This window comes from Pyrus communis, chromosome 11, assembly GCF_963583255.1.
Source record: "Pyrus communis chromosome 11, drPyrComm1.1, whole genome shotgun sequence".
Taxonomy (NCBI): Eukaryota; Viridiplantae; Streptophyta; class Magnoliopsida; order Rosales; family Rosaceae; genus Pyrus; species Pyrus communis.
Window position 1 is genome coordinate 16196536 of NC_084813.1, and position 140263 is coordinate 16336798.

Here is a 140263-nt window from a genome sequence, read left to right on the forward strand (position 1 = left end):
AGTATTATTTTTATTTTTGTTAAAAAAAAAAAAGAATTAGAAAAGAAGAGTTCGAAATTGTTCCATTCTTATGACATGAGTCCTGGACGCCAATAATAGAAGACCTAAGTTTCAAAAGAGGATCAACTGAATTACATTATGAAGATATCTTGGTATTTCTTAAGCTTTAGTTTTTCCATATCCTTTCTTTGATAGCTTATACCGTAGCCTATCATTACAACCCTTGTAAAGACCTTTGATCTTTGGTGTTGCATTGATTTACATTAGTGGAGAGTTGATATGAAGAGCAAGCTTATGGGGTTGTATATTGTTATCATGATTTGAGTGAAACACTTTGCCCTTTAATGTGTGATTTCTTTCTAAGTGATATTCATGGTGGAGGATTTGAAGTGGAAGCTTTGGTTTGCATATACCTATCCGGGTTGAGTAAGTTGTATTCATATTGGTTCTTTCACTCATTACACTTGATAATGTTGTGTAGGGTTTGGTTAATTTTATTTTGAAAAACGTTTAATTCTCTTAAGTTTGGTGACTGTCTCTTGATTGCTTTGAGGCTAATTTATGGAAGGTCTATTGTTTTCCTTGTCTTTTATTTTTGTTTTGCTCGAGAACTAGTAAAAGCTTAGTTTGGGGGTATTTGATAGGTGCATTATTTATCGTATTTTCATAGTAATTATCCCTAAGTTTTGTTAAGGAATTGATCTTAAAAGGCCCTTATTACTTTTCTTTTCTCAGTTTCAGCCATTCTGTGCACTGAGGACGTTTTTGGTGATAATTCGACTTTCCGGAGGAGTTTTGATGCAAGGCCAATTGGAGAAGGAAGCTAAGAGCCTGATGATCATTGTGTCCAAATTTCATAATTTTCCATGGAGCCATTCATTCCAGTTTCACAAATGAATCCCGCAAAAGTTGTTTTCCCGTCAGAATTGCGCAGCTGTGGGAGAATGAAGAATTGAAGGCTTTCCTGATTTTTTCTAGTGGCGTGCTATATATGCCTGGAAAGATAAGAGATGAAGCTACGTTTCTCATATTTTTAAAGAATTTTCCAGGAGATAAATCGACCCCAAAACTGGTGTGCAAGGCAGATGACGTGTTTCCCAAGCCAAGAAGGATTCTTTCCTTGTTTGTGTCATTAATTGTTTAGAAGTTTCTTTTATTTTAGGAGAGCTTCTCCCAGACCTTTTAGGGTTTTTCTAGTATAAATTAGGTCACTAAGCTCTCTCAAAAAATCCATCCATCCATCCATCCATCACCCCGTGAAGAAGAGCTTAGGGACGTGCTTTGCCATGGATTCCGGGTTCTATCTTTCTTTTATTTTTATATCTATGTGTAACTAAGTTATTTTCTAAGGTTTATGATGAAGCCATGACATGAATATTTACGAAGTACTTTGTTAATTATTATCCGATTATATGTCATGTTATATTCTTAATCTTTGTAGGTATTTTATTCTAGATTCAAGTTTCTAATGACTGATCACCTTTTAGGAATTTTGCATCTAGAGATTTAGATAAATCTATGAGGATGACCAATATCAATTAGGTTTATTGGAACTAAGATTAAGAAGAGTAGACAAACTAGTGAGGATGACCAATATCAAGCTAGTCCTACTTGGTTGACATGATTCTTCTATGCTTAATGGGTTTTTATGTGTTTAATTGTATGCCTAACCAATAGGATATAATTATCATGTAGAGATACAAGAGTTGATGCCTAACCATGGATTAATTCATACCTTAGAAAGAACAACCTTTAACATTGGCATGGTAATTGGATAGTAATTGGCTCTAGGAAAAGTAAATAGGATTGTTGTTGGTGGATTCATAACCTTAGGCTTTCTTGTGTCGTGTGTTTATTTTAATTCATTGTCTTTTCTTTTTCTTGTTAATTATAGTTTTAATCAATTATTCAATTCAATCTATTCTTTGTTTGTTTAATTAAGCCTAGCGTGATTAATCGGTTAAATTGGTGTTAAAGTAATCCATGTGGGATCGACCTCGTATTTGCATATATTACTACAATTGATTCGTGTGCTTGCGAGTTTAATTTGGTTTAAATTAATCTAGTATTTAGGTTGGTTTAAATATACATCACGCACCCAAACACACGTAAATGTGAGACGTCAGGCTCATATCTAATAACCAACTGTAACGGTGAATGGGGTTAGGTAGCGGTGGGCCTTAGGCTGATCAACATAGCTACGTGCAATATTGCATAGCCCTAGGCAGATACCGGCAGTTTGGTTCGCATAACCAAAGTCTGAGCTATCAATAAAAGGTGCTTTACGAAAGCTTTTGCCAGGCCATTTTGGGTGTGAACATGGGCCACAGGATGTTCGACTTCAATCCCAACTGACATGCAATAGTCGTCAAAAGTCTGTGATGTAAACTCTCTAGCATTATCCAGTTGAATTGACTTGATTGGATAATCAGGATGGTGAGCACTAAGCTTAATAATTTGTGTTAGGAGTTTCACAAATGTAGCGTTGTGTATGGACAATAAGCAGACATGACACCAACGTGTCGATGCATCAACCAACACCATAAAGTATCTAAATGGTCCACATGTTGGTTGAATGGGTCCACAAATATCCTCTTGAATCCTCTGAAGAAACTTAGGAGGGTTGTGAATAATCTTTGTAGGGTTGAGTATTCAACTTCCCTAAAGAACAAACTTTGCATGGCGGGAATCCAATGTAGGGAGGTAACACTATGTTTGGATGAGGAAAATAAACTTGGAATTTAAGTAAAAATCAGAATTTGTAAATTGACATGCACCAATTCCCTTGTTTGGATTCATAAACATAGAAATTTAGAATTTCTGCATGGAAAAAAACTTGGGATTTGGGACCTCCAATTCCTAAGTTGAAATTCCATGTAAATAGGTGTCATTTCCCAATTTCTCTGATTTAGAGTTTAAAAATAACAAATTCCATATTCAATTCCATTATTCTCAAATTCCGTATTCAATTCCAAACAAGAAAATTCACAAATTCTAGAAAATAAAGTCTCATCATTTCAATTTCCGTCATTTTAAAATTCCTTAGTAATCTTAAATTTTTTTCATCCAAACATAGTGTAAATGATGCTCATGTGATGATTTGAGGATACGGCGCATCATGTCACGTCCGGGATGTCTCATACAATCATGCCAAAACAACAAAGTGCCTTAGAACCCGGGCTCAGGGTCGGCCACATGGTGGGTTTTTATGCCGCAAATGGTTGTGATGTACAATCTACTTGGGAGATGTTCCAGCTTCTCGTGAATATGCTTCTGGCCATACTCGTAAAAAGTGATACAAAGAAATTTAGAATCATTCTCTTCAGTGGTTTCAACATGATATTGATTATCTCGAATGTCTCTAAAACTCAGCAACGTTCTTCTGGAATGTGGAGAATAGAGGGCTTCTTTAATGGTTAAGACAGTACCATTAGACAACATTATATGAGCCTTTATGTATCATTCAGGTTGGATGAGCCTAAGAGGGTTGTCAAAGGTGCTTTCTTCTGTACTAAATTAGTAAAATAGTGTCAATCATGCAATATGGTATGTGTAGTAGCATTATCAACCAGACAACTAACTTCCCCACTAGTCATACCTAGAAATCAATTAATTGAATTGGTCACATGCATAAATATAATTTCATTCATTCAATTAATCAATCGAGAAATAATATCCATAAAATAATTATTCATAATTCAAAACAAAACAAACCAAAACCAAACTAATTATTCCAAACACTTAGAAAAATAGTCCAAAAATTAAACCATAAACCTAAAAAATAGGGGGGGTTCAGCCACTCCTAGTGGCCGAACCCACTAGGGGTAAAAACACCCAAAAACCATGTCTAGAAGAATAAAACTTATTCGTCCATAGAAGTTGATGCCTCATGAAAATCTGATATCTCCATGGATGTAGTAGCATTTTCGGGATGTTCCACATGGGCAAAGTTAGACTCACGACGGGAAAAATACTTAGCGATAGCTTCGGGTAGCTCTGCATATGCATGACCAATGATCATTTGATTTAGTGGGAGCCGATTGAACGGTAGTTTTTCCCTTATTCTTGAAGTTTGGGGCCTTAGGTGCAAGGGGTTGGCTCTTTTGGGTCAAATTTCCTTCTTTGGGTGGGCCTTAGCTCTGTTGACTTGGGGCTCATGGGTGGGCTTGCCGCCCTTTACCATGGCCACGATGATGTTTTCGTTGTTTATGGCTACTAGAATTGGTCGCATGCTCTTGAAGTGCAGCGTTCGAGCCAGTGAGCAGAGCTTGATGATTTTTCATCAAAAGCTGGTTCTACTTTTCAGCGAGAAGTAAAACAGGTATCAAATCCGAAAAATTTGGTAAACTTATGTGCCTTGTATTGTTGCTGCAGGACAATATTGGTGGCATGGAAGGTCGAATAGGTCTTATCCAAGAGATCTGCATTTGTTAAGTCCACTTTACAGAACTTCAGCAATGCTCGGATTCTACAAACTTCAAAGTTTTATTCATTCACGGACTTAAAGTCTTGGAAGCGTAGATGCTGCCAGTCGTGTCTTGCTTCAGGCAAGTAAATGTGTTTCTGGTGATCGAAACGATCGGCCAGAGCATAACACACCCCGACCTGGAATGTCCAATTGGACTCCGGATCAAGCTGTGCTGGCCGACACCCGGAGGGTGACGATGCCATAAAGTGTAGTGATGTGGAAAATGTGAATAAATTTAAACCTAAAAGTACCTAAATGTAAGAGTGCACTTGTAAGCGGGAATGAACCAATTTCACACATGATGTCAGAGCATAAGTAAAGTACAGTAAAGTAAGATGAGAATTATACCATCGAAGGTAACCACCTATACTGAGATTTGCTAAGAATCCTCGTTGACACAAAAGTGCAGCTACTAAACCTGGAGGTTCAAAAAACAAGGGTGAGTGGGCCTAAAAATAAAGTCTTATAAAAACCTTTTTGAAAACATTATAACCCCTCGCCGTAAAACAAGTATAGTTTCCAAAATATACATACTATGTATAGTAAGAAAATGCTGACCATAGCCTGCAATATCTCAAGAATTCAATACGACATAATATTTCGTAAGTAGACACATGACATCTGTTATCACACAATCTCGCATAAGTAAAGATATCATATTGAGTGCTCATCGACACATGCTGACACATGAGTTTATGCAGAGATATTTTGACATGAACAGGACTGGGTGCAACAATGATATACACTTTAGTACTATAATCATGTGAAGACTGGCACTATGCGTAGCACATACGAGTCCTAATTACCTATAGCAATCTAGGACATGACTGTCACCTACAATGGATCCAAAGTAAGCGTACTGTAACACCCCGCCCCGAAATAATTATTTTAAAAAATAATATCGGTGATAGGCCCAAACTAAACTCTTGTTTAGTTAAATACCATTAAACACATTTCTTTATGTACATTTATTAATCACATACTAAATCTATAACCAAAGTTTACTTACCAAACATATAAGATGAACCTTCAACTTGTTCACCAAATTTCTTTTCATAATTCAAATTCCCAACAAAAATTTATCTCAAATTATTTAAGAAATTCTTAATTTCTCACAAAACCTATAGCTAAATTTATTTGACCAAACAAAGGTTAAATTTATACTAAACACTCAATCCCTTTTCTTCTTTCAAATTTTCGATAAAGGTTTATCTCATTTATTTTTAAGGCTATATCTAACTCCCATTAAATTGCATACGTACCCTTGAATGGGATTAAGCCTTTCGTAGTTCACCATTCAATATTAATCCATTTCCAATTATATTCCAAGCAAACGAAATATCCAACATTAGTTCTAATGACTGAATCACCTCCAATGGATACCAAATTTGTATTTAGAATATCCAAATTTGTACAAAATGGCAGCATCGGCTCGCTGGCCATGCGTCATCGTGGGTGGAGGTTTCCTGCGAGTGAAAACCCTAAATTTCGACCAACACTAAAAATTACCAAAGTTTATAGGCAAGTAGATCTCAGTGAGGGGAGCAATTTTCATACCTGTGGCCAAGTTCAATTTGGTCGGGAAACACCCCAAATCGTCCTCGAACCATCGAAAACCCCTAAAAATGGGTTGTTTCAGTCCATCACTTCTAGTGCTCCGTCACCCCTAAGGTGGTCAGAGCTTTCTTCATGGGCTCAAGGGAAGTTCAATGGTGGTGGAGATTGAAGGAATCCATTTCAAAAATGGTGGATTGAGGATATAGGACCCTCATACCCACTGGTGCCGGTTTCACGAAATTCAAACCAATTTCATAAATTTTGGGGTGGAATTGATAGAGGGAAAGACTAGATTCAAAGTATGGATCATTTTGACACCAGTTCCATCGTCAACGGTGGCCAAAATCTGAAAATCCGATCAGGTCGGGTCAGCGGGTCATAGAGGATCCGGTTCTCTCTCCTTCTTCTCCCTCATTTCCCTTCATTTCCTTGTTTTCTGATTAGGTAGTCTCAATCCGTCCCCTCTTTCCTTTCTCTCCTTCCCCTTTCATGTTAACCACCCACGTCGCACTAGAGCCTTCTAAAATAAATGGCAAAATGACTATTTTGTCCTCAACTCCAATCATTAATAACTTCTTTGTTATAATTCCGTTTCACGAACGGTTTGCGCCTACGCACTAGTGAGATCGAGCTCTATTCGAAAATATAAATGGTGACCTCGAACGGTCTATGAATTTTAATTAATTAATTTCCAAACTTCACTCTTCGTAACTAGTTTACTTAAAATCTAAATTCAAATAAATTAATATAAATTCTGGAGAAATAATATAAAATCTCAATAATACAATTACGTAAATTATAATAATTTCTGGAATTTTTTTTTAAAATTCCTCAATTAAATTTTCATAACCATAAATCGATGTATATATAATTCATATATTTAAATTTTCAAGGTATTACATGTACGATGCGATGTGCACATACATGTGAAAGACTGGCTCTGGCCCGGGCAAGTACTAACACCAGTGTAGCAAACAATGAGCAAATAACATAAACATAATCGTGCCACAGTAATTCGATAATTCACATCGACATAATAGTAATAAATAAAATATTAATCATAGCCGTAATTAAAACCCCATAAAAGTATGCATACCTGTGCATCCTGTAGGATTTATGATAATTTGGTAATTTTTCGTTATTTCGCTGTGACAACCCGTCCCTAATTTTAAGTTTTATAAATTTTAAATTAGTGATTTTACGAAAATGCCCCCTTGAGGCAAAGATTTTGACCTTCGTTGACCTTGGTTAGAGAGACGTAGGACTCATTCTTTTGGCGTATTTGTGTAGTACTCAATGGTACAAACGCATAGGCGAAAGCCGGTTGCGAGTCCAGATTATAATGGTATAGTTACGAATGTTTGAATTTGGTTAGTTATATAAATTGAACTCCCATCTTGTAGGAATGAAGCCAATCAGCTTTCAGCAAGGAATTAAGGAACCAATCATATTATTTATGAGGACCAATCAGAAATGAAGGGGAGAAAAAGAAAGGACCAATTGGAAGAGGTGAGAGAAATTGTTTCCCTTCCCTTTCAAACCGTGCACACCCAAACTGCCGGTGACCTGAGTTGTTTCCGATCAATATCCACCATTTTTTCATTGATTCATCCATATCCAACATCTGCAACTTCTTCCACAACCTCCCATTTACCATCTCCACCCATAGTTGAGGATTTTTAGGTCCTAACCCACGAGGAACTTCATCGGAGCACCAAAGGTGCTCGATAACAATTCTTCTGTTCCGGTGAGTTTCACCACCCACCATCACCCTTAATCAACTCCCCTTAGACCCAAGAACAAGACCTGACCATTGATAGGGGCGTTGGAACACCAGAGAAGTCGTATCGACGAACACCCATTCTAGGGTTTCCAACAGATTCGTGGCGATTTGAAGCTTTTTCCGGCCAAATTGGACTTGGCCTTAGGTATAAAACTTGCTCTATTTGTTGAGATCTTCACTTCTGTAAAATTTGAGAATTTTTAGAAATAGTTGGATTTTCCGGCGAGTCAGGGCGGCGCATGGGCCGAGGTATCCCCTGACCTTCCTAGGCTAAATTTGATACACCAATTCCATATATGAAGTATGATTGATGAAATTTCATCGTTTAAACATAGTTATGATAGAGACCATCACTTGATCTTTATATGAATTGACGATCCAACCGTTGGATTGTCACCAAACTTTAGTACATTATAATGCGTAATATTTGAGGACAATAGAAACTGATGGATCAGGAATCCGACGTACAGATCTTCTCGAACTTAATTTGTAAGCTCGTAAAATAAAATGTCAACCGCCACTTAATTCTAGCAATTGGCAGAGATCCGAACGTTGGATCGTAATGAAATTTTAGTATGATGTTCTAGAAGCATAATGTGGATCTTTGGAAGTTACGGATCGGAACTTTGAGATGCGGATTTTTTGGTCTGAGTTACGTAGGATTGTGGAGCCTACTGTAGACCTTTGACTGACGGTTGACTTTTGGTCAATGAGTTTCAAATCATTCTAGAACGTCCTTGGGGATGTATTTTATGTAAGTTAGTGTTCTATCGATAAGAATTCTGAGACGTTATTTGATAATTGTTCTAGATGATGATGGTTCGTGACGCCTCAATATTCGTGCTAGGGAATTGTAGCGCAAACTTTAGGTGAGTGAGTATTTTCCTTTTTATAGTATATATATGATTGATAGTTCCACAAATGCTTTTAAATTGATTTATGCATTTTATGCCATGTCATATATATATATATATATATATATATATATATATATATATATTTTTTTTTTTAAATACTATGATATGGTTGAGTTTTAGATTGCAACAGGGCATACGCATATGCATATTACCTGTATATAATTGTTGTGAATGCTTGGAAGTGCTAAGGTGAACGTGGGACGTGCAGGTAAGTTCAGGTGAGTTTATGGCAACTACAATTACCTGTATATAATTGTTGTGAATGCTTGGAAGTGCTAAGGTGAACGCGGGACGCGCATGTTACAAAAACTGATTTTTTTTTGTTTCCCTTTGTGATTACATGTGAATTTGTAAATGACAACTACAACTAAGTATTGACCAAAGAGCATATCAAACTTCCACCCACGTTTGTAACTTTCTTTAACAGTCATCCAATTAAAAACCAAATCCTCATCATTGTGTTAGAAGGTACCCCAAGACACAAACAAGCAACAAAAATGACTCTTTTTTGTTTTTTCTCAAACTTTTTTGATTTTTTTTTTCAAAATTTTGTTATATGACACACAATAAAACACTTTAAAACAATGAATAACAACATTAGTAGTGATAAGTGGTGAAATTCAAAGATAAGTCATGAAAAGCATTCTATTTACTCCCCCCCCCCCAACACTTACACCAAAAATTGTCCTCAATGTTTCAAAAATAAACTTAAACAAGAAATCAATAAAAGATAACTAGCTAACAAAACAATTATAGCAAGGTAAAAACAATAAAGAGAAGAGTAAAAGAGAGCAAATCTGGTTGTAGGAGCTGGAAATTCCAATGTCTCTTTATTTGAATACATGGGTTGCCTCCCAAGAAGCGTTTGCTTTAACAATTAATCCTCATTAGGACCAGTGGCATGGAATTGATCTTTGAATGGAAGGTGATACTTGAAATGATCTGGTAATGGTTTAAATTCTAAAGTGAGTGCTTGAATCACTGAAATCAACATGTTAGTAGAAAATGAAATTGAAATTTGAGAAGGTGGCCTACCTGTGTGCTGCAACAAGAACTTAAGGACAAAGACTACTTCAAAAGTTTCAAGAATGTTGCACTTGGCCAAATTTGGTGTGAGGGCAGTCATTGGTCCCTTGTGATCCACTCCAATTCCCTTTTCAATGGTGGCTTTAAATACATCATTCTTGATAGGTGCTGAACGTTCCTACCCTATATTTTTAATCACATTAATGGAAAAATAAGAACAAACATCATTAGGATAATTAACAGATTCAGAAACATTAAAATTAATCACATCGCCAACAAATTCCATAGTTAATGCTCCCTTGGACACATCAATCTTGGTTTGGGCTGTTTTCATGAAAGGTCTACCAAGTAAGATTGGCAATGGTGTAGAGTGGGCTGGATCTTAGATCTCAAGCACATAAAAATCTACTGGAAAAATCAAATGATCTACATGCACCAAAACATCTTCCAAAATTCCTTTTGGATATGCATTAGATCGATTAGCCAATTGAATAATAACACCATCATTTTTAAGCTCTCCTAGATTCATAGATTCATAAACGAAATATGGCGTGACATTAATGGAAGCACCTAAATCTAGAATAGGATGTTCAAACCTTGTATTACCAATAACACAAGGGATAGTGAAACTACCTAGATCTTTGCATTTAGGTAGCAACTTTCTTTGCAAAACTACAGAGACATTTTCACTTACTTGTACCCCCTCCTTCTCTGGAATCCGTTTCTTTGTTGTACAAAGCTTCTTCAAAAACTTAGCATACTTCTGAACTTGCTTTATTGCATCAAGAAGGGGGATATTAACTTGTACCTTTCTGAAGCTTTCTAAGATGTTTTTTTCACTCTCTTCTTTCTTAGATTGCATAAACCTACGAGGAAAAGGTACATTTGGTGCAATGGGGTTAGAAAGAATTGAATTTGGACCAACCTTAGCTAAATTGGGTGGCATAGGGGCTTTAGAAGGCTACGACAAGGTTTATTCCTCCCTTGTCGTGGCCTTGTCTTCCTCCTCTTCTTCGAGCAACAATTGTTCGTCCTCTTTTTGGCTTTGTTTGGATGTTTTTGAATTAGTTCCAATCTCTTTACCACTTTTCAAAGTAATAGCTTTAGCAGTTTCAAAACCTCCATTTGGATTGATAATAGTTAAGTTGGAGAGTTTGCTTTGTTCTCGAATTTGTCCCATGAATTCTGCGATCTGTCCAAGTTAATTTTTCAATTTAACCGGCTCTTTAGCTTGGTTTTCTAGATCCTGAGTCAAAGAAGCACAAGAAATATTTAGTGTTTGAAGAATTTTAACATGATCCAGGGACACACTTGAATTTGGTTGAAATTGTTACAGGGGAGATTGTGGTGGCTGGATAGGTCTTGAATAAAACTCTTGAGGTTGCTACCAATATCCTTCTTGTTGAACTTGTTAAGGTTCCCTCCACATAAATTTTGAATGATCTCTCCAACCTGATTGCCATGTCTTGCTTCTCTAGTACCTGAAATCAAAGAAATAAAACGAAATCAAATATCAAAAGTAAAATAAACAAAAAGACAGAGTGATTAGCAATTTTACTAATCTCCAGCAACAGCGCTAAAATTTGATGTGGTAGAAATTAACACACAAATTAAACCCTATAAATTATGCAATTGTAGTACGAGTAAGTAGGGATCATTCTATTCCGGGGATTAGAAGGGATGATAATCAACACAAACTAAACCTATATAACTAAAAACTAAGTTAAACTAACATTAAAACAACGAGGGGGAGATTTTGGACGAATTTAAATAAAACAAAAGTAAAGGGCATCAAGTAAATTAAGTTGTGAATGAAATATGGATGAAAAGATAGCTAAAGGGTTCTTATCCACACATAAATTACATGCATACAAATCGATTTCCAGTTATTCTTCCTATAAACCATAAATGACAATGCTCCAAATTAATTGTAAACAGCACTAATTAACTCTCAGATTTTCCTAAGTTCATTGAATTGGACTCAGCAACGCAACCAAATTATTCTTCAAGTTCCCTAACTATGAAAAACATGATAGAGATACATCTCAAAGATCATTAAGTTCTTTGAAAATCATGAGCATTGACAAAGCATTCGTAACTATGAAAAGCATGATACTCCTACCAAGAATTTACTTAACTCAATCATGACTAGTGACTTTTTCTACTTGCAAATATAAGTTCATAATGATTACATGAAATTCGCTTATATTCTAGCATCAAATCCCTGCATGCAAACTAAGTGTGCACCCTTAATAAACATACAAGAATAAGTTCTCTATAAAGCAGATAAGTAAATCGCATTCATGTTTTATGAAACAATAACGAGATGTAATCAATTTATATAAAACATATGATCATGGCTTTGAATTCACCTCTAACTAAAAAAAAACTTAGTTACACATGTTCATCATAACTGAAAAACAATCTAAAATAAACATTAAAACTTAAAACAAAGATAGAAAGAACTCTAAAAATGCCAGCAACTTCAATGGATGAATGGTACGCATGGCACACCTAAATCTCTACAGGAATTTCATATATATTTTGGCGTTTTTGAGTTATTTTAGGACTCTAAAAATCATGTAGAAAGTGTTGGAATGTGATTAGGATTCCTCCTTGCAGCTGGAGATAAGATAAGATAATGTTGGATAAGATAGAATAGGATAAGATAAGATAGGATAAGATAGAATATGACAAGATAATGTTCCTCTCCAATTAGGATTCCCCTTTCTTGTGTAATTCCTTGCCTTCCAAGACTCAACTTTAATTTCTCCAGATTTTAGCACATGTCTAGCACCATCTAAACACCAAAAACGTTCATCCCATATGCTATGCACGCATGATATCCAATCCAAGTCCAAAACTGCTCCAAATTGCTCCATTTAGCTATTTATTGTCATCTTTACCAACTGGACCTACAATAATACAAAAATAACATAAATTACCAAAATAAATGGAAATTAATGAAATAAATACAAAGAAACGAGATAACAAAGTCGCATAAATATGCTCCTATCAAGGATGTAGTTGGAAAAAAGACAAGTCTAAATTGTGTTAAGATTTGGGGTTGTGTGCTAATAAGCAATATTTGTTTGAGAACAATCTTGTGGGATATCCTTAAATTAACCTTTGGATATCACTTCTATAAACCAACTAACAAATGTTATTTGTTGGTTAGTTCATTGTAATCCTACAATAGGGTTTGCCTAAGGTAGAGCAAATGAACGAGAGATAGAACTCAAAGAATGGGTTCTTTGAGAGACAAGATGATAATCAATAAATAGAACAACCTAGTTCCTACACCACTAGCTCCAAGGTAGTCGAGAAGGATTTATAAACTGTCTCAATTGAATGGTTTGAACTTTATGACTATGTCATAGAGTTACACCTCTTAATTCGAAAGAAATAAGAATGAAAATCCTTATGACTACATTGAGTGTATATATAACATATACGCAAGAAAATGGTATAATACCATTTGACCCAAAATAGTGAAACCTTCATAGCTAATTGATAGCTTAAGGTGACTACAATCAACGAGGTTGGTTGACTTGGAAGAAACCATCTTTGGTATAGTCTTGGTTTCTATTAATTCGAAGATTGCTAGCTACAACTAAACAGTGATTCAATGTTTGGACATAATATAGGTTTCTGAAACCATTATACTCTTGATAATATATGTCTAAAACTAGGACTTACAAGACATGTAAGTTGTAGAGATCCATCCATCATGAATCTTAGCAAGTTAGTGGGAGCTATAAGCATCTTATGAGAGAAAGATCAAATTGTTTGATTTCTCATAAAGATGTAAATAAATATTTTGATTACTAGGTTTACAACAGATTAGTGGGAGTTAATCAGATTCCTAAATTTGAACATGTATATATGATATATTAATTTTGGAAATGAAAGGAATTTTCTTCATTAAAGTTATGACTTTAAACGTTCTATAATGATAGAATGTATATGGAAGACATAGTCTATATACATGGGATGGAAATCTGTAATGATAGATTTCAAGATATAATTGGATTATCTCAATCCATATTGATAGACGATGGATGTAGGAAGTTTCTCGAATCATAAACTTCAAATGAAAGGACAATTCCAATCAGACTGGGAAATTGCTCTTCTAAAAGGGAATGTACCCTTTAGTGCGTAAATAGAATCCTTTATGCATACGCAAAAAGGTGATTTACGTATTTCATATTGTATGAAAAACAATGATATGAGTTGTACCAAGATTGATACAAGACGATATCAGTGCAAGCCCAGGATCACAACCATGGCAATTATCAAGTGAGTCTTTAAGTATTTAAGAAATACTAAAGGATAAATTCCTCAAGAATGAGGAAGAATTAGAGTAACGCAATGGAAGCGTAAATATATTAGATTATGAATCTAATATCGTATCCATCATTGGATATCTTTTTATTATGAATGAATAGATAATTGGATATCTCTTTATTATGACTAAAGAGATATTTGGGTGGAAACATTATAAATAATGACTTTAGTGTGTTCCATCATGCATGCAAGATATATCGCCATATAAAAGCTTACAACAATGTTGTTTGGATGGGAAAGTTCATTTATGAAATCTCCATTCAGTTCCAACCAAAGTGTCTCTAATATACCCACACTATGACACTAATGGGGCGATAGCTCAAGCCAAGGAATCAAGGTCTCATCAAGATCCAAACTCAAATGAGAGACTTAACGACATGATTGAGAATCATGTATAATGGTGACATCGTTATTCTCAAGGCTGCTTCTATGGATAACATATAGATATCCATTGTCTAGGCCTACTATTCAGCCATTTTTTGAAATGAATTCAAAAGAAGTATCATCACTGATGACCAAGCAGATTGGCTCTAGTGCAAATGGGAGATTGTTGGAAATGTGCCCTAAAACCAATCATATGATGATACTTTACGAACATTTCACATGTTAAACTAATCTAGTTTAATGTAAAGGGCAAAGACTATTGTTTAAAGCCATCTCATATAAATGTTATATGCTTAAACGATAAGTCCAAGGAATATGTAATTGGGAGAATGTGATCTAAAGAAGTTAGATTCATGAGACCATTCTCTTTCATATACATATCTCAAACGTTCATGATCATAGATTGCCAATTAGACATTGACAGTCCGTTAAGATCAATATGTCCCATGTCTTCTCTTAGAGAGAGTGACTAGTCTCAAGTCATTGGTGTGACTGACACTAAGACAAGTATGTAGGTGCTCAATAGAGAATGAGTCCAGTGAACGTGATCAACGAAAAGTTCTCATACTCATGTCACATGAGAACTCATGGTTGGGATAATGCAAAGTAGTCCTTTGACTTGAGGCATCATAGTTGTCTTATGGTTAAGTCATTGATCTTTAACTATATCAAAGTCACTCCATCAAAGGGTGTCCATGACATAGTTGGGGTTAAGCCACTTAGCCATGGAGGCAAGTAAATGCATAACAAGGGATCTCTAACCTTCAAACCTTTTAAGGGAAAATACTCTATGATATGATTAAGATTCTCTGGCTAGAGTATAAACAAGATTTAGGAATTCACTCCAAATCACATTCAAGGTAATCATTTAAGTAAGAGAATCACATTGGATAGCAGACATGAATAAACTATCAAACCAAACAATGTGGTCAAGAGTATTGTATTGGAGAAAGACCGTATTGCATTGTAATCCTAAATTGAATAGGTTCTCCACCTTTTCTGATTAGCTTGGGTAGCCATGACATACTACTAGGTGTCACTCATGGTTTATGGAAGCCCTAAAGGTGTATAATCCCTAAAGGGAGAATTGAAAGTAAGTTTCAATTCACAATCGATTTGAAGAGTTCTAATCACCCACTAACTCGCTAAAAGGAACCTCATGGATCGTACACCGTGTAAGGTAGAGATTGAAGAAACAATGGAGATGAGTAAGGATAATTAAATGGTTTAATTATTTATGGCTAGGATTAATTAATATGTTAATTAATCAAACGAATAAGTTCGTTTTAGTTTTTGAGTAATTATTGGACCTTAAGGCCCATTGGGCTTAGAACCGTCAAGCCCATCAACTTAAGTTGTATGACAACTTAATGACTAAAGACTCAAAAGGGCCCAAACAGCCCAAAGCCTTTAGAAGGCCGGCAATATCATGAATGAAAGGGTTTTGGTTCTTTTTGTCACTTAAGTGAAGTGACTATATAAAAGACTTTATAACCAAAATTCATTAGGGTTCTCTCTTGAGGAAATTGGAGATAACAAAAGCTCTCATTGTCTGTCTAGGAGGCCGGCCCCCTTGGAGGGGATTTACTGGTATGAATCATCTTCCAAGGTTACTCATCTCTTCTTCAAGTCCCTCCTTGGTGCGGAGACTTAGAGGTTTCCTTTCTTGGGAACTTGGAGAATCCATTCATCCATCATCCTCCAAGAAATTCATGGAGCTAAGAAGTAAGGAATGAAGACCCTCTCTCTTAGGTGATTAGCCTTTGCTTATGGAAAGAGGAATCAACAAAGGTATAATATTTCTCAACTTACTTTGTTCTTGAGTTGAGTCTTGGTTCACCACAATTACTAGGCCTTGAATTTCATGGGTAAAGTTTTGTTTTTGAGTGCATACAAGCATGATTCCGCCTTTTAATTGTTAATTGCATGCATAGATGTTGCTCAAATGAACTTAGTTTTCACAAATATTTCCTTCACCAGGAACTCTAGAGGTGGCCAGCATTTGGATCCCACCAAGCAACGCTCACTTGAGCAAGGTGGAATGGATTCAGCAAGAACTAAAGAGAATAACCAACCTCTGGATCACTTCTTAAAGGTTGTATTTTGATGGATCTTGCACTTAACATGTTGTTAGGGTAGATATTGTTATTATTGATCCCAAAGGTGAAAACACAGTTTTTCATTCCTTCTAGATTATCAAGATACTACCAATAATCGAGCAGAGTATGAAGCTCTAATAATTGGCTTGGAAATCTTGATAGAGTTGGGAGCAACTGAAGTTGAGGTGTTTGGTGATTCAGAGTTGGTGATTAATTAGCTAAATGGAGACTACAAGTGCAAACACATTACTATGGCTGGTTATTACTTGGCAGCCACTCAACTGTTAAGTTATTGGGACATTGAGATTTTAGTTAATTATATTCCTAGGGAATGAAATTCAATTGCCAATGAGATGGCACAGCTGGCCTCTGGAGCGCAGATCCAAGAAAGAAGGTTCGAGGTGAATGTGGAAGTACAAAGGAGAAATCTCCCTTCTATCTTCGAAAGAGGGTTCATCCTTTAAATTAGTAGATATGTCACTTCTTGTACTTTTTAGCATGTATTCAAGTTATTTCCAAATTGTTTGCTGTTTATAAGTATTATTTGCACCCATATTTGGTTAACTAAACAAATTTGTTTATATTAAGAACAACCTAGAACCTGAACTCCCTCATTTCTAGACATACAAGACAAGGCAAGAAAAAGAACTTTAGGCAGACTCAACTCATCTACAACAATCCTTTGATAACAAGAAGTTTAGGTAACTTGGGGTGCAAGTAATCGACTTAAAACACACTTGTTCTACATCTGCTATACTGAGATAGCAGTGGCACACCAAGCATATTGTTAGTTTTGATTGTGAGCCTTAAAATGTTTTATTGAAGTAGAAAGTGGAAAAGAAAAAAAAAGAAAAAAAAAGGACGGCATATGCTTTAGTGATAAGAATTTGAAAATTAAAAAAAAATTAATTCAATAAGCTTAACGCACACCCGTAGTAGTTCAAATGGTTTTCCTAACATACCTCTTCTGACTACCCTCAAGGTTGGCCCTTCTAAATCGAGGGCCCAAGATGGTCGTCTTTTTAAATTTTCCTAATTTTCTATTGATTTATAAGGTTTTTAATTTTGTGTAATTAATTATAAGGGTAAATTCATCTTAAGGGGTTGATGCGAAAGTAATTTGTCATGGCCCAATCCCAAGATAAGCTTAGGATCAACACCTGATGCCACCACATACCTATTCATCTTTCATGCCTTGCCTCCGAGACATGTACAAAACACAAAGCAAAGGTTTAACAACGCAGTAACTTTCCTTTTTATATCATGGCTACATCTTACCTCTGTGTTAAACTATCTACGAACCCTAAAAGATGATTAAGTCATTCATAGCTCACCATTTGATAAATTCCGACATCCCTTAAGGCACTTTCTAGCAGAAAAATATAGAGTTTCATAATCATTAAATTTCTAGAACTCAACAAGCATGATTCACTAGGTTCTAGACTATTTAATGAGACGATATAGCTGCCAAGATTGTCATTTCATCAGTCACATATATCACATTGCTTTGCAACCACAATTCCACAATTACAATGAATATTAGCTTCAATAAATCAAAGACACACAATATTAACATTTAACTATGTTAATCAACCATTAAAATCATATATTACTTTACTAAGTTTAATAAAACCATCCTCCATAAGGTTTGTCGTATTTCCCTACTTGAAATCCAAATCCAGCACTATAACCCTATGTTACAAAATTAAGCATAACAAAAGCAACTTCTATGCACAAGAATCTAGGGTTCCATACTAGTCAACAAAACTAAATAGGGAAAAGGATTTCGTCTACTTAACTAAATCCAACAAGGGTTTTGGACCACTCAGCGGAACCGAATAGGGAAAGGGATCTCACACCATTTAACGGAATTCATCATTGGAATATGTATGTTCCCCCTAATACAGATTAACCAGGCAGAACCAAAGGCAAGCATCCAATAGTGTAGTCCCCTAATACAGATTAACCAAGTAGGATCACCTATGGGAACAAGGTAATCGAATAGGCAGTAACTGCGGTTTAACCAACTAGAGTCATCCCTATAATGCGTATGGTCCCCCAATACGAATTAACCAAACAGGACCATAGGTATCATCAAATGGTGTGATTTCCTAACGCGGATATACCAAGTAGGACCACCTATAAGCATCATATAACCAAGTAGGAAGTGACCCCCCTCCCTAAAATGCGGATATGCCAAGTAGAGTCACCCCTAGAATGCGTAGGGTCCCAAAATGTGGATTAACCGGGCAGGATCATAGGTAAGTATCCAATAGTGTTGTCCTTCAATTTGGATATACCAAATAAGACCACATATGGAAGTAGTGTAACCAAGTAGGTAGTGACCCCTCAATGCGAAATAACGAAGCAGAGCCACCCCTATAATGCGTATGGTCCCTCAACGTGAATTAATCAGACGAGACTATAGGCATGTGCTCAATAATGTGGCCCCTTAATACAGATATACCAAGCAATACCACCTATAGAAGTAGTGTATCCAAGTAGGTTGTGACCCCTCAATGCGGATTAACCAAGCAGAGCTACCCTTATAAGGCGTATGGTCTCCTCATGTAGATTAACCATGCAAGATCATAGGCATGTGTTTAATAGTGTGGTATTCCAATATGGATTAACCAAGCATGATCATAGGCATGTAATCGAATAATGTGACCCCTCAATGCAGATAAACTAAACATGACCATTCATGTACCCCTGCAACATGGTGCAATCACATCATCACACATCATAACTCATACATGAATCACACTATAAGCATGCATACACTGTCGTCCCACATGGCTAACAAATATCTAATCACACTAACGTACAACTAATACAGAATAATTCTAATATGGTACTTGGATTGTCACTTCATACTAGTAATCATAGGTCGGTCAAATAAAAATAACGCGCGATAGGCTCTCTGCCCCTAGTCATTAAATAGTGTTATTCTATCCTCCGGGGGAGCCCAAATTATTGTTCACCCCCGATGTTCATGTTGGGTGAATTATGACCTTTTCTTTGTTTGAAGGCTTCAAGTGATGATCAAATCATCGCATCACCAAAAGGTACTCGAGTGTACCTTAGAGCATGGCGGGTCAGAAAATATAACAAAAAAACAAAAAGATAAAGAATAAGCTCATTCTAACTATTCAAATTTGAAGAAAGACTCTGAAAATGAGGTTTAAAGGGAAAGCAGGCTCGACTAGCCTTCAATATATCATTTAGATCATCTTAAAGTTCACTAATCACGTTAATTTCCAAAAGACGCCACTTGCATGCAAACTAACGTACGCATCCCACAGGATGGCTCGCTGACATGCAAAATAACGTGCATAAGTGTTAATTTCAATATTTAAAAATGATTCAGAACATTTGGGCCAAAGTCAACCCTTGGGCAACAGTAAGGTCTACAACCCTAATAATTCAATATGAAAGATCCATACATCTTGCTGATCCATACATCTTTCTGATCCATAACTTCCTAAGGTCCTTATTATGCATGTGGTGCCATGAGTTACAGAGATGCATGGAACATTGGTAGAGCCTAGAATGATTGGCGATAACTTCTTAAAATGAAGTTATGTGATGGCAACTACTACAATCCAACCGAGTGTTGCCATAAGCCAAGTCTTGATAAGAAACCCAAGAAAATCAACGATTTTGGATTAGAGACATAACAGAAACTAATGTTGTCTTTAGAAAAGCCAAAAAAGTGAGATAAGACATTGAAAATGTGGTGGTTTCTTATAAAAGTGCACTAGATTAGATATGGCTTATTTAGTAGGCAAAATTAAGTTTGGCTATTTTGACGTGTTAGCCATAGTTTTAAGGTACTTAAAGCACATTATCATGGAGTGTAATTTACAATACGCAGAGTATATCCACATGTACGTGAATGATTCAAGATGCTAGATAATTGATTTTTTTATAATGTGAAGTCAAAGTACATAGGTGGATATATATGCAACGACATATGAAAAATATTTTTTTAAAAAGATATGGTTCAATCCATATAACGTGATTTTTTATCGAATAAGGCAAAGAACAATGTCTAAATTGAAAAGAGTAATTTTCACAATAAAAGAGATAATAAACAATATACTTATCGTAAATGATTTCTAAGGTATGAAGAGGTTATAGACATTCCTACAAACACCTTAAATGTGGGGAGAATGTCCAAGTGATTGCAAATTACTTACTAAAGTCTCAAAATGTATTTTTGAGGACTTGACATTGTAAAACAACTACTCTTTTATGAAATATAATTTCATAAGATGGATTGCAGAGAGAAATTTGAAAAACAAAAAGCTCTGTTTCTAAAGAGCTTAAGGTGGGAGGGGAGACAAAGGACTCAGAAGATTTTTAACTTTCGAGTTTCTTTGACATTTTATTCTATAATGGGTGTAAATATAAACATACTTTTTAATTGGGTTTGGTAAGGTACTTTAGGTAATAAATTTGGGTTTAAAAAGATATTAATTCTGTAATTAAAAATAGGGTCAATCTCAGTTTACTACCTTAAAGTTTCATGGTTTTCAACATTTGGTATATGAAGTTTTTTTCATCCTAGAGTCATACCTCAAGTCTTAATTTAGGACAGTTTCATACATCCGTTAATTTTTCCGTTAGAACTTCTGTTAACTGATGATGTGGTGCCCACGTGGATAATAACTGAGCGCCATGTGTCAATATAGGCCCATTTCAGTATTAAAAAAAATTTAAAAATACAAAAAAATAAAAATAAAAACCTCACCCGTCTTCTACCTCCCCCAAACCCCTGCAACTCCATTCCATCTTCTGCGTCGTCGTTTCTATTGCTGGCGACCCCCCCAACAAGAAGCAAAATACCAAAACCTCCATCATGAAGCCCCTCCACCTTCCTTCACCACCCTCTCTCTCTCTTTCTGCACAACCTGCAATTGAAGTGCAGGAACCCCACATTCCTTCCTTCACTCATGCGACATGCATCTACGCATCCCCAACTTCGATCTTCGATTCCTCCACAACCCCAATTTTTCTCGTCCCTTTGCCAATGGAAATTAGGTTTTTTTTTTTTCTAGAGCAACAGAGAAAGAGAGAAATGAGTAGAAATTAGGGTTTTACAAATTATAATTTGAGTGTGTTAGAGGAATGGCAAATTACAGGTTGTAAAGAGGGATTTTAGAGAGAGAGAGAGGGGAATGGGGAAGAAATTGTGGTAGGGCTTTGATTCGAATTTACGAAGAAATCCTGGCTTGTCTAATGTTCCTCCAACATGGATGGCCAACCGCCATATAGATGGTTAAAAAATTTTCGTTTGATAGTTGAAGATTTCTGAAGACTTTGATTGATTAGTTTGCAGTATTTACTGGAAATTCTGTGGAGAAACATCGCCAAAAAGGTTGCTTCCAGAAAGGCAAATCTTTCCTCGCAAGTTCACTTGGGTTCTGCTATTTCTTCTTCAGTGAAAATTTCTCAAGACTCGAGCTTTCTCGAGAAAACCAAGCATTTCAATGCCCGGAACTACGCCAACAATCAGTTTTTGGTGATGGGTTTTTGACAAATTGGCGATAAAGTTCCCAGAATGACGAATTGGGCAGATGCATACGGGTTGCAGAGGGGGTTGGGTACGGGTTGCAGGGGTTGGGGGAGGTAAAAGACAGGTGAGCTTTTTTTTCCCCCTTTTTTTGTATTTTTTTAATTTTTTAATATTAAAGTGGGCCCATATTGACGTGTGGCTCTCAATTACTGTCCACATGGGCGCCACATCATCAGTTAACAAAAGTTCTAACGAAAAACTTAACGAATATATGAAACTGTCCCAAAATTAAGACTTAAGGTATGACTCTGTGGATGAAAAAAACTTTATGTACCAAATGTTGAAAACCATGAAACTTCAAGGTAGTAAACTAAGATTAACCCTTAAAAATAATATGGGTGCAGAAGGTTAGTTGGGTGTAGAAAGATGTTAGATAGGTTCAAATAATAATTCTCATTATTGACTTCCTTTCTCTGTTCTTTGTATGCAATGTATATTCTACTCTTTTTATTCTACAAAGTTTATGATCATTTGCATCAATGGACCTTAATTGGTTACATCTCTGCCTTTCAAGAATTTCACTTGTACTTATAATATCGAAGTTAGCCTCCATTGTTCATGCACTCATACATATTTGTTTTGTTGCATACAAAGGCATGGATGAACTTGAGACTCATTTCGTTGTTTTTATGAGTGTTTGGATTATAATGATATAAGTGTATATTTATGAATGCACAATTGTTGTGATATAGACAACAACAAAGGAGATAAAGGGAAAACGGTAGTTTAGAGTAGATTATATTGATTTCAAAACTTAAAATAGCGTTTGGCTAATACATGAACTCTCTCTCTTTTCAGTCGTCCGACCTTAATACAAGATGTCCTCATCCCTTTATATAGGTCCTCAATAAACCCCCCAACCTTGGGTTTTCCACACTTGGCATTTAATGCACCACCTATGTAGACTAGTATACTGACATTTTTTCACCTATCAATTAGACATTTGACAGCAAAGTGACATGTGTTCAGTCGAGATAACGTGCTTTTTCAAAGTGATCTCGGTCTTTGATTATCCAACCCTATCCCTCCGAGCGTTATTCTGAGCACCTTTACAACCTATATTAAGTTTCTGTCACTGAATGTGGATCGCCATATGGCCTGATTGATATCTGGGCAAACCTATCCATGGAGACTTGTGTCATAAAGCTATCAATTTGCCCACATTCGCTAGACAGTCGAAAAGCTCTTTGCACGTCCCAGTCGAGCTGAACTCATAGGTGGTTAGCTTTAGCACCTTGGAGTGTCCTCTTCCAAGCCCTTTGGACTTCGTAATCTCTCGTGAACTTTTCGCGACTTCTTTCCCAACCTGAACCATTAAATGGGCCTAGCTCTACATTAACAGTATTGTTTCCCATCCTCGATGAGATGGTTACTTATGGTGTTAAGTGTGAGATCAACAGTTTTAGAGTTGGTACTTTCCTAACAATTGCCTCCAAGATGCGGGAAAAGATTCTTGGTATTAATAAAGAGGTGAAGCATGTACAAAACAAGTGAAGATTCTAAAAGGTAAGTATTCCTCAATATATGACATGATGAATACTAGTGGGCTTGGTTGGGATGACAAGACAAAATGTGTTGTTATGGATAGTCTTGGGTACTACAAATTTGGTTGAAGGTACATCATTTTTCTTTTTCTTTCCTAATTGGTTGCTTTGAAAGTATGAGCAAAAAAGATATTACTACCTATTATTGCACCTTCATTAACTTTGCTTTTATGTGTTCTTATCTATAAACATCCTAATGCAACTTACGAACCAAATAAATCTTTTCTATTGTATCCACAATTGCGTATGATGTTGGGAGAGACCTAGCCACGGGTAATATGGCTAAATCAACAACAAATGCAGTCGAAAACATGGCTTTCAAAATTAGGATTACGAGGCCTCTGACATGTTTCACACTTCACCTACCCCAACTCTTTTTGTTGGTGCATCCACTTCATTTGAACGAACCTATTAGGAAAAGGAAAAGGAAGAAGAGGAATGATGGCAATGCAGATCTTGTATCTATTATGGATGTAGGTTGGGATAGAGTAGTTGGTAAAATGAAGAAGTTGGGTGAAGTTTTACTTTCGGTTCGGTTATCTTCTAAGCTTCAGGTTGTGGGTCTCCCATACGAGCAGATGTTACGAGTTACAATAAAGTTAGTGAAATATACTAATCTGTTGCGTATTTGGTGTACCTTTGACGACTCACACAAAAATTTTATTAAGATATTTATGGATGACCTCTAACAATTTGGGGGTTTGCTTTAAGTAGGATGAACTATATTAATATATGATCCTTTCATTATTGTTTTAGCAAGACAATATCTTTTTTTTTATAAGTCAGGACAAGTGTTCAAGTTTAGATATTTCATTTTCTCTTTTTTGTCCAATTTCTTTTTTTTTTTTTTGTCCAATTGCATCTTCTCTTATTTTCACACTTTAAGTTCTAGAATGTCTTTTTTTAGGTCACAAGAATATATCAATTTCAAGCACCATATGTTTTGCAATTAATATATCAAAATCTTCATTACCTATTGCGTTTTTAAATAAGTATTAATTTCAATAAGTGTTAGTGTGAGAAATATATCATGAATAAGCATTATGTGTTCAAATATGAACAATTAAAAAAATCATCTCGTTCCTTCCAATAAACATTGTACGAAACAACTGATGGAACTTGAATACATGGGTTATTTAATTTTTTTCGTCCCATTCCCTGCGCATGCCAAATGTGAAATATATATATATATATATATATATATATATATATATATATATATTAACAAAATTCAAATGTATAATTTAAATGTGCACTTTAAAAGAAATTCAGATGGGCCATGAACATTAAGCTTTTAGTTTTGTCAGTTATAACCCATGTCTCAGCTTGGATCAAAGACTGCATGGAAATGCATTTAGGCCCATGCAGCATAGATCAGGACTTTTGTTAAGTTTAATTCTACTTATCTTGTTCAAGCCTACTCGAAAATCTAAATATATATAATAAATTGTAGCAATGGTTCATCAACTAAAAATTCATTATCATTTGTCCTTCAACATATCACGTGTAGCTATGGTCATTTTCGTCAACTCCGCCAAAATGAGTTATGTTGGAAGGACCATTGCTATAATTAGGTTAAAGTTGAGAGACCATTTCTCCAGTTGAATTAAAGTTGAGAGACCATTGATACATTTTTTTATTTGATTTTCCATATTTGCCCCTTGATTTAGCCTCATGTGCATGGCATGTGACTCATTTTAACAGAAGTTCTAAAGGAGTTGATGAAAGGACCATAGCTACAAATTTTAATGAGTTGAGGGACCAATGGTAAGGAATTTTTAGTTGATGAACCATTATTACAATTTACTCAATTATATAAGATATGTTAGAGCTCATTTGTGATTATTTCTCTCAGCCTACCTCTTTTCATAATTATTTCCTAAAAAAATATGAAAGTGCATCTTAAAAAAGCATTTGGTAGTCACTTTTTTTTTTAACAAATGATATTATCTACATTAAGTGAGAGAGAGTGGGCTTAACCTCAAAATGGCTAGCAATAATGTAATTCAAATTTGCTTTAGGCAAAAATCGAACTTAATATATCTCATTTATAAGTGACGGAGAATACTACTAAAGTATTAAGTGGCCATTTGGCAATTACCTTTTTTTTTTTTTTTTTGGTACATCAATATTTTTACACTAGAAAAAGAGAGAGTTCGATTAAATCACGCAATAGACAGTCTAATTTGTGAGTTACTTTTAAAGGTTCCTTTGAACATGGATTAGACTAACTCCAACCCGGCAAAGGCCAATAATTTTAGGCTTTAGCCTTTTGACCTTGGGTTTCTAATGCTGCCGAAAGATTGACCCAAGCAAAAGAAAAAATGAAAAAGCAAGATTTAAGCCATGATTTTGGCCCTGCGAAACGAGTGGCAACCACGTATGCGGGGGGATTACGCGACGAAGACCAAATGCTGGCACGACGACGTGCAGGACGTGACAGGCACCGCCGACTTTTCAAATCGTGCGATTAAAAATTAAAAGAGTAAGATTTTCTTCTCTCCTGTTCTTATTTTATTTCCCTTTCTCTTCTCACATATTTTTTTTTATTATCTTTATAAAAAATTAATATCAAATATTAAGACTAAATCGTAACCGTTAAAAAAAAAGGAAAGAAGAGAGAGATTAAGAAAAGAGAAAATCCTTCTTCAAAATCAAATCACCAATAGTTGATTCAAGAGAGTTTTAACGAAAAGTCCACGGTACTATTCATCTTAACGAAAAATCATATTTTTACACTAAAAAGTCAATTCCAGTACCATTCACTTGATCCTTTATTTTGCTTTTATCATTAAAACTCAAAATTTTCAAATCATTTTCATTAGTTTTCCTTTGATCCAATAGTCTTATTTCAAAATGTTTTTACTTACTTATAATTGAACCTATGTGATGAAAAAGAGATCAAATTTAATAGTCAAAAATTACTCAATGCCCAAAATTAAAATTCAACCGTTAAAATAAATTTAAAAAAAAAAATTAACCCTATCGTGTGATATTTGATATTTTTTGAGAATGTAATATTTTTATATTGAAATATTCATAAAATTAAGCTGTGTTAATCTAAACAAATAGTTATTATTTTTTAAGTTAACGGAAACAAAAAAGTTTACTAAAACAACATTTTAACAAATTTTTGGCCTAAAATTTAGGCCATGCTATTGAAGTAAAAACAGTTTCTGGCCAAGGGGCTAAAGCCAAAAGCCAAAATTTATTTTGACCATAGGCCTAAAATTTGAGTATTCAATGACACAATATCTAATGAAGACGGAATCTATAATTATATGTAAAAACTTGTCTTTTTGAAGAGTGCACCGACAATATATAAAGTTTTGCGTGTCAAACTCAAATGAAAATACCCTAAGAAATTACGCAGTCTCCAAGGTGTAAGTGCATTAGTTTGTTTTTTCCGTTTGACTACAATGGTTCTATTATTTAGTGTTAAAGATTTTATACAAGATTTAACCGTTACAAAGATTTATTAAATCCTTATTAACGAGATCTAACTATTAAATTTTCCGGATTATTCAATGGTATATACCATAAAAACTATTGAAAAAGAACTATCATGGTCAATATCTAAGTCGTTGGACATATGCAAAAGACCAAGACTTTGTTTATTTGATTTTTTTTTTTTTTTTTTTTTTTGGGACAAAGAAGGGGATCAAGGTTACAGGACTAATTGGCATTGACACTTTTTGGACAGAAAACGTGTAAGTAGTTGTCAACAGTCAACACTGATCATCTCCTTAATTTGAAATTTCAATGAACATTTTTGTGTACTATCCAAAGATTTGGTTAGCCCTACACAATCTCTTTCTGAAAAGCTATACAGTTTCTCCATCTAAAGTTAACAAAAGGCCGGCGGGCGTGCATGGAGTTGGCAAAACCAACTGTATCTAGTGCGGATAAGCTGCCTTCTACTACAGTAGTAGAGATAAATATTATTTTTATATTACGAAATGAGTTTAAATCCTGTCGACTCACTGATCTAAGATTTAACCTAACAATTCTACAGTATGTTTAGAAACAAACTGCGCCCGTGAGCATAGTTCAATTTAAAAGGAAAAATAAGAGAAGATTCTCGTCGGATTATCTTTGTAAGGATTCCGGAAATCTTTTAATTACATACGTTCATCGTATGTCGTGTGATCAGTTTTCGTTAGGTACAGTTTATATTTAATTTTAAATAAAAAAATTTACAATGATTTCTGACAACACGATACTGAAGATTTCTGAAATCCTCACAAATATAATCTGGTGAGAATCCTCACTCGTTTGAAATATATAAAAAAAATCTTTCTAAATGCTCTATATTGAGTTGCTCAGCTCTTACTTTGGACCGTCCATACGGATTTATATTATATATTTATGGAATGCATGGTTCTTACGGATAAGAATTCTCTTCAGATTTATTTTGTGAGAATCATTAAGATTCTTATATTATGATCGATTATCGTACATCGTACAGTCAGTTTTTGTTAGGTACTATTTGTGTTTCATTTTAAGTAAAAAATTCAAAATAATTTATAACCGTACAATGTATGATAAATGATTAAAATGTGAAAATTTCTAAAATTTTCACCAACGGATGGAATCCCATTCTGGCTCTTGCAATGCTTGAGAAGCAGCGTAAGGAGAAATTTTTATAGATGACAGGTACACTTGCCGACCTGCAGAGCTATCAAATTCTGCCCCGGCCTACAGATATGACTAGAAAATCGTACGTATCGTGTCATCATCATCAATTGCGCGCGCCACCATTGAAACAGTAATGGAGCTCAACTGCGAAATGTGCTAATTACCAGAGAAAGATACACAACGTGATGCATGCAGGTGCAGCTGCCGCCGTTCATACACATATGCTTGCATGCAAATGCTTTATCATTTGACCGAATAACAGGCATGTCTGCTGATAAAAAATTGCTTTTGTCTCTCTATATAGGAAAGGAATCCTCTCTGAATTTCTTCCTCTTAATTCATCAAATCAGGAAATCTGTATCGTTGAAATTTGATTAAACGACTACAAATAAGGGCTCATTTTAAAAGTTATAATAACTTCAGTCGTTGGATCAACTTTCAATAGCACGGATTCCCTAATTTAGTGGATTAGGAGGAAGGGGTCTGGAGATGATTCATTTCCCTCTATATATAGTTGCTTTTCTGTCATATTAACGGGCAGTTACAATTATACTCATACGAATTTTATGCAAAGAATAACCATTGTAAAAACTCATTGGATTTTATATGAAAGATTTAATCGTTGATTTTTTAAATTAATTAAGAGTAATATACCATGAAAGACAAATTACAATTTTTTTTTAACAAATTTTTGTGACATATATATGTTCTAAATACATATTGTTGTTGTGTAAATCCTAAGTAGAAATAGATATGAAATCCTTTGGGATCTAAAAGATCTTTCCTAATAGACATTTTATTACTTGGAGATGAAGTTTTTCTCCCCCTTATTACAATAAATAAAGGCATAAGGATTGGGGACTTAACACAGAATTCCTCAAACCTATTCTCCATTCTCTTTCTCTCCATGCCGCACCCCTCAGTTAAATATAGGCCACAACACGTTATCAGCACGCTCCCGCTACGCTAAAGAGAATTTATTCGTCTTCAATCAGGGGATTACTACGTTTCAATTATTTTTAATTCATTAAATTTTGATTTTATTGACTTCATATACTTTTATTGATTCCATTTAAATTTTTTTGTGTTGAACGTGATACAAGGTTTGGAGATGGAAAGCCGAAATTGAAGACAAAACATATTCACAATATTCATCTCGCAATCTAGGTTCTTCCAAAACAACAGTTTTTATCTCGATATTTTTGCAGCCTTGATTGCATGAACCTTCACCATAATGTATGACCCAATTTTACGTTTTACGAATTTTAAATTCTACATAAATTGTATATGCATTATAATCATAATATTGCTATTATATGAATTAAATATGTGTGAATAAAGAAGAAGGAAAAAAAAAAAAAAAAGGGATGTTGAAACCCTAGAACTCTTAATGGGCTTAGATACCCTAGTCTATTTTATACTGGGCCTGATCTACAAATCCCCAGCTTGAGCATGCAGCTCGCGCTGGAGCCGCTGAGCCGAAGCTCACGCTAAGCCAGACACAAGGGTCCAAACGACTTGTCGTTCATGTCGTTTTCTCCGTCCACCTCATTGCCTTTGTGCGATTTTCCGTCAAGATGTATGATCTCCGACAACGTAGACGACCTGCAGTCGTTTCCAGGTGAGACCCAAGATTTCCCGATGACCTGAAGTCATCACAGTGGTGAAAGCCGACGACTAGATGTCGTCCGATCTCCTCCCCGAGATTAAGGCTTCAAGGTTTCTTCGAATTCTCAATGGAATTTAAAGTTTTAAGCCCTCCAAAATGGTTTGGAACACCATCCCGACGAAACCCCGATAGCATCTGCTCGGAAATCGCCCAACGCCTGCAGCGTGTGCCTTGTGTCGTCAATAGCAGCACGCCGACCCGAGGCATTGGGCCTCCACTTTTGTGCTCAGCCCACTACAACCCTAGCCCACGTCTTGGGCCTGGGGCTTGGTTCCCATTCTTTTTAGGCCCGCAGTTCTTTGGGCCAGGTCTTGACAGCAAACCCCACGAAAAAAAAAAAGAAACGAAAATAGGCAGTAAGCCCAGTTTGGCTCTCCTAACCGTTTTGGGTTTTTTCCAGCCCACTTGTTTTCTCCCAATGGACCTGTGGTCCAACCCACGTGTGGAAATAAAATTTTTTTTTTAAAAAAAAAACATCTTTCTTTTTGGGCCTATTTATTTTAGCCTATATGAAACCTTAAACCCTATTATTTGGATTTAGTTTTCGCTTTTTCTTTCTTAACCCATACTTGGGTTTGGGTTTGTTAACCTAGTTTTTCTCGATGGCCCACAACCCAACTGATTAAAATAATATTTTTGGACTTGAAGCGCCATACTTTTGGGGCCATTTCCCTAAACTTTCATACAAAGGGTTCCGAAGCTACCCACTATTAATATATTTGTTTTCTTTTTTGCTTTATATATTTTTGTCTTGTATATATTGTGTTTGTTTGCAGGTATTATGAAGTTGAAGTTCATACTTCCGAACCCAAAGTTTTGAAAAGTGCCATAGAAACCTGAAGTTTATTAATGCGCAACACTTATGTTAAACCAAACCATGTCTTAGAACCTAAATGTTCTAATTTTGATTTTTATGGAAATTTAATTTCCTAAAACACCAATCACATTCTTGTTTCCGCCATTCAGTGTATTGTCGAACCGTAACAAGCTCAATTTCACTAATTTGGAAGTTTCGAATAAGAAACTACGTTATGTGGATACAAGACGTGACACCCCGCTTGACTACGACTAGTTGCGAAATCTTTGTAGCCAGTTGTGGTATGGAAGAGTTGAATAAGCCTTTGTCATGATCTGCATTCGAAGACTTATGCCTAAAGCATATCAAATGGAAGTACCTCACTGCCAAAGATTCCATGGCTCTTTGACTCACTATGGACCATTTCAAATCATGCAAAGATGAATTCTTGCCCCAAGCAAAACATGATTGAAACTTTTATGCCCATGAATAAGTATAATCTGAAGTTTATATCCTATTGAATTTTGACTGGAAGAAAATCTTTCTCGTCATTCTATAACTAAATTGCTCCCGAAGCAGCAATATAGAGACCAAAGTTTACCAAATTCTCGGATCTGATTACTACCACACTTGTGAGAACATGGTACCCCAGCAATTCAGCTGGGAGCTACCGAACGGTATAGACCCAATTTCTACTAGAGTTTACCAAATGGTGGTGTCCTATTTTGGCAGGGATGCACCGAAGGGCATGCTCTGCTTCAACAGAGGTGCACCGAACAGTACTGTTCTGCTTCGACAAAGGCCTACAAAACAAACCCCTCCAGCTTCGGTTGGAGCCTACTGAACCCAAGTCTGGGTCTGTCTCTTTCTCACAATCTAATTTCGAGTTTGTTTTACAACCTATAATAGAATCTAGGCCTGCCGAGAGGTGGTATCATGCTCGAAACATGATCCTTGGCACCTAAGGCCTAAAAACTTCAAGAATATGGGATAGTATTCCCAAATCTCAACCTTGCATAATCTAATTTCGTTTTTCTGAAATAGATCATTGGTTCTGCACTTGTCTGCGCCTTTACCAATGTTGTTGAGGAGTAACATTCCAGTAGCCACTCTATGAGACTAATTTTGCTCCACCTAACACATTTGGCGAGCAAAATTTGACATGGAATACCGCATTGGCCGTCTATTTGGTTTACTTTGTGAACAATTTATTTTGTTCTTGGATTTAATATTGGTGTTTGGATGTCACTATTATTCTCGAATAAGAGTTAATTAACGAAAATTACCATATGTGACTACAATTAACTCATGTTTAGGTATGTTTTGTGGGGAAGTTAGTTGTCTGGTTCTATGCTAACTTCATATCTAATCACCCCCTGACAACCTTTCAAGCTTATTCAACCTGATTGTGGGGGCATGACACTGCTCTATATTGTCCAATGGCACCAATATTACCATAAAGGGAAACCTTATACTCACTTCGTTCGGGAAGAATGCTTTTTTGAGCTTTAAGGATATTTAAGAGCATTATTACCATATTGAAACCAATGTAGAAAATGGAGTAAAATTCTTTCGCATATTACCATATTGCACTTCCTACGAATATAGCAGAAGCGTATTCTAGAGAAGATGGAACGCTTAACGAGTGGATTACACTCATTCAGGCCCATAATGTGGCCAACCAGAAGCCTGAGATTCCAAATGAATTTTCGCTGTGGATGTACGTTTGGGATGCCTAGGATGATCTGTGATGCGCCATTTTAGGCATCCTCTTACTAGAAGTTAAGACATCATACCTCGAAGCGTACCATGCCTTAGCACCCTCCATCTTTTCTACAAATGATTCAAGGGGACATTTGTGGACTGATTCAACTACCTTGTGAACCATTTAGATACTTTATGGTATTAGTTGATGCTTCTACACGTTAGTCACACATGTGGCTGTTGTCCACAAGCTACCTTCTCCATATTGGTGGCTCAAACTAACAAGCTCAGGGCTCACCACCTTGATTATCTGATCAAATTTATTTGATTGGATAAGTTGGAGAATTTACATTGAAAACTTTTGATGGATATTGAATGTCGGTTGGGTTTTGAAGTTGAGCATCTAGTACACCATGTTCATACCCAAAACGATCCAGCAGAAGCATTCATTAAATGCCTTCAAATATTGTTACTTAGACGATCTCTTTACCGCTCATTGTGCAGATTGTCACTTTTATGAGATAGTCTTTCCACCGTTAGGAGGAGATAAAAACGTCAATGTTCCTAAAAGAACAACATGAATTATTGTGGACATCCCCACTATGTCTCATCTCGATCTCAATCTAGATCGTTAGAGTATAACCAGACACTTCCTCTGATCTAACAAAAGTGACGAGATCACATATACCAGCTACAAATGTGCCTACAAAAATGAATGTACCACATGTACGATGAACTTTCGTCCTTGAAAGCAAGAATGGCACTACTGTGGCCGACCCTCATACATTGGCTACTAGCCAATCAATCTGTCTTGCACAAGAAGAGTGGCAGATAACTCAGTTCGAGGATTCACTTTCCCAAAATTGGAGGAATATGGCACGAACGAATCTGCCCCGCGATTGCTATCTCAATCCTTTCCATCTCATGAGATTAAATTCGGATTACTCCCAAGACCTGAAGTTCTTGGTCCAGTATACTAGTTTGGATGAGATATGAAATTGGAATGAGATTATCATAGACAATGTTTCATTTATATGGTAACTACTGACATAAATGAAAAATGACGATAACGAACCGCGTTCCGTTGATTAATGTCAATGTAGAATTGATTGGTCAACTAGAAAAATCAATCTATGACAAATGAGATAAATGAAATAGTGTGATTGACACCTTGTGGCATAAGGTTTCTCTCATACGCCCTGTGATTGATGCAGCATTACAAACATGGTTGTAGTATCTCTGGGATCCTGATACAAAACCTATATGGAGTTTCCAAATGACTTACATGTACTAATTCAAATAATTCTAGACCATAAAAACACCCTCTTGGTTCTAATGAGGCCTTCACTTTGCGGATGTAGAACTATCCAGGCGGATGTGGTATACCCATCTAAGTGAATATTTAATCAGATAGATATATGCCCTTACGCGTACAAAATCCAAAATTTCTAGAGTTAAGAAAACTAACTCACAACTAAAGTCAGACTTTAAGATGAATGATCTTGGGAAAACTTGACATTACCTCGACCTGAAGTTTTGAGCTAGTTTTAATGGTATTCTGGTCCACCACTTGAACTAGACCCAGAAGGTGTTATGTCGAGTATACCTTGATCGTTTGAACGCTAGATGCAAATGAGACCTTTACGAAGGATATGGAGCATAAGGTTCTATATTGGAACTTAAGGCAACCATATCTAAGTCAATTGGTGTTTGTTGTACTTAGCTCAATGCATTAGAATCATACATCTTATGTGATGATAATCTTTTGGCATAAAGCAGCACCGCGCTTACACGCCACCACCAAATTTAGTGTTAAAGACGTTTCTTTCGTTACTATAGATTTGGCTTATCTATCCCTATGCATCTCAGAATATATCACACCCCCTTGATCTTAGGAATGATGCCTATCTTGAGGGATTCACTGAATCAGACTATCTATCTGACTGCATAATGTAGGTTCCAGAATGGTTATGTCTTTACCATTAAGGAACACCACAATATCTTGCAGGTCTGTGATATAGACCTTTTTCTATGAAACCTTTAAATCATTCCAAGACTCACTGTATCTCATCACATGAGAGATATGGTCGAGAACTCTTGTTGAGCATATTCGAATTCCCTGCGATTTTCACCCATCGTTGAGTCCCAATAACGCTCCATGAAGATAACGCCGTATGAATCGACTAGATTATGATACATCCAACAAGTCAACACCAAGCATATTGTGTCTATATCAGCATAAGCATAAGAAGATTGAAGTTAAGCAGTCTAATCCCAGACAACCTTTCCAACCTTTACACGAATCACTGCTGAAGTCTACCTTTCAGAAGGATTTTTTTTTTTTTTTTCAAATTAAGAATACTTACTTATCAAGTTGATCAGTAGATAAGTACTTATGTCAGAAAATTAAAAGAGTGCATTACTTATCGTATATATTTCTTCCCGTTCCAAGGCGCTCCAAATAAAAAATTTATTCACATTAGGTGAGAAAACATAACCAAAAAAAAAAAAAAAGCCTTAGGCGCCTAGGCGAGCTTAAGACTAATCCCATAGGGTAAATTCCAGGAATTGGTATGCGTAACTTTCTCACTTGCAATACTTATAGTTTCATTTGGAAGTTATGTCAAACTTAAGGGGTATCCAAAAGTATACTCACTTGACCTTAATGTACTCTTTTTCCCTACACTTAGGAGCATTTTTCCCACTGTGTTTTTGCTACCTAACTAGGTTTTGACGAGGTCATACCCTTGTGTACGTCCTACTTGCATCCCGAAGATGTATAGTTTTGACTTAATATAACTTCTCACTTTTCTCCTCTAGCTATGGGCTTTTCTGCCACCTTGGGTTTTGCCATAGCAAGGTTTTGTGGGTTTTACCACTCATGCATTCTTCCGTTTGTTTTGAGACTCACATTCCCTACTAGTGCTGACTAGACGAGACGACTTCATCAACTGCTTCTACATTTGCCTGAAGATTTGATGCGCCATCTACTTGAGTATTTGCATAATCAAGGGGGAGTGTTGTGGCATATGTTCTAAATACATATTGTGATTGTGCAAATCCTAAGTAGAGATAGGTTAAGAATCCTTGGAAATCTATAAGATCTTTCCTAATAGACATTGTATTACTTGGAGAGCAAGGTTATCTCCTCCTTATTACTATAAATAAAGGCACAAGAACTGGGGAATTAACACACAATTCCTCATGCCTATTCTCCACTCTCTTTCTCTCCATGCCGCACTCTTCAGTTAAATATAGGTCACAACATAAATGATATTATCTACACTGATAAGTAGGGAATGAATTTAGCTTTTACAAATTATTTATATATAGATAATTAACAAAGAATACCAGCCATCTTTCCGTTATATACTGAATAGTAGACCAATTATACTGACCTTTGATGTAGCTCAATATATTATTATAACATATGTTTTTTAAAATGGGGTGTGCTATCCACACACTTCATTTTACTTTTCACACACTCCTTGATAATTTCTGTTCGTTGATCTTCTTCAATTCATCTGATCATACGGCTGAAAATTAAAAAAAATATGTGAAAAGTAAAATAGGGTGTGTGGATATCATACCCCTTTAAAATTTATCTCAATACTCGCTATCTTGCTAACAAAACACCTGACTCAAAATCCATAACCAAATATCCATCTTCCTTAATCCTCACCTATCTGTTGATGTCATGGCACATCTAACGGCCTCTTCGTCAGCCCATCATCCATTTTTCTCTCATCCGTCATCATTGACACATCCTCTCCGAAATCTCTCACATAATTAAGCTACATTAAAGGTCGATCATTACAATTGGGTACTAGCTAACAGTCGATCTTAAAGGTAATACTATAGAGACTAAATTTTAAAAATTAAAGGATGTGATTGTTGATGATTATATTATTACTTAAGTGTTAATTAACATATTTATTTTCGATTAGTGACACATCATTTAGGTTGCAAATTTAGTTTAAAATTTTAGTTAGCATTACTCATAGTCAAGTATTGTCCTATGGTTGATGCTAGATAGACTAAATTGGTGGATAAAATTTCAAATCAAATGATGTGTTACCAATAAGAATGAGCACGGTTACCAATAATTAAATAATAATCCAACTATTAGCTTTCATATTATTTAGTTTACCAAATTTTATTTATAAATTTAATCTCTGTAGCATTACTCATTACCTTACAGGTGTGTTTGTTTCACCGGATTAGGGGGGACTGGACTAGATTAAACTAATTGCTAGTCCAGTCTCATGTTTGGTTTGCACAAGGATTATGTTTAATGGGATTAGACCGGACACACTCTAACTAGGTCCTTCGTTAAAAGGGCTTAGCGAGACCCCCCAATCAGCAGGGGACTGCTAAGACCGTTTGTGTCCCTTCCTCCTCGCGTCTTCGTCCAGCTGTCCTTCTCGTGTCTTTGTCCTGGTTTGCTTGACCGAACTCGTCGGACCAGCCCACCAACGGCGACGATTGTCGACGAGATGTACAAATTCTCGGCTTCGCGCTTCTTTGGGTTTAGTCTGACCTACATAAAAGATGAGAACGACAACGATAGGCGCAAGGCTGAGTTTGAGCTCTCCACCGCCAGCGGCACAACCATTCACGTCAAATGGAGGAGGGGATGGGGGTGGGTCATTGGAGAAGAGAGGTTTAGAGGGGGAGACGATGGTGGGGTCGAAGGAACGGGGACTTAATGGTTGATTGAGATCCGCAATTGAAAATGTAGGCTCGCGGCATGAGGTTTGATTCGCAGATGGAAACCTTAATGACGCAAATGAAGGCCTGATCTACTTACCCTTCGTGGGAAATATATTGCCAATGTGTGGCTTTTGAGAAATCGAGGCTATAAATCTTTGGTTTTAATTGAGAACATGAATTTTTGGGATAGATTATGAGTTAATTTGCCAATTCTTCCTCTGGGTAATATGCAATTTAGAATTTGATTGTAGATTGGTTGAAATTGAAGTTGGTTGAAATTGATCGAAATTTTGGTAGAATTTGGGAACTGGAAATTTTAGTTGAAATTGAAGTTGGTAGAATTTGGGAACCGGAAATTTTGGTTGAAACTTTGATGTTGGTTGAAATTGAAGTTGAAGCAAATAACATGGATATTTTTTTACATATCACCGGTTGTTTTTTCCTTTTATTTTTATTTTTATTATTCTACTTCTTAGTCAGATATTATACCAAACGCTTCACTAAATCAATCCAGTTTAATCTAGTCTAAGCTAGTCCAGCTTAATCCCTAAAACTAGTTCAATCCAAAATAGTTCGGTGTAATAAAAGCAACCCACATGTCTTAACTATTAATTTTTTCGGACTATTCAGTGGAATACCATAAAAAATTATTAAAAAAGAATTATCATGGTCAGTATGTCGTTTGACGTATGCAAAGCAAAAGACCAAGACTTTGTTATTTAATTAAGGATGTAGATATCACATCCCTTAATTAATTCTTTTTTTGGAAAAAAACCAGGACTTTATTATTTAATTAATTCTTTTTTGGGAAAAACCAGGACTTTGTTATTTAATTAATTCTTTTTTGGGAAAAACCAGGACTTTGTTATTTAATTAATTCTTTTTTTGGAAAAAACCAGGACTTTGTTATTTAATTAATTCTTTTTTGGGAAAAAACCAGGACTTTGTTATTTAATTAATTCTTTTTTTGGAAAAAACCAGGACTTTGTTATTTAATTAATTCTTTTTGGAAAAAGAAGGGGACCAAGACTAATCGACATTGACACTTGGTTTGGGGCTTTTTTCTTGCAGAACACAAGCAAGTGGATTCTATCTTGATTCGCTTTACGAGGATTGCAAAGATTTGTAAATTGTGTTACATTTTCCAATGAATTTTGATCAATTATTTTTTACGTTTAATTTTAAATAAAAAATATTTAAAATATTTTTTAATTATACAATATGTGATAAAGAGATACAATTTACATATTTTCACAAGTAGTTGCATCGCATTTATTCAAAAGATTTTGCATGCTATCCAAAGATTTTACCAGTCTACAAAATCTCTTTCTGAAAAGTTAAAAAGACTATAATTTCTCTTTCTGCTATGTCTATATAATTGGGCACTGGCTAACCGCTCGATATTCAAGTATTGCCCTATATATCTTAACTTATATTAGCTCAGTTTTTTCTTCTTCTTAAGAATCTTAACCCTCGTACACTATCTTAATAGCTACGTGTACCACTGTCTTCCACCCACTCAGCAAACATTCATATTTTGATGGGATAATATTTAGGTTACCGGTAATGCTAGGCAGATTAAAGGTTTAGACTAAATTTTGTGAAATAAATGATATAGAAGTTAACGATTGAATTATTACTTAAGTGTTGATTAACGTGCTTATTTCTTGTTGGTAATACATCATTTAGTTTGAAAATTTAGTTTACCTAACACCCCATAGGTTACATGTAGTTACTAATGAGTACATTATATACTCACTGTTTAATTTGGCCTAATCGAAAAATACCACGTGTTTCTTGTTTTTTGTTTTTTTTTTTTTTTGAATATATAAGATATTATCTGCACTAAGGGGTGAAGGAATGGGTTAAGCTTCACATTAGGCTAGCCATAATAATTTGGTTCGAATTCGTTTTTGGCAATAATTAAATAAAACCTCTCATTTACAAGTTAAGAAGAATATCATTAAAGAATAATACTAAGTTATCACTTGTTCCTTGTTTTGTAAAGCCGAAGAAAAATCTTTCTCAAAAAAAAAAAAAAAAAAAAAAAAGCCCTAGAAAAATTAATTAACATGTATTTTTTTTATTAAATTATAAAATATATATTAAAATATTATTGGACCAAAATCAAAAGGTGAGTATATAAGGCACATACTCAAGTACCTAAATATCCATTTTGTTCATCTCACAACTTACAAGAGAGATTTTTTATTATATTCGAAACACGGCTCGGTATACCGGGCCACCGGGCTATGTTTCAATAACATAGAAAATTATCTTCTTATTTGCTATTGTCACTCTTTACAAATAAATAAAAGAGCTATTGTTAAAATGAATCTACTTAATCGTGAATCCCTTTAGAAAAAGATTTGTCTGTGTCCCATACAAAAAATGAAAAGAAAGAAAAAGACTAGTTGAGACAACTACTGGCATGTGGATCACATGAATTCCATCAAACTTTCATTAAATTGAAATCGTCACAAAACTTAATAAATAATACTAGCATTTTCTCTTTGGGATAAGCTAATTCATTCACTAACAAATAACGTATTTTATCATAAAATTTTTATAATCGGAATCATTCAATCTCTTAATTTTTATTTTAAGATTATTCTTAAAAAAATCATCCAAAAGTATCAAATAACTAGATAGTTTATCATTAATATGTTACTTGGTACCTACGTACCGTTGATATATTTGAATACCTAAACGATCACTGTTTCAAATGATTTTGTCAAGAAATATTTTTCAAATAAAGATTAAGACATTGAACAGTTCTGATTATAACATTTTTACGATAAAGATATGTTATTTGTAAGTAGGAGAATGAGTTCACTCCTCCAAAGAAAGAATGCAAGTATTAATCAAACTGAATTCCTCACATTTTCTAAAATGTGTTTTAAAAAACCATGAGTATAGTAATAAATAATCAAATTTAATAAATTAAAAATTAAAAGACTCTTGACATGTTCTCCTCACTCTCCTGTCCAATTTTCATGCAAGAACTTAAGAGCAACTCCACCCCAATTTGTTAAGCTGGCCTAAAGTCCAAAAAAGAGGCCGGCACCCCCCAAAATCACTCCAACCGAGCCTCATAGGCTAGCACCTAGCCTCAGCCAACTTCTAGGCCAGCCCAAAACATGATGAGCAAAGGCCCGACCTATGTGACGTCACACTGGCGTCAGCATGACGTCGCATATGCCCACTGATTTTTTTGCCTCAGGCGCGTGGGCGCGAGTTGGCGACAGGAAAAGCTCTTGGACCGGGGAGAAGCCACATGGCTCGTTTTGGGCCATTGGATTTCCAACGGTCGAAAAAATTTGAAATTCAAACCCAACAACTAGTGACGTGGTGCATTCTGGGCCGTCTGATCCCAAGATCAACGGTCCACGATTTTCGCCCAAAAAACGAAAAAAAAAATACAAAACGGTCAGAATTATGACCATTTGTCACATGTCCACATTTGGGTTGTTGGATTTGAATCTTTTTCAAATTCAACAGTTCAGATTAATTAACTTATTAAAAATTAATAAAAAAATATTAAAAATTGTTTAAAATACAGTAAAATGTTTTTTCCTATAAATACCTAACTATCATCTTCCACCTTACATCACATTTCAATATTTTCAACACTTTCGGAAAATAACACGTAACGTGACAAGATTGGTTAAAAATCCTATCCAAAATTATAACTAATTTTTTTAATTATTTTATAAAAAAAAGTAATAATATTTTAAATGAATTGGGTGCCAACGCATTTTTTAGAGGTGGAGATGCATTTGTGCCAGCGCATTTTTTAAGAGTGGAGTTGCACTTGACCAATTACTATTCATTGAAGTCAATCCCTATTTATTTCAGTGTATTAAATAGATTAGATGCCAACACATTTTTAGAAGTGGAGTTGCTCTAAAATAACTTGTTTGTCATCGCATCATGCGGCTTTAATGTAGAAATATATAATATATTGGACTTAAGATTATGAGACATCTCAGTCAATGTCTTTTTCTTTTCGGTGAGTCTCATTCAATGTCTTTTTCTTTTCGGTGAATCTCAGTCAATGTTTTGCCGATCTGTTTTGCATATTGGAAAATCTTGTACCCATATCACGATCTGTTTTGCATATTGGAAAATCTTGTACCCATATCACTATCTATAAAAAAGAACGGTTGCAACACGTACTTTTGGTTGGTGCGATTGGACCGATTGCAAGACATACTACTATATATAAAAAAGAACGGTTGCTCCACATACTTTTCGTCGGTGCGATTGGACCGATTGCAAGACATACTTTTTGGGCTGTATTTAGCTGGAAAATATTTTCCACATTCAATCAAGGGGCTAATTATAAGCGACAAAAATAAATGGAAGTGTGCACAAATTTTTCATTCAAAATAACAATAAAGTATTCTGCTAATTTTACCTTTTTTTTTTATACAAAAATATTGAGTAGGCGATTTAGTTAAGCCATAAAATAAATAAATATTAATTTGATATCAAATATGAAGGTTGAACTTAAAACTTATCGCTCATAGAAAAAAAAAAATTATCACTACATGTAGTACTAGTGGCCAGAAGCTTTGTATTATTTGTTCTTTTTCTCACACGGTTTTCTTTAATGGCACGTTTACGTAAGCGTAATTAGAATAAGAAAAGGGAATTGAATTTCGATTACGGAATATTCCGGTGTTTACGAAATATTAAGGAATAAAAAAAGTGGTGGAACCCACACGAAACAAGGAATCCAATTCCTGAAATTAGAGGAACGAGATTCCCTGGTTTTGTGAGGTATTTGAATTCCCTGAGGGTAAGGGAATCGGGAATGCATCTTTTATTCCTATTATGCCCTCACTTGTTTCTTATTATCCCAACATTGCCCTTCATTTGACACTTATTATGTCATTTTTAATAAATAAAAAAAACCTATTTATATATTTTTTATATAGATAATTTTATTATATAAATTTAATTTAATTAATTAGTATGAAAATAATTTATTTATATAAGGGCAATTTAGTCATCAACTTAGTTTTCATTTCCATTGAAGTGAATTAGTAAACAACTTATATGGACTCAACATCATTCTTGCCATCTTTTAATAAATAAATAAAACCTATTTATATATGCTTATATAGATGAATTTTATTATATAAATTTAATTAAGAATTTAATTTAATTAACTAGTATGAAAATAATTTATTTATGTAAGGGCAATATAGTAATCAATTTGGTTTTCATTCCGATTGAAGTGAATTGGTAAACGACTTATATGGACTCAACATCATTCCTACTCCGATTCCAAACAGTTTTAGTAAACAACTTCAACATGAATCTGATTCTGATTCCATCTCATTTCAATTCCTCCTCAATCCAATTCCCCCTCAATCTAATTCCTCTCAATTTGATTACGAGCTTCTCATTTTACCTTCTTGGCCATCCTTCTTGTCTTGAAATGTTGCTTGATGAGTAGAACTGCCTGCTTTCTAAATGAGAAATTATATTAACGACTTAATTATCATTGTCAAAATGAAGAGTTTAAGTGACATAGAAATAGATATTTAGATCATTGCACAATACAAAATTATCAGAAAAGAGAGTTGAGAATGTTCAAATGTAAAAGTTGTTGCCATGGACGATAAAATTAATATATCATAAACCTAGCTATAATACACATTGATGAATAAACACAAACATCATTGTTAAATAAATCAATAAAAAATTCCCATGGTCTTCAAGACGGCTATACTATCGTGGACTCTAACTATTTAGGCCTAATCTTGAGAAGATCTTCCCTGCAGCTCCGGTGGTGAAGAACAGCAAGTGGGTCTCTTCTCAAGTTGGCTACCGTAATCTAAACTGTGATTGCATGTAATTTTCGTGCAGCAAGCAGCAAGTGATGGTTTAAGGGCAGCACAATCGAAATGGTGGCGCTTCTTGCCCGTGGAGGCTCGATGACATTGTCAATAAATCCAGAGGACGCCTTGCCAGTTTCAATACGAGGAGCTTAAACGTGTTTTTGGAGAAGTAAACTTTGTCCGGAATGCTCTTGTTAAGTTTGGTAAGTGATAAGTTAGCTTGGTGTGGGATAGTAGCTAGCGGCCATATTTGCCCTAGGGGATTCTCTGTAATTTATTTATTTATTTTTTTTCTTTTTGAATACATAGATGTTTTTACATTAAAAGGAATGGAAGTTCGGCTAAGCCATACAATGGGTAGCTTAATTTGGTATTAAATTCACCATCTATGAGATTCGAACTTAAGACCTCTTACTTCTAAGTGAAGATAAATACTATCAAACCGTAATACTGAGTGATCTGTAATTTATTTATCTAAACTAATATTAATGAAACGCTTTTTATTAATCAAGAGAAGGTGAAAAGACATTTTTGTTATTTATCACAATAAAAAAGTTAAAGACAATAACATAATTTTATAAAACAAAATTTTGTAAATCTCACCTACAAATAATTTTATCACCTTTAATTTATTAAAAAAAAAAAAAAAAACCTCTCACACTCTCTCCGTACTCCCACATCCTCTCACTCTCTTCATTTGTCCTTCAATTTTAAAAATTTCACACACGTGTGGCATATGCTAGTTTTTTTTTTTAAATTTTTTATAGAAACGTCATTATTAAATAAATAAATAAATATAAACAATGACGTCGTTGTGATCGTCACCAACCATTGCGTAGTGGATTTTGAAAAAGCGCACTGTTAAATGCTTCTTTGCTAAAAACACTTAAAATGGTTTTTGAAAAATTAACTTATACTTTTATTAAAGTTTGGCTCTAAAACATTTTATTTAAATGTGCTTTCGGTGTTTGAAAGCCAAAACAAACGAATGAGAAGGCTCTCCTTCTCTGGCTCTCATTACCCTTCAACCTGCAATGCGGCGTACGCGTCGTGTACAGGTAAGATCTCGTTTCCGATTTATCCTCCTAAATTCGCGGTCAAATTTATATAGCTTTTTGCCCCGAAAAAAAAAAAAAAACCCGATTTTTAGTAAATAAAACCCACGAAAACAGAAACAGTAGCGTCGCCGCTGAAAACGAAAAAAAAAAACAGAACATTAATTCTTCTGCTGTACGGTTGTTGTTGCCGTGTTGCAAACCGGCTTCGGTTTCTGTGTTCTTTTTATATGGGAGTTTTGCTTCCTTTTTTTTTCTCTTTTTTAACATTTTGTTTGGTGTGGTTTTTGGCAAAGGAGGTGGGTGGGCCCCAGCACAAGTTTGAAACGCTCCGGGGCCGTGCCAAAACGGAGGAGAGAGAGAGAGATCGAACTCTTTGTTCGTAGCGTACGACGATTGACAGATGGCCGCGTCACGTGGTTCGTCGTCTTCCACGAACGGGTTGTTGCCGACATCGTTGTCGGAGCGGAACCACCACGACATGGAGGCCGGGGGAGGGGGAGGAGGGGAAAGGGTGGGACTGGAGACCGAGTTCGACGACGACGACGCTGCCGCGCCGACCGATCCCTTCGACATTGCCCACACCAAGAACGCGCCTCCCGCGACGCTCAGGAGATGGAGGGTACGTATTATACATTTCAACCACATTGCACTGCTTGCACTGCAAATAGCAAAGTCGCTTTTGTGTATTCAGCAACATAAATTTTTTGTATAATATTGCAATGTGATGCTTGCTAGCATTGTTTTTGGTTGATTGAAAGTGGACACGAATCGGCATTGTCCATTTCGTATTGGATTTTGGATTGGAATCGAATCGAGTCAATTTTTTCAATGCCAGAAAATAATGCCAAATGCCATTGGTGTAATGTAATGGGGCACATTACACAAGCGTTCATACAAAAAAAAATATATGTTAACAATGTACAAACCCCTTCGGGTTAGCCCAAGTGGTACTATAGCTTCAGGCTCGATTCCCTCCAATGTAACCGATAAAAATTTAGGAAAATGGTTTGAAAATTTTGAGTTTTAATGATAAGGACAAAATAAAAGGTAAAGTGAATAGTACCATGATTGACTTTTTGTGTAAAAATGTGATTTTTCGTTAAAGTAAACAGTACCGTGAGCTTTTCGTTAAAATTCCCTAAAATTTTACAAGGTGTCCGGTATCGAAATGGGACGCATCTTCTTTTTTTTTTTTTTTTTTGGTGGATAATCTTATTGTGATTATTTTACCAATTGCGCTTGCTTATGATCACTTTCTTGGCAGCAAGCGGCACTAGTGTTAAATGCTTCCAGGCGGTTCAGGTACACTATGGACTTGAAAGCGGAAGAAGAAAAAGAAAATAGCAGGCGGATGATTAGATCCCATGCACAAGTCATAAGAGTAATGTTTCAAACAATAATAAACTTTTCAGTAATTGGAACTATTTTTATCCGTTCGACTGATGATTACTTGTCATATTAGGCAGCATTGCTTTTCAGATTGGCAGGAGAACGGGAACTTGGTAAATGTTCACTCTAGCTTCCAGTTGTTTATATTTACAATGCTATTTTATGAAGCTTACGTGTTTCATCCATGTATTATTGGTTTGCTTAGCGTTTTTCTTAAGTTTTATTCAAATTTTTCATGTCATTTAGCAATTTTCACCATTTCCATAATGTCTTTCGTTGCAGCATTAGTCTTAATTTGTTGTCAAAGTTGAAATGGTTTTGCACAATTTAGTTTGTCAATATTTGTTGTGTTAGACTTCATAGACATTATTGGGCTTATTTCATTGAAACTGAAGCTTTTGCATTTTATGGTCACTTAAGTACTCAAACTCACGTTGTATCTGTAACTTGTGTTATATTGTTGGACAGTTCAGAAGTTCTTTAAACATAATTCTAGCTGTATTTTCATTCTTGTCCAGAAGATTCCATTTTAGTTTTATTTTCATGATTTGCTTTTGTCCCGGATGATATAGGGATTGGCACAACAGTTGCGCCCCCAACTCCCAGTGGTGATTATGGAATTGCACTAGATGAACTTGTTACATTGACCAGGGAGAACAACGTTACCGCTTTACAGCAATATGGAGGGGTAAAGCAACTGAAAATGTGTTTCTTCTTGTTTTTGTAATGTTTTGTGTGCTCTACATACATAAGACAATCATCATTTCATTAGGTTAAAGGCATATCAGCGTTGCTAAAATCGAATGCGGAGAAGGGAATTGATGGGGTTGAAACAGATGTAGTAAAACGAAAGGAAGTGTTTGGATCAAATACATATCCTCGGAAAAAAGGGCGGAGTTTCTTGGTATATTATCTAATTACAAGGTGTTACTTTTTTGTTATTTTCTGGTTTTAGTTAGGAACATGTTGCAATAACTGAAATTCATTCCTATGCTTTGTCCTGCAGAGGTTCCTTTGGGAAGCTTGGCAAGACTTAACTCTTATAATCTTGATCATAGCTGCAGTGGTGTCATTGGGACTCGGAATAAAAACTGAGGTATTCTTGATCATTTGCATCCTCTATTCTCGCATTTATCTATAACCAAATGGTCCCTGTTTGTCTAATTATCTGGGCGTGGTTTTGGATTTCTATTCTTTTTGTTTCTATGGTTTTTTTTTAAAACAGTTTCGTCTACCTTTTTAATTTTGATATCCTCATAGGGTCTGGAGGAAGGATGGTATGATGGAGGAAGCATTTTCTTTGCTGTGTTTCTTGTTATAATTGTTACAGGTATTGGAATTGATATTGTAGTTGTGATTTGATCTTGTTTCAATTAGACTCATCTTGTAAGCATGAGACTAATTTTCCCCTCGTCCCATTTTTTGTTTGTTTGCCAGCTGTTAGTGATTATCGGCAATCTCTTCAGTTCCAAAATCTTAACTCGGAAAAGCAAAATATACAACTGGAGGTGCGCACTCTTACACATTTGGAATGTCACCATTCATTCTCTGGATGCTAAATTGACTATATATGAAAATTTCTACAGGTACTGAGAGGCGGTAGATCAGTAAAGATCTCAATATTTGATATTGTGGTTGGTGATGTTGTACCACTCAGAATAGGTGATCAAGTGAGTGTACTTAATGTTTTATTTGTTTTACTGGATACTAATTTGATAGTGCGTAACCAAATTATTTTGTTCGTACTTAGGTCCCTGCTGATGGAATCTTAATCACTGGTCATTCACTTGCTATCGATGAATCTAGCATGACTGGTGAAAGCAAGATTGTGAGTGCTTATACAGTACCATACAGTAATTTAATTATCACTATTACCAATACAATTTTTAAGCGCCATCTCTTTCAGGTTCACAAGGATCAGAAAGCACCTTTCTTAATGTCAGGTTGTAAAGTGGCTGATGGAGTGGGTACCATGCTGGTAAATAATTTTAATTAATTTATTGTACTTCACTTTTCATAACTTGACTGAAACAATTATACGTTTCGCATCTCTGTATTTTGATGCTGGAATTTTCCCTATAATCCCATGTTTCTAGTCTCCTTTTTTCGTAACGCAAGATGTGCACCACCTGGTTGCTTCACCTTTTTGGCTATCTGTAGGTAACTGGTGTTGGGATCAATACTGAATGGGGATTGTTGATGGCAAGCATCTCAGAGGATACTGGTGAAGAAACTCCTTTACAGGTTTTTTCATTTTTCCACAAGTATGGTTGTTTAATCTATAGAAAATCCATTATTTACAGCTCAACGATATCTTTGGTGCTCTGTGATAGGTGCGTTTGAATGGAGTTGCAACTTTTATAGGCATAGTTGGGCTTTCAGTAGCTGTTTTGGTGCTTGCCGTCCTTTGGGGCAGGTAACATTGTGATCATTGAATAATTAAAATTTTATATTACATGAGTTGTTTATCATCTTATTAGCCTTGCTTTTATTTAAACTTTTAGATACTTTACTGGAAATACAAGAGATCTAGATGGAAAAGTCCAGTTTATAGCTGGTCAGACTAGAATGGGCAAAGCTTTTGATGGAGCAGTAAAAATTTTCACGATTGCTGTAAGTGAAGCTTCCGGATCAATTGGGTTTAAGGTTATATGTAGGCCTTTCTTTGACAAACTATAGAACCGTGCAGGTAACCATTGTGGTTGTTGCAGTCCCTGAGGGGCTACCTTTGGCCGTTACCTTGACGTAAGTAGCATCCACCACTTTTGCTTCAGGTTGCAGTTACAGGAATCTAAGTTTAATGTACTAATATAGTTCTCATTTGTGTTATCAACTTTGCGTCTGTCTTCAATTCTGTGACAGGCTAGCATACTCAATGAAGAAAATGATGGCAGATAAGGCATTGGTAAGTGTCCTTGGTCTTTTTAATTGAAAGTTTCTCGGTTTCTTAAATGTAAAAAAGTATTTTTCTTGTCTTTTCGCCCTTTGGCTTTCACTGGTCGACCATCATTCTGTTTTCATTTTTGTGATATTTTCACTTCTAATAGGAAATGTGTTTGTAAAAATCTTGTGAAACTAGTTTATAACAGTATAATATGTGCAGGTGCGTAGACTGTCAGCCTGTGAAACTATGGGGTCAGCAACAACGATTTGCAGTGATAAAACTGGGACATTGACTTTAAATCAGGTGTGTTCTATGATCAAAAGTTCAAAACTGAATATTGTTTTTCATCAATTTATAAACGCAGGGTACTGGGCAGCATGTGAAACTTGAGTATCATGTAGTTGTTTCGATCTGAAAAATGTATTGCTAAAATAGAAATAGTGACAAAAATATATGATATGGCAGATGACTGTGGTTGAGGCATATGTTGGGAGAAAGAAGATAAATCCACCAGATGATTCCTCACAGCTGCATCCACTGGTTTCCACTCTGTTAAGTGAGGGCGTTGCGCAGAATACCACTGGCAATGTATTTGAGCCAACGGTAATATTTCTCTTCAGTTGTCATGGCATTATCAGGGGGGGGGTGACATTGTTTCCCTTAGCTGTTGAGCTTTGATGGTATTCTCAAATTCTAAATGTTAATTTTTAAACACAAAAATTCATTTTATTTAGCAGGGTGGTGAAGTAGAGATTTCTGGATCTCCTACGGAAAAGGCTATACTTTCTTGGGCGTTCAAGGTTTGTTTTAAGTGTGCTTTAGTGTATTCTGGTACTCTTGTTTCTCCAATATTTGAAGATTTTCTTAGTTGTCAAATTCTGCATCACAGTTGGGGATGAAGTTTGGTATTATCAGATCGGAGTCTACAGTCCTTCATGTCTTCCCTTTCAACTCAGAGAAAAAGCGAGGTGGTGTTGCAGTAAAGCAGGTAATTGATTAATTAAAGGTGTAAATTTTCAATTTCAGAATCAATTAAGACCCAGTGGGATTTGCATAGTGAGATGTCTTTTAGTTCATCCGGAAAGCCTCACGTGGTGCGTAACATTATTGATGAGTTTGAAGTACAGCGACTGTGTCTTGTTCACCTAACATAATCAAGTTGTTCCGGGGACAAAATCACTGTAAAGAACTTCTCAACCCAACTTAGTGAACCATTCTTATTTCCGAAACTAGTTAAAGTGACTCAGAAGTTATGCCATATCGTTGAATATATACTCCATTAACTTATCATTTCTCTCTCGATGGTATATCATCTCGTCAAATACATGCTTAATCAACTTATCATGTGGAATAAGACCAAAAACGTATAGTTCCTGTCAATTATACTGCATTGTGGATACCTTACATAACCTTAACCCTCTGCATTTTTCATCTGGAAAATATCACTTTATGCATGTTTTGAATGCAATACTAATATACTTACATAGTGATAAATACATGATAATACCTCCAAAGATAAAAACACACAAGCAATAGAGCTACCTTAAACCTTTTCTGTGCACAGCTTCTCTCTCGTTTGCCTGATTAAGCCCATGCTAATGTTATTTCTTCACTTTCTTTCTTTTCGTGACAGGCTGACTCTAAAGTTCATATACATTGGAAAGGAGCAGCGGAGATACTTTTAGCCTCGTGCACAGAGTACCTTGACTCAGATGGTTGCTCGCATAATATTAAAGATGACAAGGTGGGAACACGAGCCATAAAGACATAATCAGAAAGTCTTAGCATAGAGTAAAAAACACATACTCTGAACGGTTTTTGAGAAATTAAAATCTAGGAACAAATGGAATTTCTCATTGATTTAAATGAACATACTCCAGGAAGTTATGGATGAAGAATCTATAATGACATTTATATATATAAGCGCTATATTTGACACTTCTACTCTTGGTAATGATGAGAATTAATACGCGCAAAACTCTTAGGGTCCATTTGGATGGAAGATCCAAATTTGAATGTACATTGCTTAGTTGTACTTTGATAAATATTGCTCTTATGTTCAGAAAATCCACATGTTACCTCCTTGGGTGTAAAAATGAACACCCATATGGTTTTCGTTCAATCCAAATGGGCCCCTACTATCATTTGATAATTAGGTTTCTATTAGAAAGATGAGAAATATTCTTTAATCTCTTGAAATTGTCCTGTGAAATTTGTGTATGATGTCTTGTTATATCCCTCTGCAGGAATTTTTCGTGACAGCTATTAATGACATGGCAGAGAGCAGTTTGCGGTGTGTTGCCATTGCATATAGACCATATGGATTGGACAAAATTCCTACCGATGAAGAGCAATTAAGTCAATGGGCATTACCAGAAGATAACCTTGTCCTGCTTGCTATTGTTGGTATAAAGGTACGCATATCCACAAAGTAAATTCTCAACTATTGCAGTTATTTATAGCATCTCTTTTTGATAGCCTAGGGCATAGACAGCACCATATTCTGAGGCCTTGCTTTTAATATAAAGTATTATCAAACTTCACTTTGAGCTAATATGTATGTCGGTGAGTAGGATCCTTGTCGTCCTGGTGTCAGAGATGCAGTGAAACAATGCACAGAAGCTGGTGTCAAGGTAACTTTTCTCATTGGTTCTTTAACATCTTGATTTATGTTACACTTCTGCAAACATAATGATGTATACTTATTTACATTATAAAATATTTTATATTGTGGTTCTCGCGTCTGGAAAATGACCATATGAATCGCATTTTTGTGAACCTATAGGTACGCATGGTCACTGGAGACAATCTTCAAACAGCAAAAGCCATCGCGTTAGAGTGTGGAATACTACTTTCACTTGAAGATGCTACTGAGCCCACTATCATTGAAGGAAAAGTATTCCGTGAATTGTCTGAAAGGGAAAGGGAACAACTCGCCAAGAAAATAACAGTACGGTTCCTACATTATGGCAATTCTTATAATTTGTATTAGCTTTTGATCTTCAGTCTGTTACCCTCGCCAATTCTGTTATTTCTAGTTTGCATATCTCTGATTGTACCTAACGGTAATGAAATTTTTGTCACGTTATTGCTTAGGTAATGGGCAGATCTTCTCCCAATGACAAGTTGTTGCTCGTGCAAGCATTGCGTAAGGGGGGTGAAGTTGTTGCAGTAACAGGGGATGGCACTAATGATGCTCCGGCACTTCATGAGGTTTGTCACCTTTGTGAATTTAATATGTTCATGTGGTTGGCATTTCATGCCAATTTAAACATCCTGATAACCCGTCTTTCTAGCAAAATTCTCCCCTTGACAACATCCCTTCTCCTAGTGTCATGCTTTTTTCCTACTTATGGCTGATCAGATCTTTACCATTTTGTATTTTAGGCGGATATTGGTCTTTCTATGGGCATTCAAGGAACTGAAGTTGCTAAGGAAAGTTCGGATATCGTTATCTTGGATGATAATTTTGCGTCTGTTGTAAAGGTAAGAAAGTATACTTAATGTAAGACAATAATAGGGTTGGAGTCGTGATTTTGTCTCTTCTGAGTATTTCTCTTTGTACTTTATGTAGGTTGTTCGCTGGGGACGTTCTGTGTATGCAAATATTCAGAAATTTATCCAATTCCAACTTACTGTTAATGTTGCCGCTCTTGTAATTAATGTTGTGGCCGCAATCTCTTCTGGTCGTGTTCCTTTAAATGCAGTACAGGTATCTCTCTCTCTCTCTCTCTCTCTCTCTTCCCCCCCTCCCATATATATATATATATATATATAGAGCACAGCATGTTTTGTCATGGCTTGGGGTTACACTGCATATTTTGCACAATCTGGAATATGAAGCCAGAACAAAGATGAGTAAAAGAATCCTCTGCAGTTTAGGCTCATTACTTTTCTCTGTCATCTTTCTTCTAATAATTTATTTCATGTTCCTTGTCCAGCTTCTGTGGGTTAACTTGATCATGGATACTCTAGGAGCACTTGCGTTGGCTACCGAACCACCTACAGACAACCTTATGCATAGAACACCAGTTGGCCGAAGGTGTGAAATCGTGTGATTAGCTAGCAATGATATACTTTGATACTATTCAAAGTCAAATTCTTGTTGTATGCTAGATTTCGATGAAGTGAAGTAATAATCTGATATTTGTTTCTCAGGGCACCTCTTATAACGAACATCATGTGGAGGAACCTACTCATTCAGGTATCTCCTCTCTTTCGATTATCATTTGCTCTGTTACTAACATCGCAGTTGAAGAAGCATAAATTAACATTGTATCACTCTGTTGTCTAATTTCATCATTTTCACTTGGCACAGGCAATGTATCAAGTTACTGTCCTCCTTGTCCTCAACTTTTTGGGAAATAGCATTCTTGGTCTGCAGCAGGATGTCCCAAAGCATGCCGTTGGTGTGAAGAATACTGTCATATTCAATGCATTCGTCTTTTGTCAAGTAAGTATAGGACTTGAAAATAGCTATGTGAATTACGATTAGGAGTTGCGTTTCAATTGTTTAGTTAAGCTGGTTTAGTAATTTGTTCCAACGCTTATGTTTACTTCTTACAGATTTTCAACGAGTTCAATGCTCGAAAGCCTGAAGAAATAAATGTCTTCACTGGAGTGACCAAAAACTACCTCTTCATGGGAATAATAGGAATTACATTTGTACTTCAGGTGAGAGGCTTCTGCGTTTATATTTTTGGTTTCGGGTTCTTACTATATATAATTACTGAGTATAACTCTATTTTCAGATAATCATCGTCATGTTCCTCGGAAAATTTACAAAAACGGTTAGACTATCATGGCAGCAATGGCTCATATGCTTGGGAATTGCCATTGTCAGGTACGTTAACTTGATGATTCCTTACGTTTTTTTCTAACTGGATGAAGTTTGGCTAAAGTTTAAGAACCAGAAGTGGAAGTAACGAAATCATTTTCATAAAATATGCGAGTCATTCTGTGTTGCAATTTATATTTGCCTAATCGCGGTACTTAACTGACTTTATGTTCCGACAGTTGGCCTCTTGCTATTATTGGAAAACTAATTCCGGTCCCAAGGACTCCGTTCTCCGAGTACTTCAGCCGGCCTATTAAGCGGTGCAGAAATTCTCGTAATCGTAATACCTAATGCTCATCTCCCTAGTTGTGTTCTGTACACATGCTATCAAACCATCAGTCTCCATATCTTCGAAACTTGCAAGGATCGCGCTAGGCATCCGAGTTTCTTCTTACTACGAGAAATAAATGAGGAAAATCAATGGTTATTGTTCTCAAAACTCAACTCATTTGATCTTTCAAACTAGGAGGATTGGCATTTGGCACTCCATGGAAATGCCCTTCCGGGCTTTTCCCCCTCGTTTCTCAGGGCACGCGAGAATAGAGATCTCTCATATTTTTTTGCCTGAAAGTCTTCAATCCGGCGTATGGGGGTGGTTATAGTATGGCATGCCCTTGCACTATTTTCTATGGCTTTTCTAAGAGTTGGATCGGCACAGATTTGTATATCCAATTAGCAAATTTGCCATGTAATTTTTTAGCCAAGTGTACATAGAACGCTGCTCTCAACAATTTTCAAATTTTCTTGAGCAATTTTATCAATCAAATGAAGAATTCAAATTAAACCATTGGACCTAACAAATTAAGCTCATATATTTGTGCAAAGATGGTATTCTATGCTATTCTAATCTTTGGGCAGAGGAATTAGAACTTAAATGCAAGGGGTCGGCACATTGCTATAGCTAACTGGCATAGCTCGCGTCTGAAAACTTGCACATCTCTACGGGTGAAGGTAACAGTCATTTGCGAAAGCTTGCATGTCCGAGCTGAGCCCCGAAGGTTCACTGATCTGCTGGTCTTGGTGGTAACTGACACCAAGAACAGCATTTTGCTGCTGCTGCAGTTGGTGTTGTGCAATGTTGGATGCTATTTGACCGTTGGTCTTGAGTAACTCAGATTGAGCCTCCAATATATGGTGTTGCAGCTGAGAAATGATTCTAACGCATCCGTAAATCGGATCTTCAACACGTAACGACGCCCCGTAGAACATGGAGTCTGCTGCTGCTTCTCTTAAATGGACTGGAAGTTGCTGCATTTACGATACAATTAGACGATTAGTAACACATTCTATACTCGTATATCCGAAAAATAAGAAACAAGTTTTTCAATTATTTCTCATACTTTCGACTAAAATTTGGGGCAATGGCGTAGCTAGAATTTTAGCCTATGAGTGGAGCAAACGACCAATGTCATTTGAGTTTGGTTTGGTGTCATCTTCATCATCCTCTCCTTAAACCTAAACTCCTTCCTCTCTCCCTCCAGTGATCCCCAGACGAACTCCTCAAAGCTCACAAGCAACAGATTGTCTATACTTCATAGGATCCATCAACCTCAAATCAAACCCGATGAAAAAAATTAAAGTAAAAAATATCGGATTGGGCCCTGAGTCTACCAAAAACCTTGAAAAATCATAAACATTACATTAAACTTTTTTGCGTGAAAAAAATGTCCAAATGTGCCTGAAACCATCCTGGTCCCTTCATGGCTCAGCCTTTGAATTGGGATTAAGGTAAACACATAGACATTACGGGTGTGTTTGTTTGGGTTCACTAACTTTCACTGGATTGGACTACATTAAAAATTAGTGTAGTCCCGTGTTTGGTAATCCCAAGGACTAGTTTTAGTAGGATTAAACGGGATTCGCCTCGACTAGAGACCTCGTTAGAGGTTCTTAGCGAAACCCCCCAAAATGCAGCGGACTACTAAGCCTTTCCTTCGTCTGCTTCGTCTGTTCACTGCTCATCGTAATCAACGACCTCGACGTCAAATCCTCCACTCCTTCCCTGCATGGATCTTCTTTTCTCTCCCTGCTCTATCTCATTACCACCCACCCCTAAATCCCAAAATCGAATTTGCACCCACCGATGGGTCGATTCGATCTGAGGCCCAGATCGATGCCGGCGCCACCCCACTCCATTTCCCAAGGTCATCTCCCGTTCTCTCTATCTAAGTCTCGACGATGGCCACCACCGCCGTAGCACCGCGTTAGCTCGCTCAGAAGGAGGTTGAATTCAGATGATGTTGGCCACGAAGTCCATCTGGGCACGAGGAACTAATATTTTCAGATGGAAAGATGTAATGACATATATCCTCAATCTTCCTCAGATTTGCTTATTTTTTTGGTAATATAATATGAATTTCAGCTTTTTGAATATGTTCCGTTTGGTTTAATGGTGTTTGCAATGGTGGTTCTTTCTAATTTAAGCTGAGATTATAGAAAACCCCATTTTCTGGGTTTGTATATATATGTATATATACACACATATACATACACGCACACATATATGTATTATATGTTTTTGCTAGATCTGATGTATGACTTTTGTATTATTTGTTCTTGTTGGTATATTTCCTTATTCGCAAAACCCACATTGATTCTTTTGTGTAAATTTGATATTTTTGGGGAAAAATTGTGATGGGTTGCTTTGTTGTGGATGGGTTTTTGTTTAAATGTGAAACAAATTATCAATTGTTGGTTTTGAAATCTCAAGAATTTGCAATATCTAGAATGGTAGATGGCACTGGTGGCAATTGCTAGAAGAAGAAAGGAGGTTGGATTAAATACGGTATTTGAGTGACACCAACATACTTTGAACATGGAGAAGATGAAATGTTTAACAGGAATAACGTTAATATTTGGTTGAAATTGAAGTTGAAGAAAATAAAATATTTTGTAATATATCATGGGTTTTTTTTTTCATTTTTCTTATTATCCTGCTTATTAGTCCGACACTACACCAAACGCTTCACTAAACTAGTCCAGCTTAGTCTAGTCTAAGCCAGTCCAACTTAGTCCCTGAAGCTAGTTCAGTCCGAGACAGTCCGGTGCAACAAACGCACCCTACTTGTATACATGTTCATAAAGGTTCCAATTCGAATTTCTCTTCTTCCACTCATTGAAAAAAAAAAAGAAAAAAGAAGACGGTTGTATACAACTGGTATGCTGAACAATTTGTAGTGCTTCCAAATTGTGTTTGGATTAATTGACCAAAAAAAATTGTGTTTGGATTTAGTTTCACTTTACACAAATGATTAATAATAGTTGAGACAACCAACTAAAGATTAAACAAATGCACTCGATGTGAGTGTAGCGACATTGGCTAGAAAAAATATGTGCAAATTAGGGTATCGCTTGTATTGATTGAAAAAATTGTGTTTGGATTTAATTGGTTATTACCTCAGCATTTTGGTAACGTTGCTGGCACCAAAGATCCTATGGACGCAAGAAAATCTCTCAGGATTGGAGGAGGGAAAATAGGGTGCCAAAACACAATCTTGAGGGCATCTTCTTCGCAAAAATCTGCAAGCTGCACATCTCGTTGGATTAGACATCCTTAGATTTCCACAAAGCGATTGTTTAGAATCTAAACAAAAGATTTTGCTTCTCAAAATTTCGAGGAAATCGAAATTTTCTGAGGGATTTTGTAATATTTGTCAAAGATTTTGTTTACAATATATATATTAGGTGTTCTTAGATCCGTTTGAATATTTTCAATTCAATCACGAATGCTTAGGGTGGTAAATTTGTCTAATGTTGGAAACAATATAAGGGCTACTTTCTTTTGTCAAAGTTTCAAAAATTTGAGGAAGGATTTGATTGAAGGCAATGGAAGGCATAGATTACTTAAATTAATTTTGAAGATTTTCCATATGAATTGTTAGTGTGTTACGGTGTTTATCTAATTTACGATGAATTCTCACTGGATTTTTAGCAAATGATGATTTGTGCCAAATGTCCAGACCAAGGAGAGAAATTTGAGTATGACAGCATGACCAGCTAAATAGTTAGGCAGAACAGACTTTACTGAAATAATCTCTTAATGTACAAAGTCTCACCGTTTATGAGAGTGGCGTAACCACCCTACCAAATTTTCCTTGATTATTCTAGCTTATAAACTCACTCTGTATCTGATTAACTTCTCAGTGGGTTTTTAGCAAATGATGATGCGTGCCTGATGTCCATACCAAGGAGAGAAACTTGAGTATGACAACATGACCATCTAAATAGTTAGGCAGAACATACTTTACTGAAATAATTTCTCAATGTACAAAGTCTCACCATTTACGAGAGTGGCGTAACTGCCCTACCAAATTTTCCTTGATTATTCCGGCTTATTCATAGTTTGAGCAACTACCAAATTTTCCTTAATTATTCCGGCTTATTCATAGTTTGAGCAAGTAAATAATTAAATAACAAAACAAAATTTCAATCATCCTAGATGAATAATTCTTGTGCTAAACTATTTCGATGAATTTGTAATGAAAAATCATGCATGACCAATTAATTGGCCTCAAGATATATATTTACACTAACTGGGTGGGGGAATGAGCTAAGTCTTACAATGGTCTAGCAATAATGTGGTTCAAATTCGCCTTTGGTGAGAATCGAACCTAAGACCTCTCACTTACAAGTGAAGAGATATACTATTTGACCATAGTACTAAGTGACAATTAGCCTCAATATTTAAACTGTAACAAGATCGTCTATTTTGATTCAACTTAATGCTTTACAGTGGACACGCTCAAGAGGCACGGTTGGAGTACAAATGAAATGTTCCAATGTTGATAATTGTGGAAACTATTTCAATTTTTATGTTTACTTTTTTGAATCTAGTACATGTTGAAAATGTGCCCCTAAAGCCAATAATGAGATGATACATTATGAACATTTCACATATTAAACTAATCTAGTTTAATGTAAGGGCAAAAATTATTATTTAAAGCTATCTCATTAATTGTTACACACTTAAATGATAAGTCCAAAGAATATAAAATTAAGAGAATGTAATCTAAAGAAGTTTGATTCATGAGACCTTTCTCTTTCATATACATATTGTAAACGTTTATGTTCATAGGATTGCCAATTAGACATCAAATAGATCAGTATATGTTATGTCTTCTCTTTCAGGAGGGTAACTGGTCTTGACTCATTGGTGTGAATGACATCAAGACAAGTATGTAGGTGCTTAAAAAAGAGTGAACTGAACGTGATCAACAAAGAGTTCTCATGCTCATGTCACATGAGAACTCATAGTTAGGATACTGCAAAGTAGTCATTTGACCTGAGACATTGTAATTGTCTTGTGGTTAGGTCCTTAGTCTTTGACTATGTTAAAGGCATTTCCTTTGAGGATGTCTACAATATCGTTGGGGTTAAGCTACTTTGTCATGTGGGCATATGAATGTACAACAATGAATATCTAACCTTTAAACTGTTGAGAGGGACTACTATATGATATGATTAAAAATCTCTGGTTAGAGTATGAGTGAGATTTAGGAAGTCATTCCAAATCATATTCAAGGTAATCATATATACAAGAGAATCACATTGGATGGTAAACATGAATTAACTATCAACCAAACAATGTGACGAAGAGTACTGGGTTAGAGAAAGTCTGTATTGCGTTGTAATCCCAAAATGAATAGGTTCTCCAACCTCTTCTGATTAGCTTAGGTAGCCATGACATATTGCTAGGTGTCACTCATGGTTTGTAGAAGCCTTGTAGATGAATAATCACTAAAAGAGGAATTGAAAATTCTGATCCGATCCAATTCAATTTTGAAATTTTAAATTGGAATTCGGAAACGTTGTTTCTAATCCAATCTACCCGAAATTACCTCGATCTTAACCTCTCATCCAAAGTGCTTGCATTTATCTTGTTCACATAATGAGCACAAAAGTTATGAATAAGTTCCAATAAATCAAACCATAGATGCAAAATATGGTGCTTGCATAAACTAAACTCATAAGGGACACAACATGTAGGATCATCAAAATTAGCCAATCTATAATTTTTTTTAATTTTTTTTATTTTTATCAAGAAGAGAACTTCCATTATATTAAAAACTAGTACAAGGCTAAAAAAGAGTCAGGTAAACAGCACCAGATAAAGTAAAATTAGGTCCAAACAAAATGAGAGCCGTAACCCAAGATACAATGGAAGACCCACATAAGCTTGGGCCCGAAGGCTGAAAAAACAAACAAAAAAAACCCTAATCTCAAGCAACATAAACCAGATTGCCGCCACATCATATCCTCAGGGGAAGCCAACCTCCGAATAGAGAAAGTAGTTTTGAATATTGGAAATTTTCCCGCATGTTTTTATTCACAACTAAAAAATTAAGATTTAATTAAATATTCTAGTTAATTCTCATCCGTTCTTTCTTTTAAAATAATGTGCAGGAGATTGGGCCAAGAAGAAGCCTGTTGGTGCCAAAAATCTCAGTACTTTGGATTCGTGACGGGGATAGAAACACGACCTTCTTCCATTGTTGGGTCAACTACAGGTGAGCTAAAAATCACATCAACCGACTCAAAAGTGACAACGCAGTATAAGTTTATGGCGATAGGAACATTGAAAGCTTGTTCTTAATTACTGTGAGAATTTATTCTCTTTTGATGGACCAATCAACTGCGACCCAATTCTCGATATCCTTAAGCCCAGGGTCATGGCTCAAATGAATCAATCCCTTGATCGAAACTTTTGTGAAAAGGAAGTGAAGATTGCACTATTCCAAACGGACCCTTCTACAACACCAAGCCCGGACGGGATGACCATTTTCTTCTACCAACAATTTTGGCATGTGGTGGGAAATGACGTCTCGAATGCTGTTTTAGGATCCCTTTCTTGGGCAAGTTGTTAAAGTAGCTTAATTTTACTCCGGTCTCACTTATACCTAAGCAAAAGAACCCTGAAGATATGAAACACTTGAGGCCTATTAGCCTCTGCAACGTCCAATTCAAGATTGCCTCCAAAGTCTTGGCTAATAGGCTCAAGGTCATACTACCCCACATTATCTCCCCTTACCAGAGCGCCTTCATCCTCGGATGAAATATCTCTGACAATATAATCTTGGCTGCCGAGGTTTCCAACCACATCTTCAAACGACGGTGAGCCAACAATGTCCTTATGTCTTTAAAATTGGATATATGCAAGGCTTATGACAGGATTGACTGGGGTTACCTTCGGGGAATTCTTATGAAACTCAGTTTTTCTCATAGATGGGTGGAGCTGATGATGGTTTATGTCTCATTCGTGCTATATTCATTCATTATTAATGGCTGCCAGATGGGCTATCTCCATCTATCTAAGGGTCTTCACCAAGACGATCATCTCTTCCCTTACCTATTTGTTTTATTTGAGAAAGACCTCTCTACCAAAATTGCAAAACTTGAAGCTGATGGTTTAATCAAGGGTGTGCTTATTTGCTCTGGAGCTCCACCTCTCAATCACCTCCTATTTGCTGATAATAGCTTTATTCTTTTGTCGGGCCAATGCATGTGTATCCACGTTACGAACGCCCTCTATGCTTATGAAGCAGCATGTAGGAAGAAAATAAAATTGAGCCAGAGTAAGGTGTGCTTCAGTAGGAATGTTAAACCTCCTATGAAGAATTGGTTGAATCTAATTCTAGGTGTTCGATGTGTCTCTCGACATGAGAAATATTTGGGCATGCCCACCCTTATGGGCTGAAACCGCATCAATTGTTTTGGGTACATTAAGGAATAGTTATGGAAACGGCTTCAACACTGGAAGGGGAAACTCCTTAGGGCAGTAAGGAAAGTAATCTTGGTAAAAACGGTGGCCCAAGCTATCCATGTTTTTACCATGTGCTGCTACCGAGTGTCCAACTACTTATGTGAGAATTTAAACAAACTCATTATGTCATACTGGTCAAATGGGGATGAAGGGGAACGCAAGATACACTGATACTCTTGGAATCAACTGGGCACGCTAAAGATTGAGGGTGGGCTTAGGTTTCGCAACCTTTACGCTTTCAATTGAGGAATGCTTACCAAACAAGGGTGGAGGATTCTTTCCAACTTAACTTCACTGGTGGCCCAAGTGTTCAAGGCTAAGTATTTTCCCAACGCTTATTTCCTTAATGCATGGGTTAGTAGTGATGCTTCCATTTGCTGGAAAAACATTTGTACTAGTCAGACTATCCTTTCTCGGGGTTGTCGCTAGCAGGTTAGGAAGGGAAGCTCAATCCATATTTGGGAAGATTCATAGATCCTTTTACAGTCAACCTACCGGCCTTTTTCCCCCAAGCCTCCGGATTGCAGTTTTTCAAGGGTTTGTGATGATTAATCATGATATGAAGGGTTGGAAAACTGAGATACTCAATTCTTTATTTTCTTCAGATGAAGTCAATCTCATTCACTTAATCCCGATCAGCATCTGATCCCCTCCAGACACACTTGTTTGGCATCATGAGATGAACGGCGTGTTCTCGGTTCGGAGTGCTTACTACCTGGCAAGGGAGGTTATTGTTCAGCTTAATGGTTCATTGTAGGGATCTTCGTCCCCATCTGCCATGGTCTGAGACAAACTCTGGAAATCTCATGTTCTACCAAAGGTAAAGGTGTGTGTATGACGACTGTGCAATAACTTCATCCCAAACCATGCAAATCTCACCCGACGCCATATAACCTTTGACCCTTCATGTGTAATGTGTAATGGCCACGAGGAATCGGTTATCCACCTATCACGCTTTTGCCTTTTCACTAAATGTGTATGGCTTGCATCAAATTTAGGTGTTCCATTACGAGACCTCAACTCCTCTCCTTTTATGGATTGGATTATTGACATGGCGAATCGACTCTCTTCCAGGAACTTCGAATTGGCTGTCATGATTCTCTGGGCAATTTGGGGTGCTCAAAATCAAAAGTTTTGGTCAGACACTTAGGACAATCCCGTTATGGTTGTGACCCAATGCAATCCCGTTATGGTTGTGACCCAATGTATCATTTGGTGGCATGAATTTGTGCGTACTAGGGCAGCACAGTACAAACGCATTCCTTAGTCATTTCCTTCTCCCATGTGGGCTGCCTCCACCTGGTTTCTTTAAGATGAATATTGAAAGGGCTTGGAATGAGTCTACAAACCTCGAGGACTTTGGTCTTATTGTCAAAGACTTTGTTGGTTCTTTTATGGCTGTAAAAGCTGGGAATTTCAGAGGTACTTTCTCCCCCCATTCAGGCAAAAACATTGGCATTTCGTTTGACTTTGGTTTGGGTGTGTTCTAGGGGCTTTCACAAGATGATTTTTGAGTCTGGTTCGCTTCAGATCATTTAAGCTTTGAAGGATTCCTCACGTAATCTTTCCCTAGTTGGACAGGTTATTAAGGATATCAAAGCTTTGATTTCCATGGTCATTGAAGTTTCTTCTTCCCATTCACGCCGCCAAACCAACGAGGTTGCCCATTTTCTAGCTAGGTATGGTCTTACGGTTTCCCATGATTGTGTTTGGTTGGATCTCCCACTAAGTATAATTATGGACACCCTCTTTGATGACTTCCCTTGCCTTAATTGGCCTTTGTAATGACTTTTCTTTATGAATGAGAATCTACTATCGTTTCATTAAAGAAAAAAATGAGCAGGAGATCAAGATTGAATATTGGATAGAGGTGGACTTGTACAATTACATGCATAGATGGAGTAAGGGTTTAGACGTACTGATGAGTATGTTATACTATGTTTGAATGTGGGAAATAAACTTGAAATTTGGACAAACATTCTAATTTATAAATTGACATGCACTAATTTAGAATTTAGAAACATAGAAATTTAGAATTTATGCATGGAAAAAAACTTGGAATTTGGGACCTCCAATCCCTAAGTTTAAATTCTATGTAAATATGTGTCATTTTCCAATTTCTATGCGTGAGAGTTTAAAAATAACAAATTCCATATTCAAATTCTAGTGTTCTTTTAGATCATTTTCAATCCTTGGGTTAAAACCTAAAATTTTTAACCCATAAAATTTAGGTTTTAATCGAGAAACAGTTTTTCTCTTCCAACCCTTATAGGCTAAATTTTTAGCTCGGGATGATTATAAAATGAATTTAGGATAATTTTTTTCTTAAAGTAACTTAAAAAAAAAATTATGTAGACTATCCTAATTTAATTTTCTAAACATTTTGGCCTAAAAATATTTAGATTCTGATATATATTGAAAAATCACTAAACCGACACCATGAAACTTGTGGAACATTATGAAAAAATATGAAACACATAAAAGATTTTTTTTTTAATTACTTTAGCCGTTGAATTTAAATTTAGACCGTTAGATCATTTTTTACCGTTTGATTTGATCATATTAGATTTTAACAGTTAGATTCAATAAATTTATAAATATAAAACTAAAAAAAAAAAAATACATATATGGTGCGCCAATCCTACTAACTCAGGAGAATCATGGATTAAATTTGTCCAAGAAATGAGTTTTGGGTTAAAACTCATATTTGCCCCAACTATTAGAGCAAGTTGAGATAAATTTAGATCCTAAAATTTAAATTTTATTCAAAAGAATATGTATTATGTTAATCAAATAAGAAAATTCATAAATTCTAGAAAATATACGAAAAAGTAATTTTTACCAAAAAAAAAAAAAAAAAAATTCATAGATTTTAGAAAATGTACGAAAAAGTAAATTTTTTTTTTTTTTTTTTTTTTAACTTCTGGGTGTGAACAGTCAATAATTGGGTATGTGCAGAACCATTCCCTGCCCCCGTCCGACTCTCAACCCATTCCCACACCTGCCTCTCCCTACACTTAACCGTCACTTGCCCTCTATCCTCTCTCTCTCTCTCTCTCGAGCTTTCCTTTTTCAGCCTCAGTCTCCGTCGCCATCGCAGTTTGATCGGCTTCGTGTTCTCCTTCAGTGTTCAGTGTATTTCTACTGCTCCTCTGCTTGCAGCTGCCAGCTGATCCGACTCAAGCTTCTCCTCCATTTTCTCCTCTTGTCAAACAAGGTACTTTTCTTTAGCTTGCGATTGAGATTTGTGTTAAAGAATCACCTTTTGAGCTTCGAATTGTGTAAAAGAATCAGCTTTTGATTGTGATATTTGGGTTTTTTTTTTTTATATGTAAAGAAGGGGACTTGATTTGTGAATTTGTGATTGTTGGGGATTTTGGTGAAATTAGGGATTTGATTTTTAGTAATGTTGAAATTCATGCTATTGGGGATTTTTTTTATACCTGTAAACATATTCAGGCGTTTGGTTTTAGATGTTGGGTTGCTTCTGAGCTTTGGGTACTGAAATTAGGTTGGACTGGTTGCAAAATTAATATACTAGCCAGCTTGCATTGGATTTAGTTTTGCCCAAATTTGATTAGTTTCCGGCCCGTAAGCACCTTTAGTTTGATTCTTGCTCAGTCTGTGTCCATTTGATCTTTGCTTAATTTGATCCGTGGATTTACTGTGGATAGAAGAAGATTTGGAGATGTCTGACCGTTTGACCCGTATAGCTATTGTGAGCTCCGACAGATGCAAACCCAAGAAGTGCCGCCAGGAATGCAAGAGGAGCTGTCCTGTTGTCATCACTGGTATATTATAGTTACCTCTTCTCACTTGTATCATTTCCATTTTGTTTATGTAATAATTTGTGTGTATATGTCTGTTGATATCATAAGGGAATTAAATATCTGGATTAATTGAATTACTCAGATAATGGTTTGTTTTGTTTTTTATTTTTAATGAAAACAATAGAATCTTTTCTTGTTTCTTGAATTATGATCTTGCTATTATATTTCTATAGGGTTTCTAAGATGCACTGTTCTTGATTACTTGGATTTGTCACCCTTTTTTTTTTTTTTTTTTTTTTTTTTTTAATCATGTGACTTGGTATTTATCTTGAGACATATTATTTGTGTTCAAATGTGGTCGTGAAAGCTACTTATGATGAAAGGAAATAAAGGTAATGGAATGCCTCCTGCAAGGAGAAACACTCAGAAATTTTAATTATGCTCAAAACTTTCCATTAAAAGAGATTATTGGTTGATAAAATCAAGGAATGCTTGTATTAAAGGTTACTAAAAATACAGGCATGAGCTCTTGCATAATATGAGACGGCTCCAAATAGATTTAATGTTTCTGTTGGTGAGTTCCTGCTATGCATTATCATGGCAACTATGTTTGCTTTTCTGTGAATGAGCACTTTGTTATTATAACCGGACTTAGTATTATTATGTTTTTGTCCTGTAGTGCTACAAACATACACACTACTAATCAGTCTATATACAGGTAAACTATGTATCGAGGTTACCCCTGCATCCAAGATTGCTTTCATCTCAGAAGAATTGTGCATTGGATGTGGTATTTGTGTTAAGGTCTGTAAGAAGTGCTGTTACCGTCAGTTGTCTTTTTATCTGAAATAGTTGTGTTTTAAAGGCATTAATTGGACTCTATACCATCTGATGATGCAGAAATGCCCATTTGAAGCAATCCAAATCATTAACTTGCCAAAGGATTTAGACAAAGATACAACCCATCGCTATGGGCCTAACACTTTCAAGCTACACAGGTTAGCTCCTTACCACATTATTGGGAAGTGTTCGTTTGAGCATTTATGTGGTTTGGGATGACATAAATTTTGTAATTTCAGGTTACCAGTCCCTAGGCCAGGTCAAGTTCTTGGTTTGGTTGGAACAAACGGCATTGGGAAGTCAACTGCCCTCAAAGTTTTGGGTGGAAAGTTGAAACCAAATTTGGGTCGTTTCAAAGTAAGACTCCTTACACAAATTCCCCTTCTTTGACAAGTTTATTATGTTTCAAACTTGTTTGGTGCATTCTTCGATTATCTTATCTAGATGGTTTTTTTATTTTTATTTTTGCAGAATCCTCCAGATTGGCAGGAAATCTTGACCTACTTTAGAGGATCTGAGTTGCAGAATTTTTTCACCCGCATCCTAGAAGATAATTTGAAGGTACCATTTAATTTTGCTGTCCATAACCTTTTGTACTAAATTGGAAATGAGTTTAGTTTTTAAATGAATATAATTTTGCCTGTTGTGTTGTGGGTATATCTTGGCCATCTTTTCTTGTCTCTAACCAGTATATTGTCTCATGTTATATTTGTTCTTCTTGCTAATTTGCTTAATATTCTTTTTACTTAACAGGCCATTATAAAGCCCCAGTATGTTGATCACATTCCAAAAGCAGTTCAAGGGAATGTTGGGGAGGTGCTCAGTCAGAAAGATGAGAGGGATATGAAGGAAAAATTATGTGCTGATCTTGAGCTGAACCAGGTTATAGAGCGTAAGGTAGGGGATTTATCAGGTGGGGAGCTTCAAAGATTCGCCATTGCTGTCGTTGCCATACAGAATGCAGAGATATATATGTTTGACGAACCTTCAAGTTATCTTGATGTCAAACAGAGGCTTAAAGCTGCCCAAGTTGTCCGATCTTTGCTCAGGCCTAATAGGTTTAATTTCTTATTTTCTCTTCTTTCCTCAAAATTGAATTGCATGGTTTTGTTGGATTCCATTTCTTGATTGTCTGCATATTTAACTAATAGTCATATTCTCTTCTTGATTGTCTGCATATTTAACTAATAGTCATATTCTCTTATATTTTCAGCTATGTAATTGTTGTGGAGCATGATCTTAGTGTCTTGGATTACTTATCAGACTTCATTTGCTGTTTATATGGGAAACCGGGTGCATATGGAGTTGTAACTCTTCCCTTCTCAGTTAGAGAAGGAATCAACATCTTCTTGGCTGGATTTGTTCCTACAGAGAATCTTAGGTTCCGGGATGTATCTCTGACCTTCAAGGCAAGATTATAAATTTGTCCATGAAATGCTCTTTTTTTGACTTGCAACTGGAAAAAACAGAAAGACTCCTTTGACTTATCATTGCTTTGTGATTTACTTTGTTATCTTTACCAGGTTGCTGAGACTCCACAGGAAAGTGCTGAAGAAATCAATACATATGCACGATATAAATACCCATCAATGACTAAAACTCAGGGAAACTTCAGGCTTCGTGCGGTTGAAGGTGAATTTACTGATTCTCAGATTATTGTAATGCTGGGAGAGAATGGAACAGGGAAGACAACATTCATCCGTATGCTGGTATTCTTTGTTTTTCATCTTATTTTTCTTCAGTCATAATTACTTTGCAGCTTTGGATGTTGAGTTAGCATATGCCCAATTTTCAGGCTGGTCTATTGAAACCTGATACTGTGGAAGATTCCGATGTGGAGATACCTGAATTCAACGTTTCTTACAAGCCCCAGAAAATCAGCCCAAAGTTTCCATCCACTGTCAGAGCCTTGTTACATTCAAAAATTCGTGATTCATATACTCACCCCCAATTCATGTCAGATGTGATGAAACCTCTTCTTATTGAACAATTAATGGATCAAGAAGTTCTGAATCTCTCTGGTGGAGAGCTCCAAAGGGTTGCATTATGCCTATGCCTCGGGAAGGTAGATTATTATTATCCACTTTTTATAAATCATTGGATTAGTGGAATAATGTTGCTCAGCTGGGTTGCTTTGTTACATTGTGGCGTTAAGCTTTTTTGTGTCTTGGTTATGAAATTTAGAAGCCTAAAGTTTTCAATAAGCATTGTTTATTTTCGTAGATTCGTGATTTTTCAACAAATGATTTGGTAGTTAAGTTGAATTACTTGGTGAAAGGTCACAAGGTTCAACTGGCTTTGAAAATCAGAAGTTGTGTTTATTTTTCCCTTATATCAGCCTTTCGTAGGAAGGGAGAGATAGGGTTCTGATGTGAATTAATAAATGGGCCTTGTGTGTCTAAATGAATCATTTTCAACACTTTATGCTACCCCTTATATTTGTTTCCATGGATGCATCTTGAGTAGGAGGGAATTGTCTACTTGTTTTAGATTTTTCCATCCTTGAACACGTTTGGCCATTTAGCATGACCATCTGTCATTCCTAGGTTTGTGCTCTAAAATCCTAATATAATTTTTTGTCCTTGCCAATGTTGCCATACATTTGTTTATCCTCTGCCTTAAAGGTAACATTGTATCTAGTGATTACATGTTCACAATAACAGTTTCACTCTTTTTAATCTTTTTATTGTTTGGCACTGGGAAGGCCATGAATTATAGTTTTTCCGTTGTTCTGGCTGGTGAAGATGCATGCGAATCACCTGTCACGGACTCATTCTAATCCACATCTCTATTTACTTAATGCAGCCTGCAGATATATATCTTATAGATGAACCGAGTGCATATCTTGATTCTGAGCAGCGTATTGTTGCATCTAAAGTCATAAAGAGGTTTATCCTACATGCTAAGAAAACAGCATTCATCGTTGAACACGACTTTATCATGGCTACTTACTTGGCAGATAGGGTTATTGTCTATGAGGGGCAGGCATCAATTGATTGTACTGCAAATGCTCCGCAGTCATTGTTGACTGGGATGAATCTCTTCTTATCTGTAAGTCTTGCAACTTCTTCATTCCACTCGATTGTTTTGGACTGCGACTACTTTAGTGTGTGATGATAAGAATTTAATTTTGCTCTTTTCATTGATTTTTTTTCTTTTCAAAATGATGCATGCATGCAGCATCTTGATATCACATTTAGGCGTGACCCGACTAACTATCGCCCACGAATCAACAAATTGGAGTCGACGAAAGATAGGGAACAAAAGGCAGCTGGGTCCTATTATTACCTGGATGATTGATTAATCCACAAGATGGTATGTTACTATGCTTCATTCTCTTTTTTTTGGGTACAAATGTTATGTTACTATGCTCCATTCATTACCGTGTTTATTTCATGTTTCTTCGGCGTGTTGATAATTTAACTGGTGTCTCAGTTCCACTTTGCAATTTTGACCGAGTATGGAGGGTGTTAGTATAATGGAATCTCGGCGGAGTCACAGCATGCTACGTTTAATTCAGTCCTTCGTCTGTGAAAAGGGTGATGTTTGTTTCCAGGCCCTTACGCATTGTTGCTACTCAAATATGCACATATAATGTGCTTGCAGTTATCCAGTTTTTGGTAAATTATCGTTGAACGAGCAAATCTCAATGTACAACGGCCTCTCGTAGTATCAAAATCAAGGGGATGTTATTTTTTGGGGTGGTTAATCTGTTTGGTACGTTTAAATTTTCACCAAATGACATGTTAGTTCGACATGGGGCTTGCTATATCTAATTTTGGTTATTATTATCCATTTTTTATTATACTTTTATCTAATTTTGGTGTTTTACAAACAGCCAAATTACAACATTGACTTGATTAAATACCCATAATTTCTCCCCTACATTTAACAAAAGGTTTGCCACTTAGTACTACGGTCTAGTGGTATTCTTCTTCACTTATAAGTGAGAGGTCTCAAGTTTGATTCTGCCAAAAACGAATTTAAATCATCTTATTGCTATCTCATTGTGTGGTTAAGCATATCTCTCCCTCTTAGTGGAGATAATATCATTTGTTCAAAAAAAAAAAAAAAAAAAAAAAAAAACAAAAGCAAAAGGTTTGACGGTACCAAAGGAAGAGACCAGTAGTTTAAAGAGTGTCCCTAGTTTGAGGACGACTATATTATATTTCAACCCTAATATCAAATTCAGGGGTGGGTGACCGCTAACAATCTACCCTTAACAGAACGAAGACTCTAAAGCTGAAATCGTAACTTGCCACTAGTACTTTAATTTAGCGATGTCTCAATATTTAAGTGAAAAATTTCAAGGTCAACTTTACAAATGGCAGTGTCAATGCCTAGTTTTAGCTGGACTATTGAGTGGTTAACCGCAAATTCCACGCCCAATACCGTTGCATCAATAAGGCAAAAATGCACTTGGGCTATAATCTAAAGATATTGCTACAATTCAGCTTATTAATTTATCCAAAAATGTTCTCATAGTCACCTAGTAATCGAGGAATGCATGGTCACCCGTCGTTTGATTTCAACCATATATCCTCAGTCACTAGGTGACCAATAAAACGAGACTTTTAACTCACCTATTTTCTATCGATATGTCAAATTTGTCATAATTTACTAACCCAACAAATCCCAATTAGAAAAGGGAAAATCTAACGCCTTATAGAATAGGAAAGTTTGGAACCTAAATTAAATTGAAGGAGATAGAAAAGGTGTGGTGACAAAGAGAGAGAAAAGATAGGTGTAGAGAAATTCTGGGTGTGCCCTTTCCTCCTACTTTGTACCTTCATTTATAGAGAACATAATGGGTTTACTTAAGCTACAAGTAAGAAAGCCTAAGATCTTTTAGATTACATAAGAATCCTGAATACAATATACTAGGATTTACACAATAACACGTGCTATATAATTCTAACTACAACACTCCACTTTAGGTGTGTAAATACTCATGTGAATGGCGCATCAGATCTTCACGGATGATATAGAAGCAATTGATGAAGTCTACTCATCTAGTCAGCCCAAGTAGCGAATCCAAGTTTCAAAATAACGAAGAATGTATATAAGGATAAACTTCACAAAACCTGCCTATGGTAAATCTAAGGTGGGACAAAACTCATAGTCTAAGGAGAAAAGTGAGTAAAAACAAGTCAAAACTAACATCTTTAGGATATAAGTAAAACACACACAAGGGTATGACCAACCCAGCGTTTGTGCCTCATCAAAACCATGTTAGGCAACAAAAACTCAATGGGATAAAAAGATTATGATCGTAGGAAAATAGTACACTAAGGTCAAATAAGTATACCTCAAGATACTCCCCATGAGTTGACAAAACTCAATGAGAACTACACACATTGTAAATCAGACAATTTATGCATCCAATTCCTTGAACAAGCTTTTGAAAAGTAGGCGTTGACCATGATTTTGTGAAGAGGTCGACAATGTTGTTTTGAGATTAGATCCTCTTGACTTCAATCTTCTGATGTTCTTGCTGCTAATGTGAGAAGAAAAACTTCGGCACAATATGCTTGATGTCCTTTGACGAGTCATTCCTTGATATGGTCGATACAGATGGTGTTGTCTTCGTAGTTCATTATCAAGACTGTTGTAGTATGACAACCTAAAAGAGACATCAATGACAAAAGAAAGTCAACAAGTTCTTCGAATATGCTCAATAACGTATGTGATCCAAAAGCATTTGCACGTGGCTTCATGAAGGTCGAGAATTTCAGTATGGTTTGAAGTATGTGCAACTAAGGTTTATATAGTTGCTTTCCAAGATATTGAGGTGTCTCTAGCAGTAAAGATGTAACCCATTTGAGAACGTGTCTTTTGTGGAGCAGATAAATAACCTACGCCAACATAACCAACAAGGAAAATATCATTCTGAAGACTAATGGGGTATGATCTATTCTGAGATGAATAGGGACAAAATAAGCCCACATTTGTAGTAACTTTGAGGCAGCGAAGGATGTCATTAACACCATTACAATGTCAGCGTGTTGGCATGTTGCTATATCTTGCCAATAGATTAACGGCGAATGAGATATCATGTCTAGTGCATTGAGCTAAGTACAAAAAAGTATCAATTGCACTCAAATATGTAACTCCAGGCTCCAAAACCTCTTTTTCATTGTCTTTAGGATGGAGAGAGTCTCATTTTGCATCTAGCATTTGGACAACCATAGGAGTACTTGTGAGACCCGTATTAAAAAAATATATATGATATTTTAAAATATCTTTTGTTTCATGTTTGTTATTTTCTATGTATTGTATACGTATGTATGCCCTGTATGTGTGTATACAATAAACCATAGTAGTATAGATATCTTTTGTTCCATGCATTAGGTTAGCACACCTCCTCCTGCATACAAGACGTGGTGATCGAGATCAATGTTGTTTGTGGTTGTTCATATACCCAGATGTCCACTTCTTAGGTGCACCACCATAGTAACCATCCAATCATTCAGTCCAGTCTTATTTGCATTGTCATTACAATGGAGCTGGAGGTTGCTCCGTGTGTACCATTCATCCTCTTTAAGTGACACCTATTTATCCACTCGACAGCCAAAACTACTACCCTAACAAGTGTCAATCTCTCATACCTTATTATCCAATGATATTGGACACCTCCTGCTATACTTGTCGACTCCTGTCTGTCTTATATAAATAACTTCTGCCACTTCTCCATTTCATTTACATTTCATTGACCTTTATCCTTCTTTTATCTACGTTGCATATATATATATATATAGAGAGAGAGAGAGAGAGAGAGAGAGAGAGGAATCCTTTAACAAGAGGGATTCTCATTTTTCTATAAAAATGAGAACATCCTTTTGATCGTTGGATTTGACTTTAATGAAATTGTGTGGTCTGTAATTTAATCTCAACCACACAATTTCATTAAAGTCAATCCAACGGTCAAGAGGATGTTCCCATTTTTTTTTTAAATGGGGATTCCTCTTGTTAAAGAGCCTGCATATATATATATATATATAGGGATAGGATCAAGAGACAAATATTTTTACAAACATTTTTACACTTCTTTGTAACCTTAGATTTTTTTAACATTCAAGGATTCTTATTTATTCATTAAATAACTTGGATACTTATGTGTATTTTAACTAATATTAAAAATAAAAATAAAATTGAAAAAAACTTAAAATCTGGAAAAAAAAAAGTAAAACTAAAATTTAAAGGGGAAGAAACCCTAGCTATAATCGTGAAAATAAGAAAGGAGGTTTGCAACCTCCATCTCCCACAAGTTTGCAACTTCCATGCCTTGAATCTTCATTATGTAAGCAAAATGAAACGTCTCTAAATTCTATATTATTGTTCATATATGCAAGGTGATAAAACTAAGTTTTATCAGTCCATATGAATAATGATTTTTACTCTTAAATCGTGTTTTTTTTGTTATTATTAGGATTATTTTTATAAAATGAAAGAGGAGAAACACTGCAGACCTCATCGGCAAAGGAGAGATTTCATGTTTTTTAGTTATTAGGGTTCAAATGTTTTTTTTTTTTTTTTTTCCTTCAGTTTTATTCCATTAGATATTTTTTTCTTAATTGAGATTAGCATTTTCCTTATTAATTATTATCCACATGATCATTCAAGTCAATTAATCACATCACTCTTAGTCTAGACCGTTGAATTTTATAAAATCTAAAGATTACAAAGAAGTGTAAAAATATTTGTTAAAATATTATCCCATATATATATATATGTGTGTGTGTGTGTGTGTGTGTGTGTGTGTACGTGTGCGCGCGCGTGTGTATTTATATTTAGAGAGAGAGAGAAAGAGATGAAAGAAAGTTTAGGGTCAGGGAGTTGGTTGTGTGGAGATTGTTAGTGGACTTGTCTTGCCGAGGTTCTAGCTATCGATCGAGGTGGGGAGTTTATATAATGTGTTTCAAAATATTCTTATTTTTTTTATAAACGAAACGCACGAGCTATCGTGGATTTTCATCTATTTACAAATATCCATCTATTTTAAATCAAGTATGTTTGATTTGTTGAAATGTTTACGATGGGATATATGCACATTCTAGGTGGAATTGTTTGAGATGTTCATGGAGCATGAGAACTCTAGTGTTGCATTAATCCAAGGGATAAATGTAAACTTCACACAGGGATATTAGGGTGGAATGGATATTAGGGGTCATGTGGTGAGTTAAATTTGAGGAAGGATCTAATGAACACATAAATGGATGATGTGATGTGGAATTACGTGGCTAAAGTTTTGATATTATTGTCATACTTCTAGCGTGTGAAAAAAGGACATTACTTGACTGACATATTACATATTCTACTCATTGGGCGACAGTGGCTGTTGCTCACCCCTCACCTTTTATTTTACAGATGAGTTATGTGGCAAGAAATGTGATAGACGAGCTGAGGTTCTGTTTGATGAGGGATTTACGACTTTTAAGGATTTTAATTTATTATGTACACCCTATAAGGATTTTGGAGTTATTTGTATAAGAGAAATTTGTTTTTTGTATTTATTTTTACTTTTATTCACGCACCAGATCTAGTTTCAAATTTTCCGCCAACCCGGGTTCGAAGCATGACAGTACTTTAAGGCTTCGCTCTATCTTTATTAAATCGACGTAACACCTTTTGGTATAGTCAACTATTGTACCAGAATATCGTCAAAACATTGTACAATCTTCAGATCTAGGCAATATCGAGTTTTTCCAAGGTCTTTGATCACAAATTCGCCTTTGTTCATTCTTGGTCACAACTTTCTACCTCTGCAAATCCCTCTTCCCACCACTCCCTTCACCGAGAAACCCTTCGATCAGAAAAAAACCCGACGCATTCCTCCAATTTTATAAGCCCCGACAACAAAGATGTGATGCAAAATGTATTTGTTCCTTCCTCTGGAATCAGAAGAAAGAATTCATATTATGGTAAGGACAATCCAAAAATAATTAAACTCAGATTTACTCATTACTACAGTAGGTTTTGTGTCCAAATGAAAAAATAATTAAATTTAAATATAAGATATATCTGCAAGTGCTTTTAGATCATAAAAATGTCAATTATGTTTAGTAGAAAATTTAAAAGTATTTTGAATAAATAAAATTACTTGAAGTGTTTCTAGAAAAAAAAAATTTGTTGAAATTTTCAAAGTCCTAATAAAAACACTTTTATGCTTCAAACAAAATTATTTTTTAAATGCATTTCCTAATTGGCTCAAACACTTGGATTTTTATTGAAATTCTCGACGTACTTCAAGTGGAAGAAAGCTTTGTTAAAATATAAATTACATATTAATAAAATTCTCTTTGTCGACTAAAAGATGATGAAAAGAAAGCTTTCTATCACAAAATAAATTTATGAACAGTAAAGTAATATAGTTCTCGACTCCCGAAAAAAATGAATTACTGTGGTGAAGTGTCACATCCCCGCCTGGGGCGGATCACTTTCCGGGCCCGCTCTACCACCGTAGCACGATATTGTTCGCTTTGGGCTTACCATTCCCTCACAGTTTTGTTTTTGGGAACTCACGAGCAACTTCCCAGTGGGTCACCCATCATGGGATTGCTCTAGCCCCCTTCTCGCTTAACTTCGGAGTTCCTACGGAACCCGAAGCCAGTGAGCTCCCAAAAGGTCTCGTGCTAGGTAGGGATGAGAATATACATTTAAGGATCACTCCCCTGGGCGTTGCTGGTCCTTTAAAAAAGGAAAAAAAAAAAAGTTAATGTGAATAGTAATCTTAATTATGGACCCCAACTAATATAAAAATAAATGCTTATCGCCGTCTGTGGGAATCGAACCCACGACCACGTGGTTAAAAGCCACGCGCTCTACCAGCTGAGCTAAGACGGCTCACATGATTTGATCATTCATTTTATTTATTTATCTCTTAGTGTCATATCTAACCATTTTCTTCTTGTATTTCAATGTTTAATCGTTTTGTCATTCGTTTTCTTTCGTGGAATGGATAAACTTGAAAAGAAAAGTGATTTATTTTCATCTGAAATCTTGATTAGAATGACCACTTCCCAACAAGATGAGATTTCATTTTCTACGATCCAATTGGTTTGGGAGGTTTTTTTTGGTATTTTAAGGTTTGGAATTTACGGCTAAAATGGTAGACAAGTTTCAGAAGGAGCTCGTGGGAGTAGGGTATACCATTCTGTCAAAGACTAAGACTAAGTGGAAGATAATACGTTACACATTATTAAATTTTAATATTGGGTAAAGTACAAAAAATTACCTCAACTATGGGTCAAATGACACTTTCATACCTCATCTTTTAAAATTGACAATGTCATACCTCATCTTACGAATTTGTGTCAATGTTATACCTTCCGTTAGCTTGGCCGTTTATTTCTCAGTTAAATGCTGATGTGGCTTGATCCGGGACCCATTTTTATTAAAAAATTATTAAAAAAAATCATTTAATATTATTTAAATATTAAAATAATAAAGAAAAGTTATTAAAAAAAAAAAAAAAACAAAAAAAAACCAACATCAATTCGTCCCTTCCCCCCCCCCCCCCTCTCCCTTCTCCCCATCTTCATCTTCTTCCCCTTTCTGCAACTGCAACCCAGAAAAATAGAAGAGAAAAAAAAAAAAAAAACCAATTTGTTTTCCCTGCTCCCCGCCCCCTCTTCTTCCCACACCCACACACCCAACCTCCCCACCTTCGCGCCCCACCCTCTGCACCCAACCTCCCACCCACTACCTACAACCCAAAAAAAAAAAAAAAAAACCCAGAAAAAAACCCATTCTCCTAGGCGAGGAGAAAATGGGCGGCGGTGGCGGGGGGGGGGGGGGGGGGGGGGGGTGTGGTGGGGAATGGGTGTGGAGGGGAGAGGGTGGGTGCGAGGGGGGCGGACGAACTGGGTTTTTTTTTTTTTTTTTTTCCTTCTCTCTTCTTCTTCTTCTGCAGGTTGGGTGGATGGGTGAAGAGTTTCCCGTTGTTTTTTTTTTTTTTTTTTTTTTTTTTTTTTGTCTTCTCTCTTCTTCTTCTTCTTTTGCAGGTTGGGTGGGTGCAGGCGACGGGTTTGCCGTTGTTTTTTTTTTTTTTTTTTTTTTCTTCTCTCTTCTTCTGCTTCCCTCCTCTTCTTCTTCTTCTTCTTCTTCTTCTGCGGGTTGGGTTGGGGGGGGGGTTTTTTTTTTTTATTTTTTTCTTCTCTTCTTCTGCTTCCCTCTTCTTCTTCTTCTTCTTCTGCAGGGGGTACGAACTGGGTTTCCCGTTGTTGTTTTTTGTTTTTTGTTTTTTTTTTTTTTTTGTTTTTTTGTTTCCGTCTTCTTCCTCCTCCTTTCTAGGTTGCAGGGGGTTGGGTTTGTGGTGGGGGGAGGGGGGATAAACTGGGTTTGGTTTGGTTTGGGTTTTTTTTTTTTTTTTTCTTCTTTTTCTTCTTCTTTCTCCTTCTTCTTTTCTGGGTTGCAGGAAGATGATGGGGGAAGAGAGAGAGGGGAGATGCACAAAAGGAGAGGTTTGTTTTTTATTTTTTTATGTACTTTTTTTTTATTATTTTAATATTAAATGATTTTTTTTGTTTTTATTAATTTTTTAATAAAAATAGGTCCCGGATCAAGCCACGTTAGCATTTAACTGAGAAATAAACGGCCAAGCTAACGGAAGGTATAACATTGACACAAATTCGTAAGATGAGGTATGACATTGTCAATTTTAAAAGATGAGATATGAAAGTGTCATTTGACCCATAGTTGAGGTAGTTTTTTGTACTTTACCTTTTAATATTTTTATACGGATAATGTTAACCAGAAAATCTTTTAAAACCGAAATTTGTAAACCACATAATTTATTGTTGATGGTTATTTTTTTTTTTTTAGTTCAAGTACGATATTCATTAATGAAGAAGGAAATACATAGTTTGGATAAAGTGCAAACAATGGACCTCAATAAAGGCATTGTGGTGGATGACATTTGTGTTTTATGTAGTTCCTCTTCGGAGTCGGCGCTACATGTGTTTGCTGAATGTCCATTTGCAAGAGCCGTTTGTTCGTCTGCCAACATTGAGCTTGGACCACTCCGCTCTTCTTTCTCTTGCTTCTTGGAGTGGCTTAGTTGTCGTGTTGCTGTCCTCAAGCATGGTCAATTTGATCTTCTTCTTGCCCTTCTCCATTCTATTTGGCGTGCTAGGAATTCCCTTCTTTGGGATGATAAGCAGGAGAACCCTATTGTGGTGAGTAGATTGGCGGGCCTTTTCCTATAGGATTTTGTGTCTTCACAACTCCAAACTGCTCCTTGCCCCCTGCTTTCTCCTTCTCGGTGGTCTCCACCACTGCCAAACTAGATTAAGATTAATGTCAATGCTTCCTTTTCTTCAAATTCGAAGTGTGGGGGTATCGGTGTGGTTTTTCGTGACAAAGCATTTACCTAAGGTGGAGGTTTCATTTGTTAAATTCCTCATGTGATCGACCCCTATACTGTGGAGATTCTAGCAGCTCGTGCAAGCTTGCACCAAGCTGCACAATGGCATTGGAGGCTAGTCATTCTGGAGAGTAATGCCTTGCAAGTGGTCGAAGCACTGCATAGTCCCCATTGTGGCGTTTCTACTATTGGTTTATTAATTGAGGATGTGAAAGCCAGATTGCAGAGTTTTGCTACAGTGAAAGTAAATCATATATGTAGATTTGCCAATGTTGTGGCGCATAGTATGGCTAAATTGGCCTTAAGTTCTACTGTTTCTAGTCTATGGTTTGAGGTGCCTCTGGTTAATATTCAGGATGCCATGCTACTTGATTGTATGCTTCATTAATATTATGAATAAAATTACTATCGTATCTTCTTCTTCTTCAAAAAAAAAAAAAAAAAAAAAAAAAAAAAAGACCTCAATATAAATCTTGCCGAAAATGGTTAATCTTTTTTTTTTTTTTTAATTCTTTAAATCACGAAGCCTTACTTTAGGGCATCATGCATGTGATCCCAAAATGTGATTTTAAAAATGGTTTCCTACCATTTTCCATTTTATACACATTTAACTCTTGTTCCTTTTTTTTCTTTTAAAGGACATGTAATTACGTGATTATATTATACTTTTATCATCTGAATCGAGTCAGATTTAGTATGATCCTCTATGGACAAAACTACCTTGGATCTTGATCCAACTCTCCAATTTCTTATTCTTACTTTCTTTTTGTTCTAAGGTCCAAACCCATGTGAAATTTGTTTTATTCGTTGACCTTACATGAATATTGGTTTAATTAGCAGAAAATGATTTCCGCAGTCTTTTGTTTTCCTTTCCCACTCTCTTATTTGGTTTCGGCTTTTGCATTGAACGAATGATCAACTGTCAACAATAGACGGAAAAAGCAGTGCGAAAATCGTTTTCCTAATTAATTTTTTACCAGTCCAAGTTGTATACATGTCCATATTTTAAAAGTGATATTCTTAGGTGTCACAAACACATGACGAGAGAGGCACAAAATTGTATACGATGTGATAACAATATTACAATGAATATAGGAAAAATGTTATGGAATATAATCAAACAACACATGTTATGAACCATTTAAAGGTTCAAAACTTCCTCCCCTATCAAACAGTGTCTTCAAAACATCATTTTTAACGGACAAATTTCTGTTTAAGGTTTCTTGTAACCCAGATTAAGTATACATTATTATACAAACTAGCCTGTCCAATCTGCGTAACCATATAAATCTCGATTGAGCTAACACCCTCTTTGAAGGCTTCGATGCATCCGCCCCGCCTTTCTTCTTCCCGGGTTTCTTCTCACGGAGGGACATTAACAGTAGCATGAATACGCCAAATGGTTCTTCTTCGAGACATAATGTGTGATGAATTTGGAGGCAGATGCAGAGGCGTCGGGGATGTCAGCTGGGACAAGTATTTGAGTTTTACTGGAAGCAATTCTCTTACCTGCCACATTTGCATAGAACAAGCCTGAAATGGCTGGTACAAATACATCACTTTGCGCGCACACGTAGAAGTCAATGATCTTCTCGAATTCAGACCCCTTGGAATCCAGGTACTTTGACTTCTTGTCTGCTGGGATAATGCCATCCTGCAATGAATTCCGGACTCATTTAAGTACAAAATCTACATCTGAAATAGCAATGGTATGGGTTTCGGGAGTAACTGAAACAAAGTAAAATATAAGGCATGACAGAAGAAGCATGCACCTTTATATAAGTTTTCGGGAAGATGTCTTTAAGAGCATCGAGACTGCTGTCCCATTTTGATTCGGTCAGATAGATTGTGGTATCCTTTGCGAATCCAAGTTTCCTCAGGAATAAAGCAATCTCTTGTGCGTTATAGCAACTTTTTGTTCCGGTTTCATCTCCTCCTTGGCAGCCTTTCTTCTCCAATATGTCAACCCTCAAGTCCACTGCTACAAATTGGCCATCTGACTTGCGGCTCAAAGTTTTCAGACGCTCAACCATTGATTCAACCACTTCACTAATCTCTTGTTGCAACTCTAATGTTCCGAACATCCCCAAACATGCAACTGAATCGCTAGAACTCTTTCCTTCTGTCTTCTTCATATTAACTGAAGGAAAGTAAGTAGCCAGCCTTATGTTGCCCTTCGATCTATAAATTGGTTCCACATGTTCAACAATGTAATCTTCTGTAACCCGATTGGGAACCTTAACAGCGGCAAGATTCCTTGTGGATAATTTACTGGGTCGTTCTTTTACTACTCTGACCACACCATCCAGGCTACTTATAAACTTCTCAGCATCATAAATCTCATCAAAGTTCCTGGAATTTCAGTTAAATTAGTTGGCTGCCAAAATCTTTTATCTAAATCGAACCAAAGAATTCGTTTATGGTATTAGTACAGAAGATATCAGCAAAGGACAGATAGAGTAACACAGCAGCAACACGGCAAGGAGTATTACTTATTCTTCAACTATAAACAATCGAAGAAAACATGCTTTTAACAGAGCATTAGCAACTGACCTCTCATCCCCTGGGTTGGTCCCTCTAATATCAGGAAGTACAAGAGTTGCCCCAAGATACCTTGCCACAACAACGGCATCTGCGACCTGAAGAGTGCCAAGGTACAGATTAATGAGAGAATAGCGAATTGGTTTACAGATCAAATGGCTAATTTAAGAATGTACACCAGAAAATCTTTAAAAAAAAAGACCCAAGATTTTCATCATTCCATAAAGTAGCAATACACGTGTCTGATCATAAGTCTGATGTAAATGAAGTTATGAATACTCTACGCAGAGAATGTTAAAGAATCAATACTAAAGATTTCCGGGGAAATAGACATAATAGAGAACAGAGATGAACATACAACGTAGCACAGTCTAACAATTGATAAAAGGATGAAATGACTGGATTTATAGAAATTTTGAGAGTTTATATTTAGGAAATGCTATATCAGTTTCAGGGACCCAAATAAATAACTCTATCAACGAAATCAACTGTTCATTAAATACCTGTGAAACATGGTATTCAGGGCCATTTGTTAATGAGAACAGGACGTACCCCTCCGTCTGCTCTACATCATCTGCTAACCAAGTAAGAAGATAAGAATTTATGAAAATAATTAGGCAACTCATCATTGCAATAAACAGTATATGAAACTACCAATGATTTCAAAAGGCAAGGAAAACTTACCAGATGGCTTAGACCAACACTGTTTTAGCTCCTCGCCATCATCTTTCCAAGGCCCGCCATTCTTTTTAGCAAAGCTAACGAGGCCCTCCTTTGAATACTTGGAAGTTTCTAAGGTATCTCTTCCTCCTCCTCCAGGAAACTTCTCCTATATAACGCAAAAGAGCAGAAAATCACACAATATCCCTGTAAATCAATGCTTATATCTATTTGCTGAAAATCAACAATGTGAACTGCATAAAAATATGAATGAGACTTGAACACTACACAACTCTTCTAGAGCGAAAACGCCGAAAACTGAAGTGTGCCAGATGGTTGAGAGGGGAAACAAAAGAGATCTTTTGGATAACAAATCAAAATTTTCAACTATCAGAAATGTTTTGCCTATTTTGGAATCCCATAAATGTCACTGACAAGAAATATTTCTTCAACTATTACAAAACTCAAGTTCTGAATCCATTTTGCTTCTCAATTTCTAACAAAATGGGCTACATCTATATCAACAAATCTACTGTGACCCGAAAACAAAGATTGAAACTTGCAGTGATTAAACTTCAATTACAACAAATCAATGAAACCCCATCAAAGATGACAAATCAAATGATACAAAAGACCGAGAAGCAGATAAAATGCTGTTGCACAATGACATAAAATTTGATTATTCTGCAATTAAAAATCAAACAAAAAACAGTAGAGTTATAATCTTTAGCACTGTGGAGAGAGATTAATGGTGGGTTTTGTGAACTTACTTCAACAGAATCAAAATGGTCTCTCTTAATCATGTTCCCAAGCATCACAAACATCGCCAGTGTAAGTATTCCTGCCACTACCTGCCTCAAATCCACACCCATCTCTCTCTCTTTCTCTCTACCAAAAAAACAAAAGAACTCTCCCTTCCCACTCACAGTCACAGATCCTACTCACTGCAAAACACTCTCTCACTAACTCTGCTGAATGGGGAGAGAGAGAGAGAGAGAGAGAGAGAGAGAGAGGAGAGAGACGAAGAATGCTGAAACCCTAGTGGGTAATGATGGATTGGAGCACTTGAAAATCAAGCAAAGAACTTGTGTAGAGTGATTTCAATCAAAAATGGAAAACTTTAAAGGAAAGCAGGAAATGAATCAGATCATATATTACGAGAAATGCGTTGTGTAATTGTAAGTCTTCCATCTTACAGCACCGACACTCTCCTTTGGGATAATGACACCTTGCCCAAACCTTACACCTTCCCTCATTTTATTTTTAATTTTTAATATTTTGTTTTTCTTCTTTTCTTTTGTATTTTTGTATTTTCATGGATTGATTGGAAAAGAAAAAGGTTTTTTTTTTTTTTTTTGTTGGTTGGACGGAAAGAAAAATTGTGACATCCCACATCATCTAGGGGAGTGATCCTTATATGTATATTCTCATCTCTACCTAGCACGAGGCCTTTTGGGAGCTCACTGGCTTCGGGTTCCGTAGGAACTCCGAAGTTAAGCGAGAAGGGGGCTTGAGCAATCCCATGATGGGTGACCCATTGGGAAGTTGCTCGTGAGTTCTCAAAAGCAAGTTGCTCGTGAGTTCTCAAAAGCAAGTTGCTCGTGAGTTCTCAAAAGCAAAACCGTGAGGGAATGGTAAGCCCAAAGCGGACAATATCGTGCTACGGTGGTGGAGCGGGCCTGGGATGTGACAAAAAGGTTAACAAAATTTTAGGTCCACAAATTAAATATTAAAAAATACAATTGATTGTGCTATCGATTTAAGGTTATCAAATTTGGATTTCATATTTAAGTAAAACTCCACAAATCAATATTCTGAATTAATTATTTAACAACATAACATAATTTTTTTAAACAAAATCTAACAACATAAAATATCTAATAGATTTATAAAGAAAAATATAAATTTAAATTGAGATTGAGATCAATAATTATAAAGTGGGAAAATAACTTTTCTTTCAAAGATGTGAATTGAGATTTGAGGCTTAGCTCTCTCTCATACCTCTTTAGTGTAAATAAATCGTTTGTTAAAAAAAAAAAAAAAAAAAAAAAGTGAAATGAGGGATGCAAATTAAGAGAAGGTAAAGCAATATACTAAAGTGACATGTTGTTAGAACCTTAGTGGTTTGAGAAATATCAATAAGATTCTTTTAAAAACGAAACTCTTTAGGGACTCTTTATCCTTTTATGTTTTTTGCATAATATTTTATAATGTTGACATTGAAATTGACGTTAAACTGTAAAGTGACAGAGAGTATATAGAGAGTTTAACTTTTATGGGAGTCCCATATTATTTCTTGGTACGGGAAATGTTGTGAGGAAATTATGATAAAAAAATATTTATTGAAATTAAAATTACAAAAATGTAGTTGTAACATAAATTGAGTGTTAAACTACTGCTTTCAATTCTTTAATCTTTTATTGACCATAACACCTACCCTTGACCTCGTGTGTGTGTTTTAAAAAAAATAATAAGTGGGTGGAGTGGCATTATTAATAATTCCGTATACTTTTTAAAGAAAAAGAAAGAAAAAAAAAAAAAAAAAAAAAAAAACCTTGCTGTCTTAGTCAATGATGATATGGCTGATCCAACGTTTGCCAAACTAATTTTTTCTTTTGGACAAAAGAGACGGGAAATCAAATTGAGAACTTCAAATGCGAAAAATCGATTGAACTACAAGCCCCTTGCTAGCTGGACTAGTTAAATCATTTTGTAAGTAAGTAGAATTTTAGTGTTTATATATATTTTACATACAAATTTTGTAATGTGTATTTATGTTTATTATTTGTAATATGGAAAAACTGTTTTACTAGTTTTAGTTTTAATGATATTTTTCTCTATTTTGTTAGAAAAATCTTCAAATTCGATAGACATGGTTGGACGAGATGATATATATTAACTTACAATGAGTTCACCTAATTGTTGCTAGCCTCACTGACATAACATATTTTTATTGCAGTACCGTGTTGTAAATGTCTATTAATTTCCTTGTAACGAATATGACAACATCTTAACATTTCTTCATTTTTAGTCATTTTTTAAATACATACAAGTGATAATTAGAAAGAAGAATCGAACATATGAATTTGTACGTAAAGACACACACACACACACACACTTAACCAGCTGAACTACAAATTCTTCCTACTCTTAATGTCAAATATTATAGTTATGATCACATCATTTATAACTAACTGATTGTAGTAAGTTAGACTTTTGCAATTGAGCTTTAGACTAATAATATTAATGAAAAAGTAGAAGTGGTCAAAACTGGTAAGGAACCGTCTCAAACGGCACTCATCCGCCTCAGACAGCGGGGAGTCTGAGTCAACCAAGGACAAACACGTCCATCAAATTTGGCTCGCGTGTTTGCGGGGATTATATAGTATGTTTATAATATTAGTGAAAATATTTTATTAAATTAAAACTTCAACATCTTAATGCCAATATTATTATTTTTTTAATTAATCTAAGATCTTCTAAGAAAAATAAAATAAAATCAGTGTCTAATTGTGTTTGTTTTGGCAGAGTACTGGATCCGAGATCTACTTATTTAAACTAGATGCTTTTTTTTCTTTTCTTTTTTGTTAGATACTTAAGTTAGATGCATAAGTCTTCCTATACAAAGAGGGATTCCTCTTTAAGAAAAGATAACAAACATTGTTACTAGCACAATTTTGGATCAATATTGTAGTGTTACCTTCTATGTCGAATTCATTCATGTTATTCAAATCGATACCATTTTTCATTTCAGGAGTAGAAAATATCATGTCTCTTTATGTGGTACCAAAACTGTATAGAAAAGGGGATTAATATGTCATTAATCTGTCGTGTAATATCTCCTGTATTCAAACTGATATCATTTGATCACTAGGTATATGATCAAAATAAAGTGTCTTCTAAAAATCGCATACTATATGCCATAAAAAACTTAACTCTTGAGGTGGGGAGGATGCAATGAATTCAAAAAATCGATAGGTTAAGAGTTCAATTGCCGAGAAAATAGCTATGAATGACATAGTATAAGATTCAAGTATATTATTATTTTTTAATTAACAATTGAAGAATACGAATTTGAACTATATTATTACTAGTTTATTGTAAGGAGAATATCGTTTATTCAAAAAAAAAAAAAACAAATAAACAAACAAACAATTGAAGTTCATGAGATTTGAACTGAAAGACTAGGTGTTATTAGACTAAATTATCATCATGCATTTAATTTTCCGAAAAAGTATAATTATGTACTAGTATTTTTGCTTCATATTTTGTTTTTACATTTAATCGGTCTTGTATTAATTTACTAACTGTTTAGCACTTGAACGTTCGTATATAAGTCATGCTTAGACTAAAGTTTTTTTGTGGGGAACTGCTGCTATATTATTTTACAGATTGTGGCGTTGAAATTAATTAATCAAATGATTAAGGTGGTACGGTTTGCTCTAATTGAATTTGAGATACTTATTCTTCATGACGTTAATGAACTTATAAGTTATTTCAAGTGGCTTTTTTGGTTTAATTAGATGGGCAATTGTTTTCAGTTTTTTAATTAATTAAGGGAAAGCTTGGTTTGAATGAACAAGAGCAGGATTGCTCAACTAATCTTTAAGCTACATTAGAGCACGTTTATTGATTCGATTGTTGATCACATCTCTTAAACTAACGATATTCATTAAATATGATATGAACAATCGTGATAAATTGTGCAAAGTCCTACCATCTTTGTACCAAAAACAGAAATTAATTGTCATAACTTATGGGATAAAACTTACCCTAAAAAACGGATTTGTAGTTAGAGATGATAAGGAGTTATATAAAGAACTGACAAAGAGAAGCCCCTCGGGCAGGAACTAAAACGGAAGAGTGTATCACCAAACCTGACACTCATGACCCATGAGATAAATGATCACTTTTAGCTAACGTATTGGCTATAAAATTTTGTTTTCCGATAAATATGGTGAAAGGAGATATTGTCACACCCCAAAACTTGAGGTGTGATGTAAGATCTCACATCGTCCAGGGGAGTGATCCTTATATGTATATTCTCATCCCTATCTAGCACGAGCTTTTTGGGAGCTCACTGGTTTCGGGTTCTATGGGAACTCCGAAGTTAAGCGAGTAGTGCGCGAGGGCACTCCCATGATGAGTGACCCACTAGGAAGTTATCGTGTAAGTTTCCAGAGACAAAACCGTGAGAGCATAGTCGGAGCCCAAAGCGGACAATATCGTACTACAGTGTTGGAGCGAGCCTGGGATGTGGTGGACCCTGAGGCGGGATGTGACATGTGAGATTAAAAGAAATAAAGAGATCAAGATGATAGTTTCAGAGTGTAAATAAGTCATTAGCCAAAGAGTTTGACAGAGTAAAATTTAAACTCAACAAATATAGTAACCAAAACTATCAGTGGAACTTTAACAAATAAAATAGATGGCTTCTTGTTGTATTACAAACTGCAGAAAATGACCTGTAACATAAAATTCACCAAAAACACTCGTTTAACTAAAGAGTGAAAAACTTCAAATTCAAGGGAATAACTTGTGTAAAAAATTCGTGGGTTTTCGAGTTCGGAAACTATAAGAAAATTGAAGTCTAAAACAAGCAAGATGCTGTTTTTCTGAAGAAGAAAAAAATATAATAAAATAAATTTAAATATAAAGTCGATTACGTTCTAAACTGTCAAAATCTAAAATGCAAAATGCAAACTAAGTAGTAGATAAACAGCCACAAATTTGAGTACAACCAATCTTCGTAATGGTTCTCAAAACACAACACATCCAGCCCCAAAAATATAACAAGTTCACAAAAGAAACCTCGAGCTTCTTACAAAAATATATTCAGGTCATTATATGAAAATTACACATGAACGAAAATTTATACAAGACAAAAGACAAGTGATCAGATGTTACATGGTTCTTTTCCTAGGTAACTAGAGACACTAACCTTATGTGTCCTATGTCAAATGTCTCCTTAATTTACAACGCAGCAAAATGATCATCTACAGATGGAGACCAACTATACAAAATACTTCGACAACTAGCAATGAGATGCGTACGTCTGAACCCCTATCTACTAGTCACCTAAAGAGTTGCAACTCAAACTCAGCTAGCCTTTCCTATATCATCTGAAAATACATTTAAAAAAAAAAACGGGTGAGCATAGAATGCCCAATAGAGTTTTTTTGGGTAAGTTCGTAATCATTTAAATTCTTAGTGCATGCCTAAAAACAATAAGAGTATTTCAAAAACATTCAAATCCACTACTATTTTGATCCAACATGGGCAATATGCTTTAAAAATGCTTTGTGTATACATTAAAAAAAATTGTAATTAGTGAGAGTAACATTTCAAAAATCCAAAACTTAACTGGCGCTTTTTCATTTAGTCCGAAATGATCCAACTTATTAGTTTGGTAAGGATTGCAACCCAACTAAAATTATCCAACTCAACCTAAACCAACCCAGCCCAACCTAATTTTCCTTGACCCAACCCAACCCAATCTCCTTCGGCCCGATCCAACTGTTCGTCTCACTCCCGCCCCCGCCGCACTCTCTCTAGTCCACCAACACCAAACCCCCTCCATCTGAACAGACACCCAGATCTCCTCCTCCGCATTTCTCCGATTTAGATCCGAAGATCCGCCGAGATCCAATTCCAGTTTCGGAGCTTTCCTAATGATGGAGAAGTCCTGCACTCTCCTGGTCCACTTCGACAAGGGCACCCCCGCCCTTGCCAACGATATCAAGGAAGCCCTCGAAGGAAACGACGTTGAATTGAAGATCGAAGCCCTGAAGAAGGCCATCATGCTCCTCCTCAACGGCGACACCATACCCCACCTCTTCATCACCATCATCCGCTACGTCCTCCCCTCCGAGGACCACACCGTCCAGAAGCTCCTCCTCCTCTACCTCGAGATCATCGACAAGACCGACTCCAAAGGCAAGGTCCTGCCGGAGATGATTCTCATCTGCCAGAACCTCCGCAACAACCTCCAGTCCCCCAACGAGTACATCCGCGGCGTCACGCTCCGGTTCCTGTGTCGCCTGAACGAGTCCGAGATCATCGAGCCGCTGATCCCCTCGATTCTCACCAATTTGGAGCACCGCAATCCGTTCGTGCGCCGGAATGCGGTCCTGGCGATCATGTCCGTGTACCGGCTGCCGCAGGGGGAGACGTTGCTGGACAGCGCGCCGGAGATCATAGATCGGTTCTTGGCGTCGGAGCAGGACCCGTCGAGTAAGCGAAACGCTTTCCTTATGCTGTTTAATTGCGCGCAGGATAGGGCTGTGAATTACTTATTTACACATATCGATAGGATTATTGATTGGGGGGAACAGTTACAGATGGTTGTGTTGGAATTGATCAAGAAGGTCTGTAGGGTTAATAAAGTTGAGAAAGGGAAGTACATTAAGGTTATAATCTCGTTGCTTAATGCCCCGTCTAGTGCCGTTGTTTATGAGTGTGCCGGAACCCTTGTGTCTCTGTCCTCGGCACCTACTGCAATTCGGGCAGCTGCCAATACGTATTGTCAGTTGTTGTTGTCGCAGAGTGATAACAATGTGAAGTTGATTGTGCTGGATAGGGTTAGCGAGCTTAAGGCTTCACACAGGGAGATTATGGTTGAGTTGGTTATGGATGTGCTCAGGGCACTGTCAAGTCCGAATGTTGATATTAGGAGGAAGACTCTTGACATTGTGCTTGATTTGATTACCCCCGCGAATGTTGATGAGGTTGTGATGATGTTGAAGAAGGAGGTCGTGAAGACTCAGGGCGGGGAACTTGAGAAGAATGGGGAGTATAGGCAGATGTTGGTGCAAGCGATTTACGCGTGTGCTGTTAAGTTTCCTGAGGTGGCAAGCACAGTTGTGCATCCTTTGATGGATTTCTTGGGCGATTCTAATGTGGCTTCAGCACTGGACGTGGCAGTTTTTGTGCGTGAGATAATTGAAACCAACCCCAAGCTGCGTGTTTCTATAATAACGAGGCTGCTGGATACTTTCTACCAGATCCGCAATTCCAGGGTGTGTACTCATGCTCTATGGATTATCGGCGAGTATGCTCTCTCGCTTTCGGAGGTTGAGAGTGGGATTGCAACCATTAAGCAGTGTCTTGGGGAGCTTCCATTCTACACTGCTTCTGAGGAAAAGGAGGCACAAGATGCTTCAAAGAACTCTCAGGTGGTAAGCTCGAGCACCGTGTCTTCTAGGAGGCCTGTGATCCTTGCAGACGGGACCTATGCGACCCAATCTGCTGCACTGGAAACTGCTATGTCTGCACCTGTCCTTCTTCAAGGATCTCTGATTTCTGTGGGGAACTTGAGATCATTGGTTCTCTCGGGTGATTTTTTCCTTGATTCAGTCGTGGCTTGCACATTAACAAAGCTTGTTTTAAGATTGGAAGAGATTCAGCCTTCAAAGGTTGAAGTGAACAAGGCAACCACACAGGCATTGTTGATCATGGTCTCTATGCTGCAACTGGGTCAATCCTCAGTCCTTCCACATCCGATTGATAACGACTCTCAAGATAGAATTGTCCTTTGCATCCGATTACTATGCCATAAAGGTGAAGAAGTAAGGAAGATATGGCTAGAGTCATGTAGACAGAGCTTTGTAAAAATGCTTGCCGATAAGCAGCTCCGGGAAACAGAGGAAAGTAAAGCTAAGACCCAGATATTGAATGCACAACCCGATGACCTTATTGATTTCTACCATCTCAAGAGCAGAAAGGTAAGGCAGAATTATGTTTCTCGCCTTTGGCACTCATTGAAGTAAATACCCAATCAAGTAATTGATATTGTTTCTTTATGACTTTTTTTTCATGTTCCGACTTGCTTTAGATATTGAAGCATAACATTTTTCTTGACTATTTAATGGTAATTTAGCAGTTTATAAAACTGTGGTACAAACAACCTAGTGCAATTGCAATACAGTTTATAATGTTGAATTCAGATTGTCCACCAAAACGATCATTTGTATCACAAGCTTTTGGATGTTTTTCTTATATGCATATATTTTTCAGGGCATGAGCCAGCTTGAGTTGGAGGATGAGGTCCAAGATGATCTCAAACGTGCTACTGGAGAGTTCACAAAGGATAATGATGATGCAAACAAGCTCAACCGCATTCTTCAGCTCACAGGATTCAGTGATCCTGTTTATGCTGAAGCATATGTTACAGTTAATCATTATGACATTGTTCTTGATGTTACTGTCATCAATCGAACAAAGGAAACCCTTCAGAATTTGTGCTTGGAGTTGGCCACTATGGGTGATCTCAAACTTGTTGAGCGTCTGCAAAACTACACTCTAGCTCCGGAATCAAGCAAACAAATAAAGGCAAACATTAAGGTCTCTTCAACTGAAACAGGAGTCATATTTGGTAACATTGTATACGAGACTTCTTCAAATGTGCTTGAGAGAACGGTTATTGTCCTCAATGACATCCATATCGATATAATGGATTACATCTCTCCTGCATCATGTGCTGATGTAGCATTTAGGGCAATGTGGGCTGAGTTTGAGTGGGAGAACAAGGTACACTGATTTGATATGTTTTTGCATTATTTTCTGTGCTTCATTGATATGATCATTAGGTGCTTCTTCGAGAAATGGTTTCACAATGGCTCTTAAGGATCTGATTTTTTTTTTTAAACAATCATTTGATAGTTTATGGGTGGTCAGCGTTGGTGATGATTACTGCAATATGTGCTAGCACTGTTTTAGTTATGCTTATTTTTGAATGGTAGTAGTATTGTCTCAAACCCATGCATTGTGGGCAACTGGTCTGAGTTAAAATCTCAATACGACAGCCATCTAGCCTCAGAATCACTTTTCTCGTTCTAGTAAAATACATATTCTATTTTATGTTGCGTGGCTGTTGCACCACAAATGATGCAAATTTATTCATTTCTTTGTTGTTATATATTCACTGTTGGACATTTAGATTGTGCTTCTGAATCATTGTTGGGTCATGAATCATCTTTTCATAAATGTGTTGCTCGTTTTATGAATGATAGTTCTCATGGATTTCTTTTTCATTCTCACATCAAAAAGCAATGTGCATCTTATATGTCCTTATTTAGTTTTGTTCCTTGATAGATGCACTTGGATTCTACTATGCATTAACACACTTGTGTTTCCCAGGTTGCCGTAAATACTGTTATTCAAGACGAGAAGGAATTTCTGAACCATGTTGCAAAAGCGACTAACATGAAGTGCCTGACTCCACTGTAAGTTTTACACTATCAACTATGTTGGTTACTCTGTTAGACTGTTACATATGAAATTATTACTTAAATAGATACACACAATCATACATAGCTATGGTCTTATGCAAGCATACGAAGCTTAACATATGAATATATAATTACACAACAATCGTTTAAGAAGTTGAAGTTGGCTACTTTAGTTACATGTTGGTCATTTTTCAAGTGTGATACACATGCATGTAACATGCATCCAAGAGTAGGAGCAATTCCTCTAGTTTCTTATGCATTCTTGGTGGATAATTGATGGTTCATTAATTCCTGATCATCCCTTACTAATTGGGCATTAGATCGGCACTGGAAGGAGAGTGTGGAGTCCTCGCTGCTAATTTGTATGCAAAGAGTGTTTTCGGGGAGGATGCTTTGGTGAATGTGAGTGTTGAGAAACAAGCAGATGGAAAGCTAAGTGGATACATCAGAATCAGAAGCAAGACTCAAGGCATTGCCCTCAGTCTTGGGGACAAAATCACCTTGAAACAGAAAGGCGGCCCTTGATCGAACATTAATCCTAATTTTGCAGCTGTTCTGCCTTCTTCAACCTTGCGAGTACGAGTCTGCTTATTGCAGCCCGAGGCCTACCTCCATTCATCGTGCTCTTACATCCATGTTTTTCCTTAGGATCAAGTTTGTTATAGGAATTTTTCGGTTTCTTATGTCATTGCCATGGATGTTACAGTCTAGCTCAATTCTTTTGATCAATGCCTTTCCCAGTAAGTGGATAGATAGGACATATTTTACTATCCACAATATATTCAAAGTAAATTTGTAGTGATGTCCACCTTACACATTTCTATTGTCAAATGTAATGTTTCATGTTTTAACTTTGTAATAGCTGTTGCTATCAGTCCACCAGTTTTTGTGCCAGCATTTTTTGGTCGTTGCGTTATTCATTTCACGTCCAAGTTTATTGACCCGTTTTACTTTACGGGGTGTAGTCAAATTAAGATTTTAAAGGATTTTAAAAGTGATAGATTTGATAGGATTTAAGAGGATTACAGACTCCTACAAAATTCGTATGGATTTTTAAAGAATTTGAATGGATTGTGGTGGATTGTGGTAGAAGGATTTGAAATCCTAAGGGGTGAGGTTAGATTCTTTTTAGTATTGGTTATATATACTTTTAGCTTTCAAATCCCACAAAATCCACAACTTATTGAAATCCTCCAAAATCTTAATTTTTTTAATATGCTTAGATTTGGATGGATTTTAAAATCCTTTAAAATCTTTTAATTGACTACATTAAGATTTTTAAAGTCTTTTAAAATCCTCTCAAATCCAAGTTCGACTACGCCCCTTCTAGTATTTGCACCAGTCCATATTTCGGTGCTGGGAGTAGTTTAGTACTGGTTATGTGCACATTCACTCCCTTCTCATCAAGGATGACCTCTATGGCACTCACAGTGACGTTACATGCCATATAAGTTTTTCGAGTCCGGTTCTTATAAGTGATTTACTCTTGTAAACAAGGTAATGCTATTAGGAAGTTGGAGTAATTCGATCGAGCTTAATCCCAGAAATTGACATCTTATGGTGTCTTAGAAGCAAGCAAATTAGGCAACAGCCAGCATTCTGGTTACGCAAAAGAAGCAATTTACTCCAAGAAACGTATAAACCGAAAAACAAAAATAATAGTAAATAAACTTTCCATGAACCTTAATGTTAATTCATCTACATTCCGTGGAGGGTGGGATTTAGGGTTGGGCAAATACCCATTGGTTATGGATAACCGCGGTTACCCGCTCATTTAAATTAAACGGTTACGGTTATGGGTAACCGTTTAGATAAATAAACGGTTATGGGCATAACCGTTTACCCGCGAAATTTAAATGGGCGATTATGAGTATTAACCGCGGTTATAAACGAGGAACCGTTTACCCATTTATTTTATATATGTAAAATTAACACAAACCATGTTCTCGATCTAATAATACTTAGCACCCAATAAATTACCAAGGAATTCATCAGTCCTTCTCTCAATAACACTGCTACAGGAATTCATCAGTCCTTCTCTCAATTAAACACTGATATATATCATCAGGGAATTCGTCAAATTAATTTAAATTCTTTGCGGGTAACTGTGAAATTGACAAAAATGCTTTGACAGAAATGTCTTCTAAACAATTTTTGTAACCCAATAATACTTAGAAAATATTATATTTACCTTCATTGGTAACAGTTAAAAATATCATCTGTAAACTATTATTTTAATTATTAGAATGGTATAAGGACTTAAAAAATTAAAATACGGAAATGTATGATGAATGTATTTATAACAGTGTTTAATTGTAAAAAAAAAAAGAAAATTATGACAATTTTTTTTATTTTTTATTTTCAAGTTGTTAAAAAATATGCAGACGGGTGAAAAAGGGATAATGCTATAAAAAAAAAAGATAAAAAAAAAGAAGATAAACGGGTTAAAAAGGGTAAATGGGTAAATATCACATCCCGCCCCAGGACGGATCACTTCCCTGGGTGATGTGGGATGTCACAATCCACCCCCCTTAGGGGTCCGACATCCTCGTCGGCACACCACGGCCAGGGTTAGGCTCTGATACCAATTGTAACTATCACATCCCCGCCCGGGGCGGATCACTTCCCTGTGCGATGTGGGATGTCACAATCCACCCCCCTTAGGGCCCCGATGTCCTCGTCGGCACACCATTGCCAGGGTTAGGCTCTGATACCAAACTATCACATCCCGGCCCGGGGCGGATCACTTCCCTGGGCGATGTGGGATGTCATAGTAAACGGGTATTAAACGGTTACGGTTAAATGAGTATGCGGTTATGGATATGGTTAACCGTTTAAACGGTTATGGTTATGGGTATAACCGTTTAGGCAATTACCCAACGGATAAACGGTTATACGGGTATGAGCATAAATGGTTATGGGTAAATAACCGCGGTTACCCATCCGCTATAACCGTTGCCCATCCTAGTGGGATTCAAACTTTGAGTGCAAAAGTTTAGAGACAATGTTGCTTTAACTAACTTGATCACCTTAAATATCCTTACTTTGTTAGTGTTCTAACAAATTTTAGAGAATTTTAAAAAATTTAATTTATGGGCAAACAAATTTAAGTTCAAAAGAATTTAGTAGCCAGTCAAAATCTGATTAATTTTTTGTGTGTTAACTATATTATTTATGCAAAGGAGGAGGGAGTCAGTTTAGCCTCACAATGAGCTAGCAGTAATGTGGTTGAAATTCAATTTTGCATGAGAAGCAAACTTAAGACCTCTCACTTACAAGTGAAGAGGAATACTAATAAACGTTAGTACTAAGTGGCTGTTGTTAAATTTATATGTACCTTTGTGTGAGAATCGAATCTAAGACCTTTCACTTACAAGTGAAGAGGAATACTAATAAACATTAGTATTAAGTGACTGTTTTTAACACTTACATATATATATATATATATATATATATATAAAAGGAGCATCCTAACATGGTGAAACATTCAAAATACCATAAATTGTCTTAAAAACTCCAAAAGTTACATTAAATGAAATTAAAATTGTAATTCAAAACATTTTAATTTTAAATACTTTAAATTTAAAACTTTTTTTTTTTTGAGCAAACGATATTATCTACACGTATGAGAATATGTTTAAAACTTTAGAAACAAAATAACAATAACAAAACCCCCACGTTAGTGGGTGGTTTATGGTTGGCTTCTAATTTTTTATTTTATTTTTTATATAAACAAAAATATAGAAATCAAAATAACTTAATTTTCTAAAATTTTTAAAATCTTAAAAATAACTTAGTTTAACATACAAAGGTCAATTGTCACACGCGTAAGCGTGTGACAAGAGTAGTATATGTTTGTGTGCGCATGTATAAAATATATATATATATATATATATATATATATATATATGTATATATATATATATATATGTATGTAAGTTATAAGTAGGTGGTTTGGGGGCCTAACATGTTAATGTTTGTTTGTTTGCAAGTGTGAAAAATAAAGGAAATTCATGGCATGGTAGTTGAGGCTTCTTGTGGGCTATTTATCCTTGCAGGTACAAGGTTGGTTTGAACCTGGTTACTCTCCTTTGTTTCATTTGGTACTGTTTGGTGGAAAGTTATTTTATTTGTTTCTTTTTTCGAGTAGTGTGGAAGAAACCACGACTCTATTTTTTTACTGCACTCTTATGAAGGCTCTTGGTGCACTATAAAAATGCCACACAAGTTTTGGTTCAGTCAAATAGGTTGGGGATTCTGAGATTGGAAAGTACTTTTTTCGGAAAATGGCTGATGATGAAACTTTTGAGAATCTAAAAGCTGCCCGGAAATTGTTGAAGGCTAGTATGGAGCAATCTTCAGCTCTTTCGTCGGCGATTAATGAAGCCGGGTTGAAGGTGGAACGCATGAAGGAGAGGTTGCCATCTTTGGAAGCGGCAATTAAGCCCGTTGGGACGCGAAAGTGTGGATATTTTGCAATGAGGGACCAAATCAATGGTGCCATTGGCCCTGCTGCTGCTGTTCTCAAAGTGTATGATGTCGTTCGGGAGCTAGAGAATTCGCTGTCTTTCGAATCATGTTCTGATCTCCACGCTTATCTTTTGATCATGAAAAGGCTCGAAGAGGCATTGAGGTTTCTTGCTGGCAGCTGTGGGCTGGCCATTCAGTGGCTGCATGACATTGTTGAGTTTTTGGAAGGCGACGCGTTTGCCAATGATCAAAGCCTCTTGAATGTGAAGAAAGCTCTGAGAATTCTACGGGTGTTGCACGCAATCGAGGGTTGTGCTCGCCTTGATGGAGGGGTTCTCAATGCTGCATTCATCAAGCTGGAAACCGAATTTGTAAGCTTATTAATGGAGAACAATGCTACAGCCTGCATTGCTTCATCGCCATTACCAGTGCCGGTAATTCAAAAGCTTCAAGCCATTGTTGAGAGACTGAATGCTGCTGATCGGCTTGAAAAGTGCGTATTGCTGTACACTGGCGCGCGGAGTTTGAATGCTAGAAGAAGCTTGCAGGCTCTCGATCTCGACTACCTTGAGATTCAAGTCTCTGAGTTTGATGATATGCAGAGCATCGGCCCTTACATTGAGCAATGGGGCGAGCATTTGGAGTTGGTTGTGAAGCATTTTCTCGAGTTTGAGTACAAACTCTGCAACAGTGTCTTTGAGAAGACAGAATCAGATGCTTGGAAGCGCTGCATTGCGAGATTCGCTGAAGAGTTTAGGCTTGTTTCATTCCTCCAATTTGGCAGGAGTGTCACCAAGATAAAGAAGGGCCCGGTCAAGCTCTTGAAGCTACTAGATGTATTCGCAGTTTTAGAAAATCTAAGGGTCAATTTTAACCGGCTTTTCGGAGGGGAGGCCTGCGGTGAGATTCAGAACCTCACAAGGGATCTGATCAAGAAGGTTGTCAATGGTGCTTGTGAGATTTTCTGGGAACTTCCTAGTCAAGTGGAGTTGCAAAGGCGGTTTTCTCCTCCATCGGATGGTGGCATTCCCGGGCTAGTAACCTTTATAACTAGTTTCTGCAATCAACTTCTAGGGGAAGACTACAAGCCAATCTTAATCCGGGTCTTGCGGATCCATCAAAGCTGGAAAACCGATATCCACAAAGATGAAGATGATGATCTTCTTTTGAAACAAATTTTTAGCACGATGAAGGAAATCGGGCTAAATTTGGATGCGTGGTCGAAGACCTACGAAGACATCTCCCTCTCCTATCTTTTCATGATGAACAATCACTGCCATTTCAGCCAATTAAAGGGCACAAAGCTTGGGGAAATAATGGGAAACTCTTGGTTAGGAGCACATGAGCAATACAAGGACTACTACGCAGCTCTCTACTTGAGAGAGAGTTGGGGAAAGCTTCTGATTCTCCTAACCCAAAAGGGTTGGATTTCGCCTCCTGTCGGGGGAGCAACGGATTATCATCAGGGCTCCGACGATAAGAAAAGGCTCAAGGCATTCAACGAGGCATTCGACGAGAGGTACAAGAAGCACTCGAATTGGATCATTTCGGACGATTGCTTGAGGCAGAAGGTATGCCAACTTTTGGTGCAGGCAGTTGTACCTGTTTACAAAAGTTACATGCAGAAGTATGGAGTTTTGGTGCAACAAGATGCAAGTGCTAGGAAGTATGTCAAACACACAACACAAAGCTTGGAGAAGATGCTGAGCTCACTGTTCCAGCCCCAGCTTAGCAAATACTGCAGTACCAAACATATTCGCTTTATCGGCAAGCTGAAAAACTTCGTCACCAATCAGTTTCGTGTTATGCGTAAGGCAATGTGAGTTCATAGGCTACTGCTAAAGGACCACATTTCTAGAGTTTTAGTAATTTCCTTGTACAGATCTACACGTAAAATTAATTAACATGTATTGGTTTAAATTATTATTCTCGGATTTCCTATCAACTTCTTCATTCCTATTGATGTTCTTGATTCGGAAACTTCTCCTTGTAGCTACATGTTTTCGTCGCGTTAAAAAAAATGGTTTGTGCCGCTTATGTTTGTTACTGAATTACCAGTCCAAAGTCCAAACCGTAACATTAGAAATGGTGACGAACCCTTCGACATCACATTCTAAGTTGACCTCAACCCAATAATTCCGAAGTACGACGAGCACCTGCAATTACAGCTAAATTCTGTCAATGTTATGAACAGAAGTTTACATTCTCGTAGCAAAACCGCCAATCTGATATTCCGTAATTTTACCTGCGAAGTGATTGCGGAAGTGAAACTGTCAAATCACTCTTTACAAACCAACACAAGTGCACTTCAGGCTATGCTGCTGCGAAAACTATATATATCCTAAATGAGTTTCTATGATCTTCAAGAGGAACGACACGGATGCTATACGTGGAATTAGAACGGAGGTTACCCAGCTGATTCCGCCCAGAAAACAAAATAGAAAACAGCCTTCAACAGTTTAGAAGTAGATTTCATAGATCAACCTAATATCCTCATAACTCGCGGATCCCCAGTATGGTGTTAGGATTTATTTAGTTCTGTCAACTATACGCCATTGCAACGCTGATTCTAAGAATTAAGTGCCTGCAGCGGGCTCCGTTGATGAAGCATTCCCTTCTTTGTCTGAATCAGAAAGATGTTTGGGGGCTGCTGCTGATGGTTCTGATGGATCAGTGCGAGGCTCTCTCCGCCACTGTAGACTAGAGCTCCCAAAACGTGGTGTTTTGGGGATAGCGTTTTTGTTGCCATCTGGTACATGTGCGTGGAAAGTCTTTGCAGAAATCTGGTTTGGGGCTGATGCCGCAGAAGCTGCTTCTCGTATCCTTAGAACCTATACAAAATACAAGTCAAAAGTTAGAAAACAAAGTCCAAATTTAAATTCTAGTCCCTAGAATATGTCAGTCTCCAAAGGTGAATCTCAAATTTACGATCCTTGTGTGTGTTTGTGAAATATAAGAGACGCACATAGAAACTTGTACAGCCCAACAAGCTCAATAGTATCAAACCATTCAATTTATAATATTTTTCCCAACTTGGTTCGTCTTCAGTCATGGAAGGAAAATAAGGGCAATTATGTAGCATTTTCAACGTGCATCCACTGCCTAATGATGGTAAAAGATATAACAGTAGAGTATCAGGTTTATTACACTCAACCAAGTCAATCTCCATACGGCCTACCCTCGCCCCTTTCATTTTTTTCTTTCTTTCAATCTGTTTCGCTTTTTGTTTCACACTTTTTGTTTGCTCACCTTCACTATTCTTGAATAAAACATTGTCCCACTCAATGCCAAGGCTTTGTCAACAGATTCCTTGCTATCAAAGGTAACATAAGCAGACCTAAGAACAGAAATGTCAGAAACCGGTCCTGGACCTAAGATGAAACATACAAACAGAAATTGTACTCCTTAGATCATAATAGAGCAGATGACGAAATAAGCGTTACCCTTGTGGTTTAGCAGTTACTATGTCTGTCAGAATCACCACATTGAAAACCCCTCCACACTTGGCAAAGAACGATGACAAAGCTTCTCTAGTAGCTGAAAAATGTACCTGTTTTTATTTTTTTTTTCAAACAGTATATGGTATGCTTATGAGATATTTTACATAAATGCAGAATTGCAGATACAACAATTAAATTAATAAAAATAAGGAGGAATAATAGCAATCTCCATGGAAATTAACCACACACAATTTGCACTTTATTTAAACAAATGTGCGTACAAGTTGCAATCCTCAGGTACTAGTTAGCTTAACTAAGAGGTGAACAGAAAGCGAGCCTAAATTACTAGATGTGAAAGAATACTGCCTCCAAATACCAACGTCAGTTAAAATACAGACTTGAAATTTGTAACAACATTCGCAAAGATGACCTAACAATGTGTGTAATTAAAAATAACTTTAAGAAATATCATTATGTATTACTACAGCTAATTGTTATCATCTGGTAGAACAGAAGCTCTACAAGAGTCTGTTTCTATAACCATCTCAAAGGATTTCCACAGAGGCACACCCCTCTGGTTTCCATCTATTTATTATCAACTGTTCACCTAGAATTTCAATCCACTGAATACTTTCCCTTAGTGATTTCGTGTTCGCAAAGTCAGCCACTTCTCATCACACTACTGTGAACTTTAATATTTCACTAATAGAGTGAATAAAAGAAGGAATATTATACAGAAAGATCTTACATTTGTCACCAATACAGTCCTTGACTCAATCTCAGTGTTGTTCTCCGAATCCTTTAGTATATCTGTAAATGCATGCATTAGAACACATCCACCCAAAACCACCTTCCCCCACCCTCTACATTTGTGCACAGACATTTGTTTCTAGTTCAATTTCTAGTTCAAAATTCAAAGCATTTATAAGTTGAAACAAATTTCATACTTCAGAAAATTGGTCCAAGTTATCTAGAGGCTTTACCAGATTTTGACAAACGATTGACTTTCACCACCTGCTTTGATTGAAGCTTTGACATTTCCATTTCAATTTGATGCAATCTTTCTTTTACTTCAAGCACTTCCTAGGAGAAAATCAGTCAAGGAGGGAAAACTAAGTTGATTCTTAAAATTACCAGACTTGAGGTTAAAGTCAATCTTAAAGGACATACTGATGCCAGTTTCTGAGTAGTCCTCGAACCATTTTTGGTCAACTTTGACTTCTTGAAATCCTGTGAGATATCTTTGTACTGAGGATCTATGTTTCTCTCATGCACCAAAGAAGCTGAACCAGTGCCAAGGCCTGCCCTGATTTCACCAAAGAGCCTCTTACGTCCAATATTGTTTGCACTATGAGGTTCACCCATTGCACTACCACCATGGTCCAGTTTCCTAGTCTCAACAGGGTGCCTATAAGACCTCGTCCCAAGAGCAGGAACTTCAGGATTACTCTTCAGAGGCATTAATGGGGGCTGGTTATGGACTCCTCCATCTTGTGTCTTACGGCCAACACCATAGAAATTAACATTCTTGTGCCCTACAAATATGTCCTCACATGGCTTGCCCAATCTATCCCAAACACTACCCCGAGGTTTTTTACTATGCACAAACCCTGTACCTATTAATCTTGGTGACAGACTGCTTTCTAATGGGTTACTGCCACAGATCTCTTTAGGACAAGGACGTCCTGCAGGAAGAAAGCATAAAAAGAGTCCTCATTATTGACCCATGAGCAAACTAAATTTGTACGTCTGTAGAAAGGCAGCTAAAACAAATCAGTTTCACACAATCACATACAGGCACGTAATTATATATTTACATTTACAATTTTCTCAAACATGCATTGAGGTAATCGAACATGGTACCTGATATGACATATTGCGTAACCTTAGACTCTGCCTCTCTTTTCGGCAAATGTAAGAGCTCCTTAGGCAACTCACTTGATTCATGCTTGAGAATCTGCTCTACAATAAGATAATTCTGAACTTACAAAAAGAAAAATGTGTTTAAAAATCACTGTCAGCTGTATTAAACTGTTCAATAGGCCAACCTGGTTAATTTTATTTATACACCGAGTTCTTCTAACTAGCTCACAATTGGTATTATCAGTTGCAATAGGTCCTTTTAGAATTTCATTTCTGCATGCCCGTGACAATGTTTTCTTGGTATTCACCTCACTGAAAGGGACAGATTGAAAACCTTTGGCAAGTTTCACATCTTCACAAGAAACAGGATCACATGTTGACATATGGTAGGACTTGTCATCTTTCATCTGCCATGGTAAAGTTATATTACAAACTCCTCCTAACGCTCTATTATACATAAAGAAATAAATTCGGATAACTCATATTACCAAAAGTTCATCGGCATGTCTAGTAGAATGATTCTGGAATTCTGCACATCTGTCGGTGCTTGCACCCTTGCATCTCTTACTCTCTTGGTAACTAACAGTAGCAACTTCATCTGCATTCAATAAGCCGGTGTCTGCAGAAGATTGACCAGCATATTCCAACATAAGATTCCATAACCTACATTGGCAGAGCAAAGGGATTAGCATCGACTATTCAAATCTGAGTCAGCATGTAAAGAAGAAAATTGTAGCTAATCAAGAGAGTTTGATAGTCAGGGTACCAGGATACAAAATCTACAGTCACGTCGCCAAGAAATGCTTCTAAATCCTCTTTTGCCTGATATTGATGCTTTCCATTACAAACCAGCACTGTTATATATTCCTAAAGTAATGAACATATTACTCTCAGTAAAATTTGGAGTAAATTTAACCATGAAGCAGTGAAAACTTGTTAATGAGAACAGGGCAAATCACGCATGTGCGTTCAATGTAAAATTTCAAACACAAGATTGACAATAAAAAGAAACAAAAAAAGAAGTTAAAAGCAACTTGTCAACAATTAATGAAATTGACGAATCTTTCTTCTACTTTTCGTACATCAATTCGCAATATAAGACCACTCATTTCTTGTTGTCCACTCAAATGCTTTTGATTATAGAAGATGTTAAGTAAGCTCTAGCCTCTTGCTCTATCTGATATTACACATTGATAACGTCTATAGAGACGCGCATGCAACTCTGAGACTATATGTTAAAAAATTGTGCATTAATTAGCAAGCAAACAACGAAATCATCGCGAAATGTAGCATGGATTGTTAATTTCATTGCCAACATTTTCTCAGCAACCAAACATACAGTTATTATTATGTTGATTAGGCAGCATATGAAACTTTCACTCTCATTCCACCGAAAGCAAAAGCATCACGAAACATAGCGTAAGCGTTAATTTCTCTGCCTACATTTTCTCAGCATCCAAACAACTAGTTACGAAAGAGAATCGCTAGTACATTTTCCCAAAAAAATCAATTCCTATCGTTAATTAGACTCGAAAAATGGAAATAAACAAAGGAAAATCAGAAATCGCAGGAACTGGAAGGGATGAGAAAAATTACAGCGAGGACGTCGTCTGTGTACTCGGAGAGAAATTGAGGAAGCTTGACGGCAATGGAGGATTTGAGCTTCCGAGCGAAAGGCGATTTCCTGTGGAGCTTGAAGGTCTTAGGGTTCGCCGAGAAAATATCCATCGGAGATTGTCGTAGTTCCGTTAGGATCGCTCTCGCTCTCTCTGATCAATACTTTTGACGGCCCATATACCACTCGAGTAAGAAGGAGCCACTGAAGCATATTATACCAGAAAACTAATGAATGTGCTTGATTTCATAAAGATTAATTTTTTTACAATAAAAATATGTTTTTTCGTTAAAATAAAGTTTTTCATTAAAATTTTCCATTATACAAGCATTCCCAACATTTTGAAACGTCAAAATTTTTTTTTCCTTTAGTGTTTTGGTTTTATAGGTTCATAGTGACGTTATCTTCACTATAACTGAATCATTATTTTAAAAAAATTATTATACACTCCAAATTGGACGAGTTCAGGTCGAAAATTAAAGTACCATTACGGCCCTACCCCGATAACCATACCGAAAAATTCCCCAAGCACGTCTCCATCCCAGCTTGTTATCCCTCAACCCAACTCATTAAAAGACAAAACTCCACAAAACCACATCAGGATGCATATGCATAGTCCTACAATCTTATTGCAGAATTGAACTTTCTTGTCGACACCTCTAATTCAGTGAACAAGGAAAAAGTTAACTCAAGAATTAAACTTGATTTTCTTAATTCCTTTCTCCCTTTATACACATTTCCTTTCGGGCTAACTACGGTTTATACCATTCAGGTTTGTGGTGATTTTCAAACTAGGCTAAAAGGTTCTAATTTTCTCACATTGCACCATGAGATTTTGAAATTATGTCATTTTACACATTTTATCTCTTTGAAGATCTAAACTTCTATTAAATTGATGAGTTGTCTGTGTCAATATGAGGTAAATGTGGCTTACACATAGCCCATATAATGATTTCAAACTCATCATGTCATCAATTTATTGATGGATTAAACAATCAATTCGACCAAAGACATACATTGATACAATTGGGACACATTGAAATGCAAAATAAGAAAATTAAAACTTCACGGCCTATTTTAAAAATTACCTCAAATTTAAAGAGTGTAAAATGGATTTCGCCACTTTAATATTTGAATTTGGCGAGGGAAAATAGAAATCAGTATAATAGTCATTAATTCCCTAACCAGATAGATATTTCTTAGTGGTAATCAGTAAGTGTTGTTTTGTTTCCACATCATGCAAATTCGCATAAATTTATTTTAGAGTAAATTACAACTTCATACAATATTTTTAAAACATTTTAATCTCATACATTAGTTATCATTTCATTTCAATTTCATACCACCGTTAAAAATTCTGTTAATTTAACCGTAAAATGATAATAGGATAATAGTGAGTCCCACATTTTTGCTTATGTGGCCGACAACTTCTGCCATGTGGCAGACAACTAAAAAAATATTTAACTAATAAAAAATAATTTTTTTGTATAATTAAAAACTTGAAAAATAGAAAGAAAAAATTAATAAAATCCCTAAAACCTCTCCAGTTCCACGCCCTCTGTTCTCACCCAGGACACCCCCGCCGTCGTCCTCTCCACTTGCGCCATTCTCTCGGACCCCACCACCGGATTCTCCCTCCGTAACACCTTATTCAACAACGCCGTCCTCGATTACAGCGTTGCCTACTTTCTCACGATCTTCTCCATTACTTCGTCTCCCTCCCCAATGACATCCTTTCCATCGACCACCACCTCGCACGGCACATTCGCCATCTCTCCCTCCTGATTCTCTCCGAGGTCCCAGCCTTTGCCATACATGTGGACGCTCGGCGACGCCGCCGCTTGCAAGCCCAAACCTCAAGCCTTCTTCTGCCATAGCTCGATTGTGAGAGGATCTGAGCTCTTCACCGCTTAAATATCCATATCAGGTGCTCTCTCCCATGGTGAATTAGATTGCCCGTCTGGGTCTTCTCCATCTCCCTTAAAACCTGCAATTCCAACTCGTCCCAGTCCCACATGGGTCAAATTCATGGAGAATCGGGAAGGGGCTGCGATTTGGGTGGCGGTGGGGTTGTGCTCAATTTCACCCCCAGACACCGCCACCTTCTTCGCCGAAGCGCTGGCCCATCAATATTCCGAGTATTCCCTCAGTAGCCGATCGACGACTTCTCCGATATGCTGCAGATGCACATCTACGAAACCTGCCCTCAGATTTTTTTTTTTATTAAATAAAATATTAATTGTTTGTGCATGTGCTACAAATTGGCAGCCATATCAGCACAAATATAGAACTTATTATTATTACGTCATCATTTAACTGCTAATTTAGAGCAATTCCACTTCTAAAGATTTTGCGCCAGCCTCCAGCGTATTTATATAAATCCCAATGAACGGTAATAGACCAAGAGCATTTCTATCCCTAACAAAAAAAAAAACCTAATGAATTTTATTAAAATATTATTATTATTTATTATAAAATAATAAAATAATAATTGTATTAAAAAAAAAAAGATAAGTCACCTTTCCACTAACCCTCTCTACTCTTCCTCTACATCCCAACCGATTCTCTCTCTCTCTCTGTCTTTTCTCTCCCTCTCTCTTTTTCAGCTCATTCCCGTGAGCTCTACTTCTCATTCCTCTTCAAAACCTTCAACAAATCAAACACAAAATATTATTTTTGTAATCCCTGGAGCTCAAGGAACCCAACCATGGCCTTGCATGCGGCATCGATGCATGGTGCGAATCCTACCATTGAAGCCGAGAGCTTGAGCTCTCAATCTCTAACCCAGGTGATGTTTCTATCACTCTATTGTGTTCTTGAGCTTTAAATCCTGTTGTGTTGCAATTTTTGTGGTTAATTTGAGGGCTTAATTTCCTGCATGTGATTCCGACAAAGGAAAACGGACAACTCCGACGAGTTCAAGGTCCAATCTCGGTGAAATCTCTTGCATTTCACCTGGGTAAGTTCTCAATCCTATTCTTATGATTGCTAACATATAAATCGTGTTGGAAACCTTTGTGTTGATGCAAACTTGCTGTCAGTGCATTTTTTTCCAGATTTTCCGTCAAACTCGGGCCATCATTTTCAGGCCATTTGCCTTTTCCCTCCGTCGCTCCATCCATCCCTGACATCACCACGACGTCATACGGGCCGGTCCCAAGGTCTGTCAATTTTGGGCTGGCCTGGAGACTAGCTTGGGTTGGGTGCCAGGCAATCCCGTGGGCTGGAGAGACTTCCCTAGGTGCCGGCCTATCCCACCCCCGGTGGAAGTGCTCTTAACAAAATTTTTAATGGTTGCATGAAATTGAAATGAAAAGATAACTAATGTATGATATTGAAATGTTTTAAAGATATTGTACGAGGTAGCAATTGCACCTAAACCTGATAGGATAAAATATAATTACCACTTTATTTTATTTTTGTTACATTGCAGGGGATCAAACGCCTCTGAACTTATTGTAATTATATTTATACTCCCCCACCACATTACCGTCACCCTAACGCTCATGATGTATAGGGTTTGGTCCTCCTGGTGTCTGTATAAGAGAAAAATCCAATTCTACGTTGGGATAATGCAAAAGACGTTTATAGCCCGATAAGGGGTGTTGTTTGTGCAGAAGACGTTTATCACCCGATACGACATGTTGTTTGTGGATGGCTTGGTCCTGGCGGTGCAATTGGTGCTCTTCAACTACACGCCGTCCATAGCAACCTGTAGATAACACCCAAATAATGCTCATTACGAAGATGACCAACATGAGCATCAAATCAATGTGTAGGACATTACAGTAATTACAATGAAGCTGGGGGTGGGGGTGGGTGGGTAATTAACAAAAAATTGATATGGTCAATATATATACCTGATGAGCTTAGAAGAATTAAAGCAATGCAAAAAAGACATCCAAAGTTGATGGAAGCCATACTGTAAGGGGCAGAACCAGAAAATTCTCAATGGTATATGAAATGATGAATCACCCTAGAGAATGTATGTATGTATTTATATTTACACTTATAGGAATAAATGGAAATTATGTGTGTCCTAGATCTGCTTAGTTCGCTACCAAATCCTAGCATCAAATTCAAATAGAAATCAATAAAATATGTTTCTTTTAATTGCTGTTTGTTGTCCCTTCGGGGACATCTGATAAAATTGGAATGACACAAGGAATTGCTGATTTGTTACTTATAATATAAGTTTATAGATCACCTAAATATGCTTAGTTGGGTGCTAAATCGTAGCACCAAATTGAAATAGAAATCAATAAAATACGTTTCTTTTAATTGTTGATTTGTTGCTAATAGTAAAAGTTTTTTTCTCATTACAATAATATGACATTGAGAAAATAGGATCACAGTCATTTGCATTTTTCATTTCTAGAAAATTTAGCAAATTTGCAAATCAACTCATTTTTTTTCTCATTTTACTCAAATAATACAGTAAAATTTCTCTAAAGTTATAAAATTGGGTCCAAATCAACCAATTTTATAACTTTAGAAATAATCAAAATAATGGATGATGGACAATCTCAAGGATCATTTCTATTGATTTTCAATCTCAAGAACCAAAATGATGTGTTATGCAAATCTCAAGAACCATTTTGGTTAAAAAAACTTATTTTAAATTGTTTTCCTGTAATTAAACATTTGATGAAATATGCAGGATTATATCTAGTAATTGTTAGATTAATTCTCGTATGAAATAAGTACAAATAGACACCTTGATCAGTTGGCCTAACGATACTTGATAGAAGATGTCTCAAATTGGACTTACATAGATGTGAAAAAAATAACATATATGTTCAGAGTCATATACTACACTAAGTTGTGGTTTGTCGTACCATCTGATATAGCTAGTACACCTCAACTGATAAGCTATGATTTTTATTCAGGCATCGGTGCAACCTTGCAACTGCCCCCAATATTTCGAGGCAATACTTGTTGCGGTTGGGGAACTGTGCGCAATGACTATGTATAGTCCCACCAAAACTAAACGTTCTTTCTGCTGCATGACCTGCACATTTAATATATAAATGAAGAGGTAATTAGATTCAACCCCTCAAATTCTATATTTTTTAATTAAAAGGGATGTATTCAATTGAGAATTTGAGAGATTTTAATAAATTTATAAATTCATGGATTTATATGGAATTTAGTTGATTTGTAGAGATTCCATATAAAATTTTGATTCAATTCATTCGAAATCTCATGGGAAGATGTGAGATTTATGGATGCTTAAAATACATTACGAAATCTCTCAAATTCCCTTTAATTCCTTAATTTTCTCAAATTCTTTAAAATCAATTTCTAATTGAATACACCTGAAATGTTATAAATTTCTTTAAAATCCTAATTGAATACACTCGGATTGCTAAGAATTTTAATAAATTATCCTAAAATTCTAATTGAATACACCTTGAATTTCAGAGAATCATTCAAAATTCTGATTGAATAGCCCTAGATTCATTAAAAGAATTAAAACCCCTCAAAATCTCAATTGAATACACCTCCTTAAATATTGGTTGGCTTTTAATTTTTTTTTATTAAAACGCTCTAAAATTAAACCATGTTCTTTTCTTAGTTTCCGACTCAATATTTTATATAAATTTAAACACAATAAAAGTTGTATCATTATTAAAGCTGAGATCTAGAGTCCATAAATTAATATGAATTGTTTTCTAAGATTTGAATTTTATTTTTATTTTATTTTATTTTTAGAAACGCGAACTAAATCCATTTCATAGAAAAAGATCTAGTCCTTCTCCTGTTTTTTTTCTTCAAATAAATGAGTCATTATTTCAGTAATTAATACTAGTATGAACACATTTTTTTAGAAAATGAGAAAGAGAGAGAGAGAGAGAGAAAGAGAGAATGTTGGGGGGGGGAGTGGGAGGTTTTTTTTTTTTTATTTTTTTATTTTTTTTTTATTATTATTATTATTTTTATATATTGGAGGTATTTTAACATTACATGTAGATGAGGCTTTGATAAAAAAAAAGGTAAAATTTGGACCTGTGAAATTACATTATTGCCCATCATTTTTTTTGTGTGATAGAAGACTAAGTAATATTTTCACCATCTTTTGATTGACAAAGAGGGTTTCATTAATTAATAGAGATATTAAAAATTGATAGAATATATTACCATCAAGTTTCTTTATTTCTTCCATCTCCTCTATAAAAGTCACAACATCATATCCTCTAGCCGCTATCCAAAAGTTACTTCAAAGCAGTAACTGAGAGTTATTTTTTCTATTATTGCTATAAATGTGTGTACAACAATGTCTATGTGGAGAGTGGAAATATGTTTAGAACCGCTTCAATAACACCCTTGGAATATAACACAACTTTGTCAGCAAAATTTCTTTAGTTGAAGTTAGTAAAAAAAAAAAAAGCAAAATAATAATAAGAATATCGCTTTTTTGTCTATCTATGTCCATGGAATGTTGTCTACGTTGTAACTACCCATCATTGTTTTCAAGTGAATTATGAAGAATGTCTAGCATCATAGCACTCTAATGCAACAACTACCATAGCTATGGGAAACACCACAAAACTACTATCTAAACTAACTTATGTTAATAGATCGCCTCCAAAAGGCCATTTCAAGAAGCATCCATTATGGGACCATTATTTTCTAGGGCCAAAGTAAGGTTGATTTGAACATAGATACCTCAGAAGTCAAGTCAGGGACTCAACATCTCTTAGTAGAGCTGGATCAAACAGAGCAGCGGTGCCACCATCACTCTGTTATGGGGCAATAAGACCTGAACAAATGGAGTAATGGTGCCACCACCACTTCGTTGGGATGACCATGCTTGTTCCACAAGACACGGGACCTGATCTGGTTGTGGAATCAGCCAGATCCTTTATAACTAAGTCTTGGAGTTCCTACAATCTAGGAATTGGCGTGCACCACAAGTAACCACAACTCCTAAGAGGGTGCAATTTCTACCTCTACATCTCCTCCAGGATTATCTCAGTTTAGGACATTGATTTTATCCCAAAAAGGTCTCTCTCTTGGTTGGTATAAATACACCAATCTAGGGTTTGTTTCTGGTAAAGCAATTTATGCACTCTAATTCTCTTGCCCACCACTTGAGTCTTATATTTGCTTACTAACTTGATTGTCGGAGAGCTTTTGGCCGCCACACCTTCCCCCATCTTAGGCTTGCTCACAGTTGCTTGCTTTTTCACACGTTACTCAGATTTGTGCATCTCCACCACTAACGGCTGTGCACGAATTTGGTTCCAACACAATTAGTGCTTTCATTGAGAGTATGATTGCTGAAGAATTGGTGCATTGCCACCACCACAAGCATGACTGCTGAAGGAAGCTCTGTTGACTCCAATGTTAATCCCACCATGGGAGACAACCCATTTTTCGATGCATCCGCTATCCCAAAGGTGGATAACCCGCTACTTACACCTCCGCCACTTCTGGAGCAAGTAATTAACAGCCCACGGGAGACGACAACCACGCCTGGAAACAATAAAGGTCCGATCAACAGGCCCCCTCTTTCCATGGATGAGATTTGGGATACCTTAATGAATATTAACACCTTTATTGACAATGCTGCAAAAAAACCAAATGGATGCTCGAGTTGAGAGCCACTACAACTTCGTGGACATCGAAAATCAAATGAAGAACTTGGAGAATTCGAGCTAGACTACACCTCAAACTGAGATTTCCGTTTTCGGTTACATAAGCATCATAACCTTTGAAGGGGAAACGATCGTATCAATCGCTGCTCTAACTCTAATAGAAATCGCTTATCCAAGTAGAAGTCGCTTCTAGAAGCAGGCTCTGAACCCCACAAGACTCCCCTCAACTAGCACATCACAATAACACTGCCAACTTTCCAAGTTAAACTGTATATGCTCGAAACCATCGCAAAGATATGGATGTCAAATTTATGTAAAATTTTGCAGAACGCAATTATGAGCTACGTGGAGAACGTTTCATCATTTTACCACTCATAGAGCAAGCTGGAATATCTCTGCAGAATTCCTTAAGTTCTTCATCCAAATTCATATCAAATAACATACAACCAGTTGCAACAACTTATGAGTCTAGGATACATGCAGTCATGATCAAGTTAACGACTAATCTAAGGGTTCAACCAATTCAAGTCCGCTCCGATGAGCTAAAAACAAAAGACAACCGCAAAGCACTGCGTGAGAACTCCCAAATTGTCCTCCTCCACTACTAGCTTGTAATGGAAAAGATGAGTGTAGCGGAGAAGAGTGCTTCATTGGATGTGTGGGCACATGAGAATGATAGGATTAAGAACGAAGATATTCAAGGTAAAGTAAGAGTAGCCGTAATTGAAGATAAAATAAGAGAAAATCGGTTAAGGTGATTTGGGCATGTGAAGGAAGACTTGAAAAGATACTCTAAGACAAGGAGTACTTGGAGCTAACAAAATACTTGGTGCAAAACCGCGTGCAGTGATGTTCTATGATTCATATAGCCAATCCCACTTAATGAAATAAGATTTTTGTTGTTGATGTTGTTTGTTGTTGAGGTCTAAGAGAAAGGGACTTACTTGTTCATATGTATACCCATAATATACTTGAGATACCTAAGTGCTGTTAGAAAAGGTTTCGATACCAGAATTTAGAAGTAATGAATGTTAGAAAAGGTTTCGATACCTTTAGAAGTAATGAAACAAAAAACACAAAATAAAAGCAATGTTTACATGTATACAAAGAACACAACTCATATGACGTAGCATTCAACGCATTATAATAAGGGTGAATGACATTGATGCATATGTCTCACTTCTCACAAATGTATCAACAACAAAAAATACATATTATGATTTAAGTGAAATTTGTAATGTTACGTGACCATGTTTTATAAAAAAAAATTACTCAATAGAAGACAGAGAATCCTAATATTTTTACGCACCTTTTTAAATTTTATTAACGCGCCATACATGATATAAATTAACTATCAATTTAGATGTATTTCCTGTACTTGGTTGTAAAGAATTCAAGTTCAAATCTATGAAAATTCCATCAGTCGTTAAAATCCTCCGTATTTGTCATATTTCCTTCTTGTTTCATTATCTTTTAGTGCACTTAATCATGTGTATTCAGTCGTCCTTCCAATCACATTTGCAAAGAAAATCTACTCACTGGGCAAAGATAGGGCAAAATACAAAGAATTGAATATAATCACAGATTAATTGCAAATACATTGAATAAAAAGGAGGCGCCTCACAAAATCTATGTATTTTGGAAAACCTATTAAACTCTACAAAATCCTATGAACAATGAACACATTTAAACTCTATAAAAAAAAAAACCAACTCAAAATATTTTCCCACTCACTCGAATTCTGATAGTTGTAGTGAGATCATGGCTAATTCCTCACCCTCACCCTCGCCGCCGCCTCCACCACCGCCGCACGTAGTTATATTCCCCTTCATGGCTCAAGGCCACACGATTCCATTGCTAGACATATCCAAGGAACTCTCAAACCGTGGCCTAAAAGTCACCATCGTCACCACCCCACTAAACGCACCGTTCATCCACTCCAAACTCTCAAACCACACGTCCATCACCGTCTCCGTTGTGCCGTTTCCATATGTCCCGGACCTTCCGGAGGGCTGTGAGAATACCGCCGACCTTCCTTCAATGGACTCGTGGGTTCCCTTCGTCACTGCCACCAAACAAATGAAACCACAATTCGAAACCCTTCTGCATGATATGGTCGATGGTGGTTCCCGGCCACTTTGTGTAATCTCAGACTTCTTCCTCGGTTGGACGTTGGACACGTGTCGATCATTCGACATTCCACGTGTTGTGTCACATGGAATGGGTGTACTGCCTATGCTTGTTCTTAAAACCGCTTCCGTGCACGTCCAATGCCAATACCAACGTCAACGCCAGAAGACCTTAGATTTGGAGTCAACAGATTTATTGCCAAATTTGGCACTTCCCTTCACGTTGGATATATCCGACTTACCTCCTCGATTCTCTGATCTGAATGACGCATTTGAACGCGTCATCTCAGAGGTCGAAGAGGTGGATAAGAATAGTTGGGGTGTGATTGTCAACAGCTTCCAAGAGCTTGAATGTGAGTACGTTACTGCATTGGAAGGTTTGTACAAGCATGCCAAAGCATGGTGTGTGGGGCCGGTTCTACTCTATGAAGAGGACGATGGGTCCCGCAATGAGAGCGTATCGTGTCCGTACATCAAGTGGCTCGACGAGCAGGATGGATCCGGTGTGGCGATCTACGTGTCGTTTGGTACACAAGTGCGATTGTCGGATGATCAGATGGACGAGATCGCTTACGGGTTGGAGATGGCAGGGTATCGGTTTATATGGGCCGTTCGATCGAAGACGTGGAGGGCGGATGAAGGGTGGGAGACGAGGGTGGAAGGGAGAGGGTTTGTTGTACGTGATTGGGTGGACCAGCGGAGCATCCTAGCACATCCAACGGTGGGTGGGTTTTTGAGCCACTGTGGGTGGAACTCAGTGATGGAGAGCTTGTCAATGGGGGTCCCATTATTGGCTTGGCCAATGGGAGCAGAGCAGCCACTGAATGCCAAGTATGTTGCAGTGGGATTGAAGGCAGGGTTGATGGTTAAACCAGAGAAGATCAAGACCGTTGATCGCCATGTGATTTGTGAAGGAGTGAGGGAGTTGATGGGAGGTGAGAAAGGGCGGAGGGCTAGGGAAAGGGCAAGAGTATTGGGGAGCACGGCGAGGCGTGCCGTGGAGAAAGGTGGATCGTCGGATAAGAAATTGGATGAACTGATCAAATGCCTCATTGCCAATGCCAACCAAAAGGAAATAAAATTCTAAAATTTCTTGTGAAATTGGCCAAAATGATAGTTGATATTTTATTCAATAATTGAAATTTAATTTTTGTTCATTTACCTAATTTCACAAGTTTCTTTGACCTTGATATGACTTTTTTCCCCAATTGATCCAAAGTTTTGCATTCAACACTCACTCAAAAGTTAATTCAATTCTCCACCAGCATGCATAAACAAATCTCAACTGTTGGATGATACGAGATCAATCTATACACACAAAAATACGTTTGGTATCAAAGCACATCGTCACGTTGGCGTATTTCTGAACAAAATGTAGTCTCTTGTAGTTTTTTGCCCTCATAAAATACAACAAATTCTCTTAAATAACAATTACATTATTCCATCATGCTATCATCTTACATATAATTCTGATAATTCAAAAGTTAAAAGTTAATAATTTGGTATTGTATATTGACAATACTACCCTGAGTCACCTCTTTCACTCCTCACAGTTCAAAACACCTACGCCAGGGGCTGCAGCGGTAATTTCAACATCAAGAGGTAAAAAGTTTAATAAGCTCAGTCATCTTCCTGATCAAATTCCTTAACCTTCACATCGGCATCTTCTCCGAACTGAATGCAGGTATCGATCTGAGCCAAGACATAGCTCATGCTGCCAAAAAGATATTTGTAAAGGAAAACCCCAACATTACTCTCTGCTTGTAGATGATATAAATCAAAAATGAAAAAGCAACTGAAGTGAAGATCATAATCAAACAGTCAATACCAAGAAATGAAAACACAAAAAAAATAGAAATATATGATGCAAACAGAGAAAAAAATGATAAAGCAATGCCAAATCCTGACTTTCTACCACCCCATCAAGCTTTTATCAAATCAATCCCAAGCCATGTTCTCTGGTTCATCGAATGATGGGTAAAAACCATGTACGGTTGTCATCCACTATGTCGACACTTGATTCAGTCCAGGATTGTTTTAATCCAAGTATTAGTATCTAAGATAATTTGCTTCATAGTATTTGATGATTTTCGTCCAAAGGCAAACAAAACGACAGAAGACTGTATAGTCAAACCACCCAAAAAGTAACAGACATATGACACAGCTTTGCGCTAACGCTGCACAGGCGACGTTCCCTCCGGCGGCCCAACACAAAAAAGAAAAGAAAAGTGCCATTCAACTTTGGATCAGAACATTGCAGCTTCAGACCCAAATAACAAGGTCCTTCCTAGTTCAACCTAAGAAACCTATTATCGTGAGCAATGAGCATATAACGACCAAGAGCTCTAAACAGAAAGTCATCATCCAAAGATTTCCAACACCAAAACTTTAAATGCCAAACATCTTTATTTAAAAGTGATAAATCTCACAGGACCAACATAACTCAGCCTGATGAGCAAAACAGCGATCACCAGATAATATTAAAGTCACAAACAAGAAAAGACATACAGGAAAACGTGCACAGATAGATACAGAGAAATGTGCATAGAGAGCGTGCATACCTGCTTGACTTCCTCAAGTCTAGTGGCACAAAACTCACCATGCTATAATCATCGACCTGACAATCCAACAAGATAGTTACTCTTTAATGCACTAACTATGGCCAGTAAGATTATAAGTAATTTGTTTCACAAAACAACACCTATAACTACCACAAGTCATAACCATGACCACAAAACTTGATGCTAGTCAGTACAGGACATGGTACAACCCTACATTATATATACCCTCTACCATGTAACCCACAGCTGAAGTCAAGTGAAGGTTACATGGCTCCTCAACTGACAGGATAACTGATAAAGATAATACAACCAAGGGACCAATCAAACCATACAGAACAATTTGGAAAAAAAAAGAAAAAAAAAAAAATTACAGAATAACCATAAAGAAAATCTCATCCGGAAGGAAGTATGCTTTGCTAAACAGCTATCTCCAATTCACAAACTCAAATGGAGACAATTTATATAAGAAAGATGCACACTATAACTCACTAGTTCAATCAAAGATTTATTTAGCTTTGCAAACTGAGGAGCCATGCGTTGATTCAACTCTGACAATAAAACTTGAGGCTCCGGATACAAGAAGCTGAAACATAAAAGATACAAAACAAAATTGAGCTATTTAATAAGTTAAAAAGATCAATACAAATGGGTTAATAGAAGTAGTAGAGGATAGAGTAACTCACTCTTCAATATCCTTTTTTCTCGGTGCAAGGTCCATTTTGGAGAGAATATTAACATGTGGTAATTCAAGTTGAATCATGGCAGAAAGAGATGCCATGCACCCACTAATAAACTTTGTCACATCCGTAATGAACTGTTTCAATAGAAGAATAAATATATTTATTTGGGGGAACAAACAGAATTAACAGTAATTCCAAGGAAGGAAGAGAAAATGTTTGAGAAAAGATTACTTGATAGAACTACAAACACTTATCACAGACCTGAGAATCAAGCAAGTACACGACGCAGACTTTGAAATTTTTACGCTGCAGATGCTCCACGAAGTTCCGAAGCACAGGCACATGCGAGAAAAGTTCTATCTGGCCTATAACACAAGTGGAAGCCTCAAATTATTATGTTTCACAAAAATTCCTCCAAACACCCACGCACAGAGAACTAAGAGCCTTGAAATAATTTTGCTTTTAATAGTAGGATACCTACTGTCAACTCAGAAAACACGTCACCCAGCTAGTACTATTGTTTCTTCCTCGTAATGTAATAATAATGTCATTCATGAAAAACTTTAACCTTGCTGTAGTCCATTTTTCCATCAACAGATCTCAACAGCAATGCATGACCAGATATAATGACAACAAAACATGTGGATTAGTATGGATACCTGGGCAGTCAAAAACCAAGTAGTCATCATCCGTGTAATTGTCTAATTCCTCTGTGAGCCATTCATCCAGATTGTCTTCCAGGTGTCTAGAAATCAAGATTAAGGACATTCACCAAAGAAATTATAAGATTTAGAGAGAGGAGTACACCCATAAGTGGTACAAAATGATTCACTGCTATTATCGCACGCAAACATTCCATGTCTGTGCCCTTCAAACGAATGGCAAGCATTCCAAGTAAAAGAACAAAAAGAACAGAAGTAAATTAGAGAACAATTTGGAAAAAGGATACTCCATGCAGTATAAAAGTCCACCATTGGGGCCCAAACCAAGTTCCTCCATAACATCCTCCAACGAAACAAGCTCCCTAATATCTGCAAGAGGGAAAATACTAACAAACAAGTCAAGTGCGGTTCATGAAACTAAATAAGTGAGCAAATAAATGAACTGACTACTTACCCATGGCCACAGGGTAGTCAAAATTTTCAGCAGCAGGATCCAGATTAACAATATTGATATTCCTCCCAATGGTCGTACAGTGTTCGTGCAAGCTAGAGCAATAAGTCGACTGGTTCCAAGAAGTAAACGAACTTATTAAAACTAGTAATGGGTACATAAAAAACATCAAAAAACACAATCATAGTGGTCCCGATGTGATTATAATGTATTCCTCATTCAAAAACTGTTGGGGCAATAAACTGACAGTCACAAGAAGTAAAACAAACTCATCAAAACGAGGTAATAGGAACACAATATTTTTTTTTTTTTAGAAGATCGTAATGGGAACACATAAACATCAAGAAATGTTAATCATAGTAATTGCCCATGTGATTATGATGTATCTCACATACAAACAATGCTGCCCCAATTACATCAATAATCCAAATGGTTCCGAAAAGCAAAGCAAACTCATCAAAACTAGAAAAAAGTACATAGTAACATAAAAAATTACAAGCACCTAATTCCCATGTGCTCATCAAGAATCCCACATTCAAACAGTTGGTGCAAATTGGAGCAAAAATGGACCGCAAAGCAAACACACTCATAAAAAATAATAATGGGTACACAAAAACATCAAAAAATATTAAATTTTGCTGATTGCCCAGGTGACTGTGATGCAAGTGAGTGTTACGGTAAATGTGGGCGGTGAAATTTACCTTGCCGCTGCCGGCAGGGCCAATAACCAGCTGCGCGTAACCCATTTCAGATATCTGGGTTTTCTTGCTAGGTCTGCGAATTCAGAGATAAGCACTGCACCGAACGCCAATTGCCAGCAAGGTGCCACCAATCAATCGAGGGTATTAGAGGATCCCGTATAACAAAAACCCTAATTTAAATACAAAGGATATTTACAAAAACCCTAATAAGAGCTTCACCTTCCTTCAATGGTAGAAAAAGGGTCTAGGGTTTATTACCTTTCTATGACGAGATGGATGGACACTGAGTGGAGATTCTTTTATTTTCGTTTCGTTTTTCTTTATGTTTTGCCGCGACATGTTCTTTTGGGTAAATTACAATACTAGTCCTTGTCTTTTACTTGTACTTTCACTTTCTTCTTTGAAGTATTTTTATGCATTTTAGTCCTTGTTTTGTTAGCAGCGTTGTCCAATTGTGTTTGTTTTATCCAAAATGGTTTATAAGATTGGCACAATTTTTCACTTTGGTTTTCTAATCACTACAATCGATGGAAGTGATCCGAAGTGACTCTGGCTTCGTATCCTCAATGATACGCCCATAGAAAACGGATTTAACGAGCCCCCTAATCAATGAAAAAGATGTTCACGAAAATGGATGATAACTTAATTGGTGGATTGATTTTTTTTATTCTGAGTGTAACTGAGAAATACTTTTAGGAAGAAAGGAGTTAACCTTTGCAATAATATGAAGAAGAAAAAAAAAAAAAAATTAATTCTCGAATTATATCGAACTCAAATTTAATCTCAAAATTTTGAATTTTAGACATCTGTGGGAGTTAGCAACAAGGGCATATGGAAGCCATGTACATAATCGACAAGCTCAATTTGGGGGGATAGTTGGCCGTCATAACTTCGGAACATAACAAAGTTCAACCAAGTTTCCCTTTGTGCATCTAAAGAAGTTAGACAGGGCATGCACAACGTTTACTCTTTTAGGCTATCTGCTTAACTTGTTTCACCCTTTCGACATCTGGGGCATGGAAATTCTTTTCCACCTCCCAAGCTAATTGAGACATGCAGTTAAACATTGACTTCGCACCCTTCTCATCCGTCACATCCCTGGGGAAGGGAATGCGAACCTCAAATATACTTTCCTGAGGAGACCAAAGGCGCAGGTCAAAGCCTAACCGATCAACCCAAACCAATTTTGCTTCAGAAACCTGCACAAGGAAACTACCATTACCATCGCAGAATCACTGATATAAGTGATGTATAAACAAGTCCTCATGAAATGTTGATAAAGGATTCAATAATTCGGGCTAAAATGTATTTAAGCTTCTTGTAGAATGATTATTTGGTTTATGGAAATCCTGTAGATAAAAATGAAGGGTGCTCAAATTTTGCAGTCAGATCCGTACAGTTGAACATGCAAGTGTCCAAATTATGGTTTGCGTGATTGAAAAGTAACGTGGCAGTTTAGTTGGGAATGCCATTAGTCTAGGATGATTTTTTTCATCATATTGCATGAACCCCGGACATGAAAGCTCATTCATGGGTTGCTGGTTTCTTATTTTCATTTTTGGTGAAGAAAAACATTTACTGGTCAACTGTAGTTTTTCCCTTCCAACTATGAATGGCGTTGTCCAACAGTTAAGATCTGTATATAGTTCAGTGTTTCCAGTACCAGCTTAGCAAGGTGTCAACATGCAATATCCAATACAACTAACAATCACAATAAGTGGGTTGGCACGAACCTGGAAGTTCAAATCAGCATAGATGTTGCAAAAACGATTAATATCTTCAATGTTGTTGGTGTTTATCTCATTTACCAGCTCTTCCGCAAAGTCCCTAAGAGGATCAGGTTGTGCATTTTTATAATCTGAAGATGTAACCCACATACCAACCTGTGAGAATATCAGAAGAGTTAGAAAACAGAACCGCTTTTGCATAATCCATCTCAAGTAAGTGCTGACTTAAGAACTAGGGGTAAAACTTGGCAGGATTTACCCACACCAGTCTTACCAGACTACCAGTATAGCAAATAACTATTGTGTATGTCTACTAGTCCAGCACAGGAGCAAAGAAAATGCCACAATACCTCTTTAAAGTCCTCCAACTGAAGTACCCGTTCCACAGAAACAACATATATGAGATCTTCATCAACTTCTTCTCCAAACCTCTTTTTCCATACTGAACGAAGGTACTGAAAGAAACGGCATTGAAATCCAGATGAAATACTGATTAAAAAGATATACATTCTCACCACACAAATAAATAATAGCATAAACTAAAACAGATCATACATAATGCTTTTTATGAGCTTTAAATGGATCATAAGGTTTTCCTTTTTTCTTTTAAGAATGGATCGAATCAAAAGGCCACTACACTCAATACCTACATGGGCCTGTGTATGCTTTGTCGGAGGACTGAGTCCAGTAAATAAATCCCGCCACATATGCTGGAACTCATGTCTGTGCAAAAACTGAATGGAAATCCAAGTTCTAACATCACACACGAACATTAATCCGACACACGTCAAGCATACAACATCCAGAACCCTATATTGCACCCCAAAACCACGATATGACACATGGCCAATCATAAATCAAACTGTTTAAAGGTTACGCAAGGCGGACATTTAAGTGATAGCTCTAACATTTACTTGACAAAAACCATGGCAGTCTGAAATGGACTAGGTATAGCTAGTTGAAGGCTAGACAAGTTTGACAAATACGAAGCATCTATGTTCCTTTTCTAATTCTGCATCCCTTATAGTGAATTCCATTTTTAGTCCCCAAAAACCGGCAACAATTATGCTTTCTACGTGCTTCCTTACAACTCAAGCAACACGCAAACACTGAGCTGACCCATATTATAACACACTTGGTAAAGCCACAAGTAACAAACCACTTTCCAGTAACCTATTCTTCATGAACAAAATCGATTTACCTTCAACATTGCCCTGTCTTCCGGTTTGTCAATGCTGCCTAAAATCGTGCACTGAGGTGTTCGCAGCCCGCTTTGCTCTAACTGCGCACCAAAACCGACAGCAAAAACGCCTTAAAAACCTCAAAAATCACCTTAAAATTTACAACCAATCATCCAAAATTTTAAAAAATAAGACCCCATTAAAGCACCTGGACATGGAAGCTAGACCTCCTATCAATAGAAAACTGCCGATTAGAGGCATTCAAGCACAACACCGGAGTCCCTTCTGGGTCGACAGCGAACCGGACGCCAATGCCCAAAGGCCAACCCTCTTGGGTCAGAGTAGAAAGCTTGCCCACAGACACCAACTCCATAATTGTCCTAGAAACCTCAGCCGGAACCGGCCTGTGGCTGTGCGTCTTCGTTTCCACCTGGGTCGGCTCCGAAACCGCCGAAAGCGAGCATCTTAGGGTTTTAAATAGAGTTCTGCGAAATGGGTTCGGTTTTACGTGATTGAAAGATTGGATTTTGGGGGTGGGTTTTGAGGGAGGGAATGGAAGGGACAAATGGTTTGTGAGAGATTGAGTTTGGAGAAGCATTGGAGGGAAAAATTGGCGTTTAGGGTTTGTTGATTCAATTGGGTTTTTGATTGGTGAGGAGTGGAGAGAAATGTGTGTGGAAATGTTGTGGCGGTCAGTGGGGTGGAGGGGGCTGCAGACAGAAGAAAAGTGACAGTTTGTACATACAGTTGGGGGTGGAGGAGGTGATGATGATGATAAGCAGGGAAAGGGAGACATCAAGTGTGTGCAGTTGTATGATAGACACAATAGGGCCTAAAGGTGTTTTTGCTTTGCTTGAAAAGTGACATGAAATTACGGAAAAGTGACATGAAAACAGTTGGGGGTGGACGACGTTTCATGCCTTTCAGGTTTTTTGAAAAGTGACATGAAATTACGGAAGTACTATTTAACTGTACGTGTTTGTAACTAAATGGGGTATCATAATGATGAATTCGTGGTGGAGCCTAAATTGAGTATTGGTATTTTGAAATCGATTCATTATTATTTGACGTGTAAAATCACATTAAGCACGTCCTAAACTACTTGAATTCATATTCATTATGCATACCATAACTACATAACAAAGATTTAATGTCTCACATTACTTGGTTAAGTACATAGTAACTGTTACCTTTTGATCCACAACATCGATATACAAACAATAATGTAATGACATATTGATCACATACCAGATATCCTCTAATTAAAAAGAGAGTAAACTGGTTCAGTTTCAAAAGCAGGGTAAAAGTGATACTTAAGGTATAATTCTGGGACATTTTCAGAAATAAGCAAAAATGAAATAGCTTATAAGGTAAACTTCTTTTATTTTATTTTCCCCTCCAAAACTAAAACTTTTCCACTTTAATGAGAAGCAAATGGCGGCAGCGACCTTCAACAATCCCCTTTGCCCCTTCGCATCACCCATTTCCCGCCAAATCAATTTCCCCATCAACGGTCACCGCTTCTTCGATACAATTCCGCCAAAGGTGAGTTCTTTTCTCACTCGTTACCTAAACTCCACAACTCAATTTCCCCAAACAAATTCAAAAAATGGAAAGTTCTTTCCCTCCTGTTTAGTTGCGGAGATACGTTAGCGCTGTCAGTGGATGACCCAGAACTTCAATGAAATGCTAACTCAGTGAACAACCAGTTCCTTGTTCGGTTTAGCTAAAGTTTCAGTTTTTCAGTTCCAGTGCGTCCGAAGTAATAGCAATTATGAAGCTCAAATTATGCTCTTCAAGCTTTTTCCTTGCTGGTATCTAGTTGTGCAAAGATTGTATGTACATATGTGGATAATCTGATATGTGATTATGGTCTTTAATTGGGTTTGTAGGTTTTCGATTATGCGGAAATGGGTCTTTGCGCTATACTTGTGGTGTGATCTGTGCTGTCAATGAAGGTGGGAGAAACCATATGAATATCTTCCAACTGGGACAAAAGCTTACTTGGACGAGCAAGACGTTATCACGTTTCTTGATCCTCAGGTCTCGGCTTCGTGTAATCCAGCTGCGTATCTTTGGTTAGTATTCAATTGTTATGACCAATTTTTTTGGAAACTCAGTTTGAGTTATTTTCCGGGTCACTCGATTGACTTTTTTTTTTTGATATGTAGCGTTTCAAATTTCGAGTTATTCACTTTCGTTGTGAAATTGCCGAGGAAAAGAACAACTGTTGTATACATAGACACACATGTATAGGGTGTGTCACTTTCACTTGCATGACTCAGCATATGATGACTATGCACAACTGTTACAGTGAAATTTCCCATACGATGCCTCCACAGATTCGTTGACCATAATCCGCACGTTAGCCAAATCCCTCATTCTCCAAAGCTTTGTTTAGGTGGGGTACCTGCAAAAGGTACTCCGACGCTTAAGTCAGTCAATTGAATTCGTGCTCTCTAGTTAGGGGTTTCGATTGCGTACCTTGTTTTTAGATTCCTCTCCCTATTTATAGAATTCTAATGCTTGAAGAACAAGTACCATGACATGTCCCTCGCTCCCTCTTCCTTAGTGATCATTCGCAGTGGAGGTAGTTATATGCCTCCTTCTACCTTTTTCTGAGCTCTTCTTGCAACGACATGCATGTTTTCCTTCCCATGCACAAGTGAGGAATCATGGCACATGCAGGGTTAGCATATTTCTTGTGGGATTTTCTCTTTAGTCTACCCATCATAGGCTTGTATTACACAACACCATCTGTTTCGATGAATGGTATTGGCCCATGAGTCGAAACCAGATTCTATCCTCCCATAATGCGCCATTTTCCCCTTTTTTATTGGTGTGTAAAATTGGGGAAAATTGAGCTTTCGATCGCATGAGGCCATGAAATAATATTCTCTAAGCCAAGCTAAAACTTAAAGCCACTTTTGTTAAAGCCAAACCACTTGCTAAAGCCAAATTTGTGAAGGCCACTTTTTCTAATGCCAAATTTACCTAAGCTAAATTTACCAAAGCCACCTAACCCTTTGGTTTTTTTTTTTTTCACTTGCAAAAGCCAACACCCTTTTCTTACCTTTGCCTAACTTACGAATGCCGACTAGTACTCTTTGCCTAACTTACAAAAGCTGACTTAACGCCTAACTTACGAAGGCCAACTAACAATCTTCGCCTACTTAAGAAAGCTAACTGACACTCTTCGCCTAACTTACGAAAGCTGATTAACACTCTTTGCATAACTTACGAAAACGAAATGACACGTCCTTTTTTTTTTAAGTAGACAAATTGCATCGAAAGGCTTTATTTAAACAACAGTACTCTACTAAAACTAAACATTTCCCCATTTCTTGATCACATTTTCAATTCCTTGAGCTTGCTTCCTAACACTTCCCTCAATTATTTATTTATTATTATTTTTATCCACTTACTTACTATATTATATATATATATATTTAATATACATGTATTGTCCTTGTCAAACCTGCACGTGTCAACATATATAGATATGTGTGCCGTCCTCCACACACATATCCTTAGAGCAACTCCATCGGTGTCTTGAGCCCGATGGACCAGCGACAGAAATAACCCAATAGCCTCAACAATCTGCTCCAGCCCATGCTGGCAATGGGGCTCGGGGAGGCCCGAGTGAAAGGTCCGGCTCGAATTGGTGGCCTGAGAGCCTGAGACCACATGATGCAAGGCTGACGTCAGCCACATTATAAAATTAATAAAAAAATAATAATAAATGTAAAAAAGCAATAAAAAATTAATAAAAAATTTAAAAAAATGTAAACAATTAATAAAAAATCCGAAAAAATTTTAAAATAAAAAAAAAGATTTAATTTTTCTATAAATATCTTATCATTATCTTCCACCTTAGACCACAATTTTATATTTTCTCAATACTTTGGGTTGTAATTTCTTATTTAATGAAATGTGGTATAACGAGACCGATTAAAAATCATATCTGAAATTTGAATTAAAATTATTTTTTATTATTTTATAAAATAAAAAATACTAATATTTTATTGCATATTGCCATAGCTATTCAGTTTAGGAGTGGAGATGCAAAAGGCAGTTACTGTTTATTAAAGGCAATTAATGTTCACTGGGAGGATTCAATAGTGAGTTGCCCTAGGAGACCTTACGCTCGCGCGCGCGCGCACACACACACACATATATATTTGCACACACCTCATCCATACATTTATACATTATATATCTCTGCACACATGCATGCCTATATATATGCACATACACATCCGTTTTCGAACTTGAAAACCTGCATACACATAACGTGTCGTTCTTTTGTTAAACCTCTACACACATATTTGACTATGCATGTCATATGTTTATATATCATTACCTTAGGCTCAAGTCAGCATTTTTCATAATTTCTCGCATAGTTAAATTCTGCCATCACATGCGCTTCTTCAATGGAACATGTGCTCTGGAGCAAGCAGATGTCGCTTTCTTCTTTTGCTCATGTCGGAATGACCTAGATTGTGACTACACACTAAAATATAAATGAGAAAATAACAACTTCTCTTAGGCAATCCAATTGGTGTTCGACACGCTGCTAGTATCCTTTCAGAATTTCACGTTCATCCAATATTAACAAAGCATCAGGGGTAACGCGGGTGGCGAAGGGGGAGGTGTATGAGAATGACCTGTTTCATCTCTTGTTATTGCATAAGGGTCTGAAGAATGTGAGATAGAGTCAAGAGTCCAAGTTGCATAACTCTTCCTCGAAGAAACCCTTCCATCAGCAACAGAGTCAAGAGCCTGAGTTATATAATTCATCATCGGACAAATCCTTCCATCAACAACGGAGTCAGGAGCTCGATTTGCATCACCCGACCTTGCTCGAGATCGATTCTTGGATTCACGAAAGGTGTTAAGAACTTCAAAAAAGTGAGAAGCCATCCCCAGTGAACGAGAAGAAGACTGGAACGTAATTCAATGACATTCTTAGAGCCATTGGAACCCCTCCATGTAAGAAAGCTCCATCTTTGGAACATTAGCACAAAGCCGAAGTTGGAGTTTCACTATTCGATTGTTAACCATAAGACTCAAGTACTACCTACTTACCCTCAACATCTCTTTACATGGAGACGTCTCATGGTTACTAGAAGCAAGAGTTTAAAATTGGAGGTGATTGCATTTTATCGAGATAAGTTAAACCCTCGTTGGAAACTTAAATTTAAGGATAAAAGATGTTCTCATTTATTCAAATGAAGAAAACCGAAAAGAACGGCTAGAAAGGGCCTGGGCAACGTAAGGGCGAAAACCCAACTCGTGAGCAAGAATTATACTGAAATACAACAAATAAAATAAGTGAAAAGTACGGATGACATAAGTACAAACACAACAGAAGTGCATACAGGGTTTTTAGCCCATGGAAAGGGAATAAATGACCATGTCAGCTATTAAGCGCCACAGTGAGGACCAGACTGAAAGCCTTCAAAGTCTGAACCCGAAATGGGTGCAGTGTTAGTGACAAACCCGTTGCATGGGATAAGATCTGAAGAATCAAGGTCATCTGAGGGCCTTCGATCCTTAAGATTCATCCCCTCATACCACTCATATCCATTAGGCTAAATCCCCATATGGTTATCATACATATCAAGATCGGTCACAAATCCCCATATGTTTAATGTTGCTCTCGCACTCAGGGGTCCTCACAAGTTTGACTTGGGCCAACTCTTCATTCACACAATGCACTTTAGATATCGCAGCATATAGGGCTTTTTTTAAATCCGGGATCTCTTCTTTATACTCGTGAAGTTTAGCTTTGCATTCCCTTACTTGTTACTAATTAAAGCTAAGAGACTCCAACCTGGCAACTAGTCTATCTAATTTTTCCTTCTGGAGTGCAACCATTTGAAAAACAACAATAGGGTTAAAGCTTACAAGAGTGGTGAGATATGTCAAGAATGAGAGAATACATTTAAAAAGCAATGAGACTCATATGAATCGAGGTCGTCGTCAAGCATGGCCTCAAAGTGACCAGTGTTATTAGGATGAGTCAAACCTCTCACCACAACAGTAACAACGCTTGCATTATCCCATAGATCATCGCCAAGAGTCATGAAAATCCCGTCTCTTTTTGTGAACTCAGGCCTCTAAGCTTGAGAGGAATCATTGGAACTATTGCCACTAGTTGAGCTGACGATGAAATGTCAACTACCATTACATGGGTGCAGGGATCGCACCGAAGATATTTGGCAAATCACGCCAAAACTTTTTGGATCCATCCACCAAAGGTTGTTTATCTGCCCTACCTACAAATCTGGGCACTGCTAAGTCACGAATAAGTGATGCAACATAGTTGGACGTGGGAATGTTAGAAGGCGGCAAAGCCATATCGGAAGAATAATTCGAGTCGAAGTCCGCTTCAATTTGCTCTGCCTCTTCGTCTTTTTATCTTTCATCTTCTTTTTGTGAGCCCTCTATTCAGGAGTCTGTCCTAAGAAGGGAAAAGTATATGTTGAACCAAAGCTCAATATCAAGAGCCAAGAGAGATTTAAGTAGGGCATCAAGGAACAACGATCGATCGACCAAATGGTACGAGAAGTAGATGATAGAGTCACAAAGATAGGCGATCTGAGTAAAAGTATCAGCAACTTCTTTAGAGCTCTATACCTTCCTCATCACAAACCTCTTTAACCAACATTTTTTGGCCTTTCGGGTTGATTTATACTGGGCCATCCAATAAAGCTGTGAAAGAAGCTCATAGTCAATTATGTTTACATATTCACGGAAAGACTGATAGCGAAAGTAAATTCCTATACCAGGTTTGAGACCAAAAGAATAAGGGATATATATGAGCATCACAGAGATTCACCGAATATCGTCGGTGTGACCTCTACACCCATGTAATGGCAGTCGGCCCCTTACACCTCTGGCTCGGCTAGTGATAATAGTTCTAATGATTCCTCTCAAGCTTGGAGGCCTGAGTTCACAAAAAGAAACAGGAGTTTCGTCATTCTTAGCAATGATCTATAGGACAATGCAAAGGTTGCTACTGTTGTGGTGAGCTGGTTTGACTCATCTTAACGACGTTAGTCGCTTTGAGGCCATGCTTGATGACAACCTCGATTCCCATAAGTCTCATTGTCTTCTGAAGGTATTATCCCATTCTCGGCATATCTCACAATTCCCATAAGCTTTAACACTATCATTGTTTTTTCAGATTGCTACACTTCATAAGGAAAAATTAGATAAACTAGTTGCCAGGTTGGGTTCCTCAACTTTAATCAACAACAAGTCAGGGGATGGAAAGCTAAACTTCACGGGTATAAGGAACTAAGGAAGAGATCTTGGATTTAAAGAAAGCCCCCGATGTTGCGACGTCAGAAGAGCACCGTGTAAAGGAAGAGTTCTCCCATGTCAAACTTGTGAGGACCATTGAGTGCGAGAGGAACATGAAACAGACACGTAAGGAGATGGCTTTTAGTTTTAGATTCGGTTAGGTGCAAAGCCATTAGCGTCCGAAACACCGATTTGTGGCCGATCTTGATATGTACGATAACCATATAGGGATTTGGCTTAGCGGATATAAGTGGTACGAGGGGATGGATCAAAGGCCCTTCGAAGACCTTGCTTCTTCTGATCCTATCCTAGGCAACGGGTTTATCACTAACACTGGGCCCATCATTTCAAGTTCAAGCTTTGGAGGCTTTCAGTTTGGTCTCTACTTTGGCGCTCAATAGCTGACGTGGTCACTTATTCCCTTTCCCCAGCTAAAAACCCTGTCCATACTTCTGTTGTGTTTGAACCTATGTCAGCTGTACTTTTCGCTTATTTCATCTGTTGTTATAGTATAATTATCACTCACAAGTTGGGCCTTAGCCCTTCCATTGCCTAGCCCTTTCTCGCCGTTCTTTTCGGTTTTTCTCGTTTGAATAAATGAGAGCAATATCTTTTATCCTTGAGTTTGATTTTTTAAACGAGGGTCTAACTTATTCCAATAAAGTGCAATCACTTTAGATTTTAAATTCTTGCTTCTATTAACCTTGAGACGTCGTTATATAAAGAGATGTTAAAGGTATGTAGGTAGTACCTGAGTCTCATGGCTAACAAGCGAAGAATGAAACTCCATTTTCGGCTCTGTGCTTATGTTCCTAAAAAAGTGAGCTCTCCCAAACGGAGGGTTCCAAGGGCTCTAAGAATGTCATCGAATTATGTTCCAGTTTTTCTTCTCGTTTGCCAGAAAGGGCTTCTCACTCTTGTGAAGTTCCTAACACTTTTCGTGAATCCACGTATCGGTCTCGATTAAGGTTGGCTGATGCAAATCGGGCTCTTGACTCCATTGATGGAAAGATCTCTCTAATGAGAAATTATGTAACTCGGGCTCTTGACTTAACTGATGGAAAGGTCTTTCTAGGGAAGAGTTATGCAACTCGAGCTCCTGACTCAATCGCTCATTCTTTGGACCTTTATGCATTAACTAGAGGTGAAGCATTTCCTCCCGCACCTCCCCTTTGCCACCTGTGTTGGCGTCGGTGCTTTGACTACTCCCTGTTATTGGACGAACGTGAAATTCTAAAGGGATACTTGCAGCATGCCCAACACCAGGTGAAATGCCTCAGAGAGGGATTGATGGTTGTCGATCGTGTGGTGTCCGCTGCTCACGCAAATGGCATACATGATGATTTCAAACAAGGTATTCTAAGAGTTCGGGTTCAGCTGCATAGGGTAAGTGTTTGTGAAGAATAGGATGAGATGGATTATGGGGTGGAGTAAAGGAGTTATAAATCCCTTATGCTTTTCTAGCACGATTCTCTACCTCTTCATAGTGAAAGAAGAAAACCCATCTTCTGCCTGCCTTGCAGTGAATGAATGAGCATTAGGCCTTAGGAAACTAATGGCTCCTAAGTGGTCTGGAGATAAAACGATGGACCCAGGTGGAATACCCAAAATCGAATACATATCGACTTCGTAGGAAGTGGACTGAGGTGCACGTCCACGAATCTTGATGATCTCGAAGTGTGGTGCAGTTCCACCATATTTAGGCCAATGCGTGTGTCTCGAGAAGGTAGTCAGAAAAGGAATTTGGATCCCTTAAAAATTAAGTGTAAGTTTTGAAATATTTGACAATCCCACAGGTAAGAGTTCGAGATAGAAAATTACATGTAAGTCAAGAGGTCACACTGAAATAAGAAATTACATGCTTGTTGGAGAACTGAACGGAGGAAGTGAAGAAAAGTGAGGGTAATCATGTGGAAAAGAAAAATGCAATTTATAAGAAGAGAGTACATGCATGGGAGGTAACATGAATGCATGTGAAGTTTGGACTTTGAACATTTATCTCTACCGAGGATGGATGATACTCCAATTCAGGGGACATAGGCTATGGACAACTTGATGGATGAGATAAGACTTGTAAGAAAGTTGCCTTTTTGTCATTTATATTTTAGTGTGCAGTCACAATCTAGGTCATTCCGATGGGAGACGACAATTTGAATGAGAGCGAAAGAAGAAAGCAACCGCTCATTGTTCTGGAGCACATGTTCCAAAATTGAAGCACGTGATGGCAGAATTTATGTGTGGGAAATTATGAAGCATACTGAACTAAGCCTGAGTTAATGACATATAAACATATGACATGCATAGTCTAATCCGTGTGTGGAGGTTTGAAAAGGGACGACACGTTATGTGTACGTGGGTTTGCAAGTTCAAAAAGGGATTTGTATGTGTAGATATATATATATATATATATATATATATATATGTGTGTGTGTGTGTGTGTGCAGAGATATATAATTGTATGGACGAGGTGGGTGCCGATTTATATAATATGTGTATATGTATGTACATAAGGATATGTTTGTGGAAGACGGCACGCAACGCATGCAGGTTATATATATATATATTAAGTAAGTGAATAAAAATAATAAATAAATAATTAGGGGAAGTGTCAGGAAGCAAGCTTAGGGAATTGAAAAAGTGACTGGGGAAATGCTTTGGTCTTAGCAGAGTAATGTTGTGTATAGTGTAAACAGATCCAACTTCAGTGCAATTCGTCTCTTTTTTCCAAAAAAAAAAAAAAAAAAAAAAAACAGAGGGACGTGTCATTTCGCTTTCATAAGATAGATGAAGAGTGTCAGTTGGCTTTCTTAAGTTAGGAAAAAAGTTTAGTTGACTTTCACTTTCGTAATTTAGGCGAAGAGTGTCAATTGGATTTCGTAAGTTAGGCGAAGAGTGTCAGTCGACTTTTGTAAGTTTATGCAAAGTGTGTCAGTTGGCTTTCGTAAGTTAGGCAAAAGGTGTCAGCCAACTTTTGTAAGTTAGGTGTCAGTCGACTTTCATAAGTTAGGCAAAGAGTGCCAGTCGGCATTTGTAAGTTAGGCATGTTAACAACGAAGAATCAAGAAACCAAAATATAGAGAGAAAGCTTGAAAGCAAATATTTGAAATACTTCACTTTCTTATTACTTTCTTTTACACTGTAATAAATACATCATTATGGTATTTATAGCTTATACCATCTTTTACATTTGTAACTAACACTCTACCTCAACTAATCATAATATGACACTTGTCATAACCCTAACCATTCTGTTTTACACTAAGCACATGTTACAACCTATCATCCCCCTCAATCCCATGCTTGGAGCAACCAAGCATGAGATTGGAAAAAAATAGGTAAACTGAGGAGAACACAAGCCTTTGGTTAATATCTCCGCATATTGATCAGCAGCAGCAACAAATTGCAGTTGAATGATGCCTTGTTAAACTCTTTCACGAACAAAATGACAATAGATTTCAATGTGCTTAGCTTTAGAATGAAGAACTGGATTAGTAGCAAGAGCCATGGCTGAGATGTTATCATAGTGTAGTAAGGGAGTATCAGAACAAGACACATGTAAATCTCGAATAAGCTACTGTATCCACACTACTTCATCTATTGTAGTGACCATTGCTTTATACTCAGCCTCAGTAGATGATCTACTAATAGTATGCTGCTTTTTAGAACTCCAAGATAGGGGATTAGATCCTAGAAAAATAACAAAGCCAGTTGTAGACCTTCTATCATTAGGGTCACCAGCCCAATCAACATTTGTATAAGCTTTTAAAGACATAGAACTAGGGCCAAAGCACAAACCCAAACCAGAAGTACGTTTGAGATACCTCATGATTCTCTTAATTGTAGCAAAGTGAGGTTCAAGAGGTTGATGCATAAATTGGCATACCTGATTAACAGAGAATGCTATATTATGTTGGGTGAAGGTTAAGTACTTCAATGTCCCAACTAAACTTCTGTAATAACTAGGATTTGTGACAGGAGGATTACCATGATTCAAGAGCTTTTGTTTGGGATGGCAGGGAGTATAACAAAGCTTACAGTTAACCATATTTGCTTTCTGTAGGAGCTCCTTAATATACTTTGTTTGATGAACAAACAATCCTTAAGAGTCGTATTGAATCTGTAACCCGAGAAAAAAATGCAGAATTCCCAGATCCTTTATATCAAATTCTTGAGTAAGTTGAGATATCACAGTTTGTACCACACCATCATTACCCTCAATGAGTATGATATCATCAACATAAAGTAAGAGCACAATAACATCACTACCAATATGATTCATAAAAATAGAAGAGTCTGCATAAGATGACTTGAATCCCAAGGAAAGTAAGAACTTGGTAAATCTCTCATTCTAAGCTCGATGAGCTTATTTAAGACCATAGAGTGATCTCTCTAGTTTGCAAACATAATCAGGGTGGTTTACATCCACAAAACCCTGAGATTGAGACATGTAGACTTCTTCTTCAAGAAAGCCATGTAAAAAGGCATTCTTGACATCCAATTGTTTGAGTTTCCAGCCATTAGTAGCAGCTAAAGACATAACTAGTCTAACAGTGGTTGGTTTAACCACTGGACTAAATGTCTCATAGTAATCAATGCCAGCCTCCTTAGAAAACCCCTTAGTTACCAATCTAGCTTTATACCTTGCCACAGACCTATCAAAGTTCTTTTTAATCTTATAGATCCACTTACACCCAACCAGATTCTTATTTGGAGGAAGATGAACAAGTTTCCATGTGTGCTGTTAAATCAAGGTTGATATTTCCTCTTGCATGGCATGCTGCCATTGAGGAGACTTAGATGCAGAAGAAAAAGTCTGGGGTTCCTGAAGAGAATGTGATTCAATATGAACTTGAACTATGAAGGCTGTCTTTTTCTTTACAATACTAGACTTGGATCTGGTTTACATTGGATAATAGTTGAGAGTAGGCACATGAACAGATTGAAGATTGTCAACCTAAGATGTGCTTGTATCTGGATTCAACTTTGGATAATGAGATGGTTGCTCAGTTGATGGAGAACTGGTAGATGCTTGAAGAGAGACAAGGTCACTAGTGTTATTTGTTGTTTCAGGGTTGGACTGAGTAAAACAGGACATGTGACATTCCCAGAAGTAGAAGAAGAAAACACGTGTGGAAAAGGAATGGGAACAACTATAGGATGTGAAAAAGTGTTTGGATGTACCACAGAATATTCAAAAGTTGTACCAGAGGATGATGGGGGTACTAATTAACTGGGAATAAGAACCAGAAAAACTACTAGGAAACCTTTGCTCATAAAAAAGAACATGTCTAAAGACAATGAGTTTATGCGCACTAAGTCAAAAACAAATGTAACCTTTGTATTGTGAGGCATACCCCCCAAAAAATACATTATGTGGATTTGGGATCTAATTTGTTATGTCTATAAGGTTTCATTGAGGGATAACAAGCACAACCAAATACCTTTAAGTGATCAAGACAAGGTAAAGCATGAAAAAAAAGTTCAAAGGGTGATTTCATATGAAGAACAGGTGTTAGTATCCTATTGATCAGGTATAAAGCAGTAGCACAAACATGAAACCAAAACTGGGAAGACAATTGTGACATCCCACATCACCCAAGGGAGTGGATCTTGTAAGCCTTATATCTATATTCTCATCTTTACCTAACACGAGGCTTTTTGGGAGCTCACTAGTTTCGGAACTCCGAAGTTAAGCGAGTAGCGCGTGAAAGCAATCCCATGATGGGTGACCCACTGGGAAGTTCTTGTGTGAGTTCCTAGAAACAAAACTGTAAGGGCGTGGTCGAGGCCTAAAGCAGACAATATCGTGCTACAGTGGAGTCGAGCCTGGGATGTGGTGAGGGCTCGGGCTAGGATGTGACAACAATGATGCTTTTTGAAGAAAGGTAATGGCATTTTTTAGCAAATGCTTATTTTTCCTTTCTGCCAACCCATTTTGTTCAGGGGTATAAGGGTAGGAAATTTGATGAACCATAACTCTATCCTTGAGAAAGTTTGTGAAAGTTACATTGACATATTCTCCCCCAGCATCACTTTGGAAAGTTTTAATAGAAGTGGCAAACTGAGTTTTAACATAAGCAAGAAACTGAGCAAAGATATTTAAAACTGCAGCTTTATTCATGATTGGAAATATCCAAGTGTACCTTGTACACTCATCAACAAATGACACATAATACCTAAACCCTTCTAAGGAACTAACAGAAGCAGGGCCCCATACATCTGAACGCATTACTTCAAAAGGAATAACAGATTTTGAAGCAACACTAGGGAATGGTAATTTGGAAAACTTGCTTTGCAAGCAAGCAATACAAGTTGTTGAATCCTTATTACATGAAATAGAAATAAATGAGCTCCTAAGTGCTGCAGTAGTAATATGATTGGCATGATGCCCTAGTCTACAATGTCATAGTTCAGAAGACACCTTTTGACCAAGAAAAGCAGTTGGTGGGGACACATATGATCTGGAAGACTTGAAAACTGGAATTTGGTAAACAACATTATTACTCAGTCTATTGTATAACATTTTCCCTATGACCTTGTCCTGTATACAAATAGAGAATTCATCAATAATACATCGACATGTATTGTCCTTACATAATTGATACATTGCCAATATGAGTAATACTTAAACCTTCACCATCAGCACTAGTGACTATCTAAGTAGAAGGATAGGGAGCTGCAACATGGAGACTAGTAATATCTGAAGTCATGTGATTGGTAGCACCTGAATCAACCAACCAATACTTTTGTTGAGGTGCATTTGGTGACCCATTAGTCCTTGCTTGCATAGCCATTGGTTGAGACATGACTTAAGGAGTATGAAATAGATTGCCAAAAGCATGGTACACAACTAAACTACCAAATGATTGATGAAACTGTGGACAACCATTCACTGGAAATTGTGAAGTATTATAATTGTTTCTGTCAAAGCAGGTGGCAGCAGTGTGCCCTTTCCTGTGACAAATTTGGCATCTATTTTGAAAACAGTTTAGGGTAAAGTGTCCCTTCCTATCACAAATTTGACAGATTTGAAAAGGATTATATCCTTGTCCAGTGCTTGTTTGTCCACTTGAAAAACTTTGTGAATTGTTGTTCCCAAACTATTGTGTATTCTGAGAGGACTGAGAACTAGAATAAAATTTCTTGCCCTTGCCTTTAGGCTTGAAATTATTGCCTCGAAAGTTGTTGAATGAACCAGATGCATACTGTGAAGGAAATGCCAAAGGTACATGAGACATATTTGGCATATATGGCATTGGATTATGAAAGTCTTGCATTTGCATTGGGGAAAACCCTGGCTGTATTGGTGAAAAACCTGGCATATTCATGGGTTGAAATCCATAAGTATTGCCTGAACCATGCATTTCAGCTGTGGATGTTATACCAAATGATGACCCTTGGTCATATACATTTTCATTACCCTAAGCATACATTGTTGCCATGAATGGAATTTGCTTATTAACCTCCTCCGTAATGGATTCTTCAGCTTTCAATTGTGATTGAAGTTCTTTCAATGACACCAAGTTTTCTCTACCACAAATCACTGCTTTGATAGTGTTGTACTATGATGGTAAGCCTCTGAGAGCAAGTATAGCAATATCCTCATCTGAGATAGATACTCCCATAACAGCCAATTGATCTCTAGAGTCCTTAATTCGTTGAAGATATTTATCTATAGATCCAGGCCCCTTCTTAATATCCTGCAGATCGATCTTCATTTGAACAATGCTAGTCCTAGTAACACTAGCAAACCTTTCACGAAGATTATTCCACATTTCCTTGGAACTCTGACATCTAATTATGCATGATAATGCATATAGAGATAATGTAGCAGCAATGAGTGTCATTAGGGCCTTATCATGAATCTTCCAGATTTTATAAGCATCAGAAATGGACGCAGTGTCATTAACATCACCTTCCGCAGAATCCAAGGCATCAAACTTGGCAGGACATGGAATCATACCATTAACAAATCTAACTATACCATTTCCCTCCAAAAGAAGATTGATTTGAAAATTCCAAGTTACATAATTGGAATCATCTAGTTTAACAGTGACAGTATTCCCCATGCTTGGAATTAGAGACGAAATCGGTGACTGTGTGAGAGCTAACTTAATAGAGGTGATTGTAGACATCGAAATTTCAGTGAAATAAATGTTGATCAATGCATTAAAATTACAATCTTTACTTATTTCACCAACAAACTCCACTCATTTCACCTACAACTTCCACTTACTTCACTTACAAACTCCACTCATTTCACCTACAACATCCACTCACCTCACCAAAAAAAATAAAAATGGATGGTGGTCATTCACTCTCAAAGCCTATAAATAGGCTTCTCCATCAAGGGATAAAAGGGAGGAGAAAAGACCACTTCACATCACACCAAAACCTTGAAGCTTTGAAACTCTAAAAGCTCTCAAGCAAATCCCGAAGGATCAAGAAAGCCCTATTCGTTCTTCATCAAATCTTCCTTCAAGATCAAGCCCCGATGGCCCTTGAAGAAACTTCCCCTCAACCTTCAAGATCAAGCCCCGACGGCCTTGAAGAAACTTCCCTCAACCTTCAAGATCAAGCCTCGACTGCCCTTGAAGAAAGTGTTCATGTTCATCATCCGTTCATCCTAAGATCAAGCCCCAACGGTCCTTTGGATCAACAACATCAACAAATCCACACAACTGTTCATCCCTAGATCAAGCCCTAATGGCCCTTTGGATCAACAGCTCATTCACGAATCTACACCTTACGAAGATAGAATCAGAGGATCAAATTGTAAAAGAGATTGTAACCCTAAAATCATTAATACAAAATATTATTTTGTACACGTGTTATTGTTTCAGGAAAGTTCGTGTTTACAGTGACCATTATGTAGAGAGTAATTACTTCAACACTAAGTAATCTCAACAAATTCAATCAAACACTTCGAAAACAATTCAACTGCTGAACTCCAGAATATAGTAAATCTTGACAATCATAGCAACAATTCAAGAATTCGAAATCGAGAAATCGAAATCAAGAATCTAAAATCACAACAACAGAAAGAGTGTTATAGGAAGAACACCTCACAATTGTCCAATTGACAATCAACCGCAATGACAGGGAACACCGACTTCAAAAAACCCCAAATCTTAGGGTTTGCGCACCGACGACAATCAACAACAACGACGGGGAACACCAACTTTAAAAAGCCCCAAATCTTTAGGGTTTGTACACCGACTACAACTCGAATCGCAACCACACCGACCGAAGAGCAAATAGCAACACGACCGCAACAACACGAATCAGAAAGGTGAGCGGAAGCAGAAGGATGAACAATCAATGGTGGCAGCCATGACCGGTGAAGATACCATGTTAACGATGAAGAATCAAGAAGCCAAAATATAGAGAGAAAGCTTCAAAGCAAATATCTGAAATACTTCACTTTCTTATTACTTCCTTTTACACTGTAATAAATACATCCTTATGGTATTTATAGCTTATACCATCCTTTACATTTGTAACTAACACTCTACCTCAACTAATCATAATATGACACTTGTCATAACCCTAACCATTCTGTTTTACACTAAGCACATGTTACAATCTATCAAGGCAAAGGTAAGAAAAGGGTGTTGGCTTTTGCAAGCGAAGAAAAAATGAAAGGGTTAGGTGGCTTTGGTAAATTTGGATTTAGAAAAAGTGGCCTTCGCAAATTTGGCCTTAGCAAATTTGGCTTTAGCAAGTGGTTTGGCTTTAGTAAAAGTGGCTTTAAGTTTTAGCTTGGCTTAAAGAATATTATTTCATGGGCCTCATGCAATTGAAAGCTCAGTTTTCCCCTATTTTACGCACCAGTAAAAAAGGGAAAAAGGGGGCACTGTGGGAGAATAAAATCCGGCTTCGACTCATGGGCCAATACCTTTTGCAGGTATCCCCACCTAAATGAATCTTCGGAGAAAGACTATTCGAGGAAGCCTCCGGCGAGCGATTTAGCGAATGTGCAGATTATAGTCAACGAATTTGTGGAGGCATTTTTTCATGTAGGAAATTTCGCTCCAACAACACCGTTGATCAAGTTGACTTCATCACACAGTTAAAGGGTTACTGACATACAATTAAAAACTTGGAATTAGACTTGTGTGTATATGTGATATAGTACCATCCTGTAAAACGAAAAACAATGTAATTGAGGAACTAAGTGAGATTAGACTAATTTGGCTGAAGTTAACTTCTTTAAGTTGCAGAACAGGCTGTGGATCATTTGACTAGGATATGATATAACATTTGTTTCCTTTTAACTGCATGAATCCGCAGATACGAGCGTTTATTTAGTAGTGATGATTACAACTATAGAATACAGTAAGAGTCTTTTAAGTCTTTGCAGATTGTGAGTAACAAGAAAGTCCATTGTGTTACTTTTTTTATCGTGTTAGTCTGACATTATGTACATTTACTAGAGTCTCGTCATGCATAGGTTTTTTATTTGGCTCGAGAATCATGCAAGTGGATTCAGTTTGAAAGTTGTTGAACCTATGTCTGTGGAAAGCTTAAAACTTGACATATATCCTGAAGAGAAAGTCCCAGGGTCAAAGCATTCTAGTCATCACAGAGTGGATCCTAGCCTGCAAGTCAATAGAGCCAACAGTGGTCAAATTAGTTGGGATTGTTAGAACTGGTATCGGGACATGTTTGATTAGTTAGATTCTGTTTGATTAGCCAAGGTGTTTTCAGCTCATTATATAAGCTCCATTGTATGTTAGTTTCATTCATTGACAGCGAAAGATAAGAAATTCTTCATTGTTTCAGCGCCACTAGCCTAGCGGAATTTCTAGCTGATAGATAGAAATTCCTCTAGAAGGTCGTGTTCAAGTTGGTTTATCAATTTTGAATTTGACTAGTAACTGGTTGAGTGGTTGGTAAAACATAATTTATCCCAGATTCTATTTGATGTTTAGTAGATACTATTTCCAATTGGAACTCTGGTGGTGTTAGGAAAAAAATTGATGATATTCCCCCAGAAACACGTTATCGACTTCTGCGCATGCTAGAACCAAGGTAATGATGTTCATTAAGTATCAGCTTACTATAGCAGCCCTGCTAAGTTATGTAGAAAATTAGAAAGAAAGCACTATGCATGTATCTCTATGTTGCATAGCATCTTTCTATATGATTTTAATTTTAGATTCATTGATGTTTAGAAAATTGTAATGCAGGCTGGGAGATAGCTGGCACCCGATATGCGTATCCCAACTTAACCAAGAGAAGTGCATCTAAATTGTTGTGTACTAATGACCATGGCGTAACATCTCTTGAATCTTATCATTACCGAACAAGTGGAGGTGGATCACATAAATCAATTTATACTGGAAGTTCTAATGCTTTCTGAAAATGACTGTAATTCGTTCGATGGAGTAGTTTATTAGTTTACTCTTTATCAAACTAAGGATGTTAAAAACATGAAATCTTCTTATTATGACAACAAAAATCTACCTGTTGATTTATATGAGCGAAGGTGTCCTCTTTTAGTTTGGAAATACGAAACAGCCCATTTCTGGTCACATTTGAATGATTATTTCTGTTGAAAAAGGCATTTCTCAAACTTCTGATTGCATATTTTAACCGGTTCTTTTCGAATATGAGCTGGGTTGTAGTTGCTGCAAATGCCACCTCTTCGTGATTTAGCAATAACCTGTGGAGAAATATATACTGAGTGCCCCCTCCCATTTAATCTGAATCTTACCTTGTAAAAAGTTTGACACTGGTTTGTTTAATAGGACCAATGCCCATTTCTTGGATAAACTCTTTCCAGAAGGTAACTCCTCTATTTCTATTGATTGTCCCTTTCTTCTACCTATTTGTATATGCATGCACTGTTGGGACAGTGTAATTGAACGTTATGCAAATCTCAGGCAATATTTTCTAGCACAGACAGGAATATTTATGGACGATTTATTGGTTGGTTCTTTATCCTCCATGAGATTTTTTATTCATTATTCTATTTATTATTCTACTCTACACCTATTGAAAGTTAAATTAAATTGAAGCTTATGTTGAATTTGCTAAGGAACAGTGCAAGATAATTTCTCTAGGACCTAGAGGAAATTCCTGGCAAGTGTGGATGGACGGTGGGGGGTTGCTAAGGAAGATTATCATGTGACAAAGGGGAAATTTCAATGGATAACTAAATTTGGAAGGATTTTCCATCATCCTCTGTAATGGGAGAAGATATAGCAACCTAAGAGATTGATTAGGAGGCATCGCAGAGGGAGTGAACTGCTCTGGTTCCGTGTAAGGCAGTGGTTTCAACTAGAGAAATGTGAATCCAAATCTCAGGGAAGAATCCAATTACTACTGTCGTATATCTTTGTTTCCATATTTTATTTTTAGGTAGGAACCCAAATAGAACTATGAAACTACTGCAATTTAACATGTTCCTTGAGGTTTCTTTGAATCCCCAAAATTTCATATTTGAGTTGTAAGTTC

The 140263-nt window shown here is 36.8% G+C and overlaps 10 protein-coding genes and 1 non-coding gene across 19 annotated transcripts; 5 read left to right on the plus strand and 6 right to left on the minus strand.

Moving 5' to 3' along the window:
* Positions 1-44068: 44068 nt before the first annotated feature.
* LOC137749544 (calcium-transporting ATPase 9, plasma membrane-type-like) lies at positions 44069-54033 on the plus strand. The gene is made up of 34 exons (XM_068489650.1): positions 44069-44136; positions 44430-44755; positions 45401-45517; positions 45599-45638; positions 46098-46213; positions 46298-46429; positions 46532-46621; positions 46786-46855; positions 46963-47033; positions 47112-47195; positions 47276-47353; positions 47432-47503; positions 47686-47769; positions 47859-47941; positions 48030-48138; positions 48215-48270; positions 48388-48430; positions 48629-48712; positions 48875-49012; positions 49147-49209; positions 49299-49397; positions 50043-50153; positions 50656-50823; positions 50983-51042; positions 51195-51359; positions 51506-51622; positions 51797-51895; positions 51984-52121; positions 52351-52451; positions 52568-52613; positions 52728-52862; positions 52976-53083; positions 53161-53252; positions 53426-54033. The coding sequence occupies exons 2-34, from the start codon at positions 44537-44539 to the stop codon at positions 53535-53537; spliced, it is 3300 nt and encodes a 1099-aa protein (XP_068345751.1). The 5' UTR covers positions 44069-44136; positions 44430-44536; the 3' UTR covers positions 53538-54033.
* A 152-nt stretch (positions 54034-54185) lies between these two features.
* Positions 54186-60344, minus strand: LOC137709079 (LOB domain-containing protein 24-like). Its single transcript, XM_068448220.1, has 3 exons — positions 60274-60344; positions 56647-56798; positions 54186-54499 (listed from the first exon to the last, which is right to left on the minus strand). The coding sequence occupies exons 1-3, from the start codon at positions 60342-60344 to the stop codon at positions 54186-54188; spliced, it is 537 nt and encodes a 178-aa protein (XP_068304321.1).
* Positions 60345-63987: 3643 nt separating this feature from the next.
* On the plus strand, positions 63988-69433 carry LOC137707823 (ABC transporter E family member 2-like). 3 transcript variants are annotated; one of them, XM_068446743.1, is made up of 13 exons: positions 63988-64222; positions 64680-64796; positions 65494-65579; positions 65676-65773; positions 65855-65972; positions 66087-66176; positions 66369-66673; positions 66829-67024; positions 67139-67324; positions 67411-67680; positions 68421-68666; positions 68796-68930; positions 69051-69433. In XM_068446743.1, exons 2-12 carry the CDS (start codon positions 64694-64696, stop codon positions 68913-68915), a joined length of 1818 nt encoding a protein of 605 aa, XP_068302844.1. In that variant the 5' UTR covers positions 63988-64222; positions 64680-64693; the 3' UTR covers positions 68916-68930; positions 69051-69433. The 3 variants fall into 3 exon arrangements, with proteins under 3 accessions (XP_068302844.1, XP_068302845.1, XP_068302846.1); XM_068446744.1 differs by having other exon boundaries at positions 64683-64796; XM_068446745.1 differs by having other exon boundaries at positions 64686-64796.
* A 5952-nt stretch (positions 69434-75385) lies between these two features.
* On the minus strand, positions 75386-75458 carry TRNAK-UUU (transfer RNA lysine (anticodon UUU)). The gene has a single exon. It is a non-coding gene; the product is annotated as a tRNA-Lys (tRNA).
* Positions 75459-79065: 3607 nt separating this feature from the next.
* Positions 79066-82381, minus strand: LOC137707470 (protein MANNAN SYNTHESIS-RELATED 1-like). Of its 2 annotated transcripts, none has more exons than XM_068446345.1 (6): positions 81951-82381; positions 81205-81349; positions 81024-81097; positions 80533-80618; positions 79752-80331; positions 79066-79633 (listed from the first exon to the last, which is right to left on the minus strand). In XM_068446345.1, the coding sequence occupies exons 1-6, from the start codon at positions 82050-82052 to the stop codon at positions 79355-79357; spliced, it is 1266 nt and encodes a 421-aa protein (XP_068302446.1). In that variant the 5' UTR covers positions 82053-82381; the 3' UTR covers positions 79066-79354. The 2 variants fall into 2 exon arrangements, with proteins under 2 accessions (XP_068302446.1, XP_068302447.1); XM_068446346.1 differs by having other exon boundaries at positions 81024-81094; positions 81951-82379.
* Positions 82382-87817: 5436 nt separating this feature from the next.
* Positions 87818-92306, plus strand: LOC137707951 (coatomer subunit beta-1-like). Its single transcript, XM_068446901.1, has 4 exons — positions 87818-89903; positions 90196-90708; positions 91318-91403; positions 91730-92306. The coding sequence occupies exons 1-4, from the start codon at positions 87852-87854 to the stop codon at positions 91932-91934; spliced, it is 2856 nt and encodes a 951-aa protein (XP_068303002.1). The 5' UTR covers positions 87818-87851; the 3' UTR covers positions 91935-92306.
* Positions 92307-95695: 3389 nt separating this feature from the next.
* Positions 95696-97720, plus strand: LOC137749263 (exocyst complex component EXO70I-like). Its single transcript, XM_068489366.1, has one exon. It carries the CDS (start codon positions 95696-95698, stop codon positions 97700-97702), a length of 2007 nt encoding a protein of 668 aa, XP_068345467.1. The 3' UTR covers positions 97703-97720.
* A 92-nt stretch (positions 97721-97812) lies between these two features.
* On the minus strand, positions 97813-102987 carry LOC137708602 (uncharacterized). 2 transcript variants are annotated; one of them, XR_011064813.1, is made up of 12 exons: positions 102779-102987; positions 101949-102049; positions 101671-101845; positions 101368-101589; positions 101183-101276; positions 100490-101004; positions 100303-100402; positions 100068-100129; positions 99323-99429; positions 99129-99216; positions 98125-98710; positions 97813-98035 (listed from the first exon to the last, which is right to left on the minus strand). XR_011064813.1 is itself a non-coding variant. In XM_068447718.1 (11 exons), the coding sequence occupies exons 1-11, from the start codon at positions 102908-102910 to the stop codon at positions 98456-98458; spliced, it is 1851 nt and encodes a 616-aa protein (XP_068303819.1). In that variant the 5' UTR covers positions 102911-102987; the 3' UTR covers positions 98104-98455. The 2 variants fall into 2 exon arrangements, 1 of the variants encoding a protein (XP_068303819.1); XM_068447718.1 differs by lacking the exon at positions 97813-98035 and having other exon boundaries at positions 98104-98710.
* Positions 102988-112159: 9172 nt separating this feature from the next.
* LOC137709080 (UDP-glycosyltransferase 90A2-like) lies at positions 112160-113614 on the plus strand. Its single transcript, XM_068448221.1, has one exon. It carries the CDS (start codon positions 112160-112162, stop codon positions 113612-113614), a length of 1455 nt encoding a protein of 484 aa, XP_068304322.1.
* Positions 113615-113942: 328 nt separating this feature from the next.
* On the minus strand, positions 113943-117901 carry LOC137707821 (GPN-loop GTPase 3-like). Of its 5 annotated transcripts, none has more exons than XM_068446736.1 (10): positions 117841-117901; positions 117583-117676; positions 116885-116993; positions 116718-116799; positions 116428-116513; positions 116030-116133; positions 115772-115902; positions 115578-115671; positions 115089-115144; positions 113943-114241 (listed from the first exon to the last, which is right to left on the minus strand). In XM_068446736.1, the coding sequence occupies exons 2-10, from the start codon at positions 117625-117627 to the stop codon at positions 114148-114150; spliced, it is 801 nt and encodes a 266-aa protein (XP_068302837.1). In that variant the 5' UTR covers positions 117628-117676; positions 117841-117901; the 3' UTR covers positions 113943-114147. The 5 variants fall into 5 exon arrangements, with proteins under 5 accessions (XP_068302837.1, XP_068302836.1, XP_068302841.1 ...); XM_068446735.1 differs by having other exon boundaries at positions 117583-117752; positions 117841-117888; XM_068446740.1 differs by having other exon boundaries at positions 117583-117655; positions 117841-117858.
* A 441-nt stretch (positions 117902-118342) lies between these two features.
* LOC137708807 (glutamyl-tRNA reductase-binding protein, chloroplastic-like) lies at positions 118343-121277 on the minus strand. Its single transcript, XM_068447960.1, has 5 exons — positions 120699-121277; positions 120511-120591; positions 119660-119764; positions 119316-119465; positions 118343-118781 (listed from the first exon to the last, which is right to left on the minus strand). The coding sequence occupies exons 1-5, from the start codon at positions 121086-121088 to the stop codon at positions 118554-118556; spliced, it is 954 nt and encodes a 317-aa protein (XP_068304061.1). The 5' UTR covers positions 121089-121277; the 3' UTR covers positions 118343-118553.
* Positions 121278-140263: the final 18986 nt, after the last annotated feature.

What these genes read in the sequence shown, in the direction of transcription:
- LOC137749544 (XM_068489650.1), top strand. Translation starts at nt 44,537, where the DNA reads ATGGCCGCGTCACGTGGTTCGTCGTCTTCCACGAACGGGTTGTTGCCG. An exon ending in GACTCGGAATAAAAACTGAG is followed by an intron (nt 46,622 to 46,785) that starts GTATTCTTGATC and finishes ATATCCTCATAG; the next exon opens with GGTCTGGAGGAAGGATGGTA. An exon ending in AGCAAAATATACAACTGGAG is followed by an intron (nt 47,034 to 47,111) that starts GTGCGCACTCTT and finishes AAATTTCTACAG; the next exon opens with GTACTGAGAGGCGGTAGATC.
- LOC137709079 (XM_068448220.1), bottom strand. Translation starts at nt 60,344, where the DNA reads ATGTGGTTGGAAACCTCGGCAGCCAAGATTATATTGTCAGAGATATTT. An exon ending in CCGAGGATGAAGGCGCTCTG is followed by an intron (nt 56,799 to 60,273) that starts GTAAGGGGAGAT and finishes TGGAAATCTAAG; the next exon opens with GATGTCTAATCCAACGAGAT. An exon ending in CAGCAACGTTACCAAAATGC is followed by an intron (nt 54,500 to 56,646) that starts TGAGGTAATAAC and finishes TTGTATCGTAAA; the next exon opens with TGCAGCAACTTCCAGTCCAT.
- LOC137707823 (XM_068446743.1), top strand. Translation starts at nt 64,694, where the DNA reads ATGTCTGACCGTTTGACCCGTATAGCTATTGTGAGCTCCGACAGATGC. An exon ending in TCCTAGAAGATAATTTGAAG is followed by an intron (nt 66,177 to 66,368) that starts GTACCATTTAAT and finishes TTTACTTAACAG; the next exon opens with GCCATTATAAAGCCCCAGTA. An exon ending in GGATGAATCTCTTCTTATCT is followed by an intron (nt 68,667 to 68,795) that starts GTAAGTCTTGCA and finishes GCATGCATGCAG; the next exon opens with CATCTTGATATCACATTTAG.
- LOC137707470 (XM_068446345.1), bottom strand. Translation starts at nt 82,052, where the DNA reads ATGGGTGTGGATTTGAGGCAGGTAGTGGCAGGAATACTTACACTGGCG. An exon ending in ACCATTTTGATTCTGTTGAA is followed by an intron (nt 81,350 to 81,950) that starts GTAAGTTCACAA and finishes TGCGTTATATAG; the next exon opens with GAGAAGTTTCCTGGAGGAGG. An exon ending in ACCAACCCAGGGGATGAGAG is followed by an intron (nt 80,332 to 80,532) that starts GTCAGTTGCTAA and finishes CTGAAATTCCAG; the next exon opens with GAACTTTGATGAGATTTATG.
- LOC137707951 (XM_068446901.1), top strand. Translation starts at nt 87,852, where the DNA reads ATGATGGAGAAGTCCTGCACTCTCCTGGTCCACTTCGACAAGGGCACC. An exon ending in ACCATCTCAAGAGCAGAAAG is followed by an intron (nt 89,904 to 90,195) that starts GTAAGGCAGAAT and finishes TATATTTTTCAG; the next exon opens with GGCATGAGCCAGCTTGAGTT. An exon ending in ATGAAGTGCCTGACTCCACT is followed by an intron (nt 91,404 to 91,729) that starts GTAAGTTTTACA and finishes ATTGGGCATTAG; the next exon opens with ATCGGCACTGGAAGGAGAGT.
- LOC137749263 (XM_068489366.1), top strand. Translation starts at nt 95,696, where the DNA reads ATGGCTGATGATGAAACTTTTGAGAATCTAAAAGCTGCCCGGAAATTG.
- LOC137708602 (XM_068447718.1), bottom strand. Translation starts at nt 102,910, where the DNA reads ATGGATATTTTCTCGGCGAACCCTAAGACCTTCAAGCTCCACAGGAAA. An exon ending in ACACAGACGACGTCCTCGCT is followed by an intron (nt 102,050 to 102,778) that starts GTAATTTTTCTC and finishes TCATTACTTTAG; the next exon opens with GAATATATAACAGTGCTGGT. An exon ending in TACGCAATATGTCATATCAG is followed by an intron (nt 101,005 to 101,182) that starts GTACCATGTTCG and finishes TTCTTCCTGCAG; the next exon opens with GACGTCCTTGTCCTAAAGAG.
- LOC137709080 (XM_068448221.1), top strand. Translation starts at nt 112,160, where the DNA reads ATGGCTAATTCCTCACCCTCACCCTCGCCGCCGCCTCCACCACCGCCG.
- LOC137707821 (XM_068446736.1), bottom strand. Translation starts at nt 117,627, where the DNA reads ATGGGTTACGCGCAGCTGGTTATTGGCCCTGCCGGCAGCGGCAAG. An exon ending in GCCCTGCCGGCAGCGGCAAG is followed by an intron (nt 116,994 to 117,582) that starts GTAAATTTCACC and finishes TCTTGGAACCAG; the next exon opens with TCGACTTATTGCTCTAGCTT. An exon ending in GACTTGAGGAAGTCAAGCAG is followed by an intron (nt 114,242 to 115,088) that starts GTATGCACGCTC and finishes TCTTTTTGGCAG; the next exon opens with CATGAGCTATGTCTTGGCTC.
- LOC137708807 (XM_068447960.1), bottom strand. Translation starts at nt 121,088, where the DNA reads ATGCTTCTCCAAACTCAATCTCTCACAAACCATTTGTCCCTTCCATTC. An exon ending in AAGACAGGGCAATGTTGAAG is followed by an intron (nt 119,765 to 120,510) that starts GTAAATCGATTT and finishes CGTTTCTTTCAG; the next exon opens with TACCTTCGTTCAGTATGGAA. An exon ending in AGTTGGAGGACTTTAAAGAG is followed by an intron (nt 119,466 to 119,659) that starts GTATTGTGGCAT and finishes ATATTCTCACAG; the next exon opens with GTTGGTATGTGGGTTACATC.